Here is a 144,179-nt window from a genome sequence, read left to right as displayed (position 1 = left end):
TGTTACCAAATGCAAAATGAAAATGTTCTTTTAAAATAAATAAAAATATGTTATCAATTTTGATTTTATTAATTAGCTATTACTTAAAATACATTTTAAATTAGACTCCTCTTGTTTTATATGTGAATATATGTTTTGAGCATGTTTATGCTTATTTATGTATGTATATATGTGTGTATAAAAATCACAAAAAGTCCTGGGGGGACAGCTCAATGAGTCAATGATTGTATAAAAATGGAGATCTGAATTTGAATCTCAGATTGTATGTAGAACCTGAGTGTGATGGCACCAATTTTAAGCCTAATATTTGTGTAGGAGCTGGAGACAGGAGGATCCTGGAACTTCCAGGTCAGCTAGTATAGCCAACCAGAGAACTCCATGTTCAAGAATCCCTGTCTCAAAAAGTAAAATTTAGAATAACTGGTGAAGATAGCCAAGGTCAACACACAGACATGTCTACTTACAGTCACACACACTGGCATAACACACCATACACACACACACACACACACACACACACACACACATACGTACACACAAGCAAATAATAAATTAAATAAATGATTTTTACATAGTAAATTTTAATGTAAAAATATGAGAACAGTTCCCACATATATTGAAGTATTAATACTGAATATATTGCATAAAATATTAAATTAGAAAATATAGTACAAGTAAAGAAGTTTTGCTTGGAAACTTAATGATTTGAGCAGCAGAAAACCCTCTGTAGTATAAAAATAGAAAAAGTTATTAATATTCTGATGAATAATTGAAGTGGTGTTTTTTTTGTGGTGTGTTTTTTACTAATGATAGTAGCTTTCTTACAGATGAAAAAAATAATCCTGTGAAAAACACATTATAATAGTTATTTTGTTCTTTAATTCTTATAGTTCATACCAATATAATTAGAAAGCATTTAATTGTAGAAAGCATGCAATTTTAGAAAGTATTTTTGGTATTTATTTTTAAATATCGTAAGATACATATGTGTCAGTTATTCTATCCCACCTTTGCCATATATGCCAATGTTTTGAGTACATTTAAATTAGTATTAATTTAGATATGATTCGATCTCATAACATATCCACTTATTTAGTGTGTGCATGTGCAGTATTGCAAAGCTGCACCAGTAATCAAGTTTCTGAATTGCTCTCTGTGTTCATATATGACTATATCACAGATAAACATGTATTTATTAAATTAATAACTTAAGAAATGGTACAGATTTATATATTTTGGAAAATAGGGTTATTATATAAAGAAGAAAAAGAGTGAGGACTGAGAAAGGAAATTGTAGAATCAGTAGACTAAAGTTAAATATAAATTCGGGGAAATTTATATATATATATATATATATATATATATATGTTTCATTATGCATACATACTGTTTCACACACATTTTTTCAAGAAGAAAGATCACTATTAAAAATGTTGATGGGAACTTGGGTTCATTTAAAAGAGGAAGGATTGCCAAGAGGTAAAATTAGCTACATTAATAATAGTTCATTTTTTTTTAAATAAAGAGAAGCTGTGTTGATCAAATTTCTGTTGCTTTAGCAAATCCTATCATAAAGAAAAAATAAGGAAGATGTGTTTTTGTTTAACATTTCTGAGGTTTTCATCCATGAGCACCTGAGTCTTTTGTTTTGGGTCATATCAAAGGTAGAGTAAAAATGCATTGAGTGCTGAGCCCACAGCATGTTTTATAGGAGACAGAGAGATGGGGGCAGAATAACAACCCCAATAACATATCCCCAGTGACACACTTTCTTCAACTGTGGCACCATGTACAGTTTCCACATACCTCCCTATAATGTCACCAAATAACAAATCTCTCAGATGGACCAGGCAGAGTCCCTGGGGTTCCATGACTTCTCAAAAGCATTACCTGCTGACAACACCTGAATGTTTTCTGGGCATATCTTTTATCCAAAGCAAGACAGAAACTGTCTATTGATTTTAAGATACTGTCTTATGATTTAACTTTTATGTTTAAATTCTTAGATCATTTTCTACAAAGAATGATACAAGGCAAATGGCAAAGAAGCTAGAGTAAAACTAAATACCAGCACAGTGCTATTACAAAAGTTCTGTTAGGGTCCACAGAACACCCCACAAAACAAAGACCACCACTCTATATACAATCAACAAGTATGGCAAACAAAGAAATGGAAATAATCTCTTTGAATATACAAGTCAGTATAGATACACCCATACAATACCACCATTTCAGCAAAAAGTGCTCACAAGCCAAAGTACAGATCAGGAAACCAGGTCCCTAAGGAGGCAAAATGGGAGGTCTGATTTAAGACTTCCCTTAAGTCTATATTGATGACCTTACAAGTGAGGTTAAGGAGCTGATGGGGTTTGAGTGCCCCGTGGGGACCTGCTTGGAAAACCCCAGCAGATAAAAGCTAAGGCATCCCATTACTAAGCTGGTTCAATGACTTTCTGGACTCTTAATTTGAGAAGGTCCTGTGGTATGTAACAGTCCTCTACAGTCCAAGGTTATCCTTTTCTTGGTTGTAGTCCTCAGGTTTGGTGTGGGGATCTACAACCTTCACGTAGGAGTGATGTACTACCCAGCATGCAGAGGTCTGCCAGCCAGACAACAAAATGGCTGTGACCCTGAACGGATCTTCCAGATTCCTTTTATAGGCAGCCAGGAGGAGATGAGGTCACCCTCAACCTGATTGACTAGAGCCCCTCTTCCTGCTTCTATAGGGTCCAGAAAGGAAAACTGAAATGGAGCTGAAACCTAACAGGGTGAAGAGACCAAAACCGAAACTAAATAAAAACTCAGGCCTAGTGGAGGCTGGGTCCAGCAGAAGCCTGGTCATGGTGCTGCTGGAGGCCCTCAGTTCCAGCATAGAAGGTTCTGAGGCAGAAAAAAATGGGTGAAAATTAAAGTAGTAGATGTAAGGATTCTGTCCTTATTACATCATCAGCCTGCGATGGCTCCCAGCCTAAAAAGCAGACATGCCCTCCCATGCACTCTCTCTGTACATTCCCTTCATGTGGTCTCTCTGTCTCCCTCTGCATGTCATTGGTTTCTCTCTCTCTCTCTCTCTCTCTCTCTCTCTCTCTCTCTCTCTCTCTCTCTCTCTCTCTCTCTCTCTCTCTCTCTCTCTCTCTCTCTCCCTCTCTCTCTCTCTCTCTCTCTCTCTCTCTCTCTCTCCCCTTCTCCTAATAAAACTCTAAAAAGGATTCTAAAAAGGATCATGGCTTGTGATTCTTCCAGCACTGCAGCATCAAGCGCCAGTCACTAGCACTGTATACCCACGGTAGCCACGGCCAGCCTTGAGCGCCGCTCCACCCCTCCAGTATACCTTAGTGATATGTATTTTTGTACTTGTCGACTGAACATAAGAAGGGTTTTTTTTTTTTTTTTTTTTTTTTGGTTTTTTTCGAGACAGGGTTTCTCTGTGTAGCTTTGCGCCTTCCCTGGAGCTCACTTGGTAGCCCAGGCTGGCCTCGAACTCACAGAGATCCGCCTGGCTCTGCCTCCCGAGTGCTGGGATTAAAGGCGTGCGCCACCAACGCCCGGCTAAGAAGGGTTTTAATAGTGATAGGTGTATGTTAAAACTTCCTAGGGGAGATGAAGTTCAGTATGGAAATGCTAGTAAATATGGATGGATAGTGCTTAAGCAGACTCAGAGAAAATATATAGGAGAAGAAAGGTGAAAAATCTAGCTTTGAAAAACTGTTATTGTTATGGTTCAACTTACTTGTCAACTTGATTGGATACAGAATCACCAGGGAGACTACTGAAGCCTTTGTGAGTTTATGTGATGATGTCATTTGAGATGATTAGCTGGAAGAGACTAATTTTTCACGTGTATAGCACATTTCATTTGCAGGGACAGAATTTGTTAGGAATAAAGGAGCCATTGACATTCTCTCTTCTTGAGAAAAAGAGCTCTGTCACTCTTCTTTCTCTGCTGCCTACCCTGCCACAGCTAGATAAGAGCCACAATGGATAAATACTTTGAACATGAGCAATAGAACTTTCCTCTCTTAGATCATTTATCTCAGGCATTCTGCCTTAACAAGAAAAGTAAATAATGTAAACATTTCTCATCAATTAGAGCAGAAATTAGAAAACACCAAGGAGAGAATTTCAAAATAGTTAGTGGTGATGTAGAGGCCAAGAAAGAGAGTTTTGACAAATATTACTATATGACATGTTCACAATAATTTAAATTAGAAACCTAAAACTTGAAAATTGAATTTACTGACATGGCTGTAGATTATGTTAAAGCTGGCTGAGCAGAATGGAGTCACCGATAAGACTATGTATTTATAGCAGCAGGTTTAAGGCACTAAGAGCCACTGGAGGAACTAAAATTTATTCATCCTTACTAAGGCTGGGTTTATTGATCATGGGCAGATCCAATAGAAAGGGAATGCTTCCAGTGAGTGAAGTGAAGAGCAGTAGGCAGCCACTAGAAAGATGCCAGGGATTTAAGAGAATAGAACTGAGACAGAAAGCTACAAAAAAGCCAGTCACTTCCTGGACTTCAAAGGAAAGATGAGAATAGAAATAATTTGGCAAAACCGATAGAGTGAGAATATTCTCCTCAAGTCATGTACAAATAGATCTGATCCAGCCCCAGTAAGCAGCAGAACGTGGTAGCCTCAGCCACATGGTTCTAGAATTAAGGATGGAAGAATGGGGCTATAGAATTTGCCCATAAGGAAAGCTGCTGAAGCCAGGCATGGTCCAGGGTATCTCTGAATGGAAGCCTAGAATGGCCATTGCATGAAACTGTGAATTTGAAGCCTTGGAGATCAAAGATGTTAGAGATTGCAAAGTCATGCCAAGAAAATCTGCTAACAGGGACTAGAACAAGCTCAAGAGAAAGAAACATGTTGCAGTCAATAAAGGTGAGCACAATTGGATATCTGAAGAGTGTTTTGACATTAGGCATGGACATGTAGAGTTTTGAGTTTGCCCACTTACCTGGTGTTTGTTCTTGCTTTGGTCCAGTATTTCCTCACTATGCTTCCTGTGTTTTGGAATGGTAATATGTATCCTATGCCAATATATGTTGGAAGTATGTGATCTACTTTTTTTTTAGTTTTTCAAGACAGGGTTTCTCTGTGTAGCTTTGGAGCCTGTCCTAGAACTCACTCTGTAGCCCAGGCTGGCCTCAAACTTACAGAGATCCACCTGTCTCTGTTTCCCGAGTGCTGGGATTAAAGTGAGCTGCTACCATAGCGTGGCGTGGCATGATCTGCTTTTTTAAAATTGTTTTTTAGAGGTGATTACAATTAAGAGATTGTATAAATCTCTGAAAAAACTCTGAACTTTGGCCTTTAAAACATTGCTGAGACTGTGATAAACTTTTGGAATCAGACTAAATGCATTTTGCATTATGATATTTTTACAAGCTTATGGTGGCCATGGGATAGAATGTGGTAGTTTGAATATAATTGGCTTCCATAATCTCATAGGGAGTAACCATATTAGGAGATGTGGCTTTGTTGGAGTGGGTATGGCTTTGTTGGAGGAAGTGTGTCAGTGTGAGGACAGGCTTTGAGGATTCCTACACAGTTTCTCAGTCCACTTCCTGTTGCCTGTAAGATGTAGGACTCTGTTATTTCTCCAGCAATCATGTCTACCTGCATGCCACCATGCCTCCCCACTGTGATGATAGTGGACTGAACCTCTGAAACTGTAAACAAGCTATGACAATTAAATGTTTTCATTTAAAAGATTTGTATTGGTCATGGTATCTCTTCAAAGTAATAAAAATCCTTACTAAGACACTTACCAATTACCTAATCTCTAGGACAAAGCCAAAACTTTGATTAAAAACTAGATTTTTATAACTTTATTCTTTGGACCTGAGTGAATTCAGGTGTTATTTTCTTATGATACAGTATAAAACATGACAGGATATTCTGTTCTCTCTGTGAAGTAAAATTTTCCATGTATCTGTGTGTCACTGGTCTCAAGGAACAGCCTCTCCCTTGCTCTACTGCATCTGTTTATGTATTCACAGATGATAGAACTTTTGACAGAAGGCATCAGACTGCACAGGACACTTACAATAGTTCTTATTGTCCTTACACACAGTTCTGGTCTGATTATATAGCAATTTCACTTTGCTTTGGTTAAAGTCATTGTTACACTTTACTAAAGGTCTTTTTTTCCCTAGAGATTCTATAACAAAATTGACTTGAAGCATTTTGCAGTCAAATTGAAAATGATCATGACAATTTTTTAGACCACACTAGATAAATTTGCATATATAGCATATTAATTATTGATTATATTGGTGACAATTTTACTAGGGGACTTGTATTATTCTCTCTCCTTAAAAACATTATAAAGAAGAAAACACATTTTTACTACTAATCAAACAGAAAAACTTAGTAAATGTAATATGCAAGTTTATGTACAGGTATTATTTTGAGAATATTCCCCACTGTCAAGCACATATTTGATAATTTCATTTGTGTGTGTGTGTGTGCGTGTGTGTGTGTGTTTCTGTGTTTGCTCCATATATGTGTACCTGGAGAGTCCAGAATAGGGTGTCAAATCCCCTGGAATTCAATATAAAGCAGTTGTAAGCTTGTGGACTTGTATGCTGTGATATGAACAAGGGCCTTCAGGAAGAGCATTAAGAGTTGTTAACCATGGAGTCATGTCTACATCCCCCTAGACAAGTTTGCTCTTTCTTTCCTTCTTTCTTTCTCTCTCTCTCCCTCTCTATTTCTTGCCTGCCTCCCTCCCTCCCTCCCTCCCTCCCTACCTCCCTCCCTCCCTCCCTCCCTGCTTTCTTTCTTTCTTTCTTTCTTTCTTTCTTTCTTTCTTTCTTTCTTTCTTTCTTTCTTTCTTTCTTTCTTTCTTTCTTTCTTTCTTTCTTTCTTTCTTCTTTCTTCTTTCCTCCCTCCCTCCCTCCTTCCCTCCCTTCCTTCCTTTCTTTTCTTCCTTCCTTCCTTCCTTCCTTCCTTCCTTCCTTTCTTTCCTTCCTTCCTTCTTTCTTTCTTTCAACAAAGAGCTTTTATTATGATTAACAAAAATTGAACACTGTTGAAAATAAAATACAAAGTTCCCCCCTTCCCCATGGATAGGTCCATGACTTATTTCAAACACGCAAAAATATTACCCTCATCTTTTCTAGCCATTCATTCAACACCTGCTCTACTATTCAGTGATAATATATTACCAGAGAGCTGTGTCCAAAAAGCATGTTCTCTTATATATTCTTGCTTCTTTTAATTTTTGAGATCATAATATATCTCAAATCATGTTATTATAATATAATTACAACATTTCTCCCTTACCTTTCCTTCCTTGTAAACCTTCCCATATACCTTTCCTTGCTCTCTTTCAAATTATTGGTGACTTTTAAAATTAATTATTATTGCATGCATATACATATATGTATATATGTATATATATCCATACATTATATGTATACTCATATATTCCTAAGTAGAACCTGTTCAGTCCAAATAATGCTGTTTTTATATATGTTTCCAGGGCTGACCATTTGGTATTGGGTAACTGGTTAGTTTTCTCTACCCTGTCAAAGAGTATTTCTCCTACTCCTAGAGTTCTTCAGTGGCTTGTGGTTTTTCATGTCAGAATAAGACTGTCTGGGCTGTTTCCTCTCCACAATGATATATGCATTGTTGTCATCCTTGTTCAGCTCACATTTGGCAAGTCACATTGGTAAGACTTCATGGGTTTGACTTCTGACATTACTAGGAGACACAATCTTACCATAAACCTTGATTTTTCTTGAGCCTTAGGAATGGGAGTGTAGATATATACAATTCTGATGATGCCATACAATTCTGAAGCTTAATTGGTTGTAGTTTTCTGTAGTGTTGTTCACCAGTTTCAAATATAAGTTTTCTTGATGAGAGGTGACAATCACACTTATCTGTGGGTATAAGGACAAATATTTATAGATTGATTTTTAGGAATTATGACTATTTAGTAAAGTAGTAGTTATTGATTTTCCTCCAGTATCTGTGACTTCACTAGCACTTAATAGCTAGTATCAGGCATATTTTTCTCTTGATGAGCAATTATTAAGTCCAATTAGAGAACTATTGGTTACCATCAACATATGAGTACTATTACTGCACACATAGTGTTATCATGTCATACTGGTCATTGATGTGGTTCATAAGCTTCATAGATGGGTAGGAATGTTGGCTGTCCCCCTCATTTGGAAACCTCCACAGAGCCTTCTAGTGCCAAGAAAGCTTGTACTCATGATGGAGGTATTAACGGCAGTTCCAGATCATCAACTTTTGGTCTTTCTGAAGTGCATTGTATCTTCTTCAATAGGGACTTATTTTCCACTGCAGGGGAATAAACACAGGCAGTGGAAATGGGGTATATGTTTTGGCAATCTCTTGGAGAGCCCTGATAAACAATTCAAAACAGGGATTCTCATGTCTGGTATTGGTGTTTTTGTTAAGTGATCTTTGGCTCATGCATGGAGCATTGTCAGTCCAGAGAGATAAGTTCATTTAAAAAATACACACACACACACACACACACACACACACACACACACACACACACATAATAGATTTTAATACTTAATAGTATTAGTCCATGCATTATGTTTTCTGCTATCCATATTGTTATTTTACCTACCAACCTTTTTCTTCTGTGTTAACCTACCTCCCCTTTTCCTAAGGAACTACCCTTTTTCCTATTTCTCTGATCACTTACACCCTGATACTCTCCTTTACCTTCCTCCTACCTTCTGTATTTACTTCCCCTTTTCTCCTCTTTCTGTGGTGATATTTTATTTGTACTGAAATGTTATTTTAATTTTATGTTAATAAATAAAGTTGCCCTGGGGTCAGAGCTATTAGAGCCATAGTGAGAGCGTGGTGGTTAGAAGAGCTAGGTAGATTTCTGTGTGTTCAGGGATACAGCCAGTATTGGAGACATACGCCTTTAAGACCTGGAGGGCGGTACTTACAGGCAGTGATGAGGCAGTCATGTGGTTGGGTTTACAACCAATGAGAAGGCAGAACAGAAAGATTATTTAAACAGGGACACAGGAAGTACCTCCCTCTCTCGGGGAAGCTAGGAGCACTGCAGGAGGTAAGATTTTATCTCTGAGCTCTGACCTCTCGGCTTTTCTCTTTTACCTTGGCTCTGTGTTTCTTATTTTAATAATACGATTGGTTACATCTACATCTGGCGCCCAACGTGACAAGAATCCATTAAAAACTGCTTGGGGCCGGCTCCCTAGCCGGAGCAGCCGGCTCCCTAGCCCCAGCCCAGGTCTGCTTGGGCTCAGGCCGGACTGTGAGCTGCTTGCTTAAAGCCAGTGCTACAAACAGCTCAGGCCTGCCCTGCTAAACAGGGCCCCTGGCTGTAAAGCCAAGCCTTGACTCGGCTCAGAGGGAACAAGTGGCTGGCTTTAAGCTTTAGCCGGCTACCCCTTCGCTTTCACTTTCACTTTCACTTTCACTTTCGCTTTTGCTTTCTCTCTGTCTCTCTGTTTCTCTCTCTCTCTCTCTCTCTCTCTCTCTGGATTTACACCTAGGACTCTAGGTGGCTGTTTTGAAATTCGCTCGGATTTCTACTGTTCTACGCAGATTTGGTAAGTCATAAAGGAAACTATTTAAAAGACAAATTTTTTCCACATTTAAAAAAATGGGTTTCCTGTGTACATTGGAAGAAAATTGGGTTTTGTTTGAAATTTTAGGCAGTCTGACAATGGAACAACTATATGAAAAGATTAGTATTATGGGAATTATGCAGTTAATCACCATGCTTATTCTCATTTTACTATTTAAAAAGATAGTCGATTTAAGTGCCAGGATAACAGCTTTAGAAAAACCTGTTAATTTTAACAGTGAAGTTGGTTCAAGTTTGGATCATAAGGTTACAGAAAGAAAGCCTGTTTTCACACAATCATCCTTAATTTATCCTGTAACCGTACAGCAGATGCCTGATCAAATGGCTACACAAAATATCTGGGCTCCAATTGAACTGATGGATTTTAAAAGGTTTAAGGAGGCAATAGTATCTTATGGCATGCATTCCCCATATGTAAAGCAAATGTTAAACTCTTGGTCAACATATAATAGGATTATACCACAGGACTGGCGGGACCTTGCACAAGCTGTTCTGGAACCCAGCCAGAGAATTCAATTTCTGACTTGGTTTAAGGAGGAAGCTAGAAACGTAGAAACACAATGGAGGGATAAAGGAATACAAGTTTGTCAGGATCAGCTTATTGGAGAAGGCCAATATGCTTCAATACAAACACAATGTTTATATGATGTTCAAACCGTAATTTTATGTCGAATGGCAGCCTTGAATGCATGGGACAGAGTTGATGAACCAGGAAAAAAACATGAGTCATTCACAAAGGTTATGCAAGGCCCTAAAGAATCTTTCACAGATTTTTTAGAAAGACTGGCTTCAGCAGTAAACAGAATGGTCTCAGGATCAGAAGCTAGTAAGGCAATAATTGAAGCTTTGGCATTTGAGAATGCGAATGCAGCATGCAAAAGAATAATCAGGCCGTTAAGGGCAAGATCTGCACCTTTGGAAGATTGGATTAGAGAAACAATTAATGTTGAGGTTGATGAGCATGATACGTGGGTAGGAGAAGTAATTTCAAAAGGTTTGAGGAGTGTTAGATGTTTTGGGTGTGGAAAGCAAGGACATTTTAAAAGGGACTGTAAACAGGTCAATCCTAGAAGCAATGTTTCTTCAAGGAACAATGGCAACAGAATGCCCCTTCCTTCTGGAGTATGCAGAAGGTGTGGTAAGGGAAAACACTGGACCAACGAATGTAGATCAACAAAGGACAGACAGGGTAATCCTTTGCCTCAGTTTTCGGGAAACTCCCGGAGGGGCCTCATGCAGGCCCCCATAGCAAAACCAGTTCAAACCTTTCCTGCAGCTGTAGAGGAAATCCCTGCTCTGAGCGATTAAATAACCAAATGACTATTGGAATAAATCAGGCTGGTCAGGATGATGAAAAAGAGAGAATAGAAAATTCAGGAGAAAACATAAAGAAAATTTTTTGGCAAACTTCTATTAATGAACAGAGACCAAAATTAACGATAAAAATAAATGGTGTTTTGTTGTCTGGTCTGGTAGACACAGGTGCGGACATTACCATAATTGCACCAGAATTTTGGCATCCAGCTTGGCCTCTTCAGGAGGTAAACGTTCAACTGTTAGGAATTGGGACATTATCTGGAGTGAAACAGAGTGCAAGATGGCTGGAATGTATAGGTCCAGAAGGACAGAGAGGAAAATTAAAACCATATGTCGCTAACATAGCTATGAACCTGTGGGGTCGAGACTTGTTGCAACAATGGAATACTCAGATTAAAATCCCTCCAATCTCAGAAACAAATCATAAACTAGCACATGTTTCTGAGAGAAATATTAGAAGTCATTATTTTGAGTGGTCACCAGCCATCCATATTATACAAGAACAGGGCACAACAACTGATAATCTTCCAAAAATACCAACAGCTCTACCTTTAAAATGGTTAACAGACAAGCCTGTATGGGTTCAGCAATGGCCTTTAACAACAGAGAAACTCCAGGCTTTAGAAGAGCTGGTAGAAGAACAGTTAAATGCTCAGCATATTGAACAGTCAACCAGCCCTTGGAATTCTCCTGTATTTGTTATTAAAAAGAAATCTGGTAAATGGAGAATGGTAACAGACCTTAGAGCAATTAACAAAGTAATTCAGCCAATGGGCTCTCTACAATCTGGAATTCCTTTGCCTACTCTGTTACCAAAAGGATGGCCTCTCATAGTTATTGATTTAAAAGACTGTTTCTTTTCAATACCCTTACAAGAAAAAGACAGAGAAAGATTTGCTTTCACAGTGCCTACTTATAATAATTCTCAACCGGTTAAAAGATTTCAATGGAGGGTCCTCCCACAGGGAATGTTAAATAGCCCAACTCTGTGCCAATATTTTGTACAACAGCCATTGGAAGTGATACGTAAAAAATTTCCTAAATCTATAATTTATCATTATATGGATGATATTTTACTAGCTGACTCAAATGCAGATACTTTAGAAAGAATGTTTGAAGAAGTAAAGAAAATTTTGCCTTGCTGGGGATTACAAATTGCTCCTGAAAAAATACAAAGAGGAGATTCTATTAATTATTTAGGATATAAAATAGAGCTACAAAAAATTAGACCCCAAAAGGTGCAAATTAGGAGAGATAGACTACAGACTCTTAATGACTTTCAAAGATTATTTGGAGATATTTCTCATCTACGAACTATTGTTGGGGTAAAAAATGATGAACTGACTAATTTGTTCAAAACCTTAGAAGGTGACAAGGACTTAAATAGTCCAAGAGAATTATCACCTGAAGCTGAGAAAGAATTGGCCTTGGTAGAAAAGAAAGTACATGAAGGGCACGTGGATCGTATTGATCCAAAGCTGGATTGCATTTTGGTTATTTTACCCTCTAGGCATTCCCCTACTGGAATATTAATGCAGAGGGAAGATATTATATTGGAATGGATATTTTTACCAAATAAACCAAATAAAAAATTAAAAACTTATGGGGAAAAAATCTCTGACTTGATTTGGAAAGGAAAATTGAGACTTCGTCAATTAGCAGGAATAGACCCAGCAGAAATTGTCGTACCTTTAACTAAGGAGGACATTGAAAAATTATGGACAGAAAGTGAACCTTGGCAAAGAGCTTGCAGTAATTTTTTGGGAGAAATTAACAGCAAATATCCCAAAAGCAACAGAATTGATTTTATAAAGAGAGCTGATTGGATCTTGCCTCGAATTGTACGGCAAAAACCCATATCTGGAGTTCGTACATTTTATACAGATGCCAACAAACAAGGAAAGGCAGGTTACAAATCAGAAAATTTAAGTAAAGTGGTACAAAGTCCTTATAATTCAGTGCAAAAATCAGAATTGTATGCTATTCTGTTGGTATTAATGGATTTTTCAGAACCTCTCAACATAGTAACTGACTCTCAGTATGCTGAAAGAGTGGTATTACATATTGAGACTGCAGAATTTATCCCTGATGCTTCAGAATTAACTTCACTATTTATTCAATTACAAGATACAATCAGGAAAAGGAGTCATCCTTTATATATAACTCACATCCGATCTCATACTGGTCTGCCAGGCCCTCTAGCACAAGGCAATGATGAGATTGATAAATTATTGATAGGAAATGTGCTGGAGGCCTCAGAATTTCATAAAAAACATCATGTCAATAGTAAAGGTTTAAAAAAGGATTTTCCCATAACCTGGCAACAAGCCAAAGAAATAGTAAAGAAATGTCCTACTTGTTCCTTCTATAATCAAACACCATTACCAGCAGGATGTAACCCAAAGGGTACTCAGAGGAATGAAATCTGGCAGATGGACGTGTTTCACTTTGCAGAATTTGGAAAACTGAAATATGTACACCACACTATCGATACTTATTCAGGATTTCAATGGGCAACTGCTTTGAGTTCTGAAAAAGCTGATTCTGTAATCACTCATTTGCTAGAAGTTATGGCCATTATGGGTATACCTGCACAAATCAAAACTGACAATGCTCCATCATATGTCTCTGTTAAAATGAAACAGTTTTTTGCTTATTACAATATAAAGCATATTACAGGTATACCACATAATCCTACAGGTTAAGCAGTTATAGAAAGGTCAAACAGAACTCTAAAGGATATGCTAAATAAACAGAAAGGAGTAACAAAAACCCCCAGAAATAGACTGCATAATGCTCTATTAACTTTGAATTTTCTGAATGCCAATGAGAAAGGAACAACAGCTGCAGAGAGACATTGGGTAATAGAAAAAACTACAGAATTAAATCAGCCTATATACTTTAAGGATGTGCTGACCTCAGAATGGAAGCCAGGGTATGTATTACGTTGGGGACGAGGTTTTGCTTTTGTTTCTATAGGAGAAGATAAGCTGTGGGTACCATCAAAATTGATAAAGGTTCGATTTGAACAAGAAAAACCTCTTAATTAGAGGAGGTGATAGTTCATCAACCAGCATGAACATCCAATTTAAACTAACTTGTACCTGTAACACATGTCTTTTCATTTAATCAGATAATAACTTGCCAAAAAGGAACATCCCCAAAATTAGTCTTGGGGGAAGGTTTTCGTTTTTGTCTTTTAGGAGAATGAAGGTTAAGGAATCTGAAGGACACAAGACAAATGAGACAACTGAAGAAAAGGGACAAATCATCTATCCCAGGAAACAGAGTATATGGGAGTATATGGCATATGGGTATATATTATCTAAAAAATTTTATGTCTTCTTAAATGTTTGTTTCTGCTTTTCTCTAAAGATTTAACACTATTGGTTTTCTAATAGTCCCAGTTCAATTAAAATTTAAAGCTGACTTTGGAGTTGGAGAATGGCTCTCTCCTTCTTTAAACTCAAGCATGTTGTTAAAATGAAAATACAAACTTCCTGTATCATGACAGAATAAAAGAGCCATTTTCTGCTATGGGACAGGACAAAAGCCAAATTAATTAAGGGACTATTCTATTACTAATCTCAACTCTTTGATTCTATTCTGATTCTTTAAACTTTTCTTAAAGTATAAATTTTATATCAAAATTTACAAGATTAATATATATAGATATATATACATTTTAAACTTTGTTAAGATATGAATGGTCATATAGAGTACTAACTAATTCTAGAAAAAAAAGGCTTCAGTTAGCTGCATATATATGTCTTTGTGTTCGAGTCTCTTATCAGTTTTCTGCAGGAAATCACGGCCAGGCCTAACATCAACTGAAGTCTCCGGAAAGAAGATGGGGCCCCACAACAACAACAACAACAACAATTCCACGTGGACAATAATAATATCACTAAGCTGACAAACATCATCTACAGATCAGCTTTGAACTACAAGGTGCTCAGAACAATTTTGAGATGACTAGCTGAGATGATCCAGTCTCAAAGACTACTTGAATAAGGACTTGAGATAAACCCTGAACTTTGGCTTTATACACAGACTGGATAATAATGAAGGATATAGTTACCTTTCCTAGAATTTGACAATTAACCTAAATTTTTCTTTCAGGATAAAGATAACTTCACCCATACCCAGCAGGAAGCAATTTTAAGAATATGACACCCACATTGCCAAAGAAGTGGTGTGGGGCGGGTGGTTTTTTGGTTCTTTTAATGGGTTTTGGGTCTGGGATAATTTTCAATTGTTTAGGGGGGTTGGTTACAAGTTGTTGTCAAGGGTTAGGAAAAAGGCTAAGCAAAGGAGATTAGATTTAAGGTTCTTGTTTAAAAAAAAAAAAAAAAAAAAAAAAAAAAAGAAAGAAAAGAAAAAGACAATTACTAGTTTTAAATACTTTACATTATTACCAACTATTAGGATATAAAGAAATGAAAGTTAGTAGTTAGACATTACAATAGAAATTGTAGTCATATTAGATATGTTTTAAAAATTGAGCAGATATATTTTAGACAGGTCATCTTCAAACCCTTCAGAGATCTAACGAATATGGCATTTAAAATATTTTAATAACTTAGAAATTTTTCTTTTTTGAGACATGTCAGCTCCTGGCAGTACCAATCTACTTCAGAGAAAATATGGGCATTGAAGAAACTGCATATGGAGTTAATTTTCATTGTGGCAAAAGTTAGCCACTGGACAACAAAGTATCCTCAAATCAACAGGACAAAATGGACAGACAGAACACGAAACAAAGGACTACCGATTCCTGCCAAAACAAGTATGGTTATGGCTTTATCAGAAGGCATCTTCTGAGGCCAGGACAATATGGCACCATCCCTGAAGTGGCCTTCACAATCTGGAAAAGATACAGTGCCCTTTTCTTTGAAGGCAGCTGAACAGGCAGTGGGCCGATGGCTTCTGTTGTGCAATGGAACAGCAACTGAAAGCTCACGCCTCTCAATAGTAGACTGGCATTTAATAGAGGGATGTGGAGAAGGGCATGCTTAGATGAAGCCATATATACACAGCCAAGAAGAATGGACAGCTGAATTCAAAAACCATCAACAATTTCCAGAATTTAAAATCCTGAATCATGACATGACACTAGTGGAATTCAGGTGTTTCTGGTACATGGACTGCTCTCACCCAGTGTGAGGTTGAACTGTTGACCTTGTGTACAACCTACTTCACAAATGAGTCTGTCAGATACGCTAAGCCTATAGGCTGAAGATGATGCCCCAACACTGTGGAGGAACCTCAGGTGACTGTCCAGGCAGCTGGCTGTTTCTGTCAACTCACAAAATTTTTGGAAGTTGCTTTTGTGCACTTCCTGTTTTTATTTTTGTTAGCTAATATTATTTCCTTCTTGGGTCTCTGAGGGAGTTGAAGATTAGTTAGTTATAGTTGAAGATTAATTAGGATAGAAAGTGAATTAGATACATTTTGGACTTACTAAAATAGGATAGATAAGGGAATTATTTTCTCTGATTTGTCAAATACAAATGGACTAGACATCGTTTAGGTATTTGTTACTTGTATATATTGTATATAGTTATTGTACTTTTGTATATAGTTTTTCTTTTGTTAGTTATAACCTTTTGCCTTTTTTCTTTTTATTAAAATAGAAAAGGGGAAATGTGGTGATATTTTATTTGTACTGAAATGTTATTTTAATTTTATGTTAATAAATAAAGTTGCCCTGGGGTCAGAGCTATTAGAGCCATAGTGAGAGCGTGGTGGTTAGAAGAGCTAGGTAGATTTCTGTGTGTTCAGGGATACAGCCAGTATTGGAGACATACGCCTTTAAGACCTGGAGGGCGGTACTTACAGGCAGTGATGAGGCAGTCATGTGGTTGGGTTTACAACCAATGAGAAGGCAGAACAGAAAGATTATTTAAACAGGGACACAGGAAGTACCTCCCTCTCTCGGGGAAGCTAGGAGCACTGCAGGAGGTAAGATTTTATCTCTGAGCTCTGACCTCTCGGCTTTTCTCTTTTACCTTGGCTCTGTGTTTCTTATTTTAATAATACGATTGGTTACATCTACATCTTTCCCCTTTCCCTGATCAGATCACTTGTACCTTCCAGCTCCCACTCTATTGCTCTCCACCCCAACCCCTTTCCTAGTAATGATGCCTTTTTACTTTCCTGGTTTCTACAGTTACTCCATGCTATGTACTCCACATCTGAAAATTTGTAACTAGGAGCCTCCAATGAGAGAGAACATGCAACTTTTGGCTTTCTGAGTCAATATGATCTTTTCTATTTCCATGAAAAATTCATGATTTAATTTTTCTTTAAATCTGAATAGTATTTCATATAGAATAAGTATCACACTTTCATTATTCATTTGTTGGTTGAAGGATATTGAGGTTAGTTCTATTTCTTAGTGATTGTGACTAGAGAAGCCATGAACATGGCTGACCAAGTATCTCTGGAGTAGAATGTTGCATCTGTTGGGCATAAGCCTACTAATGGTATGCCTGAGTCATATAGTAGATTTACTTTTAGCTTTTTGAGAAATCTTCATCCTCATTTATATAGTGACGACATTATTAGCAGTAAAAGAGGGTTAAATAACTATTTCCAATGGGATTCATTCTCAATAGGGAATAGTAAATGTGTTATGGATAACATTAAAATAGGATATTATGTGTATCATGAGGGACTGTGCAGTTTGACATATGAGGGATTGTGCATCAATACAGTTAAAATAGTTTTTAGAGGTTAAGATACTTTGGCTTGTGAGACAATCAATAGGTACAGCCCTTGCCTCCAAGCCTGATGATCTGAGGTAACTCACATGATGTAGGGAGATAACTGGCTATCCTGAGACTTCCACATATATTCTGTGGTACAGAGTCCAATCACATTTACAGGCACACTCATGCAAATAAAAATATCCAAAATGCTTAACAGAATCCAACAGTTAAAAATGTTAAATTTGTCTTACATGTATGTATATAATTGTTTGTATATAACAATGAGAAATACTACCTGAAATAGCCCAGGGAAGAGTAGCTGTAAAAAACCCCTCAAAGGTAGCCAAGATTTAGGAGACAAAATTGCTGTTCATTGAGCTGCTAGGAAAAGAAGCAGCCTGTAAACTAAGAAACCCATGAGAACTTTATGTACAAAATAAAAAATATTTTTTATGAGGCAAAAATCCCTGAAGATAAATCATAACAAACAGATTAACAGAGAATGGCCACTATAATAAATCAAAACCTCTCAACTCCATGATTTAGAAAAACATGAAGAATTGAAAACATCTTCTCTACGTATCACTGATATGCCTGGGAATATTAAGTATTCACAGGGAGAAAATATATTCCTGAAAAATCTAAAGGCATCACTTTTTTTTAAAGACAAAATCTAGGTATTTAAGTTATAAAAGCACCAAGCAAGTTGTCATTGATAAAGTTAAAATGGAAATATGGTTTAATATATAAATATATATTTATATATTGATCCAAAAAGTTTGCTTTAGACATAAAATGCCAATTAATTACAGAAAGTAAGTCTTATAGTACTCATCTTTGAGATAAAATTGACTTTTGTGACATGAGTCTTACATTGCTTTGGACTTGAATTAATGCTTCTTGAATTCTGGCAGTTGATAAATTGAATTTCGATATATGTTTTCCTCTAAATTTTACTTTTACTGTAAAAATAATTCTCCCGAGAAAGATCTTGTCATTGCTAAATTAAAAGACATTTCATTTGCTTTAATTTATACTACACCAAATCATATTTTGGCTTCCACTTAGTGAGAGGTCATTAAAGTGGAATTGCCCCATTAGCGACAATCTGAAAATGTAGGCATGAAACTATAAACTATAAATCCATTTTGATGAGCCTCTAGTTTTTTTTTTAATGTCCTTTTCTCTGTTAGCTTTCCAGTAATGTTGGACACTGTAGACAAAGTTGAATCTCACTTTGTTGAAAGCAATGGTGATGTCAGGATCACAGTTATACTTTTTTTTAGCTTGTTCCCTAGTGAGTAATTAATGCAAAACAGAACTTTATGCTAGCCTTAGGAAGGTGACACTCTTAATTGTTTTACTTCCCTTTCCAAAGTCATTTGTGCCTAATGGTGGCAGGCATAATTTAAGAAAATGGAATTATGAAACTCTTAATAAAAGGCTTTTTGTTGAAATCGCTGAATGTTATTCATTTGATTAGCTGATTTTTTAAACAAAGAAAATAAATGAAATGACATTGTAACAATATGAGTTTAAATAGTATGTAGACTAGAGGTGAATGCTTTGCTGCTGAGGAACCTCTTTCCCCACAGTTCCTCTTGTGTTCATTCCCTGCTACAAAGAGCAGTCCCCTGACTTGCTTCACACACAGGATGCTTTCCACAGGTCATGCTTCACCCTGCTGTGTTTTGGATAAGTGTCCCCCAAAAGCCATATACAAACACTCAGTACCCAGTCAGTGTGGAAAGGATAGAACCCTTAGAAGGCAGTACCAGTGGAAGGAAATGAGGTCACCAAAGGCTCTGCTCTTGAAGCTGCTGTTGGGAGCTTGTTCTTTGTTTCCTTTCCTTCCTCCTGGGTGGCACAAGAAGAGACATGTTGCAGAACCACATGCTCTTGCTATGGCATTCTGTCTCTACCCTGATCAGAATTGATGGAACTTACCAGGCCTTATCTGAAACTTTCAATATTGCAAAGTAAAATTAACTTTTCTCCTTGAAAGTTGTGTTTTTCCAGGCTTATCATAGTGAAAACAGCTGACTTACATACTTCTATCGCAGTGGATATTTGGGGTCTGATATTGAAAATAAAAGCAGTCAGTCACATTAGTCTAATAAATTGCCACAAAATCCTCAACATATCATAGACTCGAGGGCCAGGGGTATAAATCAGTTGGTGGAGTGCTTGACTGACATAGACAACAAAGCTCTGAGTTTGGCCTCTTGCTCCCCCTAAACTAGGATTGCTGATGTGTTTCTATTATGCCAGCACTTGGGATGTGGAGGACTGAGAGTAAGAAGTTGAAAGTCATCCTCATCTCCAGAGTAGTCTGGCCTGGGCTACTTGACACTTTGTCTCAATACAGTAACACAAAAAGAAAAGAGGTTGCTACCAATGTTATCAAATAAGGACAGAGTGAGAAAGAAAGAGAAAACCAGCATCATAAAAGACAGTTTAGAACAGAGGGATGCTGGTCAAACGGTACATACCAGTCAGGTCATACTGTTTTTAACATAGTGAAATAGATCCAAAATCATGGGTAAGTAGCTACCTTACTTACCATCCTCCGACATTACAGGCCCTGACTATTCCACAGTACTCCTGCTCTTATATTGTGCAATCTACTCAAAATAGGTACAGAATAATTCAGTAAACTAAGACTAGATGACTCAGTAGATAAAGTTATTGCTGTAACAGAGTAAGGGCTAAAATTTGCAGCCACAGAACCCATGTAAGGCCTGTTGGTTTGGGTTTAATTCCAGTACAAAGAGAAGAGATAGGGGATTCCTGGCAGAGGCTGGATAGACAAACTAGGTAGATGAATGAGCTTTGAGTTCAGTGGAGAGAATGCTTCTATGAATAAGGTATAGAGTGACTAAGGGAGAATTGCTACATCAGCTTCAGGCCTTCATTGGTATGTGTACATGCATACACATTTTCATACATACATGCACAGGTATATATATACGAACATCATACAAATACACAAAAACACATGGAAGGAAGAAATGAGAGAAAGAGAGAGAGAAAAAAGAAAGGAAGGAAGGAAGGAAGAAAGAAAGAAAGAAAGAAAGAAAGAAAGAAAGAAAGAAAGAAAGAAAGAAAGAGAGATATAGATATAAGTTAACTGATTTACTATGCATCCTGGGATGGATGTGCCATGGATATTATTTCTAACTTCTCTTTTATTTTATTAATGAGAACTTTGAATTTTATATATATATATATATATATATATATATATATATAATCATATTAAGTGGATGTATTATTAGAAAAGCATGGGGAATTTTTTTCTTTTTTCTGATTAGTTATAATAGTCATTTAAAAAATAATATAAATTAACCTTCATAAATATATAATATATGTGAATACATTTTATGTCTCTTGATATACTCAATTATGTGTGAAATATACTACAAGTATATAATATAGTTTTACTATGTAATATATTTCACCATTAGTAGCCATTCACACATTGGGAAATTATTATTCATTAAACATGATGGCTGCTACTTTTTATTCATTTTGTATACCAAGGGAGAAATATCTAATTTATGAATGTCACTGGATTTCTGCCCAGGTATTACTATAGCTAGCATTAGAACTCAATGAGAGCAGACAAATGGTGTTTCTTTTGTTAAATGATATATTTTAGCACCCAGAGAGCTTTTGATACATAGTGACTTCTGCATAATTTTAATTATGAATTACAGTTTTCTAAGTTGATCTGTTAAGTTTCTGAAATTCATTCTTAAAATTGAGCCCTCAGTTACACCAGTCATTTGATGATATTTTAATTGGTGTAATTTGAGGACATTTTAAATGTGGCCTTTTATGTGAAACATGAGCAAGATGACTTCAGTACAATACAAAGTTCACTATAACAAACTACAGTCCAAGGCAGTACACCAGCCTCAAGGGCAGAGGCCTTCTTACAGTTAGAAGAGCCATGTGAGAGGCTGTTTAAAGAGGGCCACAGAGCATTGTGACCTTCAGGCTCCAATTTTTCCTACTCCACAGCCATCAGAGAACAATGGAGTAATTTTTCTACCAAATTGTACCCCACCCTGACCCTTGCTTGTGGTAGTGATTGGCTGAACTTACTTCACCAGAAGGCTGAAGAGGAGCCCATTTCTGAATTTATTGGTTATTATGATTCTGGGGTAAGGCATACTGCACAGAGCCAGAGAACGATTGTAGGGAATAGGGATGTCTCCTATCCCACTCTTTACTTATATTTGGGGTCACTATACCAGAAGCAAAATCAGTCACTGAAAGTTAGCCAGGGCATTCTCTGTACATAAAGCCCTCCATATTAATTGCTAGTATTATGTGTATCTATGCCTATGTAAGGTTTCCCTACATGCTTATCAACTATGAAATCCACAAACATGTATGAAATTTGTAACCAATACTGTTAGATACAGAACTATTCTAAAGACTATTTTCTTCCATTTTCATAAGTACTCTTGGATATAGTAGGCATTAGGTAAATATTATGAGATGTACTGTGTTAACTCTTCCACAAAATTAAATTTAAGCATGTTGATAATTAAAGGGACCATGGCTTCAACTAAATGTTTTCATATGAAGAAAAAACAGAAGACATTTAAGATAAGAGAGAATTAGGAAATTGAATATAGCACATGATTAAAGCTAAGCTTCTACCTTATTAGAGAAAGAGAGGCAAAGAGGATTTATTATCTCCTTCCACATTTGTCTTGCAAAGACCTAGCTCTTAGGTGTTTGTGAAAAACTATTGCTGGCTTGTGAAGAAAATGTACCTCTCAAAAAGTAGTTGGATAACTTGCAGTTTAGGCACACAGAAGAAAGGTTTCTTCTCTTTTTCTTCCTTTCTTTTATATTAACTTACAATGAATTTTTCCCCAAATAAGTCATTTTCAAAATAACATTTTGCTCTCTCTCTCTCTCTCTCTCTCTCTCTCTCTCTCTCTCTCTCTCTCTCTCTCTCTCTCTCTCTCTCTCTCTCTCTCTCTCTCTCTCTCTCTCTCTCTCACACACACACACACACACACACGCTGCTTCCCCCACCTCTATGCCCCTCCTTCACTTGTCCAGGTATTCTCCCATTGTACTTTAATATCTCCTGTGTTCTATAATAGTTTTCTCCATCTCCCATCCTTAGTGTCTCTCCTTTTCAGTTTCAAAGTCCCTTTTCCAGTTACTTGACCTTTATTCACATTTACATCCATCCTCATACACCTATTTAACAATAAGTGGCAGATATACAGAATGTTTTTTATTCAAAGTGTATTTTTATTCAGCTGTAAAGAAAAATTAGCTTTCCAATTTGTAAGATGATGGATGGAATAAAAAAACTATTTTTTGAAGTAACTCAAGTTCAAATAAACAAATACCACATGTTCTCTCCTACAGTTAGCAGATTCTACCTTCTGCAAATGAAATGTAAGGAAGTGGAAGGTTATGTCCCTTTTCTTATTGCCAAGAAGTGGAAATTTACCTATTAGTTTTCATTGACCTATAGATTTTGTAGTGGAGGAGGCAAACCTAGTTGTATTTGTAATGTATTTTCAAAGTCAGTACTTGTTGAAGGATTTTGTCATTGAAATGATAAAGAACAATGCATAATCATGGATATGAGCAACTACTTAATTTCTATGAGGCTAGATGTTTCACTTGACTGTGAAAGATTGCATGTTGAATTGTTGGTGTCTTACTGGCTGAAACTGTGGATAAAAGCTAAGCTAAAAAACGGTTCCGAGGCAGGAAAAAAAGAGCCCTTTGCTGCTCTCAGTTTCCCATTTGGGGCATATGAATACCATCATGTGGGCATTCTCTAATACAAAAGGCATACTCTGTGGTGATATTTTATTTGTACTGAAATGTTATTTTAATTTTATGTTAATAAATAAAGTTGCCCTGGGGTCAGAGCTATTAGAGCCATAGTGAGAGCGTGGTGGTTAGAAGAGCTAGGTAGATTTCTGTGTGTTCAGGGATACAGCCAGTATTGGAGACATACGCCTTTAAGACCTGGAGGGCGGTACTTACAGGCAGTGATGAGGCAGTCATGTGGTTGGGTTTACAACCAATGAGAAGGCAGAACAGAAAGATTATTTAAACAGGGACACAGGAAGTACCTCCCTCTCTCGGGGAAGCTAGGAGCACTGCAGGAGGTAAGATTTTTATCTCTGAGCTCTGACCTCTCGGCTTTTCTCTTTTACCTTGGCTCTGTGTTTCTTATTTTAATAATACGATTGGTTACATCTACAATACTCAGTGTTCTTCATCGGCTTTACAATTGACCTTGTGAGCAGTTGGCAACACCCCATGCACATATATAGCTGGTGCTGTTCATGTTTCACTGTGCAGAAAATTTTGTGATAATTTCCTTCCTGTGTTAAAAAGTAAGTTCTGTTGTAGCTAGAGTTTTCCTGCCTTGCCCACAGTCAGGACAAATCTCTATCACCCGCTAGTCCCACAGTTGCTCAGACCCAACCAAGTAAACACAGAGACTTATATTGCTTACAAACTGTATGGCCATGGCAGGCTTCTTACTAACTGTTCATATATCTTAAATTAACCCATTTCTACAAATCTATACCTTCCCACGTGGCTTGTGGCTTACCCGCATCTTCACATGCTGTTTGTCCTGGAGGCAGCTGGCAGTGACTCCTTCTGCCTTCCTGTTCTTTCTTTTCTCCTCTCTGTTAGTCCCACCTATACTTCCTGCCTACCCACGGGCCAATCAGTGTTTTATTTATTGAACCAATCAGAGCAACACATTTGCCATACAGAACATCCCACAGCATTCTGTTATACAGCCTGTAGAAGAGTAGCCTAAACCAAATCCAGAAAGAATATGACATCATTGAGAATGGGACAAAAACATGAAAGGAATACTGTCTACCTTAATAACATGTGTATTTACATACCTCTGAATGCATTCATTTTTTATTTACAATCTTGTAGAAACTGGTAAGCTTGCCCATGTGTTTGATTTTTAACATAAAAAATGTAAATGCCCCACCTCCCACCCGTCCATGCCAGAATCCCAAGCCCACTTTCCTTCATGCTCAAGGAACTCTCACTCTGATTCCAAGAAATTATCCTTGAATTTTTTTCTGTTTCTATCTATCAGTTATCAAGGAAAGAAACCAAGAACTTATAAAAAGTACCATGTTTCTTACAATGACAGTAACACACAGTGTGCATATCGATGAAACTGCTGTGTAAATCCTAGTTAAATGTGGTATCAAACAAGATCCTCCAAATAATACTTGTGCTTATGGTACAGAGTCAGATACAGAACTGAGACCCACAGAACTAAAATAATTATAAGATTAAGCATAGGGAATGAGAAAAAGATAAACTAAAAGTCAGACAACTGGAAAATCTTGGAAACCCAGTAGATTTCTCATCTTAGAGCGGTTTAAACACTACCTCTCTTTTATATACCTCATCTTCTCAGACTTTTTAAAACTCTCACTTCCTCAGAAAAACCTTCCCAAGCTCCCCTAGCAGTTTCAGTCACCTGCTAGGTAAACTCCTAATCCTCAGAGGCTCTATTTCACAACACAGTGACACAGTGTATTTAAGGGATCTTTAAAGATGTCCCTTTCTTCCAAAGTCTGAGCATCACTATTTTAGCAGTCCTATCATTAATGGTTTTTAGCAGTGTTCTTATCCTGCCAGGAAAAGTCACGAAATAAGACAGAATCCACTAACAAGAGTTTTATTAAGACAAGGAGAAAAAAAAAAAGACAAGGAGAAAGGGATAGATGTGAACAGGCCTCTGGAAGGACAAGTGTGGGAGAAGGGGGTGTGGGAACATGGGGCCTGCCTTTTTAAGGGCCAGTCCCATCTTTGCACACAGGCCCATGTGGCTACTCCACACATGTGCATAGATCACTTGGTCACACCTCGAGATTATGTGACCACATGTGACCACACATGGGGCATGGGTTACATAGGATGTATGACCTGGAAATGACTAGGCAGAAATGACTAAGTGTCCCACCAGGCATGCGCAACCATGGGGGTGAAATTCCTACCAATCATCTTTGTTTTCTTTCTCCTCCATGTGATATGAGGGAACAAAGATGTAAATTGATGAATCAGAAAATTAAGAAAATCTACTTGGACTTCTGCTATGCTGTATAAGGCAACCAATAGTCAAATACTTTTTAAAGCTCCTTCCCATGTAAACTGAATATGCAGCCATTAAAGGTCAGAAAAGTTGAAAAGTAAGAATTCATTCTCTGCCATTAAGTAAAAAAGGTGGCTTTGCTTAAAGGAACTATTATGTAAATGTGCCACAGCAACAGCAATGTTGTGTGAGAATTAAATTTGCTTTTGCATTTCACCTGTTAGTTAATATTCCCTTCAAGGATCATTGAGTCTCCATATCACAAATGGTAACTATCATATTAATCAAAAAAAATGTGAAGTGAATTAATTTTTTAGTAGGGAGACCTTCTTTTTCCTTTTATTTTTCTTTAAAATTAATTTCATCTTACTACATTAGTATTGAAAATTATACCTAATATGCTCTATAGATTAAATGCACCCTTGTAATTTATTCATAAGGCCTGTTAACTGGGGATTTTCCTTTTTTTTATTTAGGTCATTTACTTGCTCAGCAATGTTCTGTAGTGTAAACCATAGTAGCATCTCTGAAACTAAATGAACTTTTTAATAGAATAATCTCATTTATACATAGTAATGCAATTGCTTCTTTAATTAAAATGATTTCTTGTTTGCCAAGGTAAAGACAAACAGAAATAATGGAGAAAAATAAAAAAAATTAAACCTTGATAACCTCACTTTAAATAATATTACATTTAATGCAGGGTGCTTATAAATGTTACCTCATTATTTATTCTCAGAGCAACCACCAATTCCATTAAACAGGGAGTATGCACCACCACCACATGCAGCTTGTTATTGTTGCAAAGCACATAAGACATCAGAGCATGCAATTATAAATTTTGGTTTCAAAAGAAAATGGAAATTTCTACCAGTGATCATGAACAGCTAAGTCAGTCCTAGAGTTTAAATGGAGGAAACATACAGTGTGAGTAAACCTGTAATTCTATTTTACTACAGTCATCAAGATGGCTCAGTGGCTAGAAGTGCATGCTACCAACCTTGATGATTTGAGTTTGATATCTAGGAACACTATAGTAGAACCAGATTATACAAATTGTCCTATCATCTCCATATCTGTGCTATGCAGTGCAAACACACACACACACACACACACACACACACACACACACACACACACACACACACACACTTCAGTTGGTTCTTACGTTAATTCTTTTACTCTTCCCCCTCCGGTTGTGTAGTATTCCATTGCCTGATGTAACTGTCTCTAATTTAGATATTATGCAATGGTTGGTGAGGCAGGCCACTATAAAATCTTGAAGTTAAATATTTCCTGAGGTCCTTTCAGATTACTGCTTAAATAACATGTTATGTATTTGTAAAGGCAGGGAAAATGCACTTATATGGGCTTTAATTGTTTTCTGTAGCCAACAGATGAAATGGAAGAGATGTGGTGGGAACTTCCTATTTTAGTGCAGTAACAGCAGGTGCTCATAGTGGAAACTGTTTCAAATAATTTTTAATTTAACTCATTGGAATAAATGGAGGATAAATATTAATGTTCTAACCAAATCATGTGTAAGAGGAATCAGATAACAAATACCCAATTCTTTGAAATTTCAACCACCCTGGAGAAGTACGGTTATAACATTTCTCTTTCATGTAGATGTTTGCATTTGCTTAGTTTCTCACAAATTCTAACCATTTTCTAACAGCACTTCCTGTTGAGGGTAATGTTTCAACAATTCTTTCTACTCCCACCACTGAAGTCCCCAGTCCTGTCTGAAGTCCTAAAGTACTTTATTACTCTTATTTCATTCTACTTCCAAATTGAAAATAGGGACTATTCAGATGTCAGTCCTGCTCCTTTGATTACTCACACGCACAAACCTATTTACCCATGAACACATAAAAAGTGACTTTCTTTTATTTCATTCCTAATTCATTCTAAATTCTCACCTTCACTATTTCTAGTATTTTGATGCATTTGTGTGTATAATAATAAAAGTAAGAAATTGCATAACTTATAAAATATATAAAATATACAAATATAGATATAGACCACTGACTATAATATAATCACGGTTGTAACTATCATTCAGATTTTAAAAAAAATAGAGTATTGACAGTGTTCCAGAATTTCTCTTCCAGTGTCTGATTATTGTAATAGTTTCTTTTCACAGTGGTTTCAGGCCATTATATTCTGGAATTGTAGGGTTGAATAGGTAGCACAAATTTCCACTTGCTTGTATAAACTTAACTTAATATAAATAAAATTAAGCATGTGGTTCTTAGTCACACAAGCCACTTTCCTGGTGCTACAAGTGTATCATGGGTATTACAATGGAAAAATCAGATAAGTTTTCAAACTGCAGAGACTTTTTTCATGACTTGTGAACATTGCTACCATGTTAATATCTTAGAAACTAAACTTCCACTATTGCAGATGTACTGGGAAAAAAAAGAAGAGAATAAAATTATCAGATCACACTAAAAAGGAGAAAAGGGAGACTTGATTAATATGATTATCAATGTATTTTCCCATATTTAGAGGTCATTTTGGTGCCTTATGAAGGACAAAATAGGCTTTTCTTGTGATATATCCATACCCATCTATCATCTATCTCTGTATCTCTCTCTCTGTCTCTGTCTCTCTCATCTATCTAATGTACCATCTATATATCTATTTGCATATATATACCTAAGTATCATCTATGATCTACTTATTCTCTATAGATCTATCTATAGACTACCTTACATTTATTTTTCTCTAAGATCTATTATTTATCATGTATCCCACATATATGTGTATATGTGTCTACTTAAAATTTTTCACACATCACTGTACTCTTTCTATAAGATTGTTTTGTTTGTTTTTTAAGACAGTTTTTCTTCGTGTAACTCTGGTGGCTAACTTGTAGACCGGGCTACCCTCAAACTCACAGACGTTTGCCTGCCTCTACCTCCCAAGTGCTGGAATTAAAGGTATGTACTACTACTACCAGGCAAGACTGTTTTTAATGTCATCCTGTTTCCAGTGTCTCTTCTTACAATATATATTACACAGGATCAGAGTGACATTATAAAGGTTTATATGCCAGGCATGTGGGTCACTTCCCTCCTCTTGCCCTCATCTCTTCCTCTCAGCATACACTTTATAGTCACCTTATTCTCTCTACTGTTCCTTAAACACCCAGTACCAGAACATTAAACCAGCCTTTCTTGCTTCTTGGAATACTCTTCTACTTCTCATGGTGTTAGTATAACTCAATCTTTTGTATTTTCAAGCTCTTTTCTCACATGTTGTCTGTTGAGCTTGAAACAGAAACAGACTCAAAACATACATTTATTATTACTCACATTTCAAAATGTATTTCTATGAGAGCAGAAACTGTTATGTCGTATACATAATGTTTATAATTGAGATATATTTTTATTTAATTTTAGTTAAAATATAATTACATAACTATACCTACCTCCCAGCTCGCTTTTGCCCCTGCCCCTTAAAAAGTAACAGCCTAGACAGGGAGCCACTGAAGAGAAGACACACACACACACACACACACAAACACACACACACACATACACATACGTGTAGATATATATGTATATATTTAATTATTTTACATATCAATCACAATTTCCTCTTCCTCTGCTCCTCCCAGTCTCTCCTGCCCACCTCCCTTCTGACCACTCCCATCTACTCCTCCTCCATTTCTATTTTGAAAAGGTCAGGCATCCCATGGATATCAACAAAACATGGCATATCAAGTTGCAATAAGACTAGGCACCCCCTCTTCCCCTTGTATTAAGGCTGGGCAAGGCAACTCAGTATGAGGAATAGGTGCCAAAAGCCAGTAAAAGAGTCAAAGACAGCCCCTGCTCTCGCTGTTTCTGTAATAAATTCCTCTCTAAGATCCAGGATCTCACTAGCCTCAGATAGTTAACTACATTTCAGTATCATGCAATATTCTTATCTTGATGAATGGTCCTTAATCTAATTAGAGCTGTTTGTTAGTGCCAAAATAAGAGTATATCTATTATACCTTTAGGGATTTCTTGCCTCGCTGGTCATTATTTTGGTTCAGAGTTGTCACAGACTGATAGGAATATTGATTGCTTCCCTTCTTTGTCAGCTTACATATCATCTTTTGGTACTATGAAAGATAGTTCTCAGATAGAAAGATTTTAAGGCAGATCCAGCCTGAATCTTATGTCTGAACCATAGGAAATCTTAAGCAACAAGCTTTTCTCTTTGACCCATGGTGGATAACGGGGGCAATAGCAACAGCCTTCGATGGTTTTGGTGTCTCTTGAGCTTCCCTGACCAACAGCTCAAAAGGGGGTTAGTAAACCATATAATGGGGGTTTATAGTTTTAATTCATGATTATTCTGAAGAAGCTTCAGAGCCACACAGTGTCTGAGAAACAAATTATTGCCTTTTCCCTAAAAACATACTCTCAGAAATAAACAGAAGCACATTCTCTGCATAAACCACACTGCCAATAGCTATGCACAAGGACTCTTCTGTTATCCCAGTTTCAGACTTGCTTTGGTGACACCATCACATGCTCTCCCTTTAAAATGACAGTGAAAAATCAGGCAAGTGGCAGAAGAGTAACTCCTAAGAATGACATCAGAACAAGTATGCTGTGTGTGTGTGTGTGTGTGTGTGTGTGTGTGTGTGTGGTGTGTGTGTGTGTGTGTGTATTAGAGAGAGAGAGAGAGAGAGAGAGCCATAGGTTTGAGGAAATTGGCTCAAACCTGTTGCCAAGGCATGCACATAGTATACTTCCTATGAGCCAACCTAGAGTCTGCCTAAGTACCTAGCAACAAGTGCTGTCAGAGTTCCTGGTTGCTGTCAGAATTCCTGATCATGCCCAGCCAATGAGAGATGACCACACAATGCCACCACATTGAGACACAGCTTGGGTGCTGAGAGGAGAGTGTATAAGGCCTTCCCCATTGTTGAATAAAGGAGTTAGCTGTTTGCCTTTAACTGACTTCCAGTGTCCGTGTTGTTGATGCTGTGCCATCTCATCCCTTCTCCTGAGGAAGCCATTAGGATCGATCCAGCAAAATGTGGCACCCAGTGTGGGGCCCAAACCCTGAGATTAAGAGTCTCATCCTCTACCGAGTATTTTTTCTATTCTGTGCACTGAAGTACAAGTAAACTATTTTCAAGTAAGGACCACTTAGTTACTCTTCTTGAATTCATGAGAAAGATATTTGCTACTTTCTTTCAAATTTGATTATGAAAATAAATGGGAATATTGGTAAGAAATGTTGTTTTTTTTTCCCCAAAATAATGAGGAGTGATCTGGGTGGTGTATATTATCAATGAAGATAAATTTAGAGACAGAGAACATATGAATCACACACTTTTATTAATTGGTATAAATGTTTTTTGTTTCTACTTAATTTTATAGGTGTGCATAGTATCATGTTATCAAGATCACAGCTTTGAATGCTACTTAAAGAAGATTGAATATCCTGTAGCAAGCGTCCCATAGTAATTCTGTAGGACTTTCCATCCACTGCAGTGACAGGGCAGGGAAGTACTGATTGTGTACTGGCAATTTTGGATTTCTTTATTAACAGAGGTTATGGGGGGGGGTCTATGTAACCACCATAACAAGCATAGTAATGATCTGTGGGAGGCAAGAAGGAAGTTAAGTTCAACACAATTCAGGAGCTGGTGTTCATTCAAACACTGGGACTCTCAGCCCAGGTGGTAAATTTTAGACAAATTAAAGCACAGTAAAACTTGGTGAAAACTTTCCTGGTGGTAATTAATTCAATTTTGTGTGCAGAAGAAAGCTTGAGACACAACTACATCAACACTCTTTGTAAAGTATGTTGTTGGAGAATTTCTCTCCAGCTCCTGCCACCAAGTTCCACCAGTCCCAGAGACCACTTATAAAATAAACACACAGAGTCTTACATAATTTAAACTGCTTGGCCATTAGCTCAGGACTATCATTGTCTAGCTCTTACTCTTATATTTAGCCCATTTCTATTAATCTTTACTTTGCCACGTGGCTCATGGCTTACCAGTACTTTACATCTTCCTTGTCCTGGCAGTGGCTCTAGGCAGTCTCTCCTTCCTTCCTCCTTCCTCTCTGTTAGTTCTACCTATACTTCTTGTCTGGCTATTGGCCAATCAGTGTTTATTTACATATAACGATATCCATAGCACTTCCCCTTTTCTTCTTTTTTAAAAAGGAAGGTTTTAACTTTAACATAGTAAAATTGCATATAACAAAACAATTATCAAGCAAGAATTACAGTTACAATACTAAAGAAGATATCCTATCTATTTGTGAGTTCAAGGTTTTATATCTAACTTATCTTTTATCATAACTAAGGAAAATTGTAAATATCGAGTCTTTAACCACATTAAAGACCTCAGAAGGATATAATACTACCTGAGAAATGGGAGAAGGATGCAAGCAACTTTCAAGTGTCTTGCAGGGTAGACAGAGACAGCTGACAGCCTGGACAGCCATCCAAAGTTCCCTTGTAAAGTTGGGGCATTTGTCTTCAGCCCACAGACCTAGAGTCTCTCATTCACTTTTTTTTTGTGTGTCCTGTAGAATGTCTGGAAGTTTCATCTGCAAAGCAGGAACCTGAAGGACCATTTTGTCAAGCAAAGTTCAGTGGTCACCTTCCTATGGTTCCTACATGTCCAGTTGATCAAGCAGTCCAGGCAAGAACAGTTTCTTGCCAAAATGGCTGTTTTTGCCAAGGTGAAGATAAACTCCATATGGAGTGTTCTTGATGCCCATCCTCCTCTCTGAAGTAAATCAGTGCTGTCTGGAGCAGACATGTCTCACTGTCCACAAAGTCTACATTTTTAAAAATATTTTAAATGCCATATTCTGTAAGTCTTTGAAGTGTTTGAAGATTACCTGTCTATCTGAAATATATCTATGCATGCCTAGAAAACTTAGTTAACATGCTACAAGTTTGACTATCATAGAAGACTAATTATTAATCTGTATTTTTAATTATCCATTACAATCTAAATGAGTTACATAAACATAATACTTCAAACGAGAATAGAAATATATATACAGTATAACAAAATTAAGTTTAGACTTGCATCAATAAACTACAATCTATACTATTGTAAGAAATTTTAAACAAGTTGTTGCTCTTTAAAAGTAGGTTCATTAATCTACCCTTTTATCTTATCATCTCTATCATATTCCCTTTTTTTTTCCTTAGAAAGAGATTATATTTATAATAAACCTGTTTTAAATGAAAATATTGGTTTTTCTCTGTCCCACACCAGAGGGCTCTTCTGATTTGGGACACAAGAATCTCTTAACCATTTTATTAAGCAATATGTCTGAGTTTAGAGGGGGAGTGAGCCAATTCCACCTCTAAAGCCAGCTTGGTTTAGTTGGGAATTTGGGTGTAGCATCTCTTACTACTTCCTGCTGGAGGGGGGCACTGTATCTTAGGGGGGCACAAAGAAAATTTTAGGCTTATGGGGTAGTCCGTGAGGCTGTATTGTGTCAGCCAGTTGCCTTGAAACTGTTCTGGATGTTAGATTATCTGGGCCATGATGTCATTGGAGACCTTCCAGGGGGTCTTGGCTGGTCAAACCTTATGTATCTTAATCTGGAACAAATCCATAGTCTCTGGCTTTCTGTGGAAACAAAAGCAGAGCGTCTTTTCCAAAGTAACATATCCTTATATCCAAATTTTGAAGTCAAGGTACCTTTAAAATATACATTTTGGCATAATTCAACAGCTCTTACAATCAAATGTTTTCCTTTAGTTACAAATATCAAAGAGAACATAATCCAGATTCTCTGTGTGATAGCCATCTTTACATGGCTTATTAACTTTGTTTAAAGACTTTATTTTTAAAAACTGTTTATATAACTGTATATATATATATATATTTTTTTTTTCTCTCTTTTAAGCCTATGTACATTTTACACACATTGTAAACTATTTCATCTGAATCAGTCTTATTTGTGAACCTATTGCTTTAAACTGCAGCATTCTAAGACTGAAACAGCGCTGTGGCTGCTGGCTCTGCCCACTTCAGCTTCCCAACATGGCAGTGGTACATTTTCTGCCAGCTCTGGGAGTCATCAAGTCTCAGAAATAGTGGGTCTATGCTTTTATCAAAGTAGCATGTAGACCAGAAACCTCTTTTTTTTTTTTATACTAGTAGAGACGAAATCTATTACACAGTGTAATGTGCCACTGGCAGAGGCCTCATTCCCACCATATTGTTGGTCAGCCGCACACACCAGGAACCTGCCAGTAGTTCAAACCTGCATTTTGCAGTGTCTAGCTGTCGTATGAGATATGAAGCAGGAACCTGGTTTTGGCTTTGTTCAGAATTGTTTATTAAATATTGTTAGGTTTAAGGTGGAAACTCGAGCCATTGGGTGCCATTTGTTGTTGGAGATTTTCTCTCCAACTCCTGCCACCAAGTCCCACCAGTCCCGGAGCCCACTTATAAAATAAACACACAGAGTCTTACATTATTTAAACTGCTTGGTCATTAGCTCAGTCCTATCATTGTCTAGCTCTTACTCTTATATTTAGCCCATTTCTAATAATCTTTACTTTGCCATGTGGCTTGTGGCTTACCAGTACTTTACATCTCCCTTATCCTGGTGGCGGCTCCAGGCAGTCTCCCCTATCCTTCCTCCTTCCTCAATTTTTCTCTCTGTTAGTCCCGCCTATACTTCCAGTCTGGCTATTGGCCAAGCAGTGTTTATTTACATATAGCAATTTCCACAGCAAAAGTACATATAATACTTTCCACAAAGATAGGTTCTATAGACTAACAAGCTCAAAATAAAATCTGGGGCAGAATTTGGTGTGGTTTAGGACATACAGCTTAAATGTTACATCCACTCCTAGCCTTCTCTTTGAGTAACAAGATATGCATCCCTCCTTTAAAGGTACAACCCTGTGTTTAACATTCCTGGTTCCCCTGGTGAGCACAAGAACTTCCATACCTCCCACAGTAAGTTAGACTGTACTGAATATTAAGTGAACTGACATGCTTTAGGGTAACTATTACTTTATTTATAATATATACAACATGAGTAGTATAATGAGACTGAGGGCAAGTTTTAAATAATATCACAGTATCTCTTTCTTGTTGGCCAAAGTTTTATATTTTAAATATTTATTACTTTCTTTCAAATTCTCTACCCTTTCATTTTTCACTCAAATTGGAAAATATGTAAAAAAAAAAAAAAACAAAAAAAAAACAAAAAAAACAGTGTTTGGTAGATTTTTAAAATTTTTTAAATTAAAACAATGATTTGAAATTGGACCAATTTAGCCTATACCAGATGGTATATAATATATAAATCATTTACTAAAAATAATTGTTTCATAGAAAATTTATCTTTGTCTTTCAGGCAAAATAAATTTACCTCAGGAAACTTGAAAAACTTAAATATTTAAATGTCTATGATGTTGCATCATATGATAATTATAATATTTTAAACATTAGAAATAGGAAATAAAACAAAATAAAGTTATATTGAAGGAAATGACCTCATTAGATTGAATTATAAAACAGAATTATCCTTAAGATCTTGCATACCATGCTAGGTTAATCAACATATGTAATGATAATGTTTATCTCTGAATGATGAGGAAGTAGTATATTATAGAAGCTAAACTATAACATGTAGAAAAGTATCACATATAGAGTAACAGAATAACACATATCAAGAGAACATGAAAGGCTAAATATTAAGTAATGATCAAGGCCTGAGTATAGACAATGAACATAAGTCATGAAAAAGGATATAAAACTAATTTTTTTCTGGCTCTAACCTGTCATTATTTTGTTTTGTTTTTGGTAGCAGGTAAATATATGAAAATATATTATATATAAAGTATAAAATCTGATGTTGAGCTACACATATACCTTCCATTTCACTGAGCTGAAAAGCCATTGACTCATGTTAATTTTGATGTGTGATTTTTTTGTTACATCTTATAATAAAGTTTCTTCAAAGCTTTATATATATTACCTTAATTAATTAAACTTAATATTCAGAGGTAATGAAAGTTAAGATCATGAAAATAAATATAGTTATAAAGGCAACTAAGCTTTAATTGTAGCAGATCTTAATAGATGTAAAAGACAGTTTTTATATTTTTAATAAGTTATAGTAAAAATGTACTTTCTTTCAACTGCTCATGTCTACATATCTACCACCTAACATACATAAAATTAAAATAAAAATAAACCTAAATTACAATCTTAAATAAACTCAAAGTGAAGTGTAAGTTCTAGTTTTCCAAGGAAACAGCAATAACTTTGAAAGTATGCAAAATCTATTACAATGTGAATTTATGAAAATGTATACTAAGCATTTACTGTGAAGATAATTTTATAATATTATTTTCTGAACATAATGTACTGGAAGATTTATGATATCATGACAATAAAGGATTGTCAAGATCCTTTAAGTTCATAAAGTCGTATCTAATTGCCACAAAACAAACTTTCTGATCCTAGTGTTGGATGACCTTGAGTCAGCCAAAAATATATTCAATCTTGTTTACTGAAAATGCAGTAATTATCTGAGATATACCAGCTTGGTATTAATATTCTGATAGGTATATTTATCTTCCAAACACTTACATGCATTTTAACAAGTACAATGAAGTAAATGATAATATATCTTACACTAAATATTAATCTTTTAAGAGTAAATAAAGTAAACTAAATCTGAACTTTCAAATGCTGTGCTATACTAATTAAATTTACTAAAATACATTGAGGATGCAAAAGTTAATGTCTTAGTGTTAGTGTCAATAGCTCTTCAAAGCTCCTGATAACTCATTATTCTTTTAATTGTCAAATATGAAGTAATGTCTCCTTAGAAATTGATATTTTGGCTGGGTGGTGGAGGCACACGCCTTTAATCCCAGGACTCGGGAGGCAGAGGCAGGTAGATCTCTGTGAGTTCGAGGCCAGCCTATACTAAAGAGTGAATTCCAGGAGAAGCACAAAGCTACACAGAGAAATCCTTTCTTAAAAAACAAAACAAACCAAAACAACAACAACAACAAAATGAAAATGATATTTTGGGACGATGAAAGAGGGATAATTATTGACCTTAAAATATTCTGTGAATATTCAATGCAAATATGATTTCCACATAAACTTTATTTTGAAAATGTCACTGTTCTCAATAAGAACATATTTGCTGGTGAAAAAATGTTGATGTCTAATTTATTGTGATGTCCCTTGATGCAAAGGAGAAAAGTGCATAATACAGTGATAAAAGGATTCATTAGAGAATCTGGAATAATTTGTGACATGCAATTTGGTTAAGTACTCAAAAGATCAAGGATTTCACTCAGTAATAAACATTTTTAGGATACTATTTTTCTTTCCTATTATAAAACTTATCTGTGAAGTGGGGTTTATAAAGAGAAGATAAAGCTATCATTGAGCAGAAGTCATCCAGGACAAAGTATCATTCAGTTGTTTTGTAGTCTGTGAAACTTTCACAGTTGTAATCTTGAATAAAATATTACTGAAGTACCATTTTCATTTATCTTTTCTGGATGGATGTGATTGTCTGTGCCAGGGTCGGACTGGTTTTTTGCAACAGAAGAATATCAAGAGTTGCTGTGAGGGCCCAGGAGCTCCTGGATTCCAGACTCTGTTCTCTTTTCCTCAATATAAATAGCTACTATCATTGGAGCATATTATGAAGTCACAAATGCAAATTAGTACCTGGTATTTCTCCCTTTAGAAACAGATGAATGTTAAAATATGATGCTACTGATCCTATGCATTTATATTTTGTGTATCTTTTGCATTTCTTTTAGCTTCAGTGATTCATAAAATAAATGAAAACATCTCTTGCCACTTTCTCTGCCTTAACATAATAGTGTATATATTAATAATGAAAAGAAACCAAGCCCTGTTGTTTAAAAATAAAAAGATGGAGTCTGATGAGAGAATGCTATTTTTTTGTTTGTTTGTTTGTTTGTTTTTCGAGACAGGGTTTCTCTGCGTAGCTTTGCGCCTTTCCTGGAGCTCACTTGGTAGCCCAGGCTGGCCTCGAACTCACAGAGATCCGCCTGGCTCTGCCTCCCGAGTGCTGGGATTAAAGGTGTGCGCCACCACCGCCCGGCTGAGAATGCTAATTCTAATCATGTTTTTTTTTTTTTTTTTTTTAAATTGCAATTCATTAAGATAAAGACAATGATTGAAAAATAATGACTAATTTCTTGAAAAACAGCAATGAGAATAACTCAAATTTGTAAAAAGTATGAACAATATGTACTTTTCAAAGTGAACAATGTTTGTATTAGAAAAGCATTAGATGGTATTCACATCTGCTATGTGTTCATGATTATGATATTAGCTGGAAAACAGTTTCTGCTGCCTCTTCCATGACATTCCCTATGACGTGTGTGTGTGTATGTGTGTGTGTGTGTGTGTGTGTGATTGTGTGTGTGGTGTTATAGATGTCTCAATCATGGCTGAGCATTAATTTAACAGTCACTTATTTCCCAAACCTCGATTAATTGTGAATTTCTGCATTGACGGTTGCTCTCTCTGTAAAGAAGGTTGTCTGACCCAGGCTGAGTAGCACTAGTTTATGAGCATAAGCATAAACATTTATGAAGCAGTTTAACTGCATTTCCTTTTTATTAAAACAACCATCTCCTCTGCAGTCTGTGATCACTCCGGCTATCAGCTTCTGACTGTTTACAGCTCCAGTAATGTATTCACCCCATGCAGGGGGCCTTAACTCCAATTAGAAAGTAATTTATTATCTATCTCTCAATGATAATCATGTTCCAATGCTACCAGTGAGCATATCTTGCTTGACACATCATAATTGTAGCATGCAGGATATGAAGTTGAATAAAACTTTTGTTGGTGACTTTTTTGTTCTAGCTGACTGCATAGTACGTTTTAGTGCTATGAGCACTACCAGAATTAAGGAAGGACAAAACTCTGTTTTAACTCCTGTGTCCAAAGTACATGATGTTTTCAGCCATAGGGTTTCACTTTCTAGCTCCACTAACCAACAGCAATGGTAACCACTCCCACTGTTTTGAGAAACTCTTGACTCTCTCTGGCCAAGGACTCACAGGCATATTTTCACACCTGGCACTAACATTTTTATTTAAATACCTCCATCTTTTAGGAGCAGCGTTGTTAACTTATGCAGGGTACAATTCCTTAAACTTTTTATTGTGTTTTGTAGTCACTTTATATAGCAGTATATTTCTCCCTTTCCCCCCAAAACACCCTTATTTGTGGTAGAACTGGGCTCCTGCTTTCCACTATTTCTCCCTCTACCAAATCCTCTTTTAAAAATTTCCATGGTATTTTCCCTTTTACCTCATATTATATGTGTTTTGCTCTCTCCCGCTTCTAGTTAAACTATCTCATGGATGCTTTCTTAATTTACTCATTTCAATTTACACACATAAATCCAAAATTTTCAAATTAGGGTTTAAGATGAAGCCTGGGACAAAAGCATTCTCTCTCAAATATGCACTCTTCCCTCTGTCCTATGTTTTATTTCCTTACTCCAAGTTGAGTTTAGCTCTTTCCTGAAAAATGTAAAAGAATCAGTGCTCATTCTTCAACCCAAAGCCTCGAGTGCAGCTTCTATCCAGGAACTCAAACAATCATTTTAACCAAGCAGTGATCATATCATCACTTTATTTGAACACCATAAAGATCTCTCATTTTACTAAAGATTAAAAAAAACAGCCTTTATCAAATTATGCACTGTAAATAATAGAAGCTCCATGTGCTTTCCAAGCATGATCTACTGGCCTTACTCAACTTAGAGCTTCATGGCCATATTTCAATTTTCCAATAGATCAAGCATTATGAGGGACATGCAGTTTTCAGTTTCCTGGAATTTACTATCCCACTTTGAGTTTAATGGTCTAGGTACTTTCTACAAAAATGACACTTTCTAGGAAAATTTAAGTTTCAGGAAGTAAATGGGTTTCCCTGTAATCTTCTTCAAATATTCCTGTGTTCTTCCATGGAACTTGCTTAATTTTTCTTCATATTTGAGTTTTCATTTACTATAGCCCAAACTGTAGTCAAAAGTCTACAAACCATTTATGACAATTGTTCTTAACCTGTGGGTTGTAATTCTTTTGGGGTGTTCAACGGTCCTTTCACAAGGGTAGCCTAAGACCATCTGCATATCCGTGTTTACATTGTTATTCATAGCAGTAGTAAAATTGCAGTTGTGAAGTAGTAACAAATTAATAGTTTTATGGTGGGGGTCACCTCAACATGAGGAATTGTATTAAGGGGCCACAGCATTAGCGAGGTTGAGAACCACTGCTCTTTAAGTTCATTACTGTATAGAAGTCCCTTTAATCACATTTTTAACCTGTTAATGTCTAATAAAATGCTAAAGACAATTATTATTTCAAAGTGGCAAGTAGAATGTTATCATCAGAACACAGAGGAGTTCAGTTCTAAATTTCTGGCAAAGGGAATTCAATTGTAAGTTAATAGACATAATAGAAAACTTTTAACAGCTTTACCAGGTGCCTTGCAAATTATTGTGTGTTCAATATTCCAACATTGAAAATATACTGCAAATTTATTTGTATACCAATAATTGGATATAGACTCTTTCTTGTACTTTTAATTGTTTTGCATGGACCAATCTTTTTAAAAACATTTAAAAACTCATGGAGACATTTAGACATACTTATGTTTCTTGTGCTTTATGTTTGTTTTTAAAAGAAAGATTTATGGATATTTAATAATTTCTTGAAGTTATAATCTATAAAGATGCAAATTAAGGTTACTGTAATTGCCTCAAAACCTTTGAAAAACTTTTCAAATATGTCACAAACACCTGCTTGCCCAATTCTCTGTGGGCCAGTGGCTAGCAGTACATGGAGACAGATTGCTAGAGTGATCTTCCCTTATATGGTTTGGAACTCTGTCCTCTGCATTAAGTCCAATTTAAGAAAAACTGATATTTAGTTACCCTGATTACAAAACTGCAGAAAAAGTAATATCTTCAGCCTTTTTCTCCTAGTTTGTCTTTTCCTCTAGTGTGATACTTAGAAAAAAATTTCTCAGTTGGATTAAATAAAGGTGAGTGATAATTGTCATCAAATTGTAGTTTAGGATATCAATGCAGGAATTCTTTTTCTCTTTTTCTTTTTCTGTTTTTTTGTTTGTTTGTAGGTTTTTTGTTTTGTTTTGTTTTGTTTTTTGGAGACAGGGTTTCTCTGTGTAGTTTTGGTGCCTGTCCTGGAGCTTGCTCTGTAGACCAGGCTGGGCCTCGAACTCACAGAGATCCACCTGGCTCTGTCTCCTGAGTGCTGGGATTAAAGGCATGCTCGACCACTGCCTAGTTCAACACAGGAGTTCTAAGAGAACATATTCAGTCCATACAAATGTTTAGATATAATATAAACCAGATATCATGTTCATCAGTCATAGAATGTTGAGGCATAAGAATTATCGCTTCTCAGTCCAGGTATAGTCTCTCAAACCTGAAATCCAAGCACCACGGAAGCAGAAGCAAGGACAGTATGGGAGGGTATTCCGACAGAGAGTTCCACAATAACCTGAGTTACATAGCAATACTCTGTCTCAGATGTAGGCTATCTTTTCACAAGCCCAGTACTCAAGAGTCAAGGAAATTCACTATCTTATTCAACTGGAAATCACTTTGTTTCTGTGGTTCGCCATTTAATCCTGGGTCAACCCAAGAGATAAAAACTATACAAAAGCCTTTCCAAATCCAAAATTTATGGACATGAAAGTTAAATTTGATAGGTTCTACCTTTTTTAGTCTAAATATTGTTAAGTAGATTTAAATGTTTTGCTTTTTGTATTGCTTTTAAATACTAAAACAATGACTCTTAAGAAGAACCATATCCTGTTTTAGTGTTATTGTTCTGAAACTTTTCTTTGTAAAATTATTCCATATTTTAGTAATAAAAATTTCAGATAATAAATTACTAATTAAACCATTTAGCTACTTATGCATATGTTTTATATGTATTAATAGAAATGTGTATTTCCAATATCTAGTAAGGCAATGACAAATTTAGAACATTTTTTTCTCACTAAATCATAGTAAATACTGTTTACTATCTTTAACAGCCATGATAACAGTGGATGTGCAGAGGCAATAGTGATAACAGCTTTCAATTTAGAAGAAGATAAGAGAGAAAATCTGTCAAGAAAGCTTTAGATAAGCCTACACATAGTTATTATTGCAACCGTGGGCAATTTGTTAAAATTCTATGTTGCACTGAAAACTTTTGCTTTATCATAAAAATACAAACTAGAGCAGAGCCAGTCTTCTTTGTTTATGTGGCTTTTCTCCACTAATTTCCCGGTGTCACCATAATTTAAACTATAGTCCTGATCTATATAGCTCATGTCTAACACATGTACTTTCATATTCATTTTATTTTGTCAGATAATTTTTTAAATAATTTATTTACTTTTATTTCATTTGTATTGGTATTTTGCCTGCATGTATGTCTGTGTGAGGGTGCCAGATCTTGGAGTTAGAGACAGTTGTGAGCTGCCATGTGGGTGCTGAGAATTGAACCCGAGTCCTCTGGAAGAGCAGTCAGTGCTCTTAACTGCTGAGCCATCTCTCCAGCCCCATCAGGTAATTTTAACATACTTAAAGTTACAAGGTGTTGGATATCTGATCATGCCACCAAGTTGAGACCTAAGAAATACTAATTTAATTGTAACCATGATTTTTCAAACTTGCTTTCATTCTCTGGACGTTTTTGGCTCAATATTAAAAGATTTTAACTAAATGAAGATGGAAAATGAGGTCAGCAATTACAAAAATCACTAAGAAGCCTTATTTCAAATCTGTTTTCAGAAAAATAAGAGTTAAACTTTAAGATGTAATTTAAGTGTGACAATCACTAACACAGAGATTAAATTTGAATCCAACCCAGAGCTCCCATCTGGACCAGAGGTGAGTGACTGGGTTCATACCCAGAGAGGCCAGCACCTAGGTCCCATGCCTGGGACCCAGCCATTCCAGGGGGAGACTTGCCCAGCTCGGCCCCAGTTGCCGGCCAGCTGGAAGGGCTCCCACAGGAAGGTATTCCTTCTCCAAGACTCCCCCAGCGGACCCTGCAATCTACACAACCTGCCCCCACACCCATTTGCCCGAGAACCCCTCCACTTCCTGAGACTTGGAGACCAGTCCCCAGCTCCCATCCAGCCCAGAGCTCCCATATGATCCAGATAGCTCCCATCAGGCCCAAAGAGCTCCCATCTGGCCCAGAGAGCCCCCATCTGGCCCAGAGAAAGAGAGAGTTCTCATTGGACAAAGAGCCATCACTGGACCAAGAGTAAACTCGGGAGACAGGGACTCTGCCAGCACTGATTAGACCAAGAGTGGCTTTCTGAGAAGTAGAATCTGCCACCTCTCAAGGACCAAGAGAGTCTTCCTGAAGCACAGAATCTGTCAGCTCTTACTAGACCAAGAGCCCTAATAAGACAGAGAACGAATTCGTGAGTAACAGAATCAACTAGCTTGGGTTGACCCAAGAGCAGCTTGCTGAGACACAGAAGCTGCCTGCTCCAATCAGACTAAGAGCTAAGATTAGACCCAGAAGGGGCCCCCTGAGACACAGACACAACAAACACAGAGTGGACAAACAGCAACTGGCTCAGACACAGGCACCTCTTATACCTATTAGACAAAGAGATGGGCAGACATCAAGGGAAAAGTACATACAACAACATAAAGAGCAATAGAGCACCACCAGAACCTAGCCCTCCTCCAACAGCAAGACCAAACATCACAAGGTGGAAGAAGCAGAAGAAAGGAACCTTAAGAATAACATAAAGAAGATGCTAGAGGCCTTTCAAGAAATAAAATAAAATAAAACAAAAATAAAATTGAGGAAAAGATAAACAAAAAAGTGGGGGAAATCAATAAAAAGATGAGAAAAAGTAAAAAAAAAATGAGAAGAAATCTATAAAAAACTAGATGAAAAGACAAATAAAAAAGTGGAAGAAAACAATAAATTCCTTAAGAAAACCATAAAAAAGGAATGGAACAAGTGAGGGAAACAGTTCAAGGCCTGAAAAGGGAAATATAAACAATGAAGACACAAACAGAGTCAATGCTGGAAATAGAAAACTTAGTAAACAAACAGGAAACACAGATGCAAGCATAACCAACAGATTACAAGAGATGAAGAGATGATCTCTGGTGTAGAGGATACAATAGAGGAAATGGATTTGGCAGTCAAAGAAAATACCAATGCCAAAATAATTATAACACAAAATGTCCAAGAAATCTGGGACACTATGAAAAGACCAAACCTAAGAATAATAGGGATAGAGGAAGGAGAAGAATACCAATTCAAAGGCACAGAAAATATATTCAACAAGATCATAGAAGAAAACTTTCCCAACTTAAAGAAGGAAATGCCTATGAAGATACAAGAAGCCTATAGAACACCAAACAGACTAGACCCCCCAAAAAGTCCCTTCGCCACATAATAATTAAACAACTAAACATACAGAATAAAGAAAGAATATTAAGAGCAGGAAAGGAAAAAGGCCAAGTGACTTATAAAGGCAAATCCATCTGAATAACACCAGATTTCTCAATGAAGACTTGTAAGCTAGAAGGACCTGGACAGATGTAATGCAGATGCTAAGAGACCATGGATGCCAGCCTAGACTAATATACCCAGCAAAACTTTCAATCATCAAAGACAGTGTGAACAAGACATTCAAAGACAAAACCAGATTTTAACAATACTTGTCCACAAACGCAGGCCTACAGAAAGAACTAGAAGGAAAATTCCAACCTAAGGAAGTGAGATACACCCTCAAAAACACAGGCAATAGATAACCCCACAACATTAAACCCCAAAGAAGAGAAGTACACACACATTACAGCCAAAATGACAGGAATGAACAATCACTAGTCCTTAATATCAATGGACTTAATTCACCTATAAAAAGACAAAGGCTAACAGAATGGATACAAAATCAGGACCCATCTTTCTGCTGCATATAAGAAACACACCTCAAATTCAAAGATAAACACGACCTAAGAGTAAAGGGTGGGAAAAGTCTTTCCAATCTAATGGTCTTAAAAAGCAAGCGGGTGCAGCCATCCTAATATCCAGCAAAATAGACTTCAAACTAAAACAAATCAAAAGAGATCAAGAAGGGCACTACATATTCATCATAGGAAAGATCCACCAATATGAAGTTTCAATCCTGGACATTTATGCCCCAAACACAAGGGCACCCACATATGTAAAAGAAACATTACTAAAGCTTAAACCACATATATAAAATCTCACATATTAATAGTGGGAGACTTCAAAACCCCATTTTCACCACTGGACAGATCTGCCAAATCGAACCTTAACAGAGAAATAAAGGACTTAACTGATATTATGTCTCAAATGGACTTAATCAATACTACAGAACATTCCATCCTAACAAAAAAGAATATACCTTCTTCTCATCACTCCATGGAACCTTCTCTAAAATTGACCACATACTTGGCCACAAAGCAAATCTCAACAGATACAAAACGATTGGAATAACCTCTTGTGCTCTATCAGACCACCATGGTTTGAAGTTTGATTTCAACAACAACAAAACCTACAGAAAGCCTAAAATCTCATGGAAACTGAATAATGCTCAACTGAATCACCAATGGGTTAAGGAAGAAATAAAGAAAGAAATTAAAGACTTCCTAGAGATCAACAAAAATGAAGACACCACATACCCAAACTTATGAGACACTATGAAAGCAGGGCTAAGAGGAAATTCATAGCACTAAATGCCCACATAAAGAAGTTGGAGAAATCTCACACTAGTGACTTAACAGCACATCTGAAATATCTAAAACAAGAAGAAGCAAAGTCACCTAGGAGGAATAGATGCCAGGAAATAATAAAATTGAGAGCTGAAATCAATAAAATAGAAACAAAGAAAACAATACAAAGAATCAATGAAACAAAGAGTTGGTTCTTTGAGAAAATCAACAAGATAGACAAGCCCTTATCCAAACTAACCAAAAGGCAGAGAGAGAGAGAAAGCATCTAAATTAGCAAAATCAGAAATGAAAAGGGAAACATAATAATTAACACTGAGGAAATCCAGAGACTCATCAGGTCATACTTCAAAAATCTCTACTCCACAAAACAGGAAAATCTAAAAGAAATGGATAATTTTCTGGATAGGTACCATATACCTAAGTTAAAGCAAGAACAAATAAACTATTTAAATAGTCTTGAAACCCCTAAGGAAATAGAATCAGTCATTAAAAGTCTCCCAACCAAATAAGAGCCCAGGACCAGATGGTTTTAGTGCAGAATTCTAATAGATCTTCAAAGAAGATTTAATACAAATACTCTTTAAATTGTTCCACACAATAGAAACAGGTGGAACATTACCAAACTCCTTCTATGAAGCTACAATTACCCTGATTCCCAAGCCAAACAAAGATGCAACAAAGAAAGAGAACTACAGACCGACCTCCCTCATGAACATGCAAAAATATGCAATAAAATACTGGCAAACAGACTCCAAGAACACATCAAAACAATTATCCACCATGATCATTAAGCTTCACCCCAGGAATGCAAGGGTGGTTCAACATACGAAAGTCTGTCAATGTAATACACCATATAAACAAACTAAAAGAAAAAACAAAACAAAACACATGATCATCTCACTAGATGCTGAAATGGCATTTGACAAAATCTAACACCCCTTCATGATAAAGATCTTAGAGAGATCAGGAATACAGGAAACATACCTAAACATAATAAAGGCAATTTACAACTAGCCAACAGCCAACATCAAATTAAATGGAGAGAAACTCAAAGTGATTCCACTAAAATCAGGAACAAGCCAGGGCTGTCTGCTCTCCCCATACTTGTTCAATATAGTATTTGAAGTTCTAGCCAGAACAATAAGACAACATAAGGAGATCAAGGGGATACAAATTGGAAAGGAAGAAGTCAAACTTTCATTATTTGCAGATGACAAGATAGTATACATTAGTGACCCAAAAAATGTGACCAAGGAACTCATACAGCTCACAAACACATTCAGCAATGTAGCAGGATACAAGATTAAAAAAAAAAAAATCAGTAGCCCTCCTATATATAATTGACAGGCTGAGAAAGAAATCAGAGATACATCACCCTTTACAATAACGACAAATGATATAAAATACTTTGGGGTAACTCTAACTAAGCAAGTGAAGGACCTGTATGATAAGAACTTTAAGTCCCTGAAAAAAGAAATTGAAGATGTCAGAAAATGGAAAGATCTCCCATGCTCATAGATAGGCAGGACCAACAAACATAGTAAGAATGGCACTTTTACCAAAAGCAATCTACAAATTCAATGCAATTCCTATCAAAATACCAACACAATTCTTCACAGACCTGGAAAGAATAATACTCAACTTCATATGGTAAAACAAAAAACCCAGGATAGCCAAGAGAATCCTGTATAATAAAACAACCTCTGGAGGCATCACAATCCCTGACTTCAAGCTCTACTCTAGAGCTACAGTAATAAAAACAGCTTGGTACTGACATTAAAAAATGGACATGTGGACCAATGGAACCAAATTGAAGACCCTGACATTAATCCACACCCCTATGCCCATATAATTTTTGACAAAGAAGCCAAAACTGTACATAGGAAAAAGAAAGCATCTTCAACAAATGGTGCTGGCACAATTGGATGTCAACATGTAAAAGGCTGCAAAAAGATCCCTATCTGTCACCATGCATAAAACTTAAGTCCAAATGGATCAAAAACCTCAAGATAAATCCAGTTACTCTGAACCTAATAGAAGAGAAAGTAGGAAGTACTCTTCAATGCATTGGCACCAGAGATCACTTCCTAAATATAACACCAGTAGCACAGACACTGAGAGAAACAATTAATCAATGGGACCTCTTGAAACTGAGAAGCTTTTGTAGAGCAATGTAGACAGTCAAAAAGACAAAACAACAGCCTACAGAATGGGAGAAGATCTTTACCAACCCCACATCTGACAGAGTGCTGATATCCAAAATATATAAAGAACTCAAGAAATGAGACATCAAAATGCCCAACAGTCCAATTAAGAAATGGGCTTTAGAGCTAGAGAATTCTCAACATAAGAAGCTCAACTGGCTGAAAGAGAGTTAAGGAATTGCTTAGCATTCTTAGTCATCAGGGAAATGAAAATCAAAACAACTCTGATATATCATCTTACACCCATCAGAATGGCTAAGATCAAAAACACTGAAGACACCTTATGCTGGAGAGGATGTGGAGCAAGGGGAACACTCCTACACTGTTGGTGGGAATGCACACTTGTTACAGCCACTTTGGAAAATAATATGGTGCTTTCTTAGAAAAGTGGAAATGAATCTCCCCCAAGAACCAGCTATACCACTCTTAGGCATATACCCAAGGAATGCTCAATCATACCACAAGAGCACATGTTCAGCTATGTTCATAGCAGCATTGTGTGTAATAGCCAGAACCTGGAAACAACCTAGATGCCCTTCAACTGAAGAATGGATAAAATGTGGTACATATCCACAATGGAGTACTATTCAGCAGAGAAAAACAATGACATCATGAGGTTTGCAGGCAAATGGATGGATCTAGAAAAAATCATCCTGAGTGAGGTAACCCAGACTCAGAAAGACAAACATAGTATTTGCTCAACTCATAGGTGGATGCTAGATGTAAAACAAAGATGACTAGACTGCTAAACACAACTCCAGGGAGGCTACCTAGTAAAGTGGACCCTAAGAAAGACACAGGGATCACCCAATGACAGAGAAATGGATGAGAGTTACATAAGCAAACTGGACGTGATTGGGGGTAATGAAGGGCAAGGGTCAGGGGAAAGAGAGCTTAGGGGAGCAGGAGATCCCAGCTGGATCAAGAACAGAGAGGGAGAACAAGGAATAGGAGACCATCATAAATTAGGACCCCATGGGAATAGGAAGAAGCAAAGTGCTAGAGAGGTCCCCAGAAATCAACAGAGATACCTCCACGATAGACTACAGGCAATGGTTGAGAGAAAGCCCGAACTGACCTACTGTGGTGATCAGATGGCCGAATACCCTAAGTGTCGTGATAGAACTCTCATCCAAAGACTGATGGAAGCAGATGCAGAGATCCATGGCCAGGCCCCAGGTGGAGCTCTGAGAGTCCAATTGGTGAGAAAGAGGAAGGATTGTATGAGTGAGAGATATTGAGACCATGATTGGAAGAAGCACAGAGACAAATAGCCAAACTAGTGGAAACACATGAACTACGAAACAATAGCTGAGGAGCCACCATGGAACTGGATCAGGCCCTCTGGATAAGTGAGACAGTTGATTGGCTTGAACTATTTAGGAGGCCCCCAGGCAGTGGGACCAGGATCTATCCTTAGTGCATGAGCTGGCTTTTTGGAGCCTGAGACCTATGCTGGGACACTTTGCTCAGCCAGGGTGAAGGGAGGAGGGGGCTGGACCTGTCTTGACTGAATCTACCAGGCTGAGCTGAATCCCCAGGGGAGTTCTTGCTCTGGAGGAGGTGGGAATGGGGGATGGATTGGGGGCAGGGGGGAGTGGGAGGAGAGAGGACAGGGGAATCCCTGGCTGATATGTAAAATTAAATTGATTATAAAATTAAAAAAATAAAAATAAAAATAAAAGATTAAATTTGTCAGTTTAAGGTGACTGTGACTTTGGAAAGTCACTGGAAGATAATTTTATCTATTCACTAAATTGAATATTATACCAGAAATACAATATACTTCAGTATTTGATACCTATGAGTGAATGTCAAAGAATACCTATGTAACTGAAGCCAGCCTGTCCTCATAGTTTACATTAGGCAATAGCCAAGATGACAACATTCTCCTAACAGGTCTAAGTAGTCCACAAATCTGCACTGAAGTCTGAACTGACTTTTTACTTTTTGTGGAGATTGACAGCGGAACCTTAAAATATAAATACAAATCCAAAGCACTCAGAATAACTGAAAAAGTCACTGATAGCAGAATATCTTAGCATCCTATACCCAACTTTAAATCTGAGAATTATTCTTAATGTCAAGTTATAGTACAATGTTATAGTAATCAATTATATAATTCCTAGAGACAGACATATAAACAATAAAATTGAAAGTCTGACCAAAAGACAATCTATGCACTTATGATGCATTAATATTTGACAAGGGTGTCTGTTAAATGTAGCAGAAAAAATTATCTCTTCCTCAGCCAAAGGAAGAACTGAAAATACGCATGAGCTATGTTGGGCTTCTACCTCACAGCATTGAGAAAACCTGGCTAAATGTAACACATGGATATAAGTCTAAAACTATAAACATCTTATATAGATATGGGGGTAAATAGACATTGTGTCAAATCAAACAATGTTTTTCTAGACATAGTATCAAAAGCATAGCATAAGATTGAAAGCATAAATTTGACTGCACAAAAACAGAATGTCTGTGTTTCAAAGAACATATTGACCAAAGGTCAAAGCAGATGCACAATGTGAAAGATATTTGACAGACAGGTATGTGGCAGGCTACCAGCATCTAGATTATTTAATGAAATTGTTTAACTCAACAAGAAGTAGAAACATCCTTTAACTGAAAATAGGGAAACACTTCAAATGAACATTATTTCAATATGTAAAGAAAGTTTATGAGAAGATATTCAATATCACCAAAATATGGAAATATGAAACTAGTATTATTGTATACTATTTGTAAAATACACTGAAATAACTACAGTAAGAAAGATGACCTGTGGCATCTGACAATAATGTTGGAAATTAGGATACTCCTGAGCTGGTAGGAATTAATAGTGGTCCAGTTAATTTGGAAAACAGCATGAAAATTCCTCAAAAGAGGTTTACCTTATGACTCAGTCATTGTGCTCTTAGGCATATACCCAATATATCTGAAAATATATTTCTATAGAAAGCTTTAATAAGACTGTTTATAGAAGCACTGTTAATAATAAAAACTTGAGAAGGCCAAAAACCAATTAATGCATTATTTTTAATACTCACAGAAAATAACATTCAAGTATAACAAATATATTATGGCTTATGACATGGATGAAAGTTAACAAGTTTACACCTTATTAAATCACTACATATTCCAAGCTGGTTGTAGTAGTAGTTAGGTGTAGTCACATACTTGGGAACTAGAATCAGGCAGTTCAAGAGTTCAGGGTCTTCCTTAGCTACATAATGAGTTGTAGGCAGCCTGGGCTATATGAGGCTGTGTGTGTGTGTGTGTGTGTGTGTGTGTGTGTGTGTGTGTGTGTGAGAGAGAGAGAGAGAGAGAGAGAGAGAGAGAGAGAGAGAGAGATGGACAAACAGACAGACAGACACTGTATAGGAGAAAGGAAAGGGCAATGGAGAGGGAAGATGAAAAAAAGCAAACAGCTATATTCTGAAATAGCTACAGTACAAAACCAGCGAAATGATTTTTTGATACACTGATACTATGACAAAAGACTAACATGCCATTCTAAATTCCTAAACAAGAAAATTACTTCAAGCAGTGTTTCCAAAATGTGATCCATGAACCAGCAAGATCAACACCATCTAGGGCCAGTTAGAAAAGCAAATTTATGGACACAATTCCTTATCAGTTCAAAAGTATGCAATTTACCAAACAGACCAGGTGATTTTGTTGTATCCTAATGTGAGAACCACTAGGCCATGTAGTGGCCTGAGGGAGAGAGGGAGATATACTTGCCCAGGTGAATGTATGAAGCAAAGTGTTAGTGCACAGTTGGGAGAAGAGTTCACAGGCGGGATCTTGAGAAAAGCAAGGGGAAAGCTCTCTCAGAAAGGCAAATACACATCAAGCATTCCCTGCCATCTCTGGAGGAAATAGACTGCAACTGCACTGGCTCTGTGTAGATACTTCCTTTCCCCAAATCCCACTGAACCCCAGGAAGAACATAGGAAATGATCGATTCTACTCTGCTGAATTTCCAGTGCATGCACCATCTTGAGTAACTAAATATCTAATGCACTCACAGGTGAAGATTCTCAGTGTAGCACACAGCAGACAAATCAGGACATTATGGTGAATGTAGGAATTGTACTTTCATCACTGAATACCTTAAAAAGCAATGTGACTTGTCCTGTAATTTCTGTGAAAGGGACAGAAAAAAAATCTGATAAATGATATTAACAGGTTACAGGTTATATTTGAGAAATGCTGTTACCTTCTAATTAGAATTTATACAGTGTGGCTTTTTCTTTTCTTTTTTTTTTTTTTTTAAAGATTTATTTATTTATTTTGTATATAGCGTGTATGACTACAGGTCAGAAGAGGATACCAGATCTCATTACAGATGGTTGTGAGCCACCATGTGGTTGCTGGGAATTGAACTCAGGACCTCTGGAAGGGCAGTCAGTGCTCTTAACCTCTGTGCCATCTCTCCAGCCCCCAGTGTGGCTTTTTCAATAACACTACTCCATGCATTTGTATGTATTGTAAAAGAAGACCATGTTTTAAATACAAATTTCAAAAGAAAAAAAAAAACTATGACAAATCTTTCTTAAATATTTGTGATATTTATGCAATAAATAAAATATTTAACCATGGTATTAAGATAATTTCTGGATAGATCAACAAGACTGCTCTCTGTACTTGGCAGCATGCTCAGTAACATAAGAGAATGCGGTAAACATGTTTCTCTTGTCCATGCTGTTAGGAAAGGCATTCATAGCAAGGAACATTTAATAGGAGAAACAGATGTTCCCATTCATTACACAAGTACTCATTCACTGTTGACAGTCGGTCCACTATGGAGATGAAAAAAGAAATGAGGTATAAAAGAAAGGATTATTTCTGCATGAAATTATCTCTTTCTTCCAGCTCCTAAGGGTTATGCGCCAGTATTCAGGTATTTCCTCAGATAAAGGGAATTATAAATAGTAGTAAGACGTGAGGGTCAGACTTAGTTAATAGTTCTCCACTTGTAAAAAGAGATGGTTTAAGTGTACACAATTTAGAGGATAAGTATATTATGGAAGAATTTTTTTCTACTTCAATTTTATCACGAAAATAGGAAAATAAATTTTGAGACTTACTTTTTTTCTTTTCTTTTTAAAATTGAACTAAAACATAATTACATCATTTCTCCTCTCCTTCTGTATTCTCTTCCTCCTAGGTCTAAGACCCCCTCTCAAGTTCTTGGTCTCCTATTCTTTAACTATTGTTTTTAAGTATACAAATAAATGTATCAGCATGTAAATATAACCTGCTGGGTCCCGCCAGTGACGCCTAGGGCTGACCACTCAGTGTTAGATAACCAATTAGGGATGTATCACCAGGAAAGACTAATTTCCTCTCTCTCTCTCAGCAATTGTTAATTCCCTGTAGCTCTTCATCTAGAGGTGGGGCTGTTAGATTTCAACATTTTAATGCAAATTTAGGGCCTAAACTGTTCCGTAAAAGTTTCACAAAGACCAAAGTCAAACACTTGATGACAAATCAACATAACAAACAGGGTTTGTTTTGTCACCTTTTGAGGGAATAGAGTTCAGCGTGGTGAGGAAAGCATGGCTGTTGGAGCCCAGTGAGGACTGGGACATTCAATGTAGTCACGTTGTAGAGAGCAAAGAGGAAATGGTGCAAGATTCCAATATCTCACAGTTAATCACCATTGACCTTCCAGCAAGACTCCTCATCACAAAGGTTATGAAACCTCTCTGAGATCTAGAGATGGCTCAGTTAGTTAGTAAAGTACTGCCATGAAGACCTGACATTGTTTACTCAGAAGTTCAGTGAAAAGCAAGACAAGGTGGCCTGTGCCTGAAAACACAGCACTGGTGCTGGCAGAAACAATAGTAACCTTCAAGCTTCAGGTCCAGAGAGAGAATCTATTTCAAAAAATATGTGAAGAGCATTTAAGGAAAGAGAAACATCTACATTTGGCCTCTATATGAATGTGCACACATGCACATGCTCACACCTATACGAAAGCATACATGTACCACATGCAACACAACACATATAAAAGAAAAGAAAGAAACCATAGCACCATTGGCTTGACTGTGGACCAAGTAATCAAATATTGAATTTATGAAAACATTCAAATCACAACAAATGTGTATATCTAGTCTTTGACTTCATGGTTCATATAAACATAAAAGCTAGAAAAGTTGTGCAACTTAAACAGCCCTGAAGCTGAGCTCCAAACTACTTGGCTTATGATGAAGGCCTTGCTGTTTCCTCTTTGGCTAATGTGCTTTAGTTTTCTCACCTATTAAACTGGTGTTTATCATAGTAACCAATTCTCAGTTAATGTTAAGATTTGGGGTATTAATAGAAAGGTCTAGAAATCATTACATAATGATTGGCCAGTATCCACCCATCATTTTCTAGCACAGAACATAATACAATTAATTAATGATGTAATTTAAAAGATGATAATGATGTGCTAGCTTTGAATTGTAACAAATTAACAACAGTTAAATGCTATAGTTGTAATGATTCATGATGCATATTCTATAGTTCCCCCAGAGAGGCAGGTTCCTATAGTGTTTGGATTGAGAACGTTCCCCATAGACTGTCATTTGAACACTTGTTTCCCAGTTAGTGCTGCTTGAGGAGGATGAGGAGATACAGCCTCACTGGAGGAAGTCACTAAGGGTGGGCCTTAAGGCTTCAAAGCCATGCTCCACTCCCCATTTTCCTTCTCTACCTGTTTCTGTTGTTGCAGTTGGGTTGCCTGGTAACTCTAGAGATAATTGACACAAAACCTGGGCACTGAGAAGGTCTCATTTAAACTGAGATGAATCAAATGAAGGGGTTAAGCCAAGAAACTTGAAACTGAGGGCCTGATATGTTTAGTGTGTAATATTTCAGGTATGCGTAAAAGTAGTATAAAAGTAGATAAAATAATAGCATATGAGCTACAAGGTAGGACATCACACAGAGACGTGAAAAATTCTGAAGCACAGGACAAACATGAAAATGCTGGCTTTCAATAAACTACATTAACTCTTATGTGGATAAATATTGAACAAAATTTCAAGTGAAAAGAGCAGCCAAAGACACACATGAGAAGGTTGTGGTGAGGTAAAATGATGACTTGAGTCAACAGGGTTTGAGTGTATTGAACATTTAGAAGGTCCATTCTCAGGAACTAAAAAAGAGGAAATTGCCAGTGTTTCCCAAACGGAACTGTAACGCAAGAAGGAACAGCGAGTATGCCCACATTCCCCAGTGAAACACCTGAAAGGTTGCTGTATTCTGAGGGAGTTTGCGAAGAATTTCTAAAGGCATCAGGAGTGCTTTAGACCATTGTAGTAACAGCTCTGTGCTGACTTTGTTTGTGATCTTTCCCCGTGTTTTGATGTTATTTCCTATGGACCTTGTTCAAAGGCATAGAGAGGTCTCATTGCCTGCCCCGATGCTGTACTGGCATCTGTCTTGCTCAATCTAAGGTAACTCTGAATTAAATATTTGAGAGAAGCAGAAAGAAGTCAGGAAGAAATAAAGCAACAGGGAAAAATGGAAGGAAAATTGGACATGAACAAAGGAAGGAAGGAATTCATTTGACTTGATACATAATTTGGAAATATAAATATATATTTGTACTTCCCCATACCCTTATTTCTCAGTTTTCTCTTTTACAAAGTGCATAGGCATATCTCCTGTGCATCTTTCTATTGGAGTTCTAGATTCTCCTTTTGATTTACAAATATTCCTTATGTATTTCCAAATCTACATAGGATACACTTTAGTCCTTTATGTATTATATTTATTAGGATAAATATGTCCCTTATTCTTACTTATTTGATGTGGCCTTTTGCAGAAAAAAGAAAATTGATTCTAAGTCATTAATACAATTTAATATTATTTAAATTAAGGTGTAATTACATCACTTTCATGACTGCCCTTGATCTCTCTAAAATTCATGCCTTTTAAAAATTGTATAATTTTAGTTTATTTATAATTTATTTGTATATGTATATAAATTATATATGCATAATAAATTTATATATATATATATATATATATATATATATATATATATATATATATATATATAAATAAATACCCCTGCTGAGTGTCATGGCCAGTGCCACTGTGGGCATAGCAGCTACCTGGAGAGGAGGACATTGGTATACAAAGACAACAGGACTCTGGTTTCACTTCAGGAATGAACAACTTTTATTTTTCTCTATTGCCATTTATATATTGTTTAGCTAGTTACTAATGATAATGCTACAAGCACAACTTCTACAAACAATTTGTCTCCTTTATCTGAGCTCCTCCATCTACACTTCCCTGTCCTTGTGGTCTTGTTTTGTCCCCCAGAACATTCCTCTTAAGTATTAATTCTTGCCTGCTGTTTTTTATAGTCATGTGGCCCCATCTATGTCATGGTTTGTGTCCAAGAAAGGAAATACAAACCAACTAGCCCTGACAGCTTTTACATAAATGATTTCTACTCATTACTTGGGGTTGGTAGCCCATAAATGGGTTCATCCCTGAGGAAGACGAATTCTAACACAGCATTTCCATAGTTATTTGTTTTGAACTGGGCATCTGTGAGATCCATGTTACCTCATACATGTTATTATGTCCATTGGTGTTGCCATTGTTCAAATGTTGTTGAGATACCATGGTTTAACTTCCCTGTCATTTCTTGGAGACACAATCTCAAAGTGGATTTTTGGTCTTAGAATCTTTCTTTCTCCTCTCACACAATGATTCCAGAGCCTTAGGTTCAGGACATAATGTCGTAGATGGAACCACTGGAGTTGGGCACCCCACTATCAGTTATTCTTTGCATCTTGACCAATTGTTTTCTGTGATGGTCTTTTTCTGCTGAAAAGGGAAATTTCTTATATGAAGGTTGAGAGCTACATGTATCAGTGGCTATAAGGATAAGTATTGATAATGATGTTAGAAATTGTGTAGATTTTGCAAAGTGGCAGTATGAGGTTCTCCTTTAAGATCCATGACCTCACTAGCCCAGGGTAGCTGGATAGGTTTCCATAACCAGGCTTGATTTCCTGCTTATTCAGCAAGTCTTAAGTCCAGTTAGAGAGCTGATGGTTATTACCAAGTGTTAAGTGCCACTATTGCATCCTTAGAGGTATCTAGCCATTTTTGTGGTTCATAGATGTCACAGCTGGGTAAGCCTATTGGGTGAGTCTCTCTCTTGGAAGTTAGTATTGCACTGCCAAGTACTGTGAAACCTCAGTAAAATGAAACTTAGGTGAAATAAGGCTCAGATTCCTCAAGTCCAATGTTCATACTTCATAATGTCTTCAGGAACAGGCTCCTACATTCAGCCTCTGGTAGACAATGGAGGGCCATAGAAATAGCATATTGTTTGGGGAAGTTCTTAGACTACCCTGACCAATAACACAGAAGAGTTTTGGGTTTTTGTCTCATGCCCTGTACTGGAGTTTTTGTTGGACAGTCTTTGATTCTTTGGGGGAGAATTGTCAGCCTATCTGGTATAACTTCATTTCAACTATGTATGTATAATATACACTCATGAATTATATATAAATTCATGTAAATAAAATAATATGATTACTAATTGATTATTAAAACATCTTTAGACACACTTTTCTATATTGACTTACCCCAGTTAGAGATTTGCCCATCTTACCATTCACATCACATGCATCCTTTCATTCCCCTCTTTAGTATTCTTTACTCTCCCCAGTCTATCTTTTTAATTTTGATATGTTTTCTAATTAACATATGCAGCTAGCCGTTGTATTTATGAACTAGTGTATCATTTCCTATTTTTAGTCTTTCATCTTCTCTTCATCATTACTCCTTTTGAACTTTGACCTTCACCATTGGCTCCCAAGAATGTATAAATGTAGAACCCTTCTTGTCATAATGAAGCCAAGAGAGGCATGAGAGCTTGGCACGGAATCAAGGAAAAGGCTACTGGCTATTTATTTCATCTTCTAATACTTGTGAATAAAGTCCTCACACAAATAAATTCTGCAGAGAGAAGGGTGGAAAGTCAATGTATGGTGATATTTTATTTGTACTGAAATGTGGTTTTAATTTTATGTTAATAAATAAAGTTGTCCTGGGGTCAGAGCTATTAGAGCCATAGCAAGAGCATGATGGTTAGAAGAGCTAGGTAGATTTCTGTGTGTTCATGGATACAGCCAGTATTAGAGACATATGCCTTTAAGACCTGGAGGGTGGTACTTACAGGCAGTGATGAGGCAGTCATGTGGTTGGGTTTACAACCAATGAGAAGGCAGAACAGAAAGACTATTTAAACACAGACAAACAGGAAGTAGCTCTCTCGGGGAAGCTAGGAGCACTGCAGGAGGTAAGATTTTATCTCTGAGCTCTGACCTCTCAGCTTTCTCTTTTACAGTGGCTCTGTGTTTCTTATTTTAATAAGACGATTGGTTACATCTACATCAATGGGCTTGTTCTAATGTTCCTTGCCCTGCCAGGAACTCGCTTATTTTCCAAACAGAGTGGCTTTGGTATAATTTATTTCATTGTTGGTTAAATCAACATTTGTTTCTGCCATTATTATTGAACTCTGTATAACAGTTTTCACAGACATTAATTATCTCATTATCCACAATAATTATCTCATTAAATACCATCCTTAAATACAGCTGCATTGCCACTGAAGAAATCTGAGATGTTTCTAGAGCTGTGGTAACTAAAGGTAAAACTGACATTTCATCTCATATTTTTAATCTCCCATTGGCAATTATTAAATTTCTAAATGGTGATGGAATTATAATTCAATATGTTATGTAATCAGAATCCTTTATATGACCATATTTTATAAACTAAGAAAAGTATGGTGATTTAAAAATAAGAAAGTGTTTGTTCATCATTTTTGTTACATCAGTTAGTAAAAAAAATGCATTTAATCCTTATTCCTAATTAAAAGAATAAAATTTATGCTCTTGTCTTCAAATTTTTTCTCTGAAAATGTCTATTTGGTGAGTTACTATAGGCAACTCCTAATATTCATTATTAATATTTAATTTAATAATTTTCATTATTAAAATTAGGATTGATATAATTAAAAATCATAAATTTATTATCATTTTTTAAATTTTCAGTATAAAGGGCCTAAGTGTCCATAAATTATCTAAAATTAAAATAAATTTGTATTATCAATTGAACTATGCAATTTTTCAGATACTTAAATTTTTAAATTAAACTTTGGCACATACAACCAAAACTTTTTTTCTTTTTTCTTTTTCTTTTCCTTTTTTTTTTTTTTTTTGAGGCTGGCATTACTAAAGGATTAAAGTCCACTGATGGACTGAAGCCTGGTTATCCTTTGCTTTACATCAAGTATCCACTTATGTGTAAGTACATACCATATTTGGCTTTCTGGGTCTGGGTTACCTCATTCAGGATGATATTTTCTAGTTCCTTCCATTTGCCTACAAATCTTATGATGGCTTTGTATTTTACTGCTGATTAATACTCCATTGTGTAAATGTACCACCTTTTCTTTATCCATTCTTTGATTGAGGGACATCTAGGTTGTTTACAGGTTCTGGCTATTATAAATATGCTGCTATGAGCAAGTATCCTTGTAGTATAATGAGAATTCTTTGGGCATATGCCAAAGATTGGTATAGCTGGGTCTTGAAGTAGATTGATTCCTAATTGTCTAAGCAACTGCCATACTGATATCCAAAGTAGCTGTACAAGTTTACACTTCCACCAACAGCAGAGGAGTGTTCCCTTTACTCCACATCCTCTCTAGCATAGGCTGTCATTAGCGTTTTTGATCTTTGCCATTCTGACAGATGTAGGATGGTATCTCAGGGTTGTTTTGATTTGTATTTCCTTGATAGCTAAGGATGTTGAAAAATTTTTTGTTTATCAGCCATTTGAGATTCCTCTGTTGAGAATTCTCTGTTTAGATCTGTAGCCCATTTTTTAATTAGATTAATTGTTATTTTTATGTCTAGTTCCTTGAGTTCTTTACATAATTTTTAAATCAGCTCTCTGTCTGATGTGGGGTTGGTGAAGATCTTTTTACATTCTGTAGGCTTCCATTTTGTCTTATTGACAGTGAGCTTTGCCTTACAGAAATTTTTTCAGTTTCAGGAGGCCCCATTTATTAATTGTCAATTTCAGTGCCTGTGCTTCTTGTGTTATATTCAGGAAGTGGTCTCCTCTGCCAAAGCATTCAAAGCTACTTCCCACTTTCTCTTCTATCAGGTTCAGTGTAACTGGATTTATGCCAATAGATATGCATCTATTTGCAATCTTCTACATGCAGACATCCAGTTATGTCAGCACCATTTGGTGAAGATGCTTTCTTTTTCCATTGTATAATTTCGGCTTCTTTGTCAAAAATCAGGTGTTTATAAGTATGTGGTTTACATCAGGGTCTTTGAGTCAATTTTGATCCACCTGTCTGTTTCTATGCCAATGCCATGGTGTTTTCATTACTATATTCTATGGTAGAGCTTGAAGTCAGGAATGGTGATACCTCTGGAAGTTTCTTTATTATACAGGATTGTTTCAGCTCTCCTGGGTTTTTTGTTTTTTCATATGAAGTTGAGTATTGTTCTTTCAAGGTCTGTGAAGAATTGTGTTGGAATTTTAATGGGAAACATTTCTTGTGTTTAAAAAACAGTCTGGTTTTCTGTTTGTGTAGTGCTCTACTCTTATCAGGTTGTTTCTTCCTTCTGATCTTTCCTGGCAAATGATGTTTAAACTAATTCACATCTCAGTGAAGGGGCTTTCAGATTATTAACAACCTGGAAAACATTCAGAAGGTCTGTATGATTGCTCCTGTGTACAAGAAGGTTCTCCCCCAGTAGCTCAGCTTTCCTAATTAATTATATCATGTGCATTAGCATGTTGTCCACACAAATTATACCCATTTCCCAAAATTCAGATGGTATCTTCACACTCTGCTCCCAAGTTCCTCAATATCATTTCCTCTCTCCACTCTGCTCCAAAGATCCTATAAAGCTTATTGTTAGTAATACTAATTTTGTAGCAGTGGTATACTTACAGGATTGTGTGATGTGTGTGCTGATGGTATCCCAAGGCCTCTGGGCTGAGAGCTGCTCTCTAAACTAGAGAGCTGTTCCCTAAACCTGAACAATCTGTAAAGAACTTTTCACAAAGTGTAACTTAATATATTTAAAATTGCATTTAATTATACCTAGGATACATAGAGACTTTAATATCACTCACTAGGAAATGAAGTTTAGAATGGAGTTAATAAATAGTATGCCTGGGGCAGAGTTAGTTTCTTCTTACCTCAGGTTCTCTGTGAACTCACTTAATCTTATTTTATTCTGCTTGGCTTTCTATGTGTCTGACTTTCCTTACGGGTGACACTTTCTTCAGCATATGGCAGTGGTGATAGTAGTGTCTCTCTCTTTTTTTCTTTCTTTTTATGATCCTATTTACCACATTGCTACACTGCTTAGATAAATGTGGTGTTAAGTGTTTCTTGACTGAATGATTAATTTAGATTTGTGTCATGAGCCTAAATATTTAGGTTCTCACTGTGCCTCCCATCTGCTGATCCATTGTTTACTATTGAAAAAGGGGCCAGTCAGCAGAGCCATCTGTGTTATAAACAGACTGCAGCTCAGCTTCTTGCCACAGCATGAAATCTGAGACAGAAAAATCAACCACAGATATTGTGGCAGTCATCCCTGATGTTCTCTGAAGTTTGTGAGTTCCAGGAGCAACAGCTAGAATATATTGGATATTCTTTTCTCTTTCATTTCATCAACTCTGTTGCAGTGGCTCTTGTCCTTCTAATGAGAACAAATGCCCCTCATTCTTTCTTAACCTCTCATTCATAAAACAAATGTCTGCAGAACTCTTCATGTAAGCTGGTCTATTGTAAGAAACATGACAGCTGTTTTCAAACAGGAGAGTAGTGTCTTCCTTTTCTACAGGCCAATCAGAGAAGCAGTCAGTCAAGCATAACCATGTCCTATTTACCAGACTATCAAGTTACAGCTACAAGTAACACAACAACACCTCCAGGTCACAGATGAAGAGGTTGACTTTAGAAGAGTTTCTAAGACTGGATTCTGCCCAAATGCCCGGATTTCCTGATGTTACTGGAAGGAATACTGTTTTATTACATTTTAAAACACATCTCCATGTTCCTGGGATGAATCTTTGTAGGCTAATTGATTTTTTTCAGTTTTACCTCCTGTTAGTTGAGACCCCATTTGGAGTTGAGGCCTAAGATTGTTTTAATCTCCTGTCTTTCTCAACTGCTTTATGGATGTTTGTACTACTAAAGATATGAAATATAGAATGAGTGAAAAGAGACAACAGAAGAGAAAGATGATTAACTGAACATAGGATTAAAATTACTTACCAGGGTGGGGGTAGAATACTGAAGCGAGAGGGGAAGATGAAGTAATTAATACACACACACACACACACACACACACACACACACACACACACACGCACACACACACTTGTACCAACAGATTCTGTACAGGGTCCAAAGAAGATGCAAAGCTCATGTGGTTTGGTTGTATTCATTAAACAATAAGAGATCTCAGTGTTTTCTTTTATCTGAAAAAAGGCATCATTTGTGTGGCCAGTATTCCCTTCAACTTCACTGAATGCTGTGCTGGTACAGCTCTTCCAAAGCAATCTGTGTGAATACCTCTAGGAGCATACAGAAAAAGGCCTGGCAGAGTAACTATAGGTAATAATAAACTGTGCATCAAAAAGCTGGAATTAACTTAGAAACTTCCACTACAAACATAGTAAATGTCCAAAGAGATACATATGATTAGCTAGACTTGAATTTAGCAAGTGCATATGTAACATAAATATCACATGGTACTCCACAAACATGTACAATTAGCAGTTCCAAGTAAATTAAGAGAAAAATTAATAGACCCACATTTTTAGTGCAGATCAAATTTCTTAAAAAATCAGGCTATACATTTGCTTGTAGGTCCCTCATCTTGATTTCTTAGCCAGGAATCTTGAAGGCAGCATTTCCCTTTATGTGGAGAAAGCATATTTCTACCACACATACATACATACACAAAACAAACAAACAAACAAAAAACCTACTGGAATTATTGGCCATATGGATTTTCTTTTCGCAGATTCTGATTCAGAAAATTTAGAAGATGAACAACAACAAAAAACCAAATGTTTCTTAAATAAAAAAGCAAGTCAAAGAATGGTACAAGTTCAGTAAGAAGGAGATAGTCAGAAATAGATCTGATTCATCTTTTCACAGTTATGTAGACAATTGTGTCCTTTCCTCTAAGCTGTTTGGCTAGAAATATTGCCAACCTATTTAATTCAATGGGAACAACAGTAAGGCAGGAGCACAAAGCAGCTACATTTTCTTTAGCTTGAATTTACTATTTTTACTCTGGTGGAATTTATTTTAGATTTTGTGGTTTATCAATGTAGTGGGTAGCCATTCCAGCTTTGGTCTGGAAGTTCCAACCCCCACTGAGGCTTCGGTAACTATCATGCCTACAAGGCGGGGCAAAGGGAGGGCCCTGAAGACCGGAGATCAGGATGCTCCACGTCCTCTTCCTTCTTGGACTGTGGATGCTAGAGGTAGACTGAGGAGAGTTCTCCAGAGAACAGGATCAGACTGCGTTGCATCTTTCACAGAACCTGCAACCTACCTATCCCTTCATTTGTAAGTTCCACCATTAAATAAATCTCCCTTTTAACTACGTAGAGTAGCCTTAATAATTTCACCAATATATCAACTTTGAAGATCAACCTCAATCAAGATCAAATATTTCATATTTTTCAGCTATATCTCATAGCATCACAGCAAACACTCAAAATCTTTAAAAGAAAACAATCAAGTAACTTCTGTGAAGCATTCCTACTCTCAGACCCCCTTCATCTGCTCAGCAGCATTTACCCATATTCTGAGCAGGAAACTAGGAATAAAACTTCCTGTTATGTCTTCATTTGTATAGGTCTTAGAAATTTCAATTTCCTGTGACAGATGAAAGGAAGCATGGTCAAGGTTCTGTCCCACATTCTGTTTGTCATTATCTGCATGGCCTGGTGCTAATCTTGTGTCATTGGAGAATTTCATAGCTGAGAATGACAAAAAAAATGCTCAATTTAGAAAGACTTTGGAATTGGGTAAGACTAATAGTATGAATAGTACCATCAGAATAAAAATGTATTTTATACATTTTGATATGAAATTTGAATGATACTTTAATAAATTTGTTCTGATTTAGAATCTACTTTGTGGAACAATGTTTAGGTCATTCACAATTTCATCTTTATACTTAAATTTCATTGATTTATTTTCACTTTTTCTGCTTAGATTATAAATTCTCAGACAAAAATCTTTCCAGCTTGCAAATTTTTTATTATCATATAATAGATGAAGATATTGTTTTCACATATGATGCAAAGACTCAAGAAAACACCATGACTACTCACTGCTACAGATTTCTTGAACTACACTGAAACTCTAGTTACTCAGTAACCCTGTAATTTAGCAATTATCTAGGCATTTTTAAGCATTTTCTATGACTGTTCCTATATATTTTTTAGGAAGCAAAATTTTATCATGCCAGTCTCACACATTCAGAAGAGTCACATAGAAATACAATTTTGTAACCAATTTTTAAGCCCTCATATTTAAAAAATATTTCTATAGAAAAAGTTACAAATATACACTAGTGTTATCCTACTTTTGCATCATCCTGGGCTTTGTATTTAAAGCACCTCTTTGAATTGTACACGGAGGGAAACACTCTTGTCAATAAGGAAATAGTATGAACTTGATTTGCATATGTGAAAGTAATGTTTTTGCTCGTGTCAGAATGGAACAAAATGAGATTTACTTTATGCTTTCAGAGGATATTATTAGGGGAGGTTCAGTGAGTGCTGACCTGGACTGCATTAGCGATAAGCATCCCTACGGGAAACAGCCCTGACCCATGACTTGTGCTCCCCCCTGTGTGAAGCTGGGAGGTAGAGTCCAGGTGAAATAAAGCAGAGGCAATATGACTGCTTTTCTTGACTGAATTGTCTATCTCATTTCAGTGCAAGAATGTGAAAACAGATACGATTATTTTGTTGGTCGTGTATGTGTGTGTGTGTGTGTGTGTGTGTGTGTGTGTGTGTGTGTATGGGGGTGAACTTGAATGTGGATGTGGGTGCACAAGCATGTGGAAACCTAATATCTGTTATCTGCACAATCATGCTGTACTATGTTTATTGAGGAAGAGTCTCACACTGAACACAGTACTTGCGGCGCGCTCCTCGGCCAGCGAGGAAGAACGACCACCATGCGAGGATTCTTCTCAGAACACACTTTATTGGAGCGCCTCTTGATTAAGGGAGAGCGGGAGGTGAGGGGCCCCGAGGACTAAAATGCTGCTGCTTATATAGGGAATCAGGCAAACGTGCCGTACTGTGATTGGGTCCCGCCAGAATGCTAGCACGGGGAGCCACGGGATAGGCTGAGGACATAAGGCCAATTACCATACTCGTGCATCATAGCCAAATATGGAGTTGTTTACAGCTAGGCTCCCAGGAAGCCAGCGCCATCTTTGAATAGCGGCTCCCTACATCTCCCCCCTCTTTATTAATTAAGCCGCAGGAGAGAGTATAGGTCTGATTTCTGCAACACAAGTATTTCATCCAATCAGGTCCCCACCTCATGATGTGTTGACCGATCGAGGATGAGTTAACTGTGCATAATTGCCTGCATACCTTCCCGAGTGCAATGGACCAACCAGTCCCTGGGGTACAAAGGCTATGCATGTAACAATTGTCCACATACCTTCCCAAGTGCAATGGACTAACCAGTCCTAAGGGTGCAAAGGCTATGTGACTCCATGTGCAGTCAGACTTGCTCTCCTTGAAGGAAGGAAAATGTCCTACACTTCAAGTGCAGTGCACGAGCCTGGCATCCTGTGCTTAATTGTCCACACACCTTCCGGAGTGCAATGGACTAACCAGTCCTGGGGGTGCAAAGGCTGTGTGGATATTAGGTATCTGGGGGGAGGCGCCACACTCCAAAGCGGCCAATGCTTGAGTGATAATGCCCTTGTCCTTTTTGTACGTGCTCGCAAACGGCAGACCAACCACAGACAAAACACGCATCCTCCAAAGCAGCATGCCAAAATTAAATTCTATCTCCCTTAAACCATCCATACCCAGCCTTAGTCAGGGGGATACAATCCCCAGACTGATCTAACTGGAAACATAAAGATCCTCTCTCGGGAAAGATATGGTTTTCTCCTAAGGTCGCTTGTACCATATCTAAATTCAACAAAAAGGAAGATTAATTGCACTATTGGGAGTAAAGTATCTGGGAAAGACTTTTGCATTATGTTGTATCGGCATCGGCTTCGGGAACACAGACAGTATCCCCCATCTCTGTTCCATCATCCCTGGCTGCAGGCTCAGCAGAAGCATCAGCAGGCCCAACCACGGAGGCAACCTTGATGATTCGCGTCAATCGACTCGGTACCCAAATTGGATCCTCCTTGTCCTGTGGAAGAACACAAACAGCTCCCCTGGATCTCGATATTACGGGATCCGGTCCATGCCATTTGTTATTTAATACATCTTTCCACATCACTTTTTCCTCCTGACAGGGAGGTGCCACAGTGTGTCTGTCAGCCGCTGAATCGCCAGCATCATTCAAGATTAAAAAATTAAGAGTAAATAGCGCGAGAGATATTTTCTCTTTGGGAGAAGCATGCTCTGCTATCCCCCGTTTTTGTTTTTGAATCAGTTCTTTAATACTTCTGTTGGCTCTTTCAACAACGCCTTGGCCCTGAGGATTATAGGGCAGGCCTAATGTGTGCACTACTTGAAGTTGTGCACAGAAGGCATGGAATCCGCGAGATGTATACGCGGGGCCATTGTCTGTTTTCATACACTGAGGCTTTCCCCAGGCTGCCCATGCTTCTAGGCAATGAGTCTTGACATGAGTTACCTTTTCTCCCGTTAAGGGTGTGGCATGAATGACTCCAGAATAAGTGTCAATGGATACATGAAGATATTTTAACCTTCCGAACTCAGGAATATGAGTAACATCCATTTGCCATAACGCATTCGGTTTGAGTCCTTTAGGATTCACACCCACATGAGGTGGATGGAGGAAAGTAACACAGGAAGAACAGGATTTTACAATATCTCTTGCCAGATGTCTGGGAATGGAAAATTTCTGTCTTAACGTGTTTGCTGGCACATGATAAAGTTTATGGAATTCTCTAGCAGACTCTACGGGATCCGTCACCACCAAGGCCAAGGATCGAGTAGCACGATCAACCAGATCATTAGCCTGGGACATAGGCCCTGGGAGCAAGGTATGAGCTCGAATATGCCCAATGAAGAATGGATGCTCCCTATGCAATATACAAGTCTGTATCTGGTGAAGGATGTTAGACACCGTGCTAGTATGCTTAATAGACGCTGCTACCTCAAGGGAAGCAACTGCATTCACCACATACTGCGAGTCTGAAAACAAATTAAAAGGTTCTGGGAATCTATTAAAGACTTCCAAGACAGTCTGACACTCAGTAATTTGCGGGGCATCAGGCCGAAAATGAAAAATAACAGGTTTTTGTCCTTGAACAACAAAAGCACCTTTACCAGTCTTAGATCCATCAGTAAATATTGTTAATGCAGAAATTATTGGCACCTTGGAGGTGATCTTTGGAAAATAAACTACATTATTATTAACAAAAGTAATCAACTCATGTTTTGGGAGATGGTTATCAATAACATTAGGGAAGGCACAAGTAAGTATTGCCCAATCATCTACTGTGCCAGCCAAGGTTTTAAGGTATAACTGGCCGTTACTCCGTAGGCTCGAGCAGCCTCTACCAGGTCTCTTAATTGTTTATAAGGCACAGGTTCATGATATCTGTTGTTCGTTTGCAGATCTTCAAAGACTGGAAACGCGGACGCTAGCTGCGCCCAGGTGTCTCTCCTGATAAAACGACAACCTCCACCTGTTTGCAGATACGAAGGTGTTGCCGAGGGTGGATGTGGTCCCGAAGGCGCCGTTGGTCCCACATTCACCCCAGCAGAAACATTATAAGGAGGAGGTCGCTGCCGCCCATGTCTCTCTTCCTCATATTCAGCGGCAGCTTCCTCTAAATCCTCCTCCTCATCAGGGTCTAACTCACCGTCTAATACTGGATATCCTTCCTTTTTAGGCCTACTTAAGTTCTCCCCTTTAACGTCTGATTCTGATAGACTATCCTGGTGCTTAATTAATGCCTTGCGTCCCTTTCTAATGATTTCCACATTGCGTTCTTCCTTGAGACATGCATATACAAAACAGCAAAGAAGAACAACAATTGTCATAGGAATGAACACAAAAGCAAGCACAAACGGATTTATCCCAGCAATCAGCATACCTGGAGAACTTACCGACGTCATCACCGTTCCTGGCGAACTTACCGACGTCACCGTTCCTGGCGAACTTACCGACGTCACCGTTCCTGGAGAACTTACCGACGTCACCGTTCCTGGAGAACTTACCGACGTCACCGTTCCTAGAGAACTTACCGACGTCACCGCCGTTCCTGGCGAACCCACCGACGTCACCGTTCCTGGAGAACTTACCGACGTCACCGCTCCGTGTGCTGAGTTCTGAATCCTCCTCGACCCCTCACCTGGTGTCCAAAGTTTCCTTCCCGTCCCGGGTTTCGGCACCAGTTGCTGTCCGAAGTTACCTTCCCGTCCCGGGTTTCCTTCCCGGGTTTCGGCACCAGTTGCGGCGCGCTCCTCGGCCAGCGAGGAAGAACGACCACCATGCGAGGATTCTTCTCAGAACACACTTTATTGGAGCGCCTCTTGATTAAGGGAGAGCGGGAGGTGAGGGGCCCCGAGGACTAAAATGCTGCTGCTTATATAGGGAATCAGGCAAACGTGCCGTACTGTGATTGGGTCCCGCCAGAATGCTAGCACGGGGAGCCACGGGATAGGCTGAGGACATAAGGCCAATTACCATACTCGTGCATCATAGCCAAATATGGAGTTGTTTACAGCTAGGCTCCCAGGAAGCCAGCGCCATCTTTGAATAGCGGCTCCCTACAAGTACTCACTAATTCCAGCCAGTCTAGCTAGCCAGCTGGTTTTGGGGATCCTCTGAGTCTTGGTGGTGGCTTGACCTGCCATTCTTTTAACAGGATTCTGAAAGTCTAAACTCTGGTTCTCACACTTATGGAGGACACTCCTACAGTGAGCCATCTCTTCAGCTCAGAACCAAAATATTAATGTATTTTGTTGTGATATGAAATACATAACAGCTTTTGCAACACTAATTTATAAATTTTTGTATTTAATGTCTACATATTCCCACTTTACTCAATCAATGCATTTCCTATCATGATTCAACCTCATGGATAAAAAAAAATCATTTTAACCATTTCTGGTTCATCTGACAACCATTTTCTATTGAATCCACACACAAATGGATACACACAGTTTGAGAACATGACAAGATTTTTACATGAACTAAAAGTCTTTTTAAAATTAAAAGAAATCATTTAAATGTTCATGCATGATGTTTGTATATGGATGTGCACATAGAAGTAAAAAGACAATCTTTTAGAGTCAGTTTCATCCTTCCAACTTTATGTGGATTATAGGAATCAAACTCAAATGTCCTGGAATACCCAGCAAGTGCTTTTAGTGACTGAGACATCTTCTTGGCCCAACTTGCAAAAAGTGGCTCCACCAATGAATATTCCTAATACAACAGTCACAGGGATGGTCCTGGCTATATTAATATAAAGCTAAATGAAAGCCAACATCTAGAAAAGAGACTAGAGGGAGGAGAGTAGCTAATACCATTAAGAGGAAGATAGAAAAGTTTTTTTGGGGAAAAGTAATCAGAATGTATCATATACATGCATGACATTGCCAAAGAACAAATATAATTTATTTTTAGGTATCATGGTGATCACTCCAGTTTATTATTATTGATATATAAAATGTAGTATTAACATATAATATGATTTATTTTGGTGTCCTATGAAAATAAATGTAATACTGCCAGTAACTTATTTCATTCATATCAATATATATCCTTATATAAATATTTTATTAGTAAGTGCTTACATTATATCATCAAAATGTTGAGAGTTGTAACTACCAATTGGAGTAAATATATATATTAAAATTTGATAATGACAAATTTTCTTTTTCATTGACTCAATTAGTTTTTGAACCTATCACTTAATATTTAAATGCCTATGTTTTGAGCAAATCTGCCCATATTTCTTACCCTATCCTCCCCATCACTTTCCTTTCTCATCCTCATGTTTCTTTTTATCTCTCTCAGTCTCTCCGACTCTCTTTAAATATTTTCTGAGCCCATTTAGTGCTGCCTTTTGGCACTGGGGTGTGGGACCAAATGCTGGAATATTGTTCATGTAAAATAAAATTAAGAAATTCTAGTAGCTAGGAAGTGGGTGGAAGGTATCGTGTAAAATAGCCAAATTTTCACATACTTACATGTGTGACTGCACTAAAATAATCTCTGTTTTAAACAAGCTGTGTCATTTACTTTTGTGAAGATCAGAAAGTTATTTGTGCTGATTATGGCTGTATATGGAACAATTATATCACCAGTACTATACTGATACAAATTTCCCCAGAAAATTGAATTCAGAAAATTATTGTTGCATATTTAATCAAATATCATATGAGAGTTGTGCAGTACAAAGAAGAGTTGCATAAGTAAAGTGGGCAGATCCATGCGTCAAACCAGATAACTCGAACTTTATACACAGTCTTCTATTTCTTCTAATAAGAAAATATATCATTTTGGCAACACAGGAATACAAAATTTGACCACTATGACCTTATATTAAATAATAAAGAACTTAAATATCATACCTTTGTTTATTAGAATTTAAAATATTAAAATTAATCCACATAATTTATTATTTCTTTTTTTTCACATTTTCTTTTTTATTAAGAAATTGTTTATTCATTTTACATACCAACCATAGATCCCCCTGTGTTCCTTCCTCCCTCCCCGCTAGCCTTCCCCTCCCAACACACCCCCCATTTCCTCCTCTGACAAGGCAAGGCCTCAGTGGGGAGTCATTGGAGCCTGGTACATTTATTATTTATTTCTAAAGAAGCAAAAATTTGAAATGGAAATAACTTTACATAACATAATTGTAGCTAGAATTTTCTTGCCTGGCCCACAGTCGGGACAAATCTCTATCACCCACCAGTCCCACAGCCGTTCAGACCCAACCAAGTAAACACAGAGACTCATATTGCTTATAAACTGTATGGCCATGGCAGGCTTCTTGCTAACTGTTCTTATATCTTAAATTAATCCATTTCTATAAATCTATACCTTGCCATGCAGTTCATGACTTACTGGTGTCTTCACATGCTTCTTGTCATGGCGGTGGCTGGCAGTGTCTCCTCCGCCTTCCTGTTCTTTTCTTTTCCTCTGTTAGTCCCGCCTATACTTCCTGCCTAGCCTCTGGCCAATCAGTGTTTTATTTGTTGACCAATCAGAGCAATTTGACATACAGACCATCCCACAGCACATAATATTACACCCAAAGGAATCTCATAGAAAAAACATTTAAAGGAGTTGGGGAAATCTAGTTTCTGTAACTATCATAAAACTGACTTGTGTTTTTCCCAAGACATTCTTTGAAACAAATATCTGAATTAATTAACTGGGTAAATGTAAGAGCTTTTGAATCAACCCCTGCATCTTTCTTCAAAATTGTATTTTTTTTCTTTGTTTTCTATCTATATTTCAAAGATTATTCTTGCTTAATATTTCCTGGCAAGTTAGTTATCATGCTTATGATGGGTTTAGGTTTTTATTTTTGTTTTCATTGCATAAATCATACTAACTCTTAGTTAGAAAAACTTTCATGTCTTCATCCAGCTCAGATTTAGAAAACTTAGGGAATTAGCAGGGCTATTTCTGGGGAGCTTTAATGTGTTCTGTTAGAAGGGGAACTTTACGCGTTATTCAGAAATGCTACCTAGAGCAATGATTCACTTCAAGAAGCCCCAGTGCTTCACAATATGCAAGAAGTACCTGTCATCAACAAACATAAAGTGATGGTTCATGCTATACCTGAAGTTTGAGAAATAAGGTAGATAGATTTGCAGAGCACTTGCTACTCCCTTAGAGAATTAACATACACTTTTTAGGATGCATTTAAATGATTATTGAAATCTATATCATTTGAATAAAGAGTAAGATTATGATAGTTGACATTTGTAACTTGTATATCATTTGTGTAATTCTATATTGTAATTAACAAATTATTTCTCTGAGAGCTAAGGATTGAGTCTGGAGTCCTGCATATAAGTGTTGTTTTATTTAGCTAAATCGCAGCCTGAATTTTTCACTTGTATAAATTGTATATTAATGAAAAGCATAAAACTATGTTTTTATGGACACAAATGCATATATGTGTTGATGTATTGTGCCTTAATCCTATCACTTGGGAAGACAGAGATCTGTCTGGATCTCTGTGAGTTCAAGGCCATACTAGAAATAGAGTCAGGAAGTAGTGGCACAGGCCTTTAATCCCAGCACTTGAGATCTCATGCCATTGCTTGGAAAGCACACACACCTTTAATCCAAGGAAGTGACGTGGCTGGGTAGAGAACATTATATAAGGTGTTAGGAAACAGAAACTAAGCAGTAGTTCATCTGAGACCCTCAGGGGTAAGGACTCAGAGACTTTGTGAAGATTCATGGAAACAGGATCAGCTGAGGAGTTGGGAAGGTGAGGTTGGCCGGGGCTTGTTCTGTTTCTCTGATCTTTCAGTTTTCACTCCAATGTCTGGCTCTGGGTTTTCTTATTAATAAGACCATTTAGCAATTCATGTTACACATATACTCTAATTAAGTTGATTTGAAAAACAAAAAGTAACTCAAACTTCACATTTCACGAGTAGAAAGATGACATCTATATTGGTATTCCATGCTGTGACAAAATGCCTCAACAAAACAACATGAAGAAATAAATATTTATTTTGGTTTTTCTTTTAGATTTGGTCTGCTCTTTTAGTTGAAGTTACATAAGCACTGCCTCTTCCAGTAGGCACCAAGGAAGCTGAGTTTTGAGGCCATTTATCTGATTTTGCCTTCTGTGGTTTAGGTCCACCTGCTGATGTCCATGAATGTGTCAGTGATGAGCACTGCCAGTGAAACCTTTAACAGCACACTGTCACTGAGAGTCTGACTAGGGAATTGTTGAGAAATAAAACCCAGACCACTCTCTTCATGGGCTTCAACCACATTATTTATATTTCTAACTTACAACCAGAAGATTTTTTAAGTGTTTTCAACACAATATCATTCATTGGTACAGAAATAAAATTAATTCCTCAAGAACTCCTACGTTACATATGAATGTTCAAAAATACACACAAAAAACTTAGAAATACAGTACATAATGGGAATAAAATAGTTTATTTCTCTACAAAACTTTAATTTCTCCACTGGACTTTGTGGTTTTGCTGTATATTCCATGTTGTTTTCAGTTATTTTGACTATCCTCTCTTCTCCATGATGTCAACACTGCCACTTACCTAAAGAATTTTGAAATGGATTAAAATGATTTTATATGTATACAATGTTGAATATGTAATTTGATAATTTGACTTCATTACATCATTCTCTACTAACTATACTACAGATGGAAGCCAAACTGATGGCATAGATATTTGGGAGAGTCCTGCCAGAGTCTTGTCATGTTATCAGGGAAATTAAGGTTCCTCCTTTGGTATTTTTAGTAATATTAGTAAAACAATTTAAAAATAGACTCAGAAAAAAAAGCTGAAAGACAATTTCATTAGAATTTAAAATAAAAATCCCAGGACAGAAAGACTGAATCTCAGTAGCTGTGTGAGATTCAGAACAAAGAAAAAGAGTCACGTCCTGGCAGTCGTGTTCTGGAGAAACAGGTGAACAGTCAAACATACGGGGTAGCATCAGAGAAACAGAAAGGATCCAAGAGTACTAAGACTTCATAAGTAGGCTCTGGAAAGCATGTCACAGAAAAAGGCATAGAGAAAAAAAAAGGGAAAGGTTCCCACTGTGTAAATTGGGATGCAGTGATGCAGCCAAGACTTACAGAAAGCCATGGATGCTCTGAACTGCACAGAGAGCAGGGATTCTAATAAAATTTCATTTCTCTTATTTCTTTAACATGGCTTGAGATGGTTCTGCCTTTCGTAGGGGTGGTTCTTGAGGCAACTAATTGACCTGCCCAACTGGAACGGGCTCTATCCAGACCAGAGATTTTTTTTTAAACAGGAAGAAATAGTTGTTTGTTTTCTCTCACTAGGTCTATGATGCTACATATTACAGAATCATGTATAAGTGTTGCTATATTGAGTCAAAAAACAGTGAGTCTGTAGCAGTAATTGTTAGGATCTAATTCTAAATGTTTTAAAAAAATATTGGTCAGGATGTTGGTTCTTAAATAAAGTGTCAGTTTGCAATGTCTTTGACTTTGAAAATGTCTGTGATTCATTGCTATGAAAATGACCTGTATAAAGGCTATAATGACATTTGGTTTCTACATTTTTCTTTTGTGAGACATTAGGGGAACATAACCTTGCTCACTCAACAGCAAATTAAAATGTTAACAGAATATTTTGCTTACCTGCTCTCAATAGTCAAGGCTGGCTATATCTTTTATTTGAGTGCTATTTCTCTTTCTTCATTAGCTTATAGACAATCCATGTATCTCTTTCCGTAGTCATGCTCAGGAAACATGAGGTCTATAGACTTCCTAGGAAGTCAGAAAATCTATAAGAAGAGAGATGTTCACCACACAGAAAAGTACTCACTAGCAGTCTTATAAAAATTCCCCAGAGCACCTGCAAATTGGGCCTAACTGAAGGAAAAGGCACCTACTGAAGAGTCTGAGAACCTGAGTTTGATTCTGGATTCCTGCATTATGGAAAGAGAAAATCCACTCCTGCAAATTGTTATGGACCACCACATGCATGCCTTGGCAAGCACAAATTCATGCATGCACAGACATACACATATGCAAACACAAAATTAAAAACATAAAAAAGAACCCTGTAAATGTTCTGTGAACAGTAATCAACAAATAAAACCCCAAGTCAGAGTACTAGTCTACTCTGTCTATTTTTGTTTTGGTTAAATCCAAAAGCTATTGCTTAAACCCTGCAAATAATATTCATTTCAAGTCTATGAAAGACTTTACTATCTTATCCATGTGTGATAATTTTCTTTGTTAAGTATTTTTTAATATACTTCTGTGCCTGTCATTTACATTTATTTTCATAGCTTTAATAAATTACTCTGGAAATTGTTAATTGTCTGAGAATGATGAATCCAACTTGTTAGGTCAGTTAATTTATAAGTAAATCACCAAGTTGTGTCCTTATTAGACTTTAATCCTCACACTGTTCTGTTTTATTACCTATGCAGTGAAGTAAAAAATAAAATTGTATATAAGCCAATTGGAAAATATCACAGGTTTTATATAGTGAATTTCTTTGAAAATGAACATTTTGTGTGGTGGTCATACCACAGCCAGAGTCTATATCAATGTCCATGGCCCATGTTATCAGAAAAGACCACATGGATACCTGAGATCTAGTCCACATCCTGTGGCCATGACTGTCTGAGGGCTGTGCCACTGCCAGGACCATGATAATCTGAGTGGCCTGTGCTGGTACCTGGGGCCACGGTATCATTTGGGCTAGGGGTACTGCCTAGGGCCATGTTTGGGTCTATGGTCCTGCACTAGCCAGGGTCTCCCTTGAAGTCCTGTTATCATTGAGGGCTATGTGGACGACTATTGTCTGGTCAGCTACCTGAGACAACGTTGGAAGACCATGCCGCTTTTTAGGCCATCTGGATCTGGGTGACCTGTGCTGCCACCTGAGGCCATTGAGGTTTCTGTACTTGGCCACTGCCTAGGGCCATGTCTGAGTCCATGGTCCTGCTGCAGCTGGAGTCTGTGATGATGCCCATGGCCAGTGTTAGCACAGGGAGTCATTGGAACTATGCTGTGCTGAACCAGTGCTGCCCTTCACTATCCTTAGGATAGCTGGCTCTGCCCCTCACTGATACTGTAGCAGGACAGCTGGCCCCTCAAAAGACAGCTGTCCCCTAACTCTGGAAAGATGATTCCACTCCCTACCACAGCCATGCATGTCACTTGAGTAGCGCACTAGAACTGACCCTGGGATACAGGTGAGGCAGCCCTGAGAGCATGAGAGCGTGGGAGCTGACCCTACCCCACACCTCATATGCCTCTTACAACAATAAGGAAAGAGGGCCCTCCACCTCCTGGGCAAAATACAGTTGGTCCTGGTGGTGTGAGTATGAGTGATCCGGGTGGATCTCGGACCTGAGAAGATGAGAACTGACACCACTCCTTGCTGCAGGCTACATAGGGTGAGCTAACTGAGGCAGTGCTGGAGAGCTTGCCCTGGCAGTAACAGTCTTGAGGATGAGGGAAAGCTGGGCTGAGCAACCCAACTACCACCAAGACCCAGAACCAGGCTTGATGGTTGGCCCATCCCAATATCCACGAATTAATGAATTGTTGGAGCATGTGTAAGGGGCGAACCTACTGGATCCAAAACAGCAGGATCTCCATGACACAGAACAACAACAGGATAGCCAAGAGGAATCCCAGTGAGAGACCATTACCATTACCAGTGGTGTAGCAGAAGCCAGAGGCCTAAAGCCAGACCAATGAGTTGTGGCAGTGAATGCTTGCAAAGATGAATAGACTGAAGGTGAACTGTGTGGCTCAAGAGGCCACACTACAGCTTCCACCATGAGATCCTTTTGCTTTTGTTTTTTGTTGTTTTGTTTAGTTTTTGTTTTTTCTTTTAAATTTTGTTTTGTTTTGTAGGGGGCATTTTAAGAGCAGGGGTTGGATGTGAAGTGACAGGAAGTAAAATGGGATCAGAATGCATGATGTGAAATCCACAAAGAATCAATAAAAGGTAAAAAAATGAACATTTTGTTTTTAATTTATTGAAATTTTGTATTTGGCTTTCAGAAAAATGTTCAGTAAGGGACCAATATCTATTTTGTGGCCAAATGAAGATAAAATGTTCTGAAGATAACAGCAGAATAAATGAAATTCTGGGCTTTGTGTCGTATTTTAAATGGACAGAAATTTGGCCAACACTTGGAAAGGGAATAAATACTACAACTGATGAGAACAATGGATTGTTTCCACAGATAGAAACTTACAACTGAGTATTACCTTCCCCCAGACCATTTTTAAAAAATACTTACTGGCGTCTTTCCATGTGTTCAATGGGTGAGATTCCATTTAGTAGACCAAGTGAAAATAAGCTATTTTTCCACAAGCAGGGAGTTAAGAGCTAAGTGGTTTTATATGGTGAGGCAATCACAAGAGGAAGAATCAACAGATCCACAAAAATGTTCTGAGCCTTTCAGGGGGTTTACTGCTGGCAACAATGTCCTTTTCCCACAGGAAACAGTAACATTAACCTTAACTACCATAGACCCTTGTGGAGGGCCTCCTAATTCCCTTCCACCACCTCCTCTGGATGAAGTGTTACCTTGTGCAGTGAGTTCCCCAGCCCAGTTGTTATGTAGGTCCAGTAGACATTACTTCTTTAGTGGCACTCTTACACTTTTCTGTCCTCTCCAGTGTGTTCCTGAGGTGAAATAACAGTAGCTCAGCTGCCCTCAACTCCCTCTGTAACCAAGGGTGAGCTTGAACTCCTTAATCCCCTGCCTCAATATCCCAGGAGTTGTGACCAAGTACTTGAATTTATAATGTGTGCTACCCCCAGCAGGGATGTACAGTGCTGGAGAATCAAACTGAGGGTCCCATTCATGTCGAGTAAGAGTGATCTCTATTGCTATGTACTTCAAGTATATATATATAAAGTCTTTCTGTATTTTTCTAGAGCAGCTATCATTACCTAAAACTTTCAGTCTCCCTAAGTTTCCCTCCTATGCTGCATGACTCCATTGAGCAGACTGCTGTGCACACTACATGTGTACATGTGATTATACAAATATGCACCCAACTGGAATTTCTGTTTTGCTCTTTTTCTAGCTTCAGGTCTGGAAATTACAAGACAGAATGTTTACTACTGTGTCCTTACAGGAGTTCTGAGGTCCCTACCCAGCTGTCTATTTCTCTCCTATTTTCATAGACTTAGCTATGTTTTAGATCAGATACTCAGGGTTTTTAATTATATTTAGGGGGTTGAAAAGCTGCATGATGTTGGTTAAGCAGCTGCACTCGTGGTGATGGAGGAGAGTGCTGGTTGGTGGAAAAATCATGAGCCATAGTTGCCTTTTTAGAGCTTTATTGGGAGAGAAATGGAGAAGGAGGGAGAGAAAGACTGTAAGGAGGGAGTGTGGTACAGAAGGAGAGAGTGTGGAAAGAGAGAATGCACAGAGGGCATGCCCACTTTTTAGGCTGGGATGCCCTCACAGGCTAGTGATGTAATTAAGGACATAATCCTTACATATGCACTCCATCTTCCTGGAAGATAAAGTACTTTACTACAGTCAATAAAAGAATTACACTTATCACCCATTTATTCTTCCAGCTGTTAAAAATATGCTTTTTAAAATTCTGATTTGCTAAAGAAAAAGTAAGTAAACTCTCCCTATATACAAACTCAATATTAAGTGAATGCTCAGATAGCATAAGACCTATTTTATAATATGACAAAATGACTACACTATTGGTGTCTCCCTGTCATACTTAAGTGAAGTGGTGAAAAATATTACTCCATGTACTATGGCAATATATCTCTGTTGAGTAAGTGTATGGATGGTAATCGAATGTAGGTCCCTATAAGATGTTTAGGCATGACCTGTAGGATATTAAAAAGTAGATATGCCTCCATTTATGAATTTCCAGGAAGGTGTGGGATTGGGAAAAAAATAAGTACAGCAGCATTGATCAGTTAGAAAGCAATAGACAAAAATGAAACATTTTATTCATTCGATTATGTACAATATTATTTTTCACATGTATTAGAACTATCAGAAATTTCTTATGTGGTTATAAGGATGTAACTTTTTCTTGAATGTATTTCCTTTTCTCCTTTTAAAATTGTATCATTATTATTTTTATTCTCTCATACTTTACATCCCAACCAAAGCCCCCTATACCAGTCCCTTCCCCACTTCTCCTCCCCACCCCCTTTCCCTCAGATCCACTCCTCCTCTGTTTCCCTTCAGAATAAGAGCAGGCCTCCCACAGATATCCACTAACATGGGATAACAAGTTACAATAGACACAGACCTTCATTTCAAGGCTGGATGTTGTTGTTGCCTCTTACTCTTTTACGAGGCCTGCCACCTAGCTTCCAGATAAATCACACATGAAGGCTTATTCTTAATTATAAATGCCTAGCCTTAGCTAGGCTTATTTCTAGCCAGCTTTACTTAAGTTAAAATTATCCCCACTATCTTTGGCCTTGGGGTTTTTTTCTTACTTTTCTGTAAATCTTAATTTCATTCCATGGCTTGCTGTATAGCTGAGTGGCTGGCCCCTGGAGTCTTCTTCTCTGGCTACTCTTCCCTGATCTTTTCTTCTCCTCCCAGTTTTCTCCTATATATTCTCTCTTCCTGCCAGCCCTGCCTATCCTTATTCCTGCCTTGCTATTGGCTGTTCAGCTCCTTATTAGACCATCAGGTGTTTTAGACAGACAAAGTAACACAGCTTCACAGAGTTAAATAAATGCAACATGAAGAAAAGTAACACACCTTAAAATAATATTCCCCAACAGCTGGATAAGGCAACCTAGTAGGAGGTAAAGGGTCTTAAGTGCAGGCAAAAGATTCAGAGATACCCCCTCCAACACTCCAATTATTGGTAGTCCCACAATAACACCAAGCTACACAATCATAACGTATATGCAGATACCTAGTCCAGACACATACAGGGTCCATGTTTGTTGCTTCAGTCTCGGTGAGCTCCTATGAGGTCTTCTTAGTTGATTCTGCTGGCCATATTCTCAAGATGGAGGTGTCCTCCACCCCTTTGATTTCTACAATCTTTCCTGTCTTCTGTGGGGTTCCCCTTGTTCCACCTAGTGTTTGGCTGTGAGTCTCTGCATCTGTTAGATCAATTGCTGAATACCACTTCTCTGATGAAAATTGGGCTAGGCACTGATCTATAAGTATAGAAGAATATCATTAGAAATGATTTCTTTGACTTTTACATATATATTTTACTGTCAGTTTTGTTTGGTTCTCTCCTCATTCTCTGGGCTGTCCTGAATCTGGTTCCCGGCAATTTAGGCAGTGTTAGGTGTGGGATCTCTCTTTTGGCATGTGCCTAAGTTGAACCAGTCATGGGTTGGTCACTTCCACAAGTCCTGTGCCACTGTCACCCCAGCACATGTTGCATGCAGGATATATTGTAGGTCAAAAGTTTTGGGGTTGGATTCATGTCCTTGACCCACTGTTAGGAGCATTGCCTGATTATAGAAGATGGTCAATTCTGGCACCATCTCTGCTATTACTAGGAAACTTCACCAGGGTCACTCCTATAGAATCTAGGTTTCTATATCACCCTCTAAATGCCAAACAGTTCCAGTCATTTCTCCCTGTACTCTTTCTCTACCCTTCCATCTGTTCCCATCTCCACCCACTCCCAAGACCACCAACAAAAATCTATTCAAGTTCTCCTTCCCAAGGACATCTATGTTTCCCACTTGAGTCCTCATTGTTACTTAATCCACTGGGTTTGTGGATTGTAACAATGATTATCCCTTACTTAACAGCTAATATCTATAAGTGAATACAAATTATGTTTGTTTTGGGGGGTCTGGATTACCTCACTCAGGAAGATTTTCTCTAGTTTCATCAATTTATCTGAAAATTTCACAATGTCATTTTTTTAACAGCTGAGGAATACTCCATTGTGTAGATATACCAAATTTTCTTTATCTAGTCTTCACTTGAGGAGCATCTAGGTTCTTTTCAGTTTCCAGTTACTATGAATAAAGCTGCTATGAACATAGTTGAGCAAATGTCCTTGTAGTAGGAGGGAACATCTTTTGGGTGTATGCCCAAGAGTGGTATAGTTGGGTCTTGAGGTAGATCCATTCCAAATTTTCTGAGGAACTGCCATAATTATTTCCATAGTGACTCTTCAAGTTTTCACTCCCACCAGCAGTGGAGAAATGTTTCACCACATCCTCTCCAGTCTGAGCTGTCACTTATGTTTTTTATCTTAGTCATTCTGACAGGTGTAAGATGGATTCTAAAAGTCATTTTTACTTTCCTGAAGGCTAAGGATGTTGTACATTTCTTTAACTATTTATTTACCATTTGAAAATCCTTTGTTGAGAATTCTCTGTTTAGATCTGTATCCCCATTTTTAAATTAGATTATTTGGTTTGTTAAAGTCCAGTTTCTTGATTCTTTATATGTTTGGGATATTAACTCTCTGTTAAATGTAGGTTTGGTTAAAACCTTTTCTAGTAGGCTGCAGATTTGCCCTATTGAAGGTGTCCTTTGCCTTACTGAAGCTTCTCAGTGCTGTGAGGTCCCATCTATTAATTGTTGTTTCTTAGTTCCTGGGCTATCTTTGTCCTGTTCAGAAAGTAGTCTTCTGTGACAATGTATTAAAAGTTATCCTGCACTTTCTCTTTTATTAGATTCAGTGTATCTGGTTTTATGTTGAGGTCTTTGATCCACTTAGAGTGTAGTTTTGTGCAGGGTAAGAAACAGTCTACATTTTTCTGCATGCTGATATCCCATTAGACCAGCACTATTTGTTGATGATACTTTATTTTTTCCATTTGTGTATTTCTGGCTTCTTTATCAAAAATCAGGTGATTTATATGGATTTACTAGAGTCTTAGATACTATTCCATTGGTCATCATGGCTTTATTTGTGCCAGTACCATGCAGCGTTTATTACGATAGCTATGTAATACAATTTGAGATCAGGGATGGTGATACCTCTGGATGTTCTTTTATTGTACAGGATTATTTTAGCTATCCTGTTTTTACATATGAACTTGAATATTGTCCTTTCAATGTCTGGAAATAATTGTGTTAAAATTTTGATGGGGATTACATTGTATCTGTAGATTATTTTTGGTAAAATGAGTATTGTTACTATGTTAAACCTACTGTTTTAACACTTGTTCTGGCCTTTATGGCTTTTAAAGTCAACATTGAGAAGTCAGGTGTAATTCTAATAGGTCTGCCTTTATATGTTACTTGGCCTTTTCCCTTGCAGTTTTTAACATGTTTTCTTTGTTCTGTTTAGTGTTTTGATTATTATTTGTTGAATAGATTTTCTTTTCTGTTCCAATCTATTTGCTATTTGTAACCTTCTTGTATCATAGGCATGTCCTTTTTTAGGTTAGGAAAATTTTCTACTATGATTTTTTTATTTTATATGCATTGGTGTTTTACCTACATATATGTCTGTGTGAGAGTGGGAGATTCCCCTGGAACTGGAGCCATAGACAGTTGTGAGCTGCCATGTGGGTGCTGGGAATTGAACTCAGGTCTTCTGGAAGAGCAACCAGTACTCTTACCCTGTGAACCATCTCTCCACCCCTCTACTATGATTTTGTTATAAATATTTTCTGAACCTTTGAACTGTGATTCTTCTCCTTCTCCTTCCCCTCCTCCTCCTCCTCCTCCTCCTCCTCCTCCTCCTCCTTCTTCTTCTTCTTATCCTGTTATTCTCAGGTTTGATCTTTTCCTGGATGCTTTGTATCTGGAATTTTTTAGATTTAACACTTTCTTTGACCAATGTATCTCTTTCTTCTATCTGCCTTCAATGTCTGAGATTCTCTTTTCTATCTCTTGTATTCTGATGGAGATGCTGGTAGCTGTAGTTCCTGTTTATTTGCCTAAAATTTCCATTTCCAGAATTTTCTCTGTTTGTTTTTTTCTTTATTGATTCTATTTCCATTTTTCAGGCCTTGAACAGTTTTATTTATTTTCTTCAACTGTTTGTTAGTTATATCTTGGCTTTCTCTGTCACCTTTATAAAGTTGGTTTTAAGGTCTGTTCTCTTGTGCTTCAGACGTGTTGGTAGATTCAGGACTTGCTGTACTAGGAAAGCTAGGCTCTGGTGGTTACATATTGCCCTGGCTGTTACTGATTGTGTTCTTACACTGTTATCTAGGCTGCAAGGATATTTTTAGGTCTAGGTGCTGATCTCTGAGCTTATCTTTGTTGGATGGGTGTTTTGCTGTTTGGTTTCTGGTTTGTCTCTGGTCTTCTGGCCAGAGTGGCATGTGCTTGAGTGGAGAATCTTCATCAGAGTTGTGGGCTGGACTTCTGATGGCTGTTTGACTTCTGTCTATGCAGAGGGTTTCAATTTGAGTTAGAGGCTGGAGTTCTTGTGTCAGGTATGGCCTCTAGTTCAGCCAAGTTCTCTAAAGAAATTGGGGCCATGATATGGTTATGGGGAGTGGTGGGGGAATTGGGGGTAGAATGGGGGGGGCAGTGCTCACTTGGGTGTGCTACATGTGGTTTTGTTGGCAGGCATAGCCTCTTGCCAAGCAGGACGCCTCTGCTGAAGTTCAGAGACAGGAAATGATGATGGGAACATCGAAGGTGAACCAGGCAGGCACTGAATTAGTGTGGATGATCCACAGGCAAGTAGCATACCTGGGGTTCTACTGGTCTGTGTGGCCTCTGGTGGGGAATGGGGCCTCCACCTGAGTTTTTGGGTTAGGATATAGTGACTAGGAGAGGATGGGTGGTTGCAGGTATGTAGAAGTAACCATCTTATTCAATAAGAAACACAGAACCAATCAATGCAAAGAAGAAAGCCAAGAGGTCAGAGCTAAGAGCTAAAAACCTTACCCTTCCTCTCACAGTGGTCCTACCTCTCTGAAAGAGACCTACTTCCTATGTCTGTCTTTTTTTATAGTTTCTGTTCTGCCTTCTCATTGTTTGTAAACCCAACCACATGACCACCTCGTCACTGCAAGGAAGTATTGCAAGCCTCTAGGCTGAACGCTTACCTGGGGTTCTGATTGGTGGCAGACAGCTTCTGCTGAAGCAGGGACCTTTCTCCAGAGTTGTGGCTAGCTTCCTTTTCTCTTTTAAAAGATTTATTTATATTATTTATTTATTTAGTGTGTGTATGTATTGATGTGAGTGAATGTCTGCATGGAAGTCAAAAAAAGGTATTGGATCTTTTGGAGCTAGATTTATAAGCAGGTGAGAGTATTTTGATATGTGTTCAGGGAACTGAGCTAGGGTCCTTTAAAATGAATGAAGCATTCTTAACCACTGATTCAGATTTCCTTTTTTATTTATTTGTTTAATTAAAGTTTATAAAATGCTTTGTGTGTTTTGCTTGTACCATATGTATACCGTATGCAGTGGAGGCTAGGAGAGGGCCTCTGATCCCTGAACTAGAGTCATAGCCTATTGTGAGCTACCCTGTGGGTGCTGGAAATTGAACTCTGGTCTTCTTAAAAACAAGCCAGTGCTCTTAGACACTGAGCCATTTCTAAAACTGAGTTTTAGCTAAGGAAAAAATTTTATGAAAAAAGTTCTTAATTAATTGATACACATATAAGAATAACTAAAGAGCTGAGTGATATATTTTAAAGATGTGTTAATTTTGTTATAGATGCTGCATGCTTGACAACTATTTTGTTTTTTCAGGATGCTTTTCAAGAACCTTATAGGTAATATTAACAATGGTTTGTCAGCTCTACCACAGCTTCTTATTTTAAATTTGAAAAGTCTTTTCACATTCCAATTTATGTGAACTATGTCACAAAATTCTAACATCAATTTACAGGAAAGGGAAAACAATCAATTATTGGTTACTGCCTTAGTTTAGGATTTCTATTACTGTGATGAAACACCATGACCAAAAAAGCAAGCTGGGGAGGAAAAATTTATGTGGCTTACACTTCCACATTGTCATTCATTGTTGAAGAAAGTCAAGACAGGAACTCAAACTGGGTAGAATCCTAGAGGCAGGAGCTGATACAGAGGTCATGGAGGGGTGCTACTTATTAGCTTGCAGCCCATGGCTCTCTTAAGACCACTAGCCCAGGAATGGCATCGTGCACTGTGGGCTAAGCCCTCCCCCACTGATCATTAATTGAAAAAATGTCTTACAGAAGATATCATGGATCCATTTTCTCAGTTGAGGATCCTTCCTATCTGATGATTCTAGCTGGTGTCAATTTGATACACAAAACCAACCAGTACAGATACTAAATAAATTATTGACTATTTTATTTGATTGATGTCTCAATTAATAGCGCAAAGATAAATGGACACATACCTCATTGGTTGTTAGTTATATGTCGGCACACATATACACATTCACACACACACACACACACACACACACACACATTCATATATATTTGGTAAATGAATCTGGTGTAGGAGATGAAACATGATGATTTTTAGTTAATTCTGCTGCATCAGTAGATTTTATACTTCCCTAGAAATGACTTCTTATTTATTCATTGTGTCTGTTTTAGTCTCTTCATGAAACTACCAGTTGAAATAATTAATTCTCTTATGTCCTCAGGTTTCACATTAAGCTCTTGTAAATTTTTACAAAGTGAAAAATCAATCTTGAGACTTAATTGGGATCATTTTGTCTCCTTTTAAATAGCCATTGAATGCACCTCAAATACTCTGAGGCATCTGTGAATAGAAGAAAATTAAATCAGGCCCGAGCATAGACAGGAGGGTGATCATTAACAGAACCTGAAGAAGAAGATAGACTAAAAAGCATACTAATTTGAAAAGCAGACAAGCTTGGAGATCTAAGAAAAACATCTTGTTTAGGGTGGAAAAGGGAAAGCAAGAAAAGGAACATACTAAAAAAATTAAAATGCTTAGAAGCATAGACAGACTAATTGGGTTCACAGGGAAACAGAAACCACACAGCTGTCATATTCAGTCAAGAGATAAAAATTAATTTTGTATCTGTGATAGGAAGAAAGAAAAAGCAATGAAAAGTGTCTGTGGGTGTCAGTACCGTCCCTTCAAACCAAAAAGCCTAGAAATAATTACAACAATTTACAGCAAATGCCACATATAACTTTGGAAAGCTCCATCACTGCTTAGGTGACATACAGCTTCTAATTGGAACATTATGCCATTGGGCACAATATAAATAAGAGCAGCCCACCATGAGTCAAATAATTCAACAGTGTCTCCTTGTGAAGAGAAATACTGTTTCTAAACAAGAAAACATTCTTCCTACACGAAGAAACACTCTTTGTACACAAGGAAATACTCTTCCTACACGAGGAAATATTCTTCCTATAGAAGTACTATGTCAAATAATGGGGGCAAAGAAAGTGGAAAGTGAAAGCGAAACATGACTCAATATGTTAAAAAAAAGGCAAGCCATGCCACACACACATCATCAGTTTCTCAACATACTTTTAAGATACAATTATTCTGTTGGGCTGGAGTAGATGTGAAGAACACAAACCCAGAGCTACAAAGTTCTCTCCATCCTATTGGATTCACTCAAGTCTTACACATAAGCTCCTTTTATACTTTTTGCAAACCCTCAAAATTAATTTTTTGTATGTTGTATATGTACCACATTTGAAAAACATTGTGACACATTCCTTAAAACTATAATACCATTCTGCTATAGATGCATCATTATTCTTGGATATTCAGTTCTTCCCTGAGATGTAGGGAGGCAGGTAAAACAGCAGATAATATGAAATTAGTGTAAGTAAGTATTCATTCTCTCCAACCCCCACTGTGTGTGTGTGTGTGTGTGTGTGTGTGTCTTTCATAGTTCAGTCTTAGCCTGGCTTTGGACTCCTTATTTTAACTGACCTCCCTTGAACTTGTGATTGTCCTGCTTTGATGTCCAAAGTGCTAGGATTATAGGCAGGGGTGACCATGCCTGTGTTGTGTCTTTTACTTTTACCCCAGATCCACATCTTTTTTCCAGCATCCAGGAGACAAGCCAGACTAATGATTTCACTTTAAAATAGACTAAAATCTGAGATTTTACAATTTTGGACATTTAATTTTCTTGCAGTCTTTAGATGCTCAACACATCCTCCTATTTTAAGTTATTTTTTGCCCTTTTATTGAAAATAGATTATTTTATTATACAATATATCTTTTCTTCTGATTAAAGCAAACTGTAGTTTAAACAATTACAAACATTTGGACACAAGCTAGACATTTAATTGTATTCAAATATTATTGCTGATTTTGTTGTTTCTGTGGTTTTAAAAATATATTTTATCTTTTTTCCAACATATTTGTATCTGGATTTCACACCATGCACTCTGATGACACTCACTTCTCAGTCCTCCCAGGTCTACCTCCTATCATTGTGAACTTGCCCACCAAGAAAAGAAGAAAGAAAGAAAAGAAAACAAAAGCAATCCAGTTTGTGTTGTCTATATACTCACTGGAACATGACCAAACTCCCAGTGGCCAGTCCCTAAAAACAAAACAAAACAAACAAACAAACAAACAAAAACATGCTTCCTTTCCCACCCTTACCCCCTACCAGAAGTGATCAGTTATGGAGAGCTAAACATTAACATCCTTATCACAAATTTTTACAGTTTTCTTTGATGGCTTCCTGTCTGGGCTGTTACTTTGGTGTGGGTGGGGGTGCCGTGGGGGTGGGCTGAGGTAAGGATAGGGATTGTCACAGCATTCTTCTATGCCCCTCTTTCTTAACTGTGAGTCTGCCATCATTGGTACTACTGCAAAAGTAGCTTCCTTGACCTTTATTGTCAGTGGTAGCATGGTTTATAGAATTTCACATGGTTTCTAGTGTCAGCACAGGCCATGAACACCATCACTGCCCTCAGCCACAGCACGAACCAAAGACATCAACATGGCCCTCAGGGACCACACAGACCACCCACACCAATATGGGCTCTGCCTGCCCCCTGGCCCATGAATATCAACATGGCTTCAGGCAGCAGCTCAAATCATGGCTATCCTCATGTTCTTTGTGTCAACACAGGCCATGGACATCAACATGGCCCCCAACTGCAGTAGCACAAGGGACCCAGGCATGGACCTCAGTAGCAGCATAGACCATGAACATCAACATGGCCGCCAGTGGCAGTCCAGACTATGACTGCCCACATGAACCTTGGACTTCAGCACGGCCTGGTTCATGATACCTCAGATATCATTATATCACAGATACAAGGTCTCTCAGGGTAGCATGGACCATAAAAGACTTTCAAGGAGGTCTACTCCAGAAAGTGAACCATTCTTCACTGCAATAAGCTGACCACACCCAGTGGGGCCTGCATCTAAGGGGAAATACCTGACATTCCAAACAATCTCTATACCCCTAGACAAATGTCAGCCAATCAGGGTCCTAAACCCTGCAAATCCCCTTACCCCAACCTCTGTTATGATTTAAAACAAAACAAAACAAAAAAAAAAAAAAAAAAACACCCTGCCTTGTCTCTGGGCTCCTGTTATCACTGTTGCATTGAACAGAAAGCCCACACTCTGAGCCGTGAGTAGTGATATATCTCAATCTGTCTCATACGAAATAAAACAAAGATACAATGCTTTCAGAAAGCTCTATAAATGATCTATTTTTAAGATTATGCTTACATACCCCAACATGTATTTTTATAGAAAGGATTTGAAAATGAAGAGGTTGACTGATGCCTACATAGAATCTTCACCCCTATGTTCTAGTATCTTAGGTATGGGAAAGTACTCTGCAGGCTACCAAAGGAGAAACCTCTTCACCAACCCAAACATAAAACCATTGTTCTACAATGCTGTCTTACCTGCAAATAAGCCAACACAATGGTGACATGAAATTAACCAACCAACATCTGATTTGACTTAAGGCCCACCCCATGAGATAGAACCCATACATGAATCTGCTTGGTTAACCAAGAACCAGAGACTGGATAGTCCAGATACATAAGGTAAAACCAAATACTACTGGTTTTAAATAAACAGTGACAAAATGAGTACTAATGAGATTCTACTATACCCATAAAGTTATTTTCTTTGTTTTTTTATTATTATTATTATTATTATTATTATTATTATTATTTTTATTTTACAACACCATTCAGTTCAACATAATAGCCACAGAATCCCCTGTTCTCCCCCTCTCGCCCACCCCTCCCCCTAGCCCACCTCCTCCAGATCAAGGTCTCCCCCGAGGACCGGGGTTGACCTGGTAGACTCAGTCCAGGCAGGTCCATTCCCCCCTCCCAGACCGAGCCAAGTGTCCCTGCATAAGTCCCAGGATTCAAACAGCCAACTTATGCAACAAGCCCAGGACCTGGCACCAATGCACAGCTGCCTCCCAAACAGATCAAGCCAAATGACTGTCTCATCCATTCAGGGGGCCTGATCCAGTTGGGGGCCCCTCAGCCTTTGGTTCATAGATCCTGTGCTTCCATTCATTTGGTTATTTGTCCCGGTGCTTTATCCAACCTTGGTTTCAACAATTCTCGCTCATATAAACCCTCTTCTTACTCACTAATTAGACTCCCAGTGCTCCACCAGGGGCCCAGCCGTGGATGTCTGCCTTCAGATTCCTCAGTCCTTGGATGGGGTTTATGGCACCACTATCTGGGTGTCTGGCCATCCCATCACCAGAGTAGATCAGTTCCTGCCGTCTCGTGACCATTGCCAGCAGTCTTTTGAGGGGGTATCTTTGTGGATCTCCGTGGGCCTCCCTAGCTCTCTGCTTCATCCCCTTCTCACCTTCTCATGTGGTCTTCATTTACCATGGTCTCCTATTCCTTGTTCTCCCTCTCTTTTCTTGATCCAGTTAGGATCTCCCACTCTTTCCCTCGACTGTCGCCCTTCATTGTTCCCACTCATGACCAGGCTATTCATGTAGATCTTGTCCATTTCTCCGTGTCTTTTTTTGGGGTCCCGTTTTCCAGGTAGCCTCACTGGTGATGTGAGTAGCAGTCTAGTCATCCTTGTTCCATATCTAGCATCTTCCTATGAGTGAGTACATACCATATTTGTCTTTCTGAGTCTGGGTTACCTCACTCAGGATGATTTTTTCTAGATCCATCCATTTGCCTGCAAACCGTGTGATGTCATTGTTTTTCTCTGCTGAGTAGTATTCCATTGTGTATATGTGCCACAATTTATTTATCCATTCTTCAGTTGAAGGGCATCTAGGTTGTTTCCAGGTATTGGCTATTACAAACAATGCTGATATGAACATAGCTGAGCAAGTGCTCTTGTGGTATGATTGAGCATTTCTTGGGTATATGCCCAGGAGTGGTATAGCTGGATCTTGGGGGAGATTGATTCCCAATTTTCTAAGAAAGCGCCATATTGATTTCCAGAGTGGTTGTGCAAGCTTGCATTCCCACCAGCAGTGGAGGAGAGTTCCCCTAGTTCCACATCCTCTCCAGCATAAAGTGTCTTCAGTGTTTTTGATCTTAGCCACTCTGACAGGCGTAAGGTGGTATCTCAGAGTTGTCTTGATTTGCATTTCCCTGATGATTAGGGAAGTTGAGCAATTCCTTAAATGTCTTTCAGCCATTTGGGATTCCTCTGTTGAGAATTCTCTGTTTAGTTCTAAAGCCCATTTCTCAATTGGACTATTGGTCCTTTTGATGTCTAATTCCTTGAGTTCCTTATATATTCTGGATATCAGTCCTCTGTCAGATGTGGGGTTGGTGAAGATCTTTTCCCATTCTGTAGGCTGTCGCTTTGCCTTGTTGACCGTATCCTTTGCTCTACAAAAGCTTCTCAGTTTCAAGAGGTCCCATTGATTGATTGTTTGTCTCAGTGTCTGTGCTACTGGTGTTATATTTAGGAAGTGATCTCCTATGCCAAGGCGTTCAAGACTATTTCCTACTTTCTCTTCTAGCAGGTTCAGAGTAGCTGGATTTATGTTGAGGTCTTTGATCCACTTGGACTTAAGTTTTGTGCACGGTGACAGATATGGATCTATTTGCATCCTTCTACACGCTGATATCCAGTTATGCCAGCACCATTTGTTGAAGATGCTTTCTTTTTTCCATTGTATACTTTTGGCTTCTTTGTCAAAAATTATATGTCCATAGGTGTGTGGGTTAATGTCAGGGTCTTCAATTCGATTCCATTGGTCCACATGTCGGTTTTTATGCCAATACCAGGCTGTTTTTATTACTGTAGCTCTATAGTAGAGCTTGAAGTCGGGGATTGTGATGCCTCCAGAAGTTGTTTTATTGTACAGGTTTCTTTTAGCTATCCTGGGTTTTTTGTTTTTCCATATGAAGTTGAGTATTGTTCTTTCCAGATCTGTGAAGAATTGTGTTGGTATTTTGATGGGGATTGCATTGAATCTGTAAATTGCTTTTGGTAAGATTGCCATTTTTACTATGTTAACCCTGCCTATCCATGAGCATGGGAGATCTTTCCATTTTCTGAGATCTTCTTCAATTTCTTTTTTCAGGGACTTAAAGTTCTTGTCATATAGGTCCTTCACTTGCTTGGTTAGTGTTACCCCAAGGTATTTTATGTCATTTTTGGCTATTGTAAAGGGTGATGTATCTCTAATTGCCTTCTCAGCTTCTTTGTCCATTGTATATAGGAGGGCTACTGATTTTTTTGAGTTGATCTTGTATCCTGCTATGTTGCTGAAGGTGTTTATAAGCTTTATCAATTCCTGGGTGGAATCTTTGGGGTCACTCAAGTATACTATCATGTCGTCTGCAAATAGGGAAAGCTTGACTTCTTCCTTTCCAATTTGAATCCCCTTAATCTCCTTATGTTGTCTTATTGCTCTGGCTAGAACTTCAAGTACTATATTGAATAAGTATGGGGAGAGTGGACAGCCTTGTCTCGTTCCTGATTTGAGTGGAATTGCTTTGAGTTTCTCTCCATTTAATTTGATGTTGGCTGTTGGTTTGCTATATATTGCCTTTATTATGTTTAGGTATGTTCCCTGTATTCCTGATCGCTCCAAGACTTTTATCATGAAGGGGTGTTGGATTTTGTCAAATGCCTTTTCTGCATCTAGTGAGATGATCATGTGGTTTTTTTCTTTGAGTTTGTTTATATGGTGTATTACATTGATGGACTTTCGTATGTTGAACCACCCTTGCATCCCTGGGATGAAGCCTACTTGATCATGGTGGATAATTGTTCTGATGTGTTCTTGGAGTCTGTTTGCCAGTATTTTATTGAGTATTTTTGCATCAATGTTCATGAGGGAGATCGGTCTGTAGTTCTCTTTCTTTGTTGCATCCTTGTTTGGTTTAGGAATCAGGGTAATTGTAGCCTCATAGAAGGAGTTTGGTAATGTTCCTTCTGTTTCTATTATGTGGAACAATTTAGAGAGTATTGGTATTAACTCTTCTTTGAAGATCTGGTAGAATTCTGCGCTGAAACCATCTGGTCCTGGGCTTTTTTTGGTTGGGAGACCTTTAATGACTGTTTCTATTTCCTTAGGGGTTATTGGACTATTTAAATAGTTTATCTGGTCTTGATTGAACTTAGGTATGTGGTATCTATCCAGAAAAATGTCCATTTCTTTTAGGTTTTCCAGTTTTGTGGAGTAGAGGTTTTTGAAATATGACCTTATAATTCTCTGGATTTCCTCAATGTCCTTTGTTATGTCCCCCTTTTCATTTCTGATTTTGTTGATTTGGATTCTCTCTCTCTGTCTTTTGGTTAGTTTGGATAAGGGCTTGTCTATCTTGTTGATTTTCTCAAAGAACCAACTCTTTGTTTCATTAATTTTTTGTATTATTCTCTTAGTTTCTAATTTATTAATTTCCCCTCTCACTTTGATAATTTCCTGGCGTCTATTCTTCCTGGGAGACTTTGCTTCTTCTTGTTCTAGAGCTTTCAGATGTGCTGTTAATTCACTAGTGTGCGATTTCTCCAACTTCTTTATGTGGGCATTTAGTGCTATGAATTTCCCTCTTAACACTGCTTTCATAGTGTCCCATAAGTTTGGGTATGTGGTGTCTTCATTTTCATTGATCTCTAGGAAGTCTTTAATTTCTTTCTTTATTTCTTCCTTAACCCATTGGTGATTCAGTTGAGCATTATTCAGTTTCCATGAGGTTGTAGGTTTTCTGTAGTTTTTGTTGTTGTTGAAATCTAGCTTTAAACCATGGTGATCTGATAGAACACAGGAGGTTATTCTGATTGTTTTGTATCTGTTGAGATTTGCTTTGTGGCCAAGTATATGGTCGATTTTAGAGAAAGTTCCATGGGGTGCTGAGAAGAAAGTATATTCTTTCTTGTTAGGATGGAATGTTCTGTAGATATCTATTAGGTCCAATTGGGTCATGACATCAGTTAAGTCCTTTATTTCTCTGTTAAGTTTCGATTTGGGAGATCTGTCCAGTGGTGAAAGTGGGGTGTTGAGATCTCCCACTATTAATGTGTGGGGTTTTATATGTGGTTTAAGCTTTAGTAATGTTTCTTTTACATATGTGGGTGCCCTTGTGTTTGGGGCATATATGTTCAGAATTGAAACTTCATCTTGGTCGATCTTTCCTGTGACGAGGATGTAATGTCCTTCTTGATCTCTTTTGATTGATTTTAGTTTGAAGTCTATTTTGCTGGATATCAGGATGGCTACCCCTGCTTGTTTCTTAAGACCATTTGATTGAAAAGTCTTTTCCCAGCCTTTTATTCTTAGGTAGTGTCTATCTTTGAATTTGAGATGTGTTTCTTGTATGCAGCAGAAAGATGGGTCCTGCTTTCGTATCCATTCGGTAAGTCTATGTCTTTTTATAGGTGAATTAAGTCCGTTGATATTAAGGGATATTAATGACCAGTGATTCTTCATCCCTGTTATTTTTGGTGGTAGAGTGTGTGTACTTCTCTTCTTTGGGGTTTACTGTTGTGGCTTTATCTATTGCCTGTGTTTTCAAGTGTGTATCTGACTTCCCTCGGTTGGAATTTTCCTTCTAGTGCTTTCTGTAGGGCTGGGTTTGTGGATAGGTATTGTTTAAATCTGGCTTTGTCTTCGAATGTCTTGTTCCTTCCGTCTATGATGATTGAAAGTTTTGCTGGGTATATTAGTCTGGGCTGACATCCATGGTCTCTTAGTGTCTGCATTACATCTGTCCAGGTCCTTCTGGCTTTCAAAGTCTCCATTGAGAAATAGGGTGTTATTCTGATGGGTTTACCTTTATAGGTCACTTGGCCTTTTTCCTTGGCTGCTCTTAATATTCTTTCTTTATTCTGTACATTTAGTTGTTTAATTATTATGTGTCGAGGTGACTTTTTTTGGGGGTCTAGTCTGTTTGGTGTTCTATAGGCTTCTTGTATCTTCATAGGCATTTCCTTCTTTAAGTTGGGAAAGTTTTCTTCTATAATTTTGTTGAATATATTTTCTGTGCCTTTGAGTTGGTATTCTTCACCTTCTTCTATCCCTATAATTCGTAAGTTTGGTCTTTTTATGGTGTCCCAGATTTCTTGGACATTTTGGTTCATGACTTTGTTGGCTTTAGTGTTTCCTTCGACTGATGGAACTATTTCTTCTACTGTATCTTCAATGCCAGAAATCCTCTCTTCCATCTCTTGCATTCTGTTGGTTATACTTGCATCCGAAGTTCCTGATCTTTTACTCAGGTTTTCTATTTCCAGCATTCCCTCTGTTTGTGTCTTTTTTATTTTTTCAATTTCCCTTTTCAGTTCTTGGACTGTTTCCTTTGTTTGTTTCATTGCTTTTTCATGATTTTCTTTCAGTGCTTTATTGTTTTCTTCCAGGACTTTAATGTTTTCTTCCAGGACTTTATTGTTTTCTTGGAGGGCTTTATTGTTTTCTTCTAATTTGTTTGTCCTTTCCTCTAGTTGTTTACAGCGTTCTTCCAATTTTCTTGTCTTTTCCTCTACACAAGCCTCTACCTTCTTCATGAAGTTACTCATAAGGCTACTTTCTTCTGCTTCTTCCAATTTTTGGTGTTCAGGTCTAGATGTTGGAGGCGAGCTAGGTTCTGGTGATGCTGTATTGCTCTTCATTTTGCTGTATGTACTTCTGCCTTGACGTCTGCCCATCTCCTTGTGGTTCCTTCTTGGTCTTATCAGTGTACTTGTTTCACAAAGAGCTGACAGACTCAGGAAGACTCTCTTGTCCAAAAGGGAGTTCTCTTGTCCAACTCTTTGGTCCAGAAGGGAAGTCAGGGGCAAGCTCTGGTCCAGAATGGCAGTCAGGGACAGGCTGGGAGCTGGGGGCCGGTCTCTAAGTCTCAGGAAGTGGCTGGGGTCTTGGGCAGATGGGCGTGGGAGCAGGGCGCGGAGATTGCAGGGGCTTCCGGGGGGGCTGGAAAAGGGGATCCCTCCCGGTGGGGCTAGAAGGGGAGCTGCCCAGTGGCCAGAACCCGGCGCTAAGCTGTGCAGGCCTCCCCGGAGTGGCTGGTGCCCAGGGATGGGGTCCGGGTGGACCCGGGGACTCACCTCTGGTCCAGAAGGGAAGTCGGGGGCAGGCTGGGAGCTGGGGGCCGGTCTCTAAGTCTCAGGAAGTGGCTGGGGTCTCGGGCAGATTGGCGTGGGGGCAGGGCGTGGAGACTGCAGGGGCTGTCGGGGGGCTTGGAAAAGGGGATCCCTCCCGGTGGGGCTAGAAGGGGAGCTGTCCGGTGGCCAGAACCCGGCGCCAAGCTGTGCAGGCCTCCCCGGAGTGGCTGGTGCCCAGGGATGGGGTCCGGGTGGACCCGGGGACTCACCTCTGGTCCAGAAGGGAAGTCGGGGGCAGGCTGGGAGCTGGGGCCAGTCTCTAAGTCTCAGGAAGTGGCTGGGGTCTCGGGCAGATGGGCGTGGGGGCAGGGCGCGGAGACTGCAGGGGCTGTCGGGGGGCTTGGAAAAGGGGATCCCTCCCGGTGGGGCTAGAAGGGGAGCTGCCCAGTGGCCAGAACCCGGCGCCAAGCTGTGCAGGCCTCCCCAGGGTGGCTGGTGCCCAGGGATGGGGTCCGGGCTGGACCCGGGTACTCACCTCTGGTCCAGAAGGGAAGTCCGGGGCTATTTTCTTTGTTTTAAGTATGTAAAATCTAAAAGTTCTTTTTAATTTTTAAATTATTATTTCTTTAAATTTTATATATATGAGAATTTTGATTGCATTTATGTCTGTGCACTACATGCATGCCTTTGAACTATGGAATCAGATCCCCCAGAGCAGGAATTACAGAGAGTTGTGAGTGGCCAGGTGGATGCTGGGAATTGAAACCAATCCTCTTGAAGAGCAGCCAGGGCTCTTAACCATGGAGACTTAGGAGTAACTTCTGAAGGGTCTGCAATACTTTTAGCTTGTGTCTAGGGGCCTCTGGGACTTTGATCTCAGTCCTTGTCTAAGATAAAAACATAGTGTGCTAAATATTGATTTGTATATAATGTGCTGTTTACTGATTACAAAACTACTTGTGAGACATGTTCTTCTGGCTTGTATGATTCTCTAGAACAAAGTCATGGTATGTATTTCCTTTAACATGTCACACTTTCTGATTATGTGACCAGAAAGATAGGAAATACACATAATAAACTTGTGATTTTAGATTCCCTGAAAACAGAATATCATATATATTCTTGGCAGTTCATAACCTATGGTCACAAGTACCCTACCTACTTGAGATAAATAGGAGCCGGGTATTTGAAGTCTTGGGTCTCTTGATACTTCTCTGTGATTTATTTCTTCTGTTTCTACCCTTCCATTTGTATCTTTATTACAGGCTCACTTGAATTTACAGTTTGGAGAGTTTTTAAATTTTATTCAGTTATTTTATTAACAAAATAATTCTATTCATAAACATTTTTCTTTCTTACCTCAACAAGTGTAGTTCATCTATGCATATTTTAGCTATCTAAATACCTAATATGATGAATGTAGATAGATGGATAGATTTTATATATATGGATAGATTATATATATACTATATATAGTAGATAGATAGATTGGCACATATGCAAACTTTCATATAAACTACATGTTTAAATATTTTTAGATTTTTAAAATGTAAAGCTTGAATTATTCTCATTTAATATTGCTGTGACTTCAATTTCATCACTTGGCATTTCGGTAAATTTTATAATGTTCTGCCAGGCAAGGAGGCTGTACTTAAGTCAGTAATCTGCTCAAAGAGAATTGACATTTATACATTATTATATTTTCTTAGTCTTACCATAAACATAGAACATGTCTACATTTATGTAGAACACATTATTTCTCAATTGATTTTAGTTTATCAGTTTTTATTTATTCTTATTTAATAAATGATTGTTAGTACTATTTTTTTTTGTCATTTACTACTTTTTGTTGTTGTTTTTGAGAGTCTACTCTGTTGCCCAAGCTAAACTGCAAGTCCAAGCAATCTTCCTGCTTCATCCTCTCAAGGGACAGAATAAAAAACCTTAATTGCCATGTCTGGCTAAGCATTGTATCTTTTGATTAAACAAACAAGGAAAATAAATTGAGGATATTCCTTATCATGTTATAGATATTACAATTTCACAGAATAAAAATTTAAGTAGTCTTAGAAAAAGAAAGCTTATTTTTGATCAGTTTTTAATAATCTTTTTCAGCATTTTTTCTTAGTTCCCTGAGCTGAATATTTTTGTGATATATATATATTAAAGTATATATAAAATATATATATTAAAATGATACTTCTACATACACATGCATATATATATATTGAGGCTTATAATTATTTACTGTACTTTTTGATGTTGTGGCTTTATAACAATAGTAGAAGCAGGAATAGATTTTAGAGAAAATCAAGTTATAAGTGAGTAGTGATACATCTCAATCTGTCTTATATGAAATAGAACAAAGATACAATGCTCTCAGATAGCTCTATAAATGATCTATTTTTTAGATTATGCTTATATACCTCAACATGTATTTTTATAGAAAGAATTCTGAGTGGATATATTTCCTATTTGTATTAAAACATTTTTTTGTGAGAATATTAAGTTTCTATACCTCTGGAAAACTATTTTTCTCTTTATATATGGTGACTTTGATTAATGTTGCTTGTGAATTTGTCATTGGGTAGTATATCAAAAAGAAGATATCTGTAGCAAACACTGGAAACAGCAGCAAAAGATTAATGCTTAAATTTTGTAATAAAGGAGATAGGAAAGTAAGCCCTGGAGGAGAAGGGGAGAGAAACAGCATGGACAGCTAAGAAAGTAATGCCACAGAGTCAGAGGAACAGAAGTCCAAATGGCAGGACACAGTTACAAAGCAAATCCCTTATCGAAGTACAATCATAAAAAAATATTCTGAGATTCTTCAAAGACAACAGCCATTAAGTGCATGCTTCTCTTTATCCTGTGTGATATACACTGAGAGGAAAATATGTCTTTACTATATGAGTGGGTAAACTACCTTCCTGTAAGTCTAGTAATAAATCATGGTCAGCTTAGTTTCTGACAACTTTTGTTTACTGTCTTAAGTGGGACACAGCTCTGAAAAGAGTGTCCTCAGGTACAAGCCTCCACAACTCAAGCAGTTCTTTCTTGAGGTTTTGAGGGAGACAATGCTTTCTATAAACTTTCTGAGTGCTCTGGCTCACTCCTTCATCCTCTGTCTCACTCCTTTATCCTCTGTCTCTGAGCTCCTTTTATGTCTTCTGCTTCTACTATAAATAATTGATCTCAGTAAAAAATCAGGTCCTTATTTTAAGGTGAAGTGATCAGGAAATTGATTCCATCTGCAGCTGTATTGCCTCTACTAGTGTTAGTGGTGTTTTGGTTCTGGAGTTGTTCAGAGATTCACCATCACCATGAATATATTTTTTAAGAGGTTTTATTAAATACTGGTGCCAGATATTCATGGCACCAGAACTGCAACCAAAGGGGCTCCCAAGGCGAAGCATATAGTCATATCAGTCCAAGTCTTATTCTAAAACCACAAGATTATAAGTATTTTGTCTATGTGTAAGCAGGATCTAATTTTAACATATATATCTGCAGTTGCTCTAGTCATTGAGGAAGCAAATTTGATTATAAAACCAGAAATAACAGTTAGTAAATTTAAGTATTCAATGTCTGGATAAAAAAGGCAAGTGGGTTGCGAGTGTACAGCTTGTACAAGCTAGGTCCTATATGATTGAGGCATTTTTGGCTTTTTGTTTTCTCAAGCATATTAAGTCTAAACTTTAAATGTAATGTTAATCATCACAAGGATGTATTCTCAAAGTATGGTGATGAAGCAATAGACAACCTTAGGAAGGCATGAATCTACCCATCACTGTGAGCTTGGAATTAGAAATTACAATTTTATGTCCATATATGATCCATATTTATTTATGTCCACATATGATTTTAATGATGATTAAAAGTAATTTTCCCTCATTGTGGGGTGTTTACCCACCAACCCCACTGCTCCCCAGAGTTTTCTTGAGTGTGAGCAGCAGGAAATATTAGATAGAAAGATTTATATTGCAGAAATAAACAGATAGAAAATAAAGGATAGTCTCGAGAGGGCCTGGAACCTTTTCCAATGGCCCTGACTGTCTCTGCCCCAGGGTATTTATAGAGACACCAAGGGGTGGAGCAAAAGACCTCCTCCCCCAGCACAGCCAAGTACAGACCATCTCAGACACCTACACTCAGGCCCGTGGTCCTAATCATCCTCTATGCAGACATGCTGGGTAAAGCCAGGAGGAATCCGAAAATGGGCTCCCACAGGTCCCCCTTTCTTAATATATAAAAAATAACTAATTATTAATGGCTTACAGCAATCTCCATAGCTGTTACACCTCCCAGTATGGGAGTAGAGGGTGATAAAGATGGCATTTCTCTTTTGAATAAGGTCCAAGGTGACTACAGCAGTTTTAGCTGCCTCAAGCCCTTTCTAAACCAAAAACTACAAACTTAAAGAATTCCGTAGCTTCATCATTACCATTAACAGGTTAACATAAATATTGCTATACATAGTCACAATTCTCCCAATCTTACAACACAAAGCAAACTCTTAAAAGAACCATTTGAATTAGCATATATGGTGCTATATATAGTTAACAATTTTCTCCGTCTTACAACTTTTAATCAATCATTTGAATTTTCTTGCTAACATAACATAGGAAAAACTTCGATGTATTTACATCAAACTTAAACATAAAAATTTTCCTTAACTCCACAAAACCAGGGTGTACTAATATCAATAGGTCAAACATAATTTCTGCAAACATAATTCAACCTCATAACTTCATTTTCTTTATAATTTTTTAAACAAAATCTCAAACCTAGTTAGAGGAACCCAAACTTTTCCATTTAAACAGTTCCATTTGTAACACAAAACCTGTTCCATAAGTAATTCCATTTTTACATAAACAGTTCCATAAAATTGTTCCAATTCATGAATCACCAGTTAATAAAGCTTATATGCATGCACAAAACTGCATTTTTAGTCTAGAAACAATAAATTTCTTCGTTTAAACAGTTCCATTTTTAACCCAGTTCCAGAAAAACAGTTTCTACATCATTACTATAAGTAAACTCAAAATTGTCCCATTGAAATGAAATCTATTGTTCATTTCATTAAGTCCCAAAATTCAAATGATAAATTCTGGTACGAGCCTTCCAAATATGAAGAAATCCATAACCAAAATCTTTTTGTAGTTTTATCTCATTATTTTAAGTTCAAAAAGTTCAAAAAAGTAAATTCTAGTATCAGGCTTTCACTTCCAAATATGAATTGATGTTTTACAACCAAAACTTTTTGCTGTTAACAATATTAGTTCAAACAAGTGCCTCTGCAACTTTTATTCTCAAGCCAGAGACCTTCTTAGGTACAGTAGTATTCTAAACCACAGTTTTTGATGTTAGCTCAGGTTTTTCTGTGTTGCGTTGATTTTCCACAGATCTCAGCTGCGGATGCCTTGTTGTGCTGGTTCTGGCATCCACCATTCTTAGCAGCTTCTGGAGCTTTTGAAACCATTCAGACTGCCTGCTTTGCAGTCTACTAGGACACTACTTTCTGTTTCTCAGGTTATTTCACCATATACATTAAGCATAGTTTCACATTCAATATTTACACTTTTTCACAAACTCACATATAACATGTGCTTAAGCATAAACTCACACATTTACACATTTTTACAAACTCACATAAAAACATATTAACATCTACTTATTTATACTCTTTAAGGAAACCATAGAACTACTTTAGCAAATATATTTCTTATTACTTCTTATATACTTATATTCATTCCATCTTATTCTTATTTAAACTTACATTTACAACTGGCATCTTTACTTCTTATAAGCTTATTACTACATGTTTTAGGACTACCTTAGATTCTTCTTGCAAGCTTATATTCTTGAAGGAACTCTATAGATCTGTTTTACAAACTTATATAGTGCTACCATTAGCATATATTTAACTTAGCAAACACCTAACGAATTCTTAACACAGAGATCTAACAAGACAGAATTTCTACAAACTCACATATCTTATTTTCATCTTTTTCTACTACTTAGTCTTATCACTATCTTTACTTAGAAAGATTCTCGTAACTAGACAGGAAGTATGTACATCATTTCTAAAGTTTAGAGTTTATAGTCAGCTTTGCTATACAATACTGAGATTTAGTGAGTGTTGTCGTTATAGAGTTGTGATACTTGTTGCTAGGGGACTATAACCTTCCCAGGATGAAGCCACACTCCAAAGTTGCCAGTTCTCTCAGCCATCCAGAACCAGCAGAGATGCACTGTCATCAGTAAATGGTCTTTAACTAGAGGCTGTCCCTTCACCCAAATGCATAATAGTTCCCCTAAGTGCTTCAATTCAGACAACCGTTTCTATTACTGCAGCACTTTTGGTTGGTTCTACCAAAAAACTTCACTTCACATTGAGCGTGAAATTACCATATTTAGCTGCTGTAAAGCTCTTCACTAAGTACTGCACAGCTAATAGGTGATATAAAGTATTTTTCTAAAGCAGCTAGTAAAGCCAAAAGTTGCACAGCTCTGAACTCTTTCCTCACTGTTTGCATTAACCAGTGACAAAACCTCAGAAACACTAATCAAGCCACTTTCATTATGGTTCCCTTATAGGAATGTCATTGGAGCTGACTTTTCTTAGTTCCATGCTCCTTACCAGACACTCCGGTAACCACCAAGCTTCATACTCCTCTTGTGAAAAAACACAAACATGTCCTCGAACCCATATTAAAACAGGATCGGGATCCTTCCATAATCCCGATCTTTCCATTTAATTATCATTAGAAGTTCATAGTCAGCTTTGCTACATAACACTGGGATTTAGTATTTTTACTTCATTAGCTTTAACTCCTGATACTAGTAGCTGTGATATTTAGCATTGATTTCTTATAAGGAACTTTCAGGTGAAGCTTTTTTTAAGACAGATTTTTCTGAAGTTTGTTTCCCATCTATAAAGCAGTCATTTCTGTTTTGAATGCCTGTTTCCTTGTCTCCTTATTAGATTTGCAAAGGAATTACTCATTGCAGGCAGTTTGTTTAAAAGGCAAAGAACTTTATTTTCCCATAAGTTTCTCCATATCTAAAACAACGTTCAGGGTATAAACTGCTTTCCCTTGTTTTAAGGATTATAAAGTGGCTTGTTTGCACTTATAGGTAGCTTTTCATTGATCTGAGTTCTCACATAAGATTAAGCTTTCTAGCATTGCTTTGAGAAGAAACTTCATTCTGAGCTGAAAAGTTTTTGAACAGTATCACCATCTTTAGCTGAAATACTACATTTCCCAGAATGCATTTCCCTTATGTTAGTCCCTTAATTGCAAGCTAGCTTGTGGACTTCATTTCCCATAGTTCTTTTTGGATCTGAGAGTCAACTTCTAAGTTTTTTTTTTTTTTTTTTTTTTTACCAGACTTGCTTACAAATTCTTGCCCTGGAGGTTTGAACAAAGTTTTTTGCTTTTGCAATGGGAGATTTGAACAAGCATTTTACATTTTCAGCTATGGCACATTGGGAGATTTCTATTCTCTCCACAGCTGGCTTCAATGGGTGTCAAACCTTCATTTGACACTGGCCCCCAAATCAGAACTGCACCTGCCTCTTTAGCATGCATTGAGGTGGGCACTTCTGATAGCAACTTTCCTTGGGGCTTGTGTTTGTCTTAGCCAGTCAGTGAAAAACAAGATCATTTACAATAGCTTCCATAGCTCCTTCAGAGAGGTTTTCTCCCACTGATTTTATTTCTCATTTTGCTTGTTTCTTCCCCCCACCAGATGCAGAGCTTCAGATATCTCAGGCTGCTCTGTTCCTCTGCTAGCTGCCTTTGGAGGTAGGGGCTTCCCTCACCCCCACCCCTCAATCTGCCTCAAACTCTTAGTAGCTTTCACAGGTCATGCATTTTCTGGGGAGGAATCTGTCCCTTCTGTTTCTTCAGAGTCTGTCTCCCTGACAGTTCCCAGTTTGGTCTCAGTTTATCCCCTCTACCCCAGAAACAGTTTCCGACACTACTGTGGTGGCTTTCCCTACTACTGAAGGTAGGGGCTTTTTTGTCCATTTCTGTTTTCGGGGTCTGTGTAGTTTGCGTACAGACTGAAAATCTAACAAGGGAGGTTTTTGCCATTTCTAAACTCCCATTAGGACACGTGTTTTGCTTCATCAGGCCTTCACCTGACCCAGTTCCCCAGTGGGTTGTGTTTGTCTGGGTGCTCAAGGACAGAGCTTATGCCAGAGGCAATCACCCCTTAGGGCTACACTCCCTCATTTCACCGGAGTCAGTTGAAACAAAGCTTTACTCAAAGAGGTGCTTTCTCTGACAGAAAAGAAAGCTTTACTCCTGGATAGTTCTGTTCTGCCCTGGCTGGGCTCTTTCCCCAGACATCGTTCTGACTCAGCAGCACAACTGCTTCAGACACAGTTCAGCTTTACTGTTTTCCCAGAAAGGTCCTTACTCTGATAGGAAAGCTTTTCTAAGATTTCTTTTTGCAGCTGTGGACCTATCAACCCAAGACTTATAGGAAAGTGGACAGCTGTGCCGTTCCCACCGGCTTTAGCTTTGTTTGTTCATTTGCAATCTTCCCCTGGGTCCTGCACCTTCCAGTCTCAGCTCTGTGCTCCAGGAAGTTTACAACTGCAGGAATCCTAGTATCCCTGAAATGCACTCCAACTCAGAGACGCTGGCCAGTTGCCTCTGGGTTTTTGGTCAGAAGCGAGGATACAAAGCTTCAGGGGATCTTTGCATTAGGACGATTAGGAGCACCTTTTCATTCTGAAACGCTCACTCAGAAACAAAACCCTTGATGCCTCTGCTAGGCTGTAACTGAAAAGCTTGGCTTTTTTGCTTTTCTCAGGTAGTTTCCTGCCCTTTTGGGCTCTCTGTAGCTCTTTACCCGCACTCTCCCAAGCATTTTCCTCAGGGTACTCTGACCCAGTGTCTTTTAGTAGCTTGAAGAGACAGAGCTTAGAAGAGGTTTTTAGGAACTTGTTCCTGCCTCCTGCATTGCAGGGAGGATTTTTAAAGCTTGAAAGAAGTTTTGCTGTCTTAAGTCTGTTGTTTTCCCTTAGAGCTAATCACAGGTGGTCCCCATACTAATATCTTCAGGTGATTCTAATTTTTGTCCTTCTGAGAGAAAAAGTTAAAGGCTTTAGTTCTTAAGTTTTTTAAGAGAGCTTTTTAGGAAGATTAAAGCTTTTTAGAGAGATTTTCCCCACAATTTTCCAAGAAAAGCCTTTTAGTTTAAGAGATTTTTTTCCCCCAAGAGAGAAAGTGAAGGGTTCACAACACGCCCCCACAGTTGCATATACCAGGCGGACACTTCCGCCTAGCCAATTCCAAGTCAGGATAGGCATTTCCGGGTCAAGGCGTCTCGCGTAACCAGGATCCGTGACGTTTCATGGCCACGTAAGCGCGCAACGTGACCATGATCTACGCACACGGGTGGAGTAGTGATGTGACCTGGCCACGCCCCCAGCCGACTTTAAAGTGGAGCACCATGTTCCTGGTTCCCTCTCCTTCTCCACGCACGTGTCTCTCCCACAGGCCTGCACACTTTCTATCCCTTTATCTCCAATAAAACTCTTATAAGCGGATTCTGTCGTGTTTCGTGACACTTCTTTGCAGGGTAAGAACACAACGCAGCTAAATAATTAACAGAAAGACCAACTTTTCCCAAAATTCTCAACTTTAAACTTTTTCGGCTTTTTACACCCACATTTGTGCCTCAAGGAGAAATCACTTTCTCCTGCTTGGACTTAACATTTCAGTTGTCCCCAGGTCAAAAGCTTCCATAGGAAACTTTTTCTTCCCCATAAGCTCAAAGAAGAGCTTTTTTGCTACCCATAAAGCCCAAAGAAAAAAATTTTCCCCAGTTTGCGTTCATAGCTCCCAAAGGTAGAAAATTGGAGAGTTTTTCTGTCTAGTTGCCTTACTTATTTTCTACATGATCTTATACTTGTAAGTTTTTCTACACAATATTACTACACTATACCTTATACTTATTTTTCAGACAGAAATTAAGAAAGGGATAGAAGATAGAAAATTTTTGACAGAAGAGAATTGTGCTGCAGCATCGGACATCCTACTAGTCTACTTTCTTTTTCTCTCAAGGATAATACCCCTGCCCCTCAAATTTTCCATAACACTGGCATGCCTTTCCACTGGCAGGGTTGACCCACACTTTTGCCAAAAACTCTGTAATAAAACTATTATTTTCCTTTATCTTTAGTCCCTATTACTTTGTCTTTAGTCCCTGTTCATTTGCCTTAGTCCCCCTTTTTTTAGTCCCCCCTTTTTTCTTTAGTCTCTCTTTTTTTTTCTTTTTTATTTAGTCCCTGTTCAGGTGCCATTCTATGGAGCGTTTACCCACCAACCCCACTGCTCCCCAGAGTTTTCTTGAGTGCGAGCAGCAGGAAATATTAGATAGAAAGATTTATATTGCAGAAATAAACAGATAGAAAATAAAGGATAGCCTCGAGAGGGCCTGGAACCTTTTCCAATGGCCCTGACTGTCTCTGCCCCAGGGTATTTATAGAGATGCCAAGGGGTGGAGCAAAAGACCTCCTCCCCCAGCACAGCCAAGTACAGACCATCTCAGACACCTGCACTCAGGCCAGTGGTCCTAATCATCATTTATGCGGACATGCCGGGTAAAGTCACGAGGAATCTGGGCTCCCACACCTCATTAACTATTAATTAGCCTTTTTGAAATCTAAGTCTCATAAATTAATATGCTAGAACTACTACTGCACATTTTTTAGGCATATGTGTGCACATTCATGCACAAACATACATATACCTTGACACTTACACGTATATGAAGATAAGATATACATTGAATTTGGAAGCATCAGATATTATATCAGAGAAAAACGTTATCAAGGTATACATAGAGAATAATTATGTGTTCAAAAATGGCTCAAAGTAATATTATACTGCTGAGTAGTGTGAGCTAATGTTATTTAGAACCAAGCTTGTATCAGCCAATGTAGAAATCAAATTGTGTGTACATTTATAGATAAGAGAACGTTGTGTATTTAGCTCTGGAGATAAAATAAAAATATGAAGACTGCTGATATGAACCAACAGGTAAAAGAACTTGCCACCAAGCTATACAACCTGCTTTGAATTCTTGGGACCCTACATGCTTGAAAAAGAAAGGAACTCCCATGGGTCAGTCTGTCCATCCCAAATGTAGGCACATGCATGCCCACAGAGATATAACCCCATCAAATAATGATTGTATATAAATTATATGTAATATACATAATAATTTTATATTTAATATTATATATATATATATATATATATATATATATATATAATTTTAATGGGAAGCTCTGGGGATGTAGCTCAGGTAGTAAACATACTCCCCAAGCATGAAAACTTGAGTTTGTATCTCCAAACTTCATACACACAAAAAACCCCAGAGGTTTTGGTTTGTGCCTGAGGAGAAAGATGAGAGTATTCCAGGAACTTGGGGGCCATTCAGTCTGATTAAATTTTGATCGGTCAGTTGGTTATATTTTTTGATTGTTTGTTTTGTCAACTTGACAGAAGCTACAATCATCTGGGAAGAGGGATCCTCACATGAAAAAATGCCTCCATTAGATTATTCTGTAGCATTGTTTGTAGGTATTTCTTGATTGTTGATTAATGTGGGAAGGATCAGCACACTGTGGCTGTTGTCTCCTCTGGGCAGTTGGTCCTGGGTTGTATCAAAAAGCAGATGAATGAGTCATGGAAAGCTGGCCAGAAAACAGTATTCTCCAAGCTTCTTCTTCAGTTCTATTCTCCAGGTTTGTGCCTTGAGTTCTTGACCTGATTTCTTTCAGTAGTGAATTATTGTTAGGTGGAACTCTAGGATGAAATACATCCTTTCCTTCCCAAGTTGCTTTTGGTCATGGTGTTTATCTTATAGACAAACAGTAACTTACTACAAGCTCCAAGTTCAGTAAGAGATCTAGTCTCAGTAAACAAGGTAGATAGCAGTTGGCATTGATATCTGCCCTCAAGACACACCCCTTCCATATACACATGCACGTATATACACATTTAATCTTGTACTCACATACAAATGTTAGATAAAAACTCAAAGGATTTAGCATGAGCAAATGGATACATTTGGATCCATACAAATGGATGCTATCTTCACCAGGACTGAGGAACTCAGTTAAGTCTTGACCACACTAAATTCTGAAGTTCCATTGCCTTTATAAGTAGAAAGAATGTACACAATTGAGTATGCCAGTTAGGAGATTCAAAGAAAGGATAAGTTTGATATCTACATGTATCAGTTGTGCACAAACAAATATGAAACATGGCGACAAGATGAGAACACTGAAGATAGAGGGAAGAAATTATTAAGAATATGGTCAAGGACTAGATTCTGACTCAGGTCAATAATAAAGACAGGTAGGAACTTATATGACCACAAATGAGAGAAAAAAAAATCATCTCCCCACCAGTATAAAGGAGATACAGGTGGCTAAAATGGCTCAACCATTAAGAGCACTGGCTGCTTTTGCACCTACATGGTGATCCACAACTATCTGTGGCTCCATTTCCTTGGGACTTAATACACTATTGTAGTTGCCTTGGGCACTGCAAATAGGTGGTGCACATAAATACAGGCAGGCAAAATAGTCACACACTTGAAATAAAAAGTTAAATAAAAAAGCAACTACCAATAGGACCTGAAAATAAAGAACATTTTAGAGTCTCAGTCTTAAGAAAAGAATGTATGTTGTCCAGGACATAACTATGAATAATGACCAGTTTTCTTGACAGCCTAGTAAAATGAGATTTGACCAATTTGAAAAGTTGCTTTTAGTGACATATCAGAAGATGATGTAGCGTTGAGAATCATCTTTCCTAAGATTTTTGTAGTTTTTTTAATTACATCTCAGCCTTTTGTAATTTAAGCAGGCAAAGACACTCACCACAGACTATGTATCCATTTGTATAAACATCCAATGTTAATAAGAACATTATTTTCAGGTGCTAATTATTCCTTGAATATTAAGTAAAGAGAATTTGTGCATCATGGTGAACATAATTACCCAAAACTCCTGTTTTGAATTATCCCTGCTCTATGTAGCTGGTCAGGCCAGCAATTGAATATGATCTCTGTGTTAGCCTTCATTCTCTATAACATGCCTATGTAAGTTAACTTATAAAGAGAGAAGGGTAGCTTTATTTCAAGGTTTTAAAGACTCCACCTCAAAATTTCATATTTTAATGGGGTAAATAATATTGAAAGTTTTTGTAGGGATTCCTAATTACCATATAGCAGATCAAACTTGGAAGCAGTGCTGGAATTGAGGTTAACAAAATTATTGGATGGCTACTATCTGTGCTCTAAAACCCTCCCACTAGGTCACACCTCCTAGAAGCTCCACGACTTTCTGATGTTGCTACTGGGGGACAAAGCCTGTAACACTTGGGCTATTGGGGAGCACTCAGCTCTGAAACTAGAGCAGCTCCTGAAATCCTTTCAGGGTTGAGCCACTATTCAACCTCGGTTTGTGTTGGGAGCTGTGTGGCCTAGAACACTTGTCCAGTGGTTCTTCAAGAGGCAAGGCATGTGGACATGGTCTCTCACTTGGCAAAGGCAAGTGGACCAAGAGACAGCACAAAATACTATTGAAACCTCACAGTCTGCATGCTCTCTTCTCTCTCATAATATTGATAATTCTCTTGGTACTTTTTAGTTTTACTTTGTCAGTCATGCATGGTAAAGATGTAATCATTCCTGGTAACACCATTTCCCCCCACCCCCCATTATTTTCTCCTAAAATTCTTTGGGAACTGATGCTTCTCAGGTTTCTTATCTAGAAATGCCAGCTGTTACTCCAGATCCTGAACTCTTTTCTGGTTCAGTGCTCGGAAGATTGGAAGCAACAAAGATTAATGGGCTCATATAAGGAAGCAATACAGGAGATATTAACTGCATCTCCTAATTCTTGGAAAAAAAGAAAACATTAAAATGGAAAAAGTGTGCCTAATCAAAGTATACCCTTTATAGAGATGCTTAGGCTGCAGGACCCTTTTATAGGACAAAAGACCAGTTAGAGAAATACAAGCTAACTGCAAGTAAGCAGCTTATGGAAAGTCACTCCTATTCTTTAAACATGCTTTGTCAAATTTTGAATGATATTGTTGTTCTTGAGAATGTGTGTCTATGATAATCACCTTTTAGCATTGTAAGGACAGGATGTGCCTGACTCACTATTTAGCCAAGCTCACAAAATGCTGAGCATTGTTTTTGGTCTAAAAGTTGTTTAGATATAAAAGTTGGGAAAAAGTTACTGTTTTTTTCAGAAGGTTAATCCTGGAAGGTGGGAAATAAAAACATTTTCTCAAGTACAAATAAAGACAGCTAGCACTGTTTGGGGACAGCTGCTTGTGAAACTTACCTGGTTAGACACAGTTCTCTTTTTTTTTCTTTATTAAGATTTTTTTTTATTAATTTTACATACCAACCACAGATCCCCCTCTCTACACTTCGCCCTCTCCCCTCACCAGGCTCCCCTCCCAAACCCACCCCCAATTGCCTCCTCTATAAAAGGTAAGGTATCCCATGAGGAGGCAGCAAAGCCTGGTACATTCTCTTGAGGCAGGTCCAAGGTCCTCCTCCTGCATCAAGCTGTGCAAGGTGTCCCACCATAGGTAATGGGCTCCAACAAGCCTGTTCATGCAACAGGCATGGATCATGGTCTTACTTAAGTAGACCAAGTTACACAACTGTCTTGCTTATGCTGGTCCATGGAGACTCCACAGGCATTGGTCTAGAGTTCACAAGTTCCCATTAGCTTGATTAGATTATCACTGTAGGTTTCCCCATCATGATCTTGATGTCCCTTGCTCATAGAATCCCTTTACTCTCTAGTCAACTGCCCTCCTGGAGTGCGGCCTGGAGTTTGGCTGTGGATCTCTGTATCTACTTCCATCAGTTACTGGACGAAGGCTCTAAGATGACATTTAGGCTGTTCACCAATCTGATTACCAGGGTAAGCCAGCTCAGCCACCATCTCCACTATTGATAGTAGTCTAATCTAGGGTCATCCTAGTGAATTTCTGGGAACTTCCCTAGTACTAGGTTTCTCCCTGTCTCCATGATGTCTTCCTCTTTTAAGATATCTTTTTCATTTCTCTCCTACTCCATACCTGTTCCAACTCAACCATCCCATTTTCTTACCTTCTCATCCTCCGTCCCTTACCTTCTATTGCCCTCTGACCCCTAGTTTACTTAGGAGATCTCATCTATTTCCCCTTTCCAGAGCAATGTGTGTATCCCTCTTAAGGTTTTCTTTATTAGCTGGCTTCTCTGGAGCTATGGGTTGTAGTCTGTTTTAACTTTATGAGTGAGTACATACCAGGTTTATCTTTCTGAGCCTAGGTTACCATCCATTTGCCTGAAAATTTCATGATGTCATTGATTTTTACTGCTGAGTAATAATCTATTATGTATATGTTTTGTATAATATTAGGAATCAGCTTCATATTATACTATCCCAGGGGACCCAGAAGGGACACTACCAACAGAATTGGAATGAATCTAGATATACTGAGTTCTTTAGTCCATTCACTTTATTCTTCTAAGCTAATTCTATCTACACAGTTTCAGTTCTGTCCTCACATTCAGCTCCTCTCTGTGACCAGTTATGCTGTATTCATAGTTTTAGTAAACTCTTATGCTTTTGACCTGATTTTCCTCCTCCGTCCTTTTGTCCTCCATCTATATCCTTCCTGGCTCCTTATCCCTGACCCTGATAAACTTTACAAGAAATCTGCTTTACCCTCCACTGAACCTCTGTCTTCCTCTCTTCTCTCTGGCCATGCTGTTCTGTATCTCCTCTGGAATTCCGCTCCAGTCCTTACTATACCTGGTTATGTAAAACACCCTATTGTCCTCAGTCAATCTGTCATCCATGCCCCTAGGCATGGAGGAAGGAGATGGTCTGAGCTTCATTTGCACAAGAAACAAAGCTATGCTTCTCCAGCCAGCTTGTCTCAAGACTCAGTAGGGGAATTAGTTACCTAGAAGATCAGCAGGTCTAAGGAACTGAACTCTTTGCCAAATGGTCTGGGAATATTTGAGCATGCAAGAATTACATAGCAGAAGACAACTGAAATATTAACAGCTGGATAACACCATATATTCAGAATAAATGACTTGCTTTTTGACAGACCCTTTGCCGGTCAAAGTATAGCTTAAATACACAGCTGGACTCCTTATAACATATTTTTGTGGCTTGCCACACACACCTACCTATAAGAAGATAAGTGCTAAGTAAAACAGTTTCACTGTTACCAAGGTATGGCTGGTTCTACACCATTTGGATGACTTTCTAGGCAGACAGATATTTCTATCATTCTAGATTTTTGGAAGTTGCTTACAATGCTCTTCCTGTTTACTTAGATGATATTGTATCCTTCTGAGGTCTTTGATATAGTTGAAGACTAGATAGTTATAATTATGATTTTCCTTGGTTATGATAAGAGATAAGGTGAATATGAAACTTTAGACTCACAAATATAAGATAGATTATTTTCTTTAATTTTGCCAAATACAGATAGAATAGATATTGCAACTGTAATTCTTGCTTGATAACTGTTTATTATATGTAATTTTACTATGTTAAAGTTAAAACTTTCCTTTTTAATTAAACAGAAAAGGGGAAATGCTGTGGAATAATGCTTTTGTATACTGGTTTAATAAGACGTTGATTGGCCAGTAGCCAGGCAGGAAGTATAGGCAGGATAAGCAGACAAGGAGAATTCTGGGAAGAGGAAGGTTGAATCAGGAGATGTCAGCCCACTGTCCATGGAGTAGCACATAATGGCACACAGGTAAAGCCATGGAAAATGTGGCGACATATAGATTAACAGAAATGGGCTGAGTTTAAGTGTAGGAGTTAGTCAGTGGTAGGCCTGAGCTAATGGCCAAGCAGTTTTAATTAATATAAGCCTCTGTGTGTTTACTTGGGTCTCAGCAGCTGTGTACCTGATGGGACACAGGAAAACTTCCAGCTGCACCATTCAATTTAAATTAACTTATACCACAAACAAATGCTTTTTATTTCATGAGATATAACTTGCCAAAAGGGAACCTCCCCAAAGTTAGGTGTTGGGAAGGGTTTTTGTTTTTGTCTTTCAGGAAAATGAAGGCTAAGGAATCTGAAGAACACTGAACAAATGAGACATCTGGACAAAAAGGACAGATCATTCAGAAAAAAATATCCTAGGAAAAAGAGTAAATTGACCTATTGGTATATCACGTATAGAATTTCATAAGTCTCCCTAAATGTTTGTTTCTACTGTTCTCTACAGACACTTAACACAAATGGTCTTATGTAGTCCCAATTCAATTAAAAATTAAAGCTGGCTTTGGAGTTGGAGAATGGCTCTCTCCTTCTCTAAACCTAAGCATGTTTGTTAAAAGAAAAATGCAAAATCTCTGTATCATGCCAGAAGAGCCATCTGATTTGGGACAGAATATAACCAAAATTAAAAGACTATTCTATTGTCACTAATCTCTTACGTTTTTGGTTTTATTTTGACTCTTTATAATTCTGCTTAAGCTATAAATTTTCTATCAAAATTTATAAGATTAATACACACACACACATATAAATTAAACCTTTGTCATGATATTAATGATCATATAGAGTACTAAGTAATTCTAGAAAAAAGGCTTCATCTACATGCCTGTACGTGTTTTCCTATTTGAATCTCTATCAGTTTTCTGCATGGAATCATGACCATGCCTAACAGTAAATCTGAAGTCTCCAGAAAGATGATGGGACTCCACTATGATGATTCAATCAAGACAATAATACCATTAAGCTGACAAACATCACCCAAAGATCAGCTTTGGACTACAAACTGCTCAGTACAATTTTGAGATGGCTAGTTGAGATGATCCAGACTCATAGACTACTTGAACAAGGACTTGAGACAAGCTCTGCATTTTCACATTATGCAGAGACTGAACAACAAAAGATAAAGCAATCACCTCCTAGGACTTGACAATTAACCCCAAATTTTTCTTTCAGAATCCTCTAAAAATGTTTTTGATCCCTGACTGCTGGAAGTAATTTTAAAACATGACACCCACATTCCCAAGAAGTGGGGTGGGTGTTTTTTGGTTTTTCAATGGGTTTTGGATAATTGTCATTGTTTAGGATGGTTGGTTTCAAGTTGTTATTGTTAATGGCCAAGAAAAGGGCTAAATAAAGCAGATTATATTTAAGGTTCTTGTTTGAAAAAAAAGAAGAAAAAGGAAAAAGAGGATTTAGATAAAAGGTTGATTATTGAATCTATTCTGAAAAGAAAAAAGAGAGAATATAGATAGATATGATAAGATATAAAGTCAGATTATTGAATCTACTTTTAAAAGGCAACTACTAGTTTTAAATATTTTACATTGGATTGGATTTTTGTATATTGTATACATATTATCTATAGTGACACAAGTTTGAGATTGATTTTGTTAGAAAATACTGAACATATATTTGTAATCTTGCTCAAGGTATTGTACCTATACAGTTTATTTAACAATGTAATGCAAATTGCTAGTCCTTGAAAGTTATTATTACCAACTACCTAGGATATAAAGAAATGTAAGTAGTTAGTAGTTACATTATTATCAAAACTGTAGTCATATAAAGTATGTTTTCAAGGTCAAGCAGAAATATATTTTAGATAGCCAGGTCACCTTCAAACACTTAATAGATATGCAGAATATGACATTTAAGATGTTTTATTAACATAGATTCTTTTTTTTTGTGACTATGAGCTATGTCTGCTCCTGGTAGCACCAATTTACTTCAGAGACAATGATGGGCATTGAAAAAAACTGCATATGGAGTTTACTTTCATTGTTGGCAAAAGTTAGCCACTGTGCAAGAAAATGCCCTTGCTTGACTGCTGACAGTATGCTGTCCAAATTGGACAAGCAGGACACAAAAGAAAGGATTGCCAATCCTTGCCAAGACCAGGTAGGAAGGCTCTTTAGAAAATCCTGCTTCACAGATGAGTCTATCAGATATGATAAGCTTGTAGTCCGAAGATGATGCCCCAGCATTGCAGAGGAATCTTGGGTGACTGTCCAGTCAGCCAGCTCTTTCTGTCATTTCTCAAATATTTTGTAAGTGGCTTGTTTGTACTTCCTTCTTACTCAATATTATTTCCTTCTCAGGTCTCTGAGGGAGGTAAAGATTAGATAGTTATAGTTTTCCTTGTTAACAATTTCAGAAGAGAAACTCACTACAGAGGTGTAAAGTGTATAAGTTTGAAAGACATCCAAAGATAGTTTTGGTAATGCAAATTAGGATAAAAGGTAAATTAGATAGAATGCTTTGGATTCACAAAGGTAGAATAAACAATGGGATATTTTCTCTGAATTTGTCAGATGTAAATGGACTAGTAGACATTGTTAATGTATTTATTGCCTGTTTATATTGTATATAGTTATTGTACTTATTGCATATATTTTTTCTTATATTAGTTATACTTTTTATTTTAGAAAAAAAGGGGAAATGTGGTGATATTTTATTTGTGCTCTAATAAATAAAGCTTGCATGGAGATCACAGGAAAAAGCCAGCCACTATATTAAACATAGAAGTCAGTTAATGGTACCACATGCCTTTAACCCTAGCATTCACGAGGCAGAGATGCATCCAGATCTCTGTGAGTTCAAGGCCACACTGGGAACCAAGTCAGACCTGGTGGTACATACACTTACTTCCCCACACTAGTTAACAATAGAGTCTGGAGTTCTGTACAAATAGATAAACAGGAAGTTATATAGCTGGGCAGAGAGAGGAAGTGACATGGCAGACACAGGAAGGATATAGATGTACGTACATACAGGAAGTAGCTGTCCCTTTGACTGAGGATTTCCTAGTGGTAAGAATGTGGTTGGCTTCTTTCTGCTTCTCTGGTCTCTCAGTTTTCACTCCAGTACTTGGCTCTGGGTGTTTTATTTATAAGATCTTTTAAGATTCATCCTTTTTTTTTTTTTTTTTTTTTTTTTGGTTTTTCGAGACAGGGTTTTTCTGTGTAAAAATTCATCTTACAGAGGTCATCTGGTTTCTACTGAGATCAGTTATGGTGGTATTGTGTTCCCCAAAATATTGTGTACCCTAATAAACTTATCTGGGGTCAGAGAACAGAAAAGCCACTAGCTACTTAGAATAGGCAGAAAAGGTACACGCCTTTAATCCTCACATTCCAGAGGCAGAAATCCATCTGTTCAATGATACAGCCAAGCATGGTGACTCACACCTTCAATCTTAGAAAGCGAGCCTTTAATCCCAGGGAATGATGGTAGAAAGCAGAAAGGTATATAAGGCATGAAGACCAGGAACTAGAAGCATTTGGCTGGATAAGCATTTGTTTGGTTTAGCTTTTAGGTTTTGAGAAGCACAGTTCAGCTAAGAGGTATTAGGATATGAGGACACATAGGCTTCCAGTTGAGGACCAGCTGAGGAACTGGCGAGGTGAGGTAGCTGTGGCTTGTTCTGTCTCTCTGATCTTCCAGTACTCACCCCAATAACTGGCCTCAAGTTTGATTTTATTAATAAGACTCTTTAAGATTCCTGCTACAATCTGTAATTTAAATTCTTCTTGAAATTCAGTAACAACAGTATTCCAAATAATATGATTTAATAAAGGGCAATGACTTTAAAATAGATGTCTCAAAAGAAAAACTTTAACTAGTAAACAAATTGATGTAAACATGCTTAACCTTATCAGCATCCCAGGAAGTACAAATTAAGCCCACAGTGACCTATAACCTCACTCTGGTAAGAATCAAATTAAAGATTAAAGGTATCAAGTATTACAGGATGAGGCATCCCATGGTCACTGTTGGCAGGGATGGAAAATATTAGAGCTATTAGAGAAGACTATGAAGATGTCTCAAATATTTAACAATAGAAATACCTTATACCTAAATATTCCAATGACGGAAATGATCATATCAAAGAAAGTTATGCACTCTAGTGCTCATTGAAACACTATTCACAGTAGTCAATAAATAGAAACAACCCATGTATATCTACTGACAAATTATAAAAAATATAGTACCCACAGTAGAATTCTATTCATCCATTAAAGAATGTCAATCTCTTGATCATAAGATCCTCTTGTTGAAGACATCACATACTTCAGTTATAGAAAATGGAGAAGTCAAACTGGTACTTATCTGAAATCATAATCACTATGGACTAGTTTTGAAAGTGCTAAAAGGTCCTATGAAACTAGGAGAAGAGAAAATTAACCAACAGTCTTACCTAGTTTGTTACTCCATGAGCTACAGAAACAACTGTTATGGCAATGTATGTCCACTGGTGCAAGAGTGGAATGAATGTTAAGGGAGTAACTAATTATTTCCTGACTGAAGTTGAAGCCTGCTTCATACGATAATATCAATACCCATCCACATATTTAGGGTGACAAACATGTTAAATAAGTAATATGCTCTAGAAGAGAATCTATTTTATTTTTCTCCTAAATAGACACAATATTAAATTGTCTCTTAGTGAATATACCCATATCTAAACCCTCATCAGAGAAGCTTCTTGAAAATGACAATAAATAAAGATGCATAAATGGATAAGTGGCAGAAAATATGAGACTGTGATATACATCAGACTTATCTGAACACAAGTCAGGTAAAAATCCCAGCTTTGAGGGGAAAGATGGGTATTGTAAGCTGAGAAGTTATTGGCAATGGGCAGCTGCTGGTAACAAAGATCTCTTTTTTAAAAGGCATGACTCTGTTATGTTAATCATGCTCCCAAGAGTATTTAGGCTTCACATATTGGACTCAGTGAGCTTAATGAAAAGAAAGCAGACAAGAAGTTTAGTGGACAGACCCAGAAAGACAAACTTGGTATGTACTTAATCATAACTGGGTATTAGATGTAAAGCAAAGGATAACCAGCCTACAATCCACAACCCCAGAGAAACTAAGTAACAAAGAGGACACCAAGGGTGATGCTGGATCACCCTGGGAAGGAGGATGGGGTCTCCAAGGTAAAATGGGGGGAGGTGAGGTAAAGTGGAGGAGATAGGGGATGGAAACATGAGGGATTGGGTTGGTTGAGTTGGGGGAGGGAAGTCAATATAAGGCAAGGAAAAAGATATCTTAATAGAGGGGGCCAGCATGGGGTTAGGGAGAAACTTGGTGCCAGGGAAACTCCAAGGAATCCACAAGGATGACCTCAGTGAAGATGTCTAGAAATAGTGGAGAGAGTGCCTGAACTGGCCTTCTGTAATCAAATTGGTGACTACCTTTAATGGTCATCATAGAACCTTCATCCAGTAACTGATGGAAGCAGATGCAGAGATCCACAACCAAGCACTAGGCTGCACTCCAGGAATCTAGTCCAAGAGAGGGTGGAGGGATTATATGAACAAGTGGGTGGTCAAGAACATGAAGAAGAAACCCACAGAGACAGCTGACCCAAGCTCATAAAAACTCATGAAGTCTAAACTAACTCTAAGGAGCCTTCATGGGGCTGACATAGACCCTCTACACGTAGATGACAGTTGTATAAGCTTGGTCTGTTTGTGGGGCCCAGAGCAGTGGGAAAAGGACCTGTCCCAGGAGCATGACTTGGCTCTTTGGAACCTATTCCCTGTGGTGGGATGCCTCTTTCAGTCTTGATGCATGGGGAAGGAGCTTGTTCCTGCCTCAATTAGATATGCTATGGTTTGATGACTTCCATGTAGGGCTATACCCTTTCTGAATGGAGATGGAGGAGGAGTAGATGTGGAGAGAGTTAGAAGGGAGGTGGGAGGAGGTAATGGTAGGATAGGAGGGAGGGGCAACTGTGGTTGGTAGATAAAATAAATTAAAAAATTATTAAAAATATAGTAACTAAAAAAAAGAATTTGGGTGGAAAGGTGGTGGGGTTAATCTGGGAGGATTTGGAGGATAGTTAATATAAATAAGATCCGTTATAGGAAAATCTCAAATAATAAATACAATTATTATTTTAAGAAAGAAAGGAAATTCTGTGCATTACAGCAACATAGCTTATTTTAAAATTTTATCCTATGGTAGTTGAAAATATAATACTTATTGTCAGAGATATTGAGCAGAATAAGTAGCAGAAGCTCGAGTGAGGGGTAAGGGAACACTAATAAATGGGTGCTAAGTTACAGTTAGAAGCAAGAAATTGCATTACACTATTGTACAGTTTGTTCACACTGATGATAACACTCTAGTCTGTATTCCTAAAAGCTTAAAGGAACAATTTTCAATGTTTCTCCATGAAGCTATGATAGATATGTGAGGATAGATATCTAATGTAAAGCAAAAATTATGCAATGTTTACCTGTATCAAAACACTAGTTGGCAACACATGCATATGTAGAGATTTTGTGTTTATGCATCAGCTAAATTACAGAATGAAGTAAAATAAATACTGTGGAAAGCTTTTGAATATGGAGAACATCACTCAAATTCTATTTGTCAGCCTACCTTGAAGAGAACTGTTAAGACACTTTCATGCTCCAATATTCTGTATCTGTTGATGAAAATGACCAGAATTGATGTCTTTACCAAGATGGGAATACCAGATGTGGTGGTCTGAAAAAAATATGGCCCTCAAAGGGAGTGGCACTATTAGGAGGTGTGGCTTTGTTAGAGCAAGTATGGCCTTGTTGGAGGAAGTATGCCACTGTGTATGTGGGCGTTAAGGTCTCCTATGCTCATGTTCCTTCTAGCATCACAGTCCACTTCCTGTTGCCTGCATATCAAGACATAGCCATCACCATGTCTGCCTGCATGCTACCATGTTCCCTGCTATGATGATAACGGACTGAACCTCTGAAACTGTAGCCTAGCCACTCCAATTAAATGTTTTCCTTATAAGAGTTACCATGGTCATGCTGTCTCTTAGCAGCAATAGAAACCCTAGCTAAGGTTGAAGTTGGTACCATGGACTGGGGTATTGCTATGATAGACCAGACCATGTTTTTATTTGGAGGAATTTGGACTTTTGTACTTTGAGTTAGGAAAGGAATGGAATGCTTTAAGCATGGCTTTATGTGCTGTCTTACCAGGAATATGGAAAACAGTAGTCCTAAGAATTATTTAAACTGTCAGGAGCTGCTTAAGAGGTTTCAGAGGAGAAGAATTTTAGTATGTTGCCTAAAGATTGTTCTTGTGACATTTTGATGAAGAGTGTGGCTGCTTTTTACCCTTGTACATAGAGTCTGCATGAAGCTACAGTGAAGAGTTTTAGATTAATTCTATTGGCAGAGGAAATCTCTAAAAAGCCTAGTATAGACTTTGTTGTATGGCTATTAGTGGTAACTCTAATGAAGATTTATAATGAAATGGAGCAAGTTGAGCAAATAAAAATACAAAATGTATAGATCAAGAAAAGGGAAACCAGGATGTGAAATAAAGCTAACTCCTGTGTTAAAGGAGATAAACTAAAAAAATTAAGACATGGAATAAAGGGTGTGGTGAATTCCCACCAGCTAAATTTTGACTTGTGAAAAATAATTAAGAAAAGCTCAGAGCCTGGGGCATGTTGGTACATACCTTTAATCTAGCACTGGGAAAAGCAGAGGCTGATAGATCTCTGAGTTTGAGGCCAGCCTGGTATACAGAGCAAGTTCAAAAAAAAAAAAAAAAGCATAGGCAGTGAAGCTAGACAACAGGAAGCTACTGAAGATGTGATTGAACAGCCCCAGAGAGCAGCAGAACTTGGTGGCTTTGGCCACATGGTACTTGCTTTAGAGATAAGGATAGAAGGAACAGGTTATGGAATTTGCTTCAACGTCTAATGAAAGCTCTTGAAGCCAGGCATGTGTCAGGGTTGTACACAAATGGAGGTCTAGTGAGAACATTGTTGAATCTGTGAAGTTAAAGCCTAGATTGCCATGAAGAACCCAAGATGCTCAAAATGCCAGAGTCATGGAATACCTGCTGAGGAGAGCTGTTAACAGGAAGTGGAACAAGCCTTAGAGAAAGATGTCTATCACAGTCAACAAAATTGAATAGAATTGGGTATCTGAAGAGCGTTTTGACATCAGACATGGAGATGAAATGTTTGGAGTTTGCCCAGCTGGCTTTTGGTCTTGGTCTTGGTTTGGTCCAGTATTTCCTTACTATGTTCCCTTCCTTATGTTTTTGAATGGTGCCATTATATGTTGGAAGTATATGATCTGCTTTTTGATTTTACTGGGGATTACAGTTAAGAGATTGCATGAATCTCAGAAGAAACTTTAAACTTTGAACTATAAAACATTGTTGAGACTGTGGTAGATTTTTGAAGTTGGAGTAAATGTATTTTGTGTTACAGTATTTTTATAAGCTTATGGGAGCCAGAGGTGGAATGTGGCAGTTTGACGTAATTGGCTCCCATAATATCATAGGGAGTGGCACTACTAGGAAGTGTGGCTTTATTGGTGTAGGTATGGCCTTGGAGAAAGTATGTCACTGTGGGCCGCAGGAATATCATAAGAACTCAGCTGGTTATGGCAAAGTCACTACCTGGAGGAATCAGGGAATTCCTTCAGAGGAAGCCAAATCCCAAGGAGTTTTTGGTGTTACTTGGCTTGTTACATATCAGCTGTATTCTGTTATGAAAATCATGTGTGCCTTCATAGTTTTCCCAATTGATTTTTCCCTAAGAAGGCCTAACAATGTGGACTGGTCACTCTCTAGACATACACATTCCAGGCATTTGGAGAACAGCCTCAGGAAAGGCTTTCTCTGGAATCAGATATCTCCCCTAGCCACTTTCAAGGACTAAAGGAGACATCACCCAGGTGGTCACCCAATTTCCAAGGACTAACAGTGATAACAACCCACAGGCGAGTCTCCTGACTTAAGGTAAATTCCACAAGGGGACACCGCCTAGGTCAGGTAGACATTAAGTAGTAGCTTTACACAATTTAGCTCAGACCCCTCCTTTCTTACAGCCTTACTAACTTTATAGACCTCTAACTACTTACCTAACCACTTCTAGGAATATTTAGATAACATTCTGCGCTAACAGCTATGCTCAGCCAGAACTCCCAGTTCAAGCCTCCCTGTAATTATCATCATTGGCAGCATCCGGCCAGGTGCATCCCCAGACGGAGGAAGAACCTTATCAGAGGTACTCTCTAAGAACAGACTTAAGCATCCAGGCTACCTGTTTGAGAAGGCCTGGTGGATGTGCTAATTAAGCTTAACTTCCTCCTTTCCCAAATCTTACCTCCAGTTCCAGATCTCCCTTTAGCTATCACCAGAGGCATCTACCTGTAGACAGGTTGCCTAGAGACTGAGCACACTTTCCCTCACCCTGAAGAAAAACAGCAGACAGCTTGGACAGATAGGAGCCACAGGAAAAAAGAAGACAGTTTTATTTTCTCCCATTGACCTAGCAACTTCTAGATTTTTAACATCTTTTACCAAACACATTTAAGATTATAGTTGTGCACATGAGATCCCTGTTCTTAGATATTACCCATATTTAGCCTTTAGTTAATTCATTAGTCACTTCCCCTTTGGGTTGCAAATGGTAATTAACAACTAGTGCCCCTCTTTGTAATTCTTATCAACCCTCCATTTGATCCTGGTTGCAGACAATCACTGAGGAAGTTCAGGCTGAGTGTCCTGGGTGGAGGGGAGGATTGTGATTTTGGGGAACTGTAAAGCAGAGGACAGAGAAGAGGAAAAAAAAGAGAATGGAAGAACTAGATGGGTAAGAACTTGAGAGGAACGAACAGAGATGGGGAAGAACTAGATTGAAGGGCTAAAAGAGTGTTTTGCCCAGATTGTGATCCCCCAAAGAGACCACCGAAGACCTTGGATGTCCAGAATGCAACAGCAAGGTTTATTCTGCAGAAACAAGTCAAGACAGGGAACTCATTCCTACACTCAATACAGTGAGGCAGGGAGGAGTTCCTCTTTCTTTGTGTGGCTGGCTATTTAAAGGCAAAAACCACAAGCCCTTCAGGGGGGCTAGGGAGGTTTGCAGGGGTGCAACTAGGATTGGTTTATTTTTATCTCTGTTCTCTTTTAATTGGGTGAGGGTATGTAACCTTTGAATTTACTGGTTGGCAGTTACAATTATCACTTTGGGGGCTGTCCAGCACAAGTCCCAGGCTTTGTCCTTGAGCTGCCATGGGGGCTGGCTCGCCTAGCACATCATGCACATAACTCTAAGTTGGTGAGGGGCCCCAGACAGTAAACATCTGGCTCAACTTTTAGCAGTCAGAGCACCTGCAGAAAGAGAGCTACTGCAAGGACTATGTCTTTTGTTCACAGCCCTCCCAAAGACTGCTTGCTCAGTCTCAGGAAACTGAAATTGAGGCCTGATCTCTGAGACAAGACTGAGCAGCCCGTTATGGCATCTGCTTGGTCCTTTCAGAGAGGACTAGAGGAACGAGATGGAAGATGAGGAAGAGCCAGATGGGAAGAACAAGATAAGGAAGAGCCAGATGAGAGAGAAGGAGACGGGAGAGGAGCTGATAGGGGAAAGAACTAGATAAATGAGAACCTAGAAGGGATAGAACTAGATGAAGGGACTAAGATAGAACCTAGAGGGGACAGTAGATAAATATAGAGAAATCAGGCAAAAAAGGAGCTAAACATGAGAGCAGAATAGAAGCTGTGTAGAGAGAGAACTATCACAGAATAATAAAGTGTATGAAAAAGGAGTTTCGTGTACATAGACTCATTTCTTCTCATTAAAGATTAATTATCAGCTGGTTATAGATTCTTCCCGGACCCTGGGAGGGGACTATTGAGGGGCTGGACCCCCATAGTCCACGATAGGTGGGCTTTGAGGTTTCCTATGCTCAAGATACTTCCCAGGGTCTCAGTCCACTTCCTGTTGCCTTCTGTTCAAGATGTAGCTAGTATCACGTCTGCCTGCATGCCACAATGCTCCCTGGCATGATGATAACAAACTGGACCTCTGAACTGCAAGATGCTATATTAATTAAATGTTTTGCTTTATAAGAGTTGCCATGTTATGGCACCTTTTCACAGCAATAGAAACCCTAGCTAAGACAGATATTAAATGTTTTATCTTTTTAAAATTTGTGATATAACAAATTAATGTTTTATTTTAATATATCCTGTGAAGTTAAGAAAGAGAGAATGTTTTTAAACAACACAATCCTAGTCCTTTGACTTCTACTAAAATATATGAGCTTCTTAATTCCAGTTGTTAGATTTTAATTTGAGGAAAATAATTTGTGATGTCTATTTAGTGAAATTTAAGTTATTCTCTCTGTCATTAATAAGATCAGCAAGAAAATGTTTCTATCAATAGGGAACTAATACAAGAACTATATTGACTCACAATATAGGCCTTGGAATATAAAAAGTATAAAAATATAGAATGTTTTTGACATTATTCAACATGTGAAAAGTAAATTGGAAACCCCTGACTAATTCAAATAAGTGCTATTCAATTTGGACTCCATTTAAAGCAAGTCAGTTAAATATGACTATTATTCTTTAGGTAGGAATAAACATGGAAGCATTTAGAAACTTTGTTGCATGCAACTAACATAGGTATGTTAATTGCTATCTATAATTATTTATTTAAAGATAAACATATAAATGTGAGACCAAAAGGAGCCATCTTAGAAATAAGACCAAAATGCTTTCACCCTAAAATTAAGGCCTAAGATTTCTCCTTTTGGGAATAGGCCATTAGTTACTGAAACCAGTCAGTTCAGATTCCAGAAACCAGGAAGTGCAGAAGTTCAGAGTCACAAGATAGTCACGAGGTAATGCCTGCCAGACTATGGAATGTCCTCTCCCTGGTTTCCAGGGTAACTGGCCATAGAAATGCCCCCACCTGAGGGCAGCCAATGAGAAATGGTGGTGGGCAACCACTCCCTTAGAAGTAATTTCTAGAAGTCCCTAGAAGTGAGCCAATCAGAATTGTACCTGTACTAGCACCCCTAAATGATGTAACCTTGTGACTTTTCCCTTTAAAAGCTGAGCTTGCAGATAGGTGGGTGCTTCCTCCAGCCTCCACTGCGTTGGATGTATTGGACGAAGTCCCTGCCTAGGCTTGTATATCCAGAATTAAACCTTGCTTTTGCATTCCGGCATGCTCGTCTTTGGTGGTCTCTCTGGGGGTCACGATCTGGGCACAACAGTAAATATATAAATTTATAAATCTATATGTTTATATATTCATATAAAATTTATTATAATTATAAGCATAATTATATTTTTATATAATTTTACATATAACATGTATATATGTTGTTGACTTAAAATTGCAATGAAAACTTAAGTTTCTAAGGGGAAAATGTAGGCTATTTTTAGAAGATTGTAAATTTATAAGAGCATGTGACACAATGAGGTTTGTTCATAATGAAGCTGACATACAGTATACAGAACAAAACTCAGAGTTTTGAAGATTTAAGGAGGATTTAACTACTATTGAGCAAAGAATGAGAAGACAAGAAAAGCAGCAGGGAGTAACCAGGATATGAAATGTGATCCCTGAGACTCTGAAGAGAATCCTCTTCCAGTCCTGGGGTTTGGCAGTTGCTGGCTGTTTAAGTATTCTGGCTTCCTATGAAAATTTCTAACTGGGGACACAATGCATGCATCAGTCTGGAAGCAGCAGGTGGCCAAAACAGAGGAGTTTCCAAAAACAATTTCAGTGTTAGAAAAATATGTGTTCCTAACCAGATATAAAATTCAAGTTCATTTCCTTATTGATGGGTTATGTTTTGCCTTTCAATATGGTAATCTCAGATTGTATGTAGAAGTATGCATAATAACACCAATGTTAGACATTCTAAACATTTCCCCTTCTGTGTTATTGAGTGGTCTTATTTTTTAATTAGAAAAACAACATCTACCTCAAATGTCAAAATAATAGATAATGTTAAGATATGTATGTTGTCAGGGCTGAACATTTGGTATTGGACAACCAATTGGTATGTTCTTCCCTGGGGACGCGTATTTCTTCACCTCTCAGCATTCCTTATTCTGTATGCAGAGTCTGAAGCCTTGTGGGCTTTTCCATTTACTTTTGCATGTTTATTGTTATTGTCCTTGTATAGCTAATCTATATGCAGGAATGCATGGAGGGGTATATGGGAGGGTGTGGAGAGAGGGAAGCAAAGGAAGAAATGTTGCAATTATAGTTACAAAGAACAGAAAAAGGAAATTAATATTTAAGTATTCATTAAAAGTAATCAGAGTTCAAAGTGCCAATCATTATATTTTCATGAAGAGAAAGATTGGTTTATATTTTCCCTTCAAATAAAATGAAATTGAATGTTTAAGGAAAAAACAAAACAAGTAAGCTTATTAATTAATATTTTGTTTTCCAGCATATACCCAACTATTTATACTTTCCCTGATGTCTTGGATCTCAGGAAATCATATAGAATTTTAAAAAGTGAATAAAATTGACTACTCATTGAATCAAAGTTCCAGTTGAGAGAGATAGCTCAGATAAGAAATTGTTTGCTGTACAGAGATGAGGAACTAAATTCAATCTGTGGTATGTAAGAGAAAACAATATATTTAATCCCAGCCCTGGGAAGTCTGAGAAAGGCAAGCCACAGGTCCCTGGGAATTGATGACTAGCCCATCTAGATTAATTAATGATCACCAAGTACAATGTCAGTCAAGAAGGTAGAGGGAAACAGAGGACTATACTGGGAACTGACCTGTGGCTTCTGTACTCTCATGCAAATTTATACACAATTTACTTACAACTGTTCACACAAGAACATGCAAACACATAAGAACAGATACAACCAGACACAGAATCAGTAACTAAGTTAAAGGAAGTATGGCCCACAGAATCAACTAAGCAGGACTCATGGGCTCACAGAGATTGAAATGGCAATCACAGTCCATGCATGGGTCTAAGATAGGTCTTCTTCATATAATTATGGATGTTGACTTGGTATTTTTGTGGGACTCCTATTAGTGGTAGAGGGAGTGTCTCCTGCTCTTTTGCCCGCTTTTGGGACACTTTTCTTCCTACTGGATTGCCTCGCAGAGCCTTGATAAGAAAGTCTGTGCCTTCTCTTATTGTATCTTACTGTGGCCCGTTGCTGTGATGTCCTTTGGAGGCCTGCTCCTTTCTGTGGGGAGATGGGCATGGAGGAGCGGGTGATGGTAGATGTGGGAGAGAAGGGAGGTGGTGGTTAACTGGGAGGAGTGGAGGGAGGGGAAGCAACTCTTGGGATGCATTGTATGAGAAAATAAAATTAAAAATAAAAAAATTAAGTACACTTCAGTTCAAATGGTAGTTTAGGACAATAGTGTTGAGACCTTTTCTTTCTTTCCTTCCTTCCTTCCTTCCTTCCTTCCTTCCTTCCTTCCTTCCTTCCTTCCTTCCTTCCTTCCTTCCTTCCTTCCTTCTTCTTTTCTCCATTCCTTGGGGTGCAGAGATTGAGACTCCCTGTAAAAAATGTTGCTCCTCTGAGAGTTGTCCTTATAGGAAATCAGACATGGATCTTCTTCTGATCCATATATAGGAAGGGATAATGGAGAGAATGAGAAGAATAGAGAGTCAAAAAGAATTAAAATCCTTTATGACAAAAGAAGTTATCATTAATCCAATTGGATTTTACATTATGCTAGTGTTTAATGAAAACATTGTATAATTGTATTAATATTCACAGGGGTATTAGAAAAGAGGGCATGCTTTATATGATATTTTCCTCAAGTATGTGTTGTCTATAACATGATATTGGAAAGGCAAAATGAGGGGTCATATTCAAAAGTAATAAACTTTGTTCCTTGAGTGACTCCAAGAACTTAGTAGCATTTGGATTGTGCACAGAATTTGATTTTTAGTGTTGTTAACCTTTTTTTTTTTAATGCCAGAAGCTTCTTCAAGTATTTTTATTACCAAGACAGAACTTCAAAGAGGTTTTTCTTTTGACTTAATTCAGGTTAGAAACATTGCCCAATGTTTTGTTTTAATTTAATTTACTTAAGTTATTGTTTGCATTATTTTTAGGTGAGAATTGTTTACTACAAGGTGAATCTATGAGGATTCAGAGCACTCTCAACTCCCATCGATGTCTTTGTCTTAAAATCAAAGGCTAAGCAAGCTGGCAATACTGCAAGTGTGAAATAAGACTGCTGGTCAGGATCCTGGTGTCCTGGGGCAGTGCAGGGCAGAGGCTGCTCTGTCTTGCCACCTCCCTCTTTTTCCTTCTGGTTGTTTAGATATGACTGTATGTGTGTCTAAGGGCTAGATACAATTCTCAGTTTGTTTTTGCATACAAGTTTTGTATGGAAGTGAAGGTTCCTTTTCTGCTCATCAAAGCTTCAAAAAAGAACATCTCTCAAGTAAAAGGCATAATTATTTAGTAGTATAGGCCTAATGGGAGCTACCAAATAAAACTATTGTCGAAATTATTCTATTTTCTTAGTTTTAAGCTACATTACTCCCTTTCATTTAGGTACTATATTTGAAAGTCAGTCATGAGCTTTAAAACAACAACAACAGAATCAAAGGGACAAATTCAGTCTTTTCCTTACAAGTCCCAAAACACTGAACAGGGTCATCAGGGACAGAGGATTATGGGATATTGGAAGATGTTAGTCAATTTACTAGAATGATGTGTTTGGGAAATACATTATATTACATGATAAAAGTACAGAAAAATGAATTATGGCCTTAAATATTTTTATTCTTCTTATTAATATTACTGTTATTATTATTTTATTCCCCTGTGGTGACTGCAACTATAATCCAACTCATACATCTAAATCAGGAGATGAGATCAGGCACAGGCTCTAGTGTGATTCACATCAATTGCCAACCAAGAAAATGAACCTACATAGTTGTCTACAGGCAAATCTTGTGGAGACATTTTTTTAAAATTGAGAATAGATTTTTAATACAATAGATTCTGATTATGGTCCAGAACATTCTTCTTTACTTTGTTATTGTTCAGAATTGTTTTGGCTGTCCAGTGTGTGTGTGTGTGTGTGTGTGTGTGTGTGTGTGTGTGTGTGTGTGTGTGCGTGCGTTGTGGGTGTGTCTTTCTATATGAAGTTGAAAAGAATTCTTTCCATTTCTGTGTTGAAAACTTGCGTTGAAATTTTGATGAGAATTGTATTGACTCTCTATTGCTTTTAGTAGAACAATCATTTTTACTATATTAATCCTACTGACCTCTGATCTTGGGAGATCTTTACATCTTATTATGTCTTTTTCAATTTCTTTTCAGTGTCATGACATTTTTATCATACTAATTTTATGTTACTCCAATATATTTTATATTTTTGAGTCTGTTGTGGAAGTGTTGTTTTCATGATTTCTTCCTTAGTCTGTTTGTATACACAGAGGCTACTAATTTTTATGAGTTAAGTTTGTATCCAGCCATGTTGCTGAAAGTGTTTATCAGCTACAGGAGTTTTCTGGTAGAATTTTAGGGTCACTTTTGTATGTAACCATATCTTCTTCAAACAAAGGTGTTTTTACTTCTCCCCTCCTTATTATATCCCCTTGATGTCATTCGGTGCACCAATAGTCAGGTCGCCTACCATCTCCCCAGTGTCACTAGCTGAGGTTTGTGTAATTGTTTCTGGTGCTAATATGGCCAAGTGTTAAACAAACAAAAAGCAGATTTGTTCTATAGAACATACAATATGAAAATACATTATACTGTCTTAAAATCTAGGATCTCATAAGGTTAAATAAGTCAATTAATTCTATTAGCTATTTTTGCCTCACTGATTAAAGTATCTGAGAAAATGGTTTGGAAGAATTTGTTTTGACTCAGAGGTTGTAGTCCATGGCTGCTTGCATTCATTACATCGAGATTGGGCTTCTGCCATGTTCTCATTAAGGCTGGCTGTGGGAGCCTGTGGTGCAGCTGTTGCTCATCCTATGCTGTGAAAAGAAAAAAAAAAGAATCAAAGAGAAAGGGAAGAGACTACAGCCAATTGTAACCTTCAAAGGCATGACCCCCCTACTTCCTCAAGCTGGGCACTATTTTCTAAAATGTTTACAACCTGAGAAGGCAGAATCATTAGCCAGCAGCTAAGTGTTCTACCCATGAGACCATGGGGAACATTTCATATTCAAATCATAACTTTTAAATAAAGATATGTCGATATAGCAATATAGCAAAATAGCAGTATCAAAGTTTAATTATATATATATATGAATAAATATGCTAAGTTTGTAGTACATTTGAGTACTAAATAAATGAAAATTTAAATAAAATATAAATATTTTGGTAGATAAGACAAGAATAATTTAGTTTTCTTCTGAGTGGAATCAAATGTTTTACATTGGAGTAACACTTAGTATTTGGGTACTGTATTTCATATGATTCAATGTTTTATTATAAATTAAATAATGAATAGCTCAGGATGAAATAAATAGTTAACTTCAAAGTTTTCCAATATTATACTAATCAAACTTTTCATGAATGATGCCGAAGAAAAATATTTTTAAATGCCTTAAATTGTAACATCTCCTTTAAATAAAATTAAATAAAACACTAGCATTTCAGAAAGTAGGCTACACAGTACTGATTTTTTTTAATTATTAAAATGTTTCCTTGGCTTTTTATGAATTCATTCCAGTAGCATCCCTATTTCACATAATTTTCCTGTGTAAAAATCCAATCTTGTTTCAACCACGCATTTATAATCTGCTCTCTCGTAAAACATGACTTTAGATTCCATATACTTTTTCAGTTATTTCATTTAAATAAAAAAATGAAGAAAAATCATTTTTCTTTTATTGTAGTTAAGAAGGCTTACTGGATATATGTAATTTTTTTTATGTAAAGCAACATTGACTTTATTATGAAACTAATTTTTCCTGAAAAAAAAAATTACAAGAAAAAAATATTTATTTTGAAAGTGAGTACTGTGACTCTTTCTTGTCCCCCTGTGAAGCATTACCAACAACAAAAACATCCAATCTTTTTATTTTGTGATTTCCAGCCTTATACAATGGTAATCAGTGGCTGAAGAAAGCCAGCTGCCAACATTCCTTCTGACAAGAACTGCATATGATCACAGGAGCAATTAGAGACAAGCTAATTTGTGTTTGTATCCTGAGATTTTGGAAACTAACAAGCAAGAAAAACAGGATTCTCAGCTTTGCTCCTATTCTCTGAGCTCATTTGTCAGGAAAATCTTAGAGGATGCCAGCTATATGCCTTATTAGTAAAACAAACTGAAACCCTCCCTGGCTTGTATCATGCTCCAGTGCAAACAGCAGAACTTATTGCAGAGAAGAGAAAGAAACTGATTCTCAGTGGAGGAGCTCAGCACAGAAACAGTGGGCTCACTTTGTGGATACAACGTGGCCTCTGAAATGAAATCAGATCACCAAATTGATAAACATTTACCTTAAATAAATATTTTTGTCATAGAACATGCTAGTATTGGTATCTTAAGACTATTTGGTGCAAAAGTTCAATTTGTCACCTTTCAATAAACTATAATTAATTCTTGATAGATGTTATTTATAAATAAAGTAGTTTTTTTTTTTTTTTGGTTTTTCGAGACAGGGTTTCTCTGTGTAGCTTTGCGCCTTTCCTGGAACTCACTTGGTAGTCCAGGCTGGCCTCGAACTCACAGAGATCCACCTGGCTCTGCCTCCCGAGTGCTGGGATTAAAGGCGTGCGCCACCACCGCCCGGCTAAATAAAGTAGTTTTAATAGCCAATGAAAACTGCTAACATAATCACAATGTAAAGTTTCATTTTTGCATATAATTAAATAAAATTATAATTAATGAACCAAAATGTCAAACAGTTTTTCAGAGTTGGTTGTAGAAGCTCAACAAGCTTAAAACTGAATGTCCCATTTAAAAACATGTACTTTGGGGCTGGAGAGAGGCTCAGCAGCCAGAGCATTTGCTGCTTTTATGGAGGAGGCCAGCTCACTTCCCAGCACCCACTTCAGGTGGTTTACAAGTGTTTGGACCTCTAGTTTCAAGCTGATCTCCCTCTTCTGGCTCCCACATAAATACAAATTAAACATTTTAAAATACCCTTGATGCAGCTTATATATTTATCTCTTTAAACTTGAAACTTATTTGCTAGTGTGTCTAAAATCAGTGATACTGGGGATTTAGATTATTGGTAGAAGCCTTGCATGGCATGAAGGTGATTCTAGATTTGTTCTATAACAACCTCAAACAAACAAACATGGCTTAAAAGTAATAATCAAGGATAATACACTCAGTAGCACCTCATAACAAATTTATTCAATTATTTATCTATTTCAGTTTTAGAAACAGACTAGATCCCAGACTAGCCTTAAATTCACCTATGTAGCTGTAGCTGGTCCTGATCTTCCTGGAACCACCTCCCATGTGCTAGTTTTACTAGTATGCACAAGCACACAGATAGTATTTGTGAATTTTACCCATGTAAATTTTAGTTCAACAAGTTTTTTTTTTTTTTTTGAATATTTGTAGATTTTTAAAATGCCAATCTGGGGATGTGTGGTGATATTTTGTTTGTGTGCTAACATGTAAAGCTTGCCTGGACATCAGAGTGTGGAGCTAGCCACTAGTTAACCATAGAGACCAGGCAGTGGTGGCACACACATTTACTCCCAGCACTTGGGATCTCTTGCCTTTGATCCCAGTACTTGGGAAGCACATGTCTTAAATCCCAGCATTAGAGAGGTGGAGACAGGAGGTGATATGGCTGGGCAAAGAGAAGAATATAAGGTGGGCAGAGATGGGAGCTCAGTCCCTTTTCAGGCAGAGGAGTTGGTGAGGTAAAAGGTGGCTGTGGCTTGCTCCTTTGTTTCTTTGATCTTTCAACATTTATCCTGATATCTGGCTCCTGGTTTTTATTAGTAAGACCAATTAGGATTCATGCTACAGGGATAACTAGTGCCATTAAGACTAAGCAGTAGAAGAAGACCCACATGCCTGCCTGGGGCTCTCTGCCCTGGGTGGCTAGGGGAAAACATGGGCTACCTGCCACCTTACAGTGCCTTGCGGTCAGGCACTATTATGGTGAGCAAATATATGGTGGAGTATGGAAGAGAGAGAAACAGAAAGGTTCATGTCCTGTGGAAAGAGGCAGATCTGAAGAGGTAAATGAAGGTGGTGAGTACAGAGCTTAGGTGGGTGGCCTGCATGACACCTGGGGCCATGTTGATGCCTGGGCATGGGCTACTGCCAAAGGCCATGTCTGGGCTTGTGGCCCTTGGTCTTGGTCTGTGTTGATGTCCTTGGCTCCTGTTACCACCAAAGGCTGACAGGATTGGTCTGCACAGAGGAGGCCCTTAACCTCCCTGGTTACAACACTAGGGAGAACTAGTCCTATTCCTCACTGACTGCAGCACTTGGGAAAGTGGGTCCTGCCCCTCACCTTGGCAGCACAGTGGAGCTGACCCTGTTTACAGGATGCAGGGTAAGCCAGTCCTGAGAATGTGAACCTGAGAGATCTGGCCCTGTCCCTCATCTGCTCTAAGGTGATATGGGTGAAGGAAAGAAATCTCTCACCCCTTGCCACCTGTGGCAGGTGGGAGAGCTGGACCTGGTGGTGTAGGTGTGTGTAAGCCTGCCTACGGTGTGAGAACAGGAGAACTAGCTGTAGCTCTTCAGCTTCTTACTTAGGGTGAACTAGCTTTGGCAGCATTGGAGAGCTCACCCTGGCACCCTAGTGGTGAAGATTAGAGATCAGTGGGCAGGATGACCAACCTGTCAACCACCCACGCCCAGAATAAGGCCTAGGAGTTGGTCTATCCCCACATCTGCCCCACCTAAGAACTGCTGGAGCATGTGAGGGGCTGGTCCTGCAGATGCAAAGCTTCAGGACCTTCATGACAGAGGACAATAGGATATCCAGAAGGAGTCCTAGTGAGGGTCCAGCATCAATAGTGTAGCAGAAATCAGCAGCCTTATATCAGACGGATGACACATGGTGATGTGTGCTTTTAAGTAAAGATGTATAGACTAATGGGTTTACTGTGTGACTCTCCATGTCACATTACAGTTTCCATGATGAAATTTTTCTTTCTTTTAAATTTTATTTTGTTCTTTGTTGAGGGGAGGTTGTAAAGGCAAAGGGTAGATGAGAAGGGATGGGAAGATGAATGGGATTGAGATACAAAATGTAAAATCCACAAAAAATTAATAAAAGTTAAATTAGAAAAATGTTAAACAGGGGAAGTAGTAAGCCACATCATATTTTCATATCGATACTATGAAACTAACATGAAAGTTAGCACAGGTAAACACACATGTTCTGTGAAGCCACATACACATTTAAAAGTACTAAATAATACCAGATACTTTTAGTAATCACACAGTGTAGCATATAAACAATCCCCATCTGGCAATCTATGTCAGAGGCTGATCTTAGGACACAAAAACATATTGTGCCATTTAGCCTAAGAGGTAGGTATGGTATTCATTTATTAGATGGGGAATTGATGCACCTAGAAGTGATTTGCTCTAGGTGATAGAGTATGGTTTTAAAGTCCACTTTCTTTGGAAATGGTGACATTTTCTGTGAATTTATCCAATTTCTTGTGAAGAATTTTTGATTAATCTAGTCAGAATGACAACATAAATGTGGATAATAGGTTGTAGAGAACTCATGTTATATCTTTTCTGTTTTGTTTTATATATGACATTTCATCTAAGGTTAATATATATACATACATATATAAATATTTGTTAATATAAATATATATTTATGTGTGCATGTTTTTCTGTATGTTTGTGTAGATTTACATATGTCTGTAGCACATTTTTCTGTATTCACAATGTGTTCATTTTAATGGCTACTATCATCAATGCTTATAAAATCAAGGTTTTAGGATAAAATTCATTAATCTTCCAAGTTCTGAATGTTAGAATTTTGCTTCCAGTTTGTGGCAATGCTGGTGTTTTCGGAAGGAAACAGAGCCTCGGCCTCACTTCTACTGTTTTGTGGTGCCTCATCATTCCTTCTTTACAGATCCATACCGCCATCCTTCCATTCTCATGAAGTATGCTCATGAAATAAATCAAGCATTCATATTCCTCCTATTTTAGAGAGTTAGTTTGGAAATTTACATCTTGGTTACCGAGTGTTAGTATAAAAGGGAAATGCTGTATTTAGGTGCCAGAAGCTAGAAAACTTCAGTGAGTGGATTTATTGGTTTGCCTAAGAAATGCTATAAATTTATTGGCTTAGACCAACAGATAGTAATTCTCTCATAGTTTGGAGGCTAGAAGCACAAAATCTGAGTGTTTGCAAAGCATTGCTCACTCTGAAACTGGCATTGGGATGCATCTTTTCTTCCCAGCTGTTTTTGCAATCTGTTCTTTGATGTCCTTAGACGTCTTTTCATTTCAATGTGCCAAGTGTCCTTCTTATGTTCCTGATAGCATCTTGCCTCTGTCTCCATGTCCCATTTCCTACTTTAGAAAAAAAATAAGTCATATAGAAATGGCCTCACTAATAATCTTGTAACTTGATTGTACAATTAAGGTCCTTATTTTCAAATAAGACCTCATTCTGTTACTAGGATTAAGACTTCAAAACATCTTTTCCAAAAAGGATACATTTGAACTCCAAAATGTTTAGTGCTGTACTTCTAACTCTATTTTGCTTGAAGAAAGGAAACTTTGACTGTAACAGTATTATTTTCCAGACAACCACTTCATGAACTGCTGACTCAAAACATCTCCTATCTCAAAGGGAAGAAAGTCATCTTTTCCTTGAGTCAAAAACAGCTTACCACGACCCAGGAACATTTATGAAAGTTGACCTAGAAATTTCTACTCTAAATATTATAATCACTCCCAAGTACTTACCTATGCTCAATAATAAACATTCATAGAATTTTCAATATTTCCCAAAATTAAGATCAACTAAAAATAAATGTTAATAAGTTTTTAAATATAATGGTAAAATGATTATTACTTTACATTTTTGAGACAGGGTCTCCAGCAGCTCAGCTTGGCCTCTGGACTTCCTATGTAGCTGAGGATGGCTTGATTTTTACCTTCCTGCTCCTCTTGCCTCTGCTTCCTAAGGACTGGAAGTTCAGGCATGTGTCACCATGCTCTGCTTGTGAATCGCTAATCCTAGAACCTCATGTTTCCACTATTCTGGGCAAGCAAACACTCTACCAACTGAGCTCCATCTCCAGTTTCTCTAGGTCCTTTATTTCCCTGAAATTTTGTTTGGAGTATTTTATTAGTTTCTATGTCTGTGCTGCCTTTGTTCTGTCTGTTCATGCCTGCTATCCAACTTTTTAAAATGTTTTGAACATCCCAGGCCTCAAAATATTTTAATCATTATCTAGAACAAGAAAGATATCTGTATACTAATTTAAATAAAAGGCACGAATTGTTATATAATTAATACTAATTGTGGAGTCATAAAGAAGTTTTGACACTATCATAAAACTGTATCAATATTCATGTTAGAACATGAAGCAATTACAGGAAATCTCCATGAAAGAAATAAGGGGGTTATGGTGGGGGCTGCCTTCATTGTTACTTCCAGATAAGAAAGGAAACAAGTGAGTTCAGTATTGACAAAAGTTGATAAGCAACATAGTGTTCTTTCTTCTTTCATTATTCTCTAGACCTCCTTCCCTCGTTTTCATATATATATATATACGTATATATATAATTATATATATACATATATATATATATATATAATTCACAACAGCTTAGAGCTTAATAAATAGCTCTAAGACTAATCTAGAATTAAGTCTGTTCTTAGAGCAAGCTGAGGTGTTTTTATTTTTGTTTTGTTTTCATTTGTTTCTTTTTTTGTTTGTTTGTTTTGCTTTGCCACTAAAAGAGAAAAAAAGAGAGCTCAGGAGAAAAAATATAGAAAGTGTTTGAAATTCTGAAGATCTACTTAAAACAAAAAATGTTTACAGAAGCATGATTGTGGCAATTTCTTTTTTTCTAGATTAATGATCCAAAGACTTCAGTATTGTTATAGAAGTAAAATATTGGGATTATCTACCTTTAAAGTAGGTTTAGTATTTGTTTGTTTGCTAATGGTGAGAGGAATCAAACAGAAACTGTAAAAATGTAAAGCTTTTTGTAAGGACTACATTTACAATAATTTTGCTTGTTTTGGCCTGTAATTCGTTATATGTATGTGTACGTTTTTTAATAAAGACTTTCTTTTGTAGGATCTAACTAATTCATTGTGTGTTGGGGCTGCTTTTCAGGTGGCTGATTAGTAGTAAAATGTTGCTATCTGGTGGATATACTTGGAATTACAGTTCATTTTTTTTGACTAACATGAAAACTTAAAAAACATTTATTATTTTTTCTTCTGGGAAAATACTTAAAAATCTCCCCTACAATGCTTGATATATGCAATGCATTTCCCTGGTTGTCCTGTAACTTCACTTACAGAGTAGGCTAGCCTTGGCCTCTTAGAGATCTGCTTACCTTTCCTTCCTAAGTGTTGGGATTAAAGAGGCTCATGTCAGAACCTGCTAGCATACAATGCATTAACTATAAGCCACCCATAATGTAATATATCAATAGACTATATTCCTTCTACCTAACTCAATACATATTCACAAGATCTTCTCTTCTGTCTTCCTGACCTAATGTTTACCTTTGTAATTATTATTATACGGTCTTCTAGATCTACATTTTAGATTTTGTCTGTGCTGAGTCATAAGATACTTATATTAATGTGCCTGAATTATTTAAATACTGACTTCCGGATTCATTCATATTCTCATACAGAGAAGACTTCATTCTTTTTATGACCCAATACTTGCCCACTGTATAATGTACCACATACTCTTTCTCATAGTACCTTGACTGCTGTGAGTGATAAGTCAATGATCATAAGACTGTGGATGTATCTTCAAAATACTAATTTTATTTCTGTTGTATAGACATGAAGTAGTGAGATTACTGCTATATATTTTGAAGATCCCTTTTTAATTACTGAATGATACTTATACTGCTGCCTATAATGACTGTATTCATTATGTTCCCACTGATGGTGCATTCTGAATGATTATTTTATAAGTGGTTGTGAGGTCTGTGGGGCTGGGCAGGACTGCAGAAAACTCCAGCTACAGTGAAGTTGCTGTTTAAACACACATACTTATGCCCACTTCCATTCATATATACACCCTGGGTTGTTTAGAGAACGAATACCAAGTGCTCTGTCAAGAGTGAATATCAATGATTTTTACATTGCCTGTTGTCATTTTGTTTGAAACTGACCTTCATATCAAAGCTTTTGAAATGTTTCCTTTGAGAGAATTCAAGACTTCAGCTAAGTAATTTCCTTTGTTATGTATATGCTAGACTTTTAGTGCTAATTCATCTGCATGTTACAGGCACACTGTAAACTTCAGTTTGATTAAAACTCTTCCCTAGATTAGAGCAATTCAATAGGTGTGCTAAAGGATCATTATAAGTGAGGAACTTCCTCTAAGCATTTATAAGACCTTATGACCTCATTTTTACTTCTCTGTTTCATGACACTTAGAGTAAATATTTACCTATTTCATTCAATCACTCAGAGATTTCTCAATATTGTAGGGCAGTGTGCTTTAAAACTATGCTTTTTTATGAGAGTGCAACTTTGGGATTCAGATAGAGACAGACCATCAACATTGAATACTGTTATGAGTAAATAGACAATAGGTTAAAAATACCAATCTCTTCTTGAGTTAAATCACCCAAACACATCATACACACCTTTGGTTAACTTTTAGAAAAAAAAAATCAGAGTTTACAAACCAAACAGGACATGTGTACAGACTGTAATTTAGCTGTCAGTTCACTGTCATTTTGCTATTGCTTGTCGTGATATTTTATTTGTGCTCTAACAAATAAAGCATGCCTGAAAATCAGAAGGAGAGCTAGCCACTAGTTAAACATAGAGGTATGGAGGTCTGTACAGACAGACAGGAAGTGATAGAGTGGACAGAGAGAGGGAGTGATAAGGCAAGGTGGAGAGAGGAGCTCGCTCTCTTTGGGCAGAGGATTTTGTAGGGGTAAGAACTAGTGCCTTGCTGCTCTTTGATCTTTCAGCTTTTACTCCAATATCTGGATCTGGGTTTTTTGTTATAAGACCTTTTAAGACTTGTGTTACAATTGCTAAGTATTATAACTTACAGACTTGGATTAGAGGACCAAGAGGTGTACTGTATAGTATCAATGTTTAGCATTTTGCTATAGCTTTCTTCTTTAGCATCATGTTTATTATTTGTTTTTTGTTTTTGTTTGAGAAAAGCTGTGTTTGTGTACATATATGGTTGGTAAAATGGCATTTGTGGTTCAATCCACAAAAGAAAGGTTATAGGTCTCATCTGATGAATAGTTCTAGTGAAGTAACTACCAGGCTGAAGCTACCTTGATTTATGTAATTTATGATCTACATGATTTATGCCTTAGTGACACAAAAAAGAAAAAGGCCAAGTCTACAAAGAAAGCAACTTATCTGGCAGTTTTTTTGTGTAACAGCTATGCATGCTTCTCTATCCCTCTGTGAGTTATCTGTGAAAAGCAGGGTATGAAGAAATCAATATCATCCACTAAAATAAAGAATTCTCAACTCAATCAATACTAATATAGGAAAAGAGCTGATTATTTTGTATGGTGATTGAAATCTTGTAGTAAGGACTAAGAACAGCAAAGTACTTATGAGGACAATAAGGGATTGTGATAGTTTTCAGGAGGCTTGACAAAAAAAGTGAAAAGGAATCACATTTGGTAATGACCCAGTAAAGAGCACTTGTAATGTAAAGCGAAAGAAATTCTAAGATGGATAGGAGTGTGACAACTGGAAAATATCTCACTCTCATTAACATGTCTACATTTGCACATATGACAAGCTGGGAACACAGAACTCAGTATAGTAAGATATAAACAGAAGACATTGGTAGACATTGATGTCAGAATTTCACCACTGACACAAGCTTATCACTTTGGTACAATTTGCCAATGATGTTTGAAATTTACTCTTTTCTGCTGTCATGAGTAACCTTAAGAAATCAAAGTCAGATTTAGAGTTCTTGCACATATCTAGTCATTAAAAAGGAAACATGGAGGACTGGTGTTTTTCTTTTTGTTGCTGTTGTTTGTTTTCTGTAATTTAAGGAAAAATTTAATGTTTTTGCAAAGCTAAATTCTGGATGTTTTTGACTGCTTGTAAATGGAGGCAGAATTTCTGTCTCGGCTGCCCAGGTCCAAATAAATACACAGAAGGTTATATTAATTATACATGCTTGACCAATGGCTAAGGCTTTTTATTAACTTGCTCTTATATTTAAATTAACCCATATTTTGATGTGGGATGTCTTTCTGTACTGTGTAAATATGTGTTGCTCCAATTGGTTAATAAATAAAGCTGCTTTGGCCTATGGCAAGGCAGGATAGAGACAGGTGGGAAATCCAAGCAGAGATGCAGGAGAAGGGTAGAGTCTGGGAGACACTATCCGGCCACACAAGGAGCAATATGCCAGCAGACAGGTAATGCCATGGCAACCTGGCAATACATAGATTAATAGAAATGGGCTAATTTAAGATGTAGAGCTAGCTAACAATAGCCTGAGCTATTGGTCAAATGTTTATAAGTAATATATGCTTCTGAATGATTATTTGAAAATGGTTGTGGGACTGGGTAGGACAGAAAAAATTCTGTGTTTACAAATGGCACCTAACATGGGGCCCAAACATCCACATAAAACCTAAGAAAGCTTTAAAAAGGTTCTAATGCACAGAAATGAAGCCATACTGGATTTTATAGTCTCTTATGCCAGCCTCAGTGCCTGTGAAATGGAGCTGGCTGCCAATTGCCATGAGCTAAGCCATGTGGTAGGTGTCTATAGTCTCTCACAGGGGCCACAGTACAGACAACTTTCAGCTACTGCCTGTGGGCTTGCACTATTAGCACAAGCACCAGCAGTATGATGAGGGTGGGTTAAGGTTTTTACTTATATAGACAAAGGACTAAGGAACACAGTAAAAACAGATTCAGACAGAAAGGCCTCTGAATGGGTCATGGTATAATTAAAAGATATGCTTAGGCTTGAGAGAGAGAAATTAAAATTACATATATATATATATATATATATATATATATATATATAGCTTTAAATTAAAATATAGATTTAAAATAATATAAAATCCTTAGAAAGGAAAATAAGATAATATAAAGGAAGTGGGTCACATAAGGACAGAAAATGCACAGAGAATCTGGATTATGTATATTATTATATTGTCTTTAAAATTTTTGACTGCCATGAGACAGTTGATTGTAAAAGCTGCGGAATTAAACCAACCTACATATTTTAAAACTATCTTGACTCCAAAATTTAATTAAAAAGGTATGCCATTTGGGGGAAAATTTATGTTTTTGTTTCTGCAGGAAATGAGAGGCTATGGTTTTATTCAAAATTAAAGATGATCAGATTTGACTGAGGAAGAGACCCTGAAATCCTGACTATAGACATGGATAAATAAACTCAAAATAACTACAAGACATATATCACATTTTATTTGCTCAGACATAAAACAAAAAATTATCTTTAACTGGTTTATCTACAATGCACAGTTTATATTTATATTAATACAGATACATATATTACCTTTTAAAAAGTTTACATATTTTCTGAGCAAGTGGAAAAAAACACTAATAAAAGTGGATAGCCCATATGATCCAATATATTTTGGTTGTTTGTTTTGTTTTTTGAGACAGGGTTTCTTTTGTGTAGCTTTGGAGCCTGTCCTGAAACTCACTCTGTAGCAGCCTGGCTTCAAACTCACAGAGATCCACCTGTCTCTGCTTTCCAAGTGCTGGGATTAAAGGCATGTGCCACCACTGCCCAGCTCAACATTTTGACACACTTCTGTTACAGCTTTCTCTGAGTTCTGCATCCAAAATAGCTTCAAGGCTCCTGGCTGAGATGGACCAGCAGCACAAAATGCCCCAGTCAGGACTTGACCATAATTCTAAATTTTCTCAGGGTCCTCCTATCAACAGGAAGTAGTCTAGAAAACTATGCCTAAATTCACAAAATATTGTTTTATGAATGTTTGCTTTAATTTAAAGGGGGTTGTTTAAAAATGGGGGATATAATACAGAAGTGATGGCAAAAAGGGCAGGTCATTTTAAAAAAAGAGTAGATTACTGAATCTGCTTTAATCCACAAAAAAACCTTAATCTCAAAATACTTTAAATTGATATGGATTTTAGTTTATTGACACAAATTTAAAGTCAATTTTGTTCTACTTTATGTATATTTCTACTCTTATTTAAGATATTATACTTATGCAGTTCATTTAAAATATAAGATTAAGTTCTAATTTTTGAAAGTTATTATTATAAACTATTTAGTATAATAAAATTATAAGCTAACAGTCATCTATAACAATCAAATTTCTAGATATGTTAGATATGTTTTCAGGATCATATAGAGATTTTTTTTAAGTAGATGGTCTTCAAATATTTCAAAGACCTATAGAACACGACATTTAAAATATTTAGTTAAGAGCCTGCCAGCACCCGATTGAACTAAGAGGTGAGTATTTATCCTCATACCCAAACACCTCTGTCCCTAGGCTGTGGGCCCAGGGGCACAACCCTGTGCCCACACACCACCACCCATTGTAGTCTGAGTTACAGGCCAGTCGGCAGGCAGACCTCTTGCAGACAGGTCAGACTACCAGCATCCCCCATCAGACTCTGTAACCCAAAAGCCCCAACTCCCCCAGTTCCCACCCACCCTCAGAGACTGCAACTGTTCCCTGAGACAGAGCCTGCCGGCACCAGATTGGACTAAGAGGTCTAGGTGGGGCCCAGGGGCACAACCCTGCACCCTACACTACGACCCATTGCAGTCCCAGTCTCAAGCCAATAGGCAGGCCTGCTGTAGACAGGTAGGACTACCACCATCCCCTACCAGACCCTTTAACCCAAAAGCCTCACCTCCCCCAAATCTCACCTACCCTCACAGTCAGCGACCTTTCCCTGAAACAGACCCCGCCAGCACCTGATTGGAATAAGAGGTGAGTCTTTATCATCATACCCTAACACCCCCACCCCTAGGCTTTGGACTCAGGGGCACAACCCCCAACCCCTACACCACCACCCATTGCAGTCCCAGTTTTAGGCCAGTTGTCAGTCAGACCTCTGTGGACAGGTCAGACTGCCACCATGCTCCACCAGACCCTGTAGCCCACAAGCCTCACCCATCCCAACTTACCCACCTGCCAAGATTACAGCTACTACCTGAGTCAGAGCCCACAACTGCCAATTAGACTAAGAACTGATCCCTGAGACAAAAAGTCCATCACCAATGATTAGACCAAGAGCTCCCACTGGACCAAGACTATCAATAGACCAAGTGAGGCTCCCTCAGACACAGACACCACTTGCACCAAGTGAAAAAAGAGATGGGTAGACGCCAGTGCAAAAATACAGTCAACAACATAAAAACCAACATAACTCCATCAGAACTTACATCAGCAAGACCTGAACATCCCAACATAGAAGAAACCGAAGAAATTGACCTTAAAATGACCTTAAGAAGATGATAGAGATCTTTAAAGAGGAAGTGAAAAATTTCCTTAAAGAATTTGAGGAAAGGTCAAACAAAAAATGGGAAGAAATCAGTAAATCCTTTAAAGAAAGCCAAGAAAAAGCAGTTAAATAAGTGAGGGAAACAGTTCAAGATTTGACAACTGAAATCCAGACAATAAAAAAGACACAGACTGAGGGAATGCTGGAATTGGAAAATCTGAGTAAATGAACAGAAAGTACAGATCAAGCATAACCAACAGAATGCAAGAGATAAGAGAGAGGATCTCTGGCTTTGAAGATAAGATAGAGGAAATAGATTCATCATTCAAAAGCCCACAAAGTCATGACCCAAAATGTCCAGGAAATTTGGACACCATGAAAAGACCAAATCTAAGAATAATAGGGATAGAAGAAGGAGAAGAATATCAACTCAAAGGCACAGAAAATATATTCAAAAAAATCATAGAAAAAAACTTTCCCAACCTAAAGAAGGAAATGCCTATAAAGATAAAAGAAGAATACAGAACACCAAATAGACTGACTCCAAAAAAAAATTTCCCTTGCCACATAATAATCAAATGACTAAACATACAGAATAAAGAAAAAAATATTAAGAGCTGCACAGGAAAAAGGCCAGGTAACATATAAGGCAGATCCATAAAAATAACACCTAACTTCTCAATGGAGATTCTAAAAGCCTTCTGGTCTTGGATAGATGTTATGCAGACATTAAGAGACCATGGATGCCAACCCAGACTATTATACCCAGCAAAACTCTCAATCAACATAGACAAAGTAAACAAAATATTCCATGATAACACCAGATTTAAAAATTTTCTTTCCACAAAGCCAGCACTACAGAAAGCACTAGAAGGAAAAATCCAACCTAAGGAAGTTAGATGCACCCATGAAAACACAGGCAATAGATGGTCCCATACCAACAAATAACAAAGAAGGGAAACATACAACACTACCACTAAAAAATAACAGGAATTAACAATCATTGGTCATTAATATCCATTAATTTCAACGGTCTCAATTCACCTATAAAAAACCACAGGCTAACAAAATGGATATTAAAACAAGGTCCATCCTTCTGCTACATACAAGAAACACACCTCAACTTCAAAGACAGACACTACTCCAGAATAAAAGGCTGGGAAAAGGGAAAAGACTTTCCAATCAAATGGATTTAAGAAGCAAGCTGGAGTAGCTATCCTAATGTCTAATAAAATAGACTTCAAACTAAAATCAATCAAAAGAGATTGAGGAGGACATTACACATTTATCACAGGGAAAATCCGACAAAATGAAGTCTCAATTCTGAAAAATTATTCCCCAAATACAAGGACACCCACATATATGTAAAAGAAACATTACTAAAGCTTAAACTGCACATCAAACCCTATACACTAGTAGTGGGAGACTTCAATACCACACTCACAACAATGGACAGGTCTGCCAGACAGAAACTTAATAGAGAAATAAGGGAAATAACAGACATTATGACTCAAATGGACTTAATAGATATCTACAGAATATTCCACCCTAACACAAAAGAATA

The sequence above is a fragment of the Peromyscus maniculatus genome, chromosome 11 (genome assembly GCF_049852395.1).
Source record: "Peromyscus maniculatus bairdii isolate BWxNUB_F1_BW_parent chromosome 11, HU_Pman_BW_mat_3.1, whole genome shotgun sequence".
Classification (NCBI taxonomy): domain Eukaryota; kingdom Metazoa; phylum Chordata; class Mammalia; order Rodentia; family Cricetidae; genus Peromyscus; species Peromyscus maniculatus.
The sequence above is the reverse complement of the archived record's forward strand: the minus strand, read 5'-3'. Positions refer to the sequence as shown.